The sequence below is a fragment of the Maylandia zebra genome, linkage group LG3, assembly GCF_041146795.1.
Source record: "Maylandia zebra isolate NMK-2024a linkage group LG3, Mzebra_GT3a, whole genome shotgun sequence".
NCBI lineage: Eukaryota > Metazoa > Chordata > Actinopteri > Cichliformes > Cichlidae > Maylandia > Maylandia zebra.
In genome coordinates, this window is record NC_135169.1 from 21,104,571 (window position 1) to 21,207,851 (window position 103,281).

General features: G+C 40.3%; 6 protein-coding genes and 2 long non-coding RNA genes across 10 annotated transcripts; 4 read left to right on the top strand and 4 right to left on the bottom strand.

The window, feature by feature from the left end:
- Positions 1-8,676: 8,676 nt before the first annotated feature.
- On the top strand, positions 8,677-15,137 carry LOC101468683 (uncharacterized). The gene is made up of 4 exons (XM_004575022.4): positions 8,677-8,826; positions 11,154-11,576; positions 11,675-11,926; positions 13,672-15,137. Exons 1-4 carry the CDS (start codon positions 8,769-8,771, stop codon positions 14,775-14,777), a joined length of 1,839 nt encoding a protein of 612 aa, XP_004575079.3. The 5' UTR covers positions 8,677-8,768; the 3' UTR covers positions 14,778-15,137.
- Positions 15,138-15,227: 90 nt separating this feature from the next.
- Positions 15,228-16,182, top strand: LOC111501508 (tripartite motif-containing protein 16-like protein). Its single transcript, XM_076882158.1, is given in 2 exon segments — positions 15,228-15,341; positions 15,448-16,182. Coding segments are annotated over 2 exon segments (849 nt in total).
- Positions 16,183-25,650: 9,468 nt separating this feature from the next.
- On the bottom strand, positions 25,651-27,923 carry LOC106674619 (tripartite motif-containing protein 16-like). Its single transcript, XM_076882396.1, has one exon. The coding sequence runs from the start codon at positions 27,825-27,827 to the stop codon at positions 26,160-26,162; it is 1,668 nt and encodes a 555-aa protein (XP_076738511.1). The 5' UTR covers positions 27,828-27,923; the 3' UTR covers positions 25,651-26,159.
- A 7,194-nt stretch (positions 27,924-35,117) lies between these two features.
- Positions 35,118-40,608, top strand: LOC143416808 (uncharacterized). The gene is made up of 3 exons (XR_013097065.1): positions 35,118-35,137; positions 37,829-38,249; positions 39,890-40,608. It is a non-coding gene; the product is annotated as an uncharacterized LOC143416808 (long non-coding RNA).
- A 4,168-nt stretch (positions 40,609-44,776) lies between these two features.
- Positions 44,777-75,105, bottom strand: LOC112432869 (uncharacterized). 2 transcript variants are annotated; one of them, XM_076882404.1, is made up of 3 exons: positions 74,762-75,105; positions 48,192-48,344; positions 44,777-47,084 (listed from the first exon to the last, which is right to left on the bottom strand). In XM_076882404.1, the coding sequence occupies exons 1-3, from the start codon at positions 74,970-74,972 to the stop codon at positions 46,159-46,161; spliced, it is 1,290 nt and encodes a 429-aa protein (XP_076738519.1). In that variant the 5' UTR covers positions 74,973-75,105; the 3' UTR covers positions 44,777-46,158. The 2 variants fall into 2 exon arrangements, with proteins under 2 accessions (XP_076738519.1, XP_076738520.1); XM_076882405.1 differs by lacking the exon at positions 74,762-75,105 and adding an exon at positions 48,436-48,890 and having other exon boundaries at positions 44,779-47,084.
- Positions 63,919-68,264, top strand: LOC143416803 (uncharacterized). The gene is made up of 5 exons (XR_013097057.1): positions 63,919-65,606; positions 66,035-66,518; positions 66,685-66,801; positions 66,918-67,021; positions 67,126-68,264. It is a non-coding gene; the product is annotated as an uncharacterized LOC143416803 (long non-coding RNA).
- A 4,940-nt stretch (positions 75,106-80,045) lies between the features above and the next one.
- Positions 80,046-89,909, bottom strand: LOC101469651 (uncharacterized). Of its 2 annotated transcripts, none has more exons than XM_024801299.2 (4): positions 89,669-89,909; positions 88,612-89,011; positions 85,721-85,981; positions 80,046-84,323 (listed from the first exon to the last, which is right to left on the bottom strand). In XM_024801299.2, the coding sequence occupies exons 2-4, from the start codon at positions 88,781-88,783 to the stop codon at positions 83,332-83,334; spliced, it is 1,425 nt and encodes a 474-aa protein (XP_024657067.2). In that variant the 5' UTR covers positions 88,784-89,011; positions 89,669-89,909; the 3' UTR covers positions 80,046-83,331. The 2 variants fall into 2 exon arrangements, with proteins under 2 accessions (XP_024657067.2, XP_024657068.2); XM_024801300.2 differs by lacking the exon at positions 80,046-84,323 and adding an exon at positions 84,376-85,628 and having other exon boundaries at positions 89,669-89,891.
- An 8,980-nt stretch (positions 89,910-98,889) lies between these two features.
- Positions 98,890-100,911, bottom strand: LOC112431336 (tripartite motif-containing protein 16-like). Its single transcript, XM_076882395.1, has one exon. The coding sequence runs from the start codon at positions 100,843-100,845 to the stop codon at positions 99,172-99,174; it is 1,674 nt and encodes a 557-aa protein (XP_076738510.1). The 5' UTR covers positions 100,846-100,911; the 3' UTR covers positions 98,890-99,171.
- Positions 100,912-103,281: the final 2,370 nt, after the last annotated feature.

The window sequence follows — 103,281 nt, forward strand, 5'->3', positions numbered from 1 at the left end:
ATGTAACAGTGATTGTCAGTATCCCAGCTAGATAAGAATCAACCACCATACCGCATCCACAGAGTCACGTCGAGAGTCTAATCTCTTGTTTCCCTCATTCCGTTAAATGGTTTTGACACCTGTTCCCTTGTTACTCCAGGAAACATGAAGCAGATACAACAACTGGACTTCATTCAAAGTCTTGAACTTGCATTTGTTCTCTGGCGCTCTCAATATGAGGTCCAATGTGATAAACATTTTTTTTTCTTTCTCTTTGTTTCTATTGCTCTGCCACCCTGAGCAATCTAGGGTTGCAGGTGAATGAATGAGCTTTTATTTCTTGCTTGCAGTTGCCTTCAGTGAAACTGGACCACTTCCATCCATACATACATTACACAAACGTCACATTGGGGAGACAGGTCAGGGTTAGGTTTAATCAATCAATCAATCAATCAATCAATCAATCAACCAATTTATTATAAGGACATTTAAAAACAACACAGGCTGACAAAAGTGCTGTGCATAGTAAAAAAGTAAAAAGTAGAACAAACACACACAATTAAAAGCTAAAGAGTAAAAATTTGTTGTCAGACAGGCTTTTAAAATGTCGAGTGTTGGAGAGATCCTAATTTGAAGAGGCAGACTGTTCCAAAGTTTGGGCGCAGCAATCGCAAATGCCTGGTCTCCTGTTTTTAGCCTGCTTCTAGGCACAACTAGAAGCAACTTATCAGCTGACCTGAGAGCTCTATTAGGAGTATTTATACACTCTTAAAAATTCTGGGTTATATTCCTAACTCAACTGCTGGGTAAAAGCTGTAGGTTCGTAAGTTGGCTTATTGTGACCAAATATTGGTTCAAAAGTCATGACTCAAGAGTTGGGTTGGTAATGTGCCGGGTTCTCCAATTCACTCCACAGCTTGACTAATTCTGTTGGGTCATACTATGACCCAACAGAATTAGCCAATATTTTATCAAAGCTGCCCAACCTATGACCGTCATAGGTTGGGCAGCTTTGATAAAATATTGGGTCAAATTTTACCCAAATGTTTGGGTTGAAAATGAGCCTCAGAAGAAACCACATCATTAATCACAAACTGCCTTTTTCAATTAGACTGTGACCTGATCAGATATCACTGGACTTCTCCACTACTATGAAATAAAACATGGTAAGTAAAAAGTAAATTCTAATAGTTAAAAAAATCATGATGATTGATTATGCAACTTATTGGTTTAATTTAGAACTTTACCTACTCATTAAAGGTATTTTAACAGATAACACCAGCTGGGTTGTGATGATGAAAGTTATTTCTACTTAAAAATGCTTGATATCATCGTTTAAAGCTATAATTTGGAATGAGGCTGATGTTGCTCTGTTTGACAAACTGTTTAGAGATCACTGTATACAGAACAAAGAAAGTATGAGATAGGGTGTTGCATTTGTGGGAAAAAGGTAAAAAATAAAAATTAAAAAAAGGAACACAGTCTATGTAAACTATTTAATTATTTAATAATAAATTATTTTATTATTTAATGTCATTATTTAATTTAACCTAAATTACCTTTATGTTGATAACAACATCTTTTCATTTTAAAATATAAAGGAAATGATAATTTGTCCCATTAAGATTTTTTAAGGCTAGATTTTTTAAGGTTACCTTGACCCCCTTTTTTCCCTCGATCATTAGACCGCGCAAAGGGCACGTGCATCCCTGCACTTAGCTTGCTTGCTACTAATACAAACGTGATGGCAACACTGCCACAACCAATATTTAGCCACCATCTTCGATCCTCACTTGGAGATCTCGGTAGCTTTAAGGTCTGCCATCATAAGTTTACATGTAACCAAAGTATAATCTTTTTTTTTTTTTAAAACAACAACAACAACAAAAAAAATTACTGACTCCTGAATATCATTTAGCCTTATTAAGCCTTTTGGTTCTTAGTCAAAACAAAAGGCTAAGGTGTTAAAGGGTTAACCTGGTGGTGCTGAGAATGTTGGCTGCACTCAGACCCTGCTCAGTATACAGCTGATCTGCTCTGCACTTAGATGGAGGCAGTGCTACTGTTAGAGTTAAATTGTTAAATGTTTGTCATTTTTATGTTTACCATTTGTACAGTGTTTTAACTCTGATGAAAGAAATTCCACTGTCCTTCCCGCCAGATTCTCGAGGTTCTGGTGGGGGCTGTAATGTTTTATTGCAGATACATCCTATCTGGAAGATCTGCTTCGTTTGATGTAAGCTTCCTGCGTTTACGACCCTTTGGTCAGCAGGAGGTCTGACACACACACACACACACACACACACACACACACACACACACACACACACACACACACACACACACACACTCTTACAGAAGTTCACACATATACATTTACATACAGTCCTTGTCTTTGTAACCAAAGGGGGTTGCAAGGGGAGGTGTTTAGTAAACTATTGTTTGAAGTTTGTCAATAAAAGGCAGCGAGAGGAGGCCACCATTGTCGTGCTGGACACAGACGAGGCCTCCCTTGCGCAAGTAATCGATCGATCGACTGTCTTGTTTTCTTCATGATGAATAAGTCTCTAGAATTAGCGGGGTTTGTGGAAACACAGACCCAACAACTACCTACTCTATGACACTGGGTGAAAGCAGCCTGTCATTACTTCACAGACACTGACTTAATAGTCCGAATGATCAGTCCAGGGTACACAAACTGTGCATTCACACTTGCTTATTTTTTATTTTTTTGGAACTTATATATATGTAAGAAGTCCAGACGCTTTTCTTTGAAAGCTCCTTTGATTATATATATGTAACACTGATGTTCGGTAGATATTAATAACCCTGTGTGGCTGTAACTGCAGCCATCACAAGTAGATTCAATTATTCTAAAATTAACACTAAAAATGTTTTAACTTTAATTGTTTAACTTTAGAACATCTGTGAGGTACACGTGAGGGGGAATCTTTGGTTGCCAGTCTTGAGAGCACATATCCACACATGAAAAATGGAGGGTCCAAATACTTATTTTACACTTAACGGAGCACTATGGAGAAAAGTGAGTATTTCTTGTAAATAAACTCAATCTATCAGGCCATAGTGTTGGAGCTCACTGCTGCAGGATTACAAACATCTTGACATTAACCAAACAACTGCAGATAATCTTTTAAATCCTAATTTATTGACCCTTTTCTTTTGTTTAAAAATTACAGGACACATGGTTAGCCCTTGCAGAACACATAGGCCAGCAACTGGATTTCTGAAGTGGTGTCTACGCAATGTCAGGAAAAGGCTTTGTTCTATCGGGAAGAAGAATTCGGCACCAAAGTAACCCATCTTGCCTGGTACCAGAAAACAGATTTGTTTCTGCTTTTTGCAGCAATCTAAGGTCTGTTGATGGCTGCTTGAAATCATTTTTTGTTTTTGATATAAGTTACCCAAAGTGATGCACCCAGGTTTGGAAATTCCTTCACGCTGTCATCTGTCCCAGGAATAGATGAATCCCAGGACATGAATCAAATATGATCAAATTAATGAGGGCTCTTTTAGCTATGATGGAAGTATAGAATGTTGCTCATAAAGGTGCATGACCAGAGCTGGATTCTTAATATATTCACATGAAATCACACTGGATCCAAACACAGCAAACACACATCTGTTATTACCTGAGGGGAACAGAAAAGTAACATTTATGGAACAACAGTCTTATTCTGATCATCCAGACAGATTCACTGAGTGGTTTCAGATCCTGAGTAGAGAGAGTCTGACTGGACATTGTTAATGGGAGGTGGAGTGGAGAGGGAGATTACTTTTAGTAGCAGTCGCATACAAGAATATCAGCAGAGCAGGGAGCTCACGCGAAAGAAAATTTGGATTCAATGACATATCCTGGGCATTACGCTGTGATGCAGACAGTTCCACCTTTTTTTTACAACAAAGTCCAAACTGTCCTCTCAGGTCCTCGGTCCTCCAGAGTAGGAGTGTACCTGGATCACAGAGCAGGTATTCTGTCTTTCTACAGCGTCTCTGAAACCATGACTCTCCTCCACAGAGTCCAGACCACATTCACTCAGCCGCTCTATGCTGGACTTTGGCTTTTGGATTATGGCGACACTGCAAAGTTGATTAGTTTAAATTAAAATTCTCTTCACATTGTAGATATTTTAAATGTCTGATTAATCTGCTCACTGGCTTTTCTTGTCTACTCGCTGTAGTGGATTTTCCTGATGATTAAAATGTGATTTGTGACATTTCTGAACTATGATGCTACAATGATTTTTCTTGTCATATTACAAAAAGTTGATATCTTTGGTGTTTGTATTGTAACTCTTAAAATGTTAATAAGATATTGGAGTCCTTCAACCCCGAGATTATAATAGATGTGTCCTTGTTTCTTGATTGAATGCAGTAATTGATTTTGATTATAGAGTGTTGTTAATTTTTGTTGTTATTATTTTTACAGAAAAATAATAATAACTGCATTATCTAATCCAACATGTTGTGGAAGACAATGTTTGTCGTGAACACCATTTTTCAGGGAAAGCATCTGCAGCTATGAATGACTCATCTGATGTACTATTAAACTGTATAAAATAAAACAAAAGCTAAAACATGTTAAACTAAATTACTAAAATATGTTGAAGTTTAAAATTGGATTAAAATTGGTTTATTTAATTCTAAATGATACATATCTTGCTTTGGCTCTCGAAGGAGGCGGACACATCTTTCAAACTAATGAAGACATATTTGTTTCTTTTTATTTGCTCCCTGTTGAATCCAGACTTTGATTTAAAATCCTTCTCCTGACATACAAAATATTGACCCTATGTCAGGATCTGAGCTGGCAGACCATGTGGAGTGTAGAGTGGACACAAATGCAGACACCAGAGACTGAAACTAAATTAAAATTGATCCTTTATTGATGTCTGAACCATGCAAAGGAAAAAGCGAAAGCAAAACAAAGTCTAACCAAACAAAACCTAAACTGGAAAAACAACTAAAACCTGAATACGTGAAATTTGAAAGTGTGATGACATGAGACCCCAAGGCATGAAACCTGAAACCCAGACATGGACACCAGGAAAAATTAAACATGAAATACCTGAACCTGACACTGGCCAAACAGACAACACAACCACAAACAAAGGAAAACTCACACAACATACACATTGGGGGTAACAAGGGAATACGCAACAAGACTGAGATAGAGCTGCACCTGATCTGACATAGCGAGACAGAGGGGAAGCAAAACTAAATATAGTGAACACAGGACAAGGACTATCAAAATAAAACAAAAAGAATGAGAAATATGTAGACACAGACAAGACACGCAAGCTTAACACTTTGACTGGGGGAATGAAAACAGAGACAAGATTGACGAAACACAGGACAAGATTAGACACTGGAGACTGGAGAATATAATCACCATGAGCTGAAGGAAAACAAACTCACACTCTAAACATGTCAAAAGAACAAGTAAGAACCTAAGAGCTGCAACCTAACAGAAAATAAATGATCAAAAGAACACAGAAGTACAAGAAAACCAAACATACATTACCCAAAGAAGTAACTCAGCCTATTACACCCCAAACAGAACAGTCCAAAACATAAACGCTGGGTGACTGATCCAGGGCCATGACACCCTATCATATTTTAAAGATCTCACAATTCAATTCTATATTATCCTGACAGATGGTGCAAAATGCAGCTGCTCGCATTTTAACAAGAACTGGGAAATGTGAGCACATTATCCCTGTTCTGAGATCTCTGCATTGGCTACGTTGTTAGGTTCGAGCAAATTTTAAGGTCCTGCTGCTCACCTACAAGGCTTTAAACGGATTGGCACCTTCATACCTCTCCGACCTTTTACACCTTTATGTTCCATCTCGTGCTCTACAATCTCAGGACTCTGGCTCTCTAAAGGTTCCTAGAGCCAGAAAAAAGACAGTTGGAGAGCGTGCTTCTTCTTTTCGTGCCCCGTTTCTGTGGAACAACCTCCCTCAAGATATTCGGCAGGCATGCTCTGTGGAGGTTTTTAAAACTAAGCTGAAGACACATTTGTTCACCTTATCCTACATGTCTTATGGCTTTTAGTTTTTACATTTTCATTGTTTTTAACTTGTATTGTGTCTCTTACCTGTATTGCTGTATCGCTTTTATTTTATTTATCCCTTTAGTTGTACAGCACTTTGTTTGAAAGCGCTTTATAAATACAGTTATTATTATTATTATTATTATTATTATTATTATTATTATTATTATTATTAGTTCACTCTCAGACTGTGGGCTTACTTTTGGTTCCTAGAGTATGTAAAAGTAGAATGGGATTACTCTACTCTTTATTTGCATATTATTAATAGAAAGACTTAATTTATGTTCTACAAAATCTATATTGTAATTTAGACAGATGTGATTATTATAAATGAGGATATATTTTATTATTCCAATCAAGAAGCAGTTAAATTAAAAGTTTTAGTTTGGACTACAAAGGAACTGAATCTACTGCCAATACAAATAACGAAAGAAACCAGTACAACTACATTATAGCTGTACACCTGGAATCTCTGAAATGTGGCTTTAACTTACCTACCAATGATACCATGTATACACAAAGATATTATCATAGCTAGTACTGTACTTTACTGTACTTTGTCTAATGGCAGCATACCTGTGAAATTCCATTGTAACAGAGGATATACCACAGGATGTTACAGGCAGCTGCTCTCCTCTGTTTACTGGGACTGTACCAGAGATTACTTACTCAATATAGCTGAAAGCTATTATTAGCCTTGAATTCACTTCTCCTGACTTCCAATATTCTTAATTACTATACAGTCTTCTTCTGTATCTAAAGTTAAATTTAGTAGTTGTTTTTTCTACATGTGCATATGAAAGAAAGATGTAACAGTTTCAAAATAATTCCACAGTAAATGTCAAAAAAATAACAACAGTAATCACAGGCTGTGTGATGCAGTGTTTCTATCATTATTAATTTGCCTCTCATGTGAAGCATTTTTGATCCTTGGGGATCCTAGCAGCTGGAAATACAAACCCCTCCACCACGGTAAGGTAGAAATTCACAGAGGGCTACTTACATTTATGAATAAAGGATTAGAAATAGACTGTGAAGACATTCAAAGGGGAAACATGGTCCTGGTATGAGTCAATATCGTTAAGAAGCCAAGCAAGCCATTTTCAATACACAGTTTATAATTTATCTTTGTTTTGTTTTTTACACAGCAAACTAAAAATGAATGAGTAAAATGCATTTTAGCTTGTTAATGTTACTACTTCTGGGTTGAAAGTTCACCAGGAAACTGATGTTCCAGGTGTTTATTGGTCCTGTAAAGCTTTTTTTGAAGAAGAAAAAAATCAGTTTATGATCATAACATGTTTGAATGGCTGTAAACAGTCATCTATGTCACTAGTTTGTGCCCTCCACTACCTCCATGTAGACCATTTAAGATTTACATGACGACATTTTTAAATGACTCACTAATAGACTTAAACTGACCAGACACAATACAACCAGTCCAAGTTCAAATCTAGAGCCACGTGAGTCTTATTAAAACCTAACAACATGTTTTAACATCAGCACAGTAAAACTCGATGGTAAAAAGGAATTCCTGAATTTTGACCACTCACTCCTCACAGCATGCTCCAAATATTTTGGTTGCCTTTGCACTCACTTTTGTTTCTGTTGTTTCTGTTAGAAATTCATGTTGAGCTCAGTGAGCTTCATTTGACTTCATGTGAAGACAAATTAAGCTCATTGATTAAACGAGCCAAGGGAGACACCTGGTGGACACATACAGTCAGAACGTGCGGAGACAAACAGCTGGAAATACTTGTTAGAAAGGATTGTCGAACTTCAAGAAAGAAAAAAAACAGCACACACTCTAACACTCCTTTATTTGCACTGAAGGAGAAATATGAAGATATCAGTTTGAAAGTAAAATTAGTAAGATTACCCAGCATCAACCAGCTTCTCCATCCAATTGATAACGCAGAAAAAAAAATCATATAAGCCTGTTGTCTGCTGTAATTTGTCCTCTTTTGCTGTTTGAACTCTGCCATTGATAGCCTGTTATCTCTCTCTGCAGAATGTGGTCTTGCACCATACAAATATACAGACAGTAGCTCTTTGGGACTATTCATCATTCAGCCACATTATATCAGTCAGACCTTAACATTTATTGTTATATTTCAACATGAATTATCTTCATTTCAAAATATTCCTCACCATACCGCAAATTCAAGTGACAAATTTATACTCCAGGTTTACCACATTGGAGTATAAAATTGTGTTTATATGTATAATCACGTATAAACACGTGATCGATGTAGATTTATATAGAATAGAATAGAATAGAATAGAATAGAATAGAATAGCCACTTTACTGTCATTCAGACATCAGTAAGTGTACATCATTGGACTGTATAAAATAATCTAGGATACATGTAGGAATGTGAGACAAATTTAGAATAAGTGTACATGTACGGTTATCCCACTGACACCGGGAGGAGAAAAATACTTGGCTTCATTTGTAGAAAGAAGAGGATCCATGAAAAATAAATACATAAACGCAGGTGCAGTCGTGTAACCGGAGATGACACAACTCTTCGACTCAACGAATCTGCGTGCGTTTGCTGAGTCACGTGACCACACGACAGCGAATCACAGCAGAGCAGGGGACTATGGGGAGGAGCGAAGTGTTGGCTCCAGAAACATGGCTGATGTGTGATGAATCAGGACCAACGGACCGACAAATCACGCAGGTACCGATCAGAGCATCAAGAAGAGGATGGTCCAGTATGAGGAGGAGAGCAACCGGAAACCCGACAGAAACTCACACATCATAGGTATGGACATGTTTTTAACTCTGTTCTCTTTAAGCTCCGATTCTTTGATGTTTGGTTGATTGGTGATAAATCTGAAAGTTTATCAGCATCTCCAGGATTTCTCTAAGCTGATGTTAGCTGAGAGCAGGAAGCTGTCACTTTGGTGATGAATTCAGAGGAGCCAACGGTGATAGTTGAGGAAGAGCACACACACTCTTACACACCAACTGTTTATTCCCTTTATTCTCCATGAGAGCCTCAAAGTGAACACACACAGTGACAGACTTTCCAAAGCATCAGAACACAAGCTCTCCACATTACAAATAATGCTGTAATTAATGTCTTTACATCTGCAGCAAAAGCTAGCAGAGAAAACGAGTTTTATTGACTGGTTAAACAGAGTGATCGAGCTGGAAGTGGTGTGCAACAAGATAGGGTGGGTCAGGATAGAGATGGAAATACAAATAAGTAAAGAGTGTGATGAGAATATTAAAAGAATGAGGAGCTGATGAATGCAGAGAATGTCAGAGGAAGAACAGATGGGGCACAGCTAGTGAATCAGGAAGTGCAGGAATAGTAAGGAGTAAGTACTACAGAGGGATAAACTGATGATCAGTACCATAGAACTGGGAAAGAGCTGCTGAAGCTGGGTAAAGGTGAGAGGTGATGACTACATGCTGAGATAGAGAAAGAGCTCTACTGCACTGTTTGCTTTGAGAGCATTAAAGATGGTCAGGAATTACACTGTGCCATATCAGAAAGCATATGATGCAAATGAAACACATGATATTTTGCTGTCTTGGGGGTTGTTGAAGCAGCTACCTTGTTACTAATAGGCCATTTGAAGAAGGCAGGTAACTCTTGCTTGTTTTGTTGTTGTGCACATGTAACATAAGCTGAAATGCAGTAAGCAGTGAATATTCTGTTTCCACTGTGGTTTCACTTGTAGAGCTTGTTGTCTCATAGCTGGAAGGTTTGTGGTTTAATTCCCGGCTCCCCTAGTCTGCATGTGGTATCCTTGGATATGGTGCTGAATCCTGGGCTGTCCCTGATGCATCCATTGTATTGTGAATGTGTGAATTTCAGGAAGTGTTTGGGTTTAGAAATTAATGTGCATGAGTGAATGAGACCTGTTCTAGAAAAGCACTATATAAGTACAATCTGTTTAAGAAAAACAAAAAAATATCTGAGTGCCATTCAAGTGAGCCCCAACACAACTCGTATATTTGTTTAATAATGCAAATGATAGTTTCAATAGAAAGGCTTTCTTAACATAAGCTGACAAAAGCAACAATGGCAGTGAGTCTTTTTAATGACTCACTTTAAGTGAAGAAAATAATTTTCCATTCATTTTCTTCACTGACATTTCAGAAAAATCCTTAGAAAGAGTTTTAAGTCTTGAATGAAGTGGTTCAGCTAAAAGATAAATGACAAAAAAAAAAAAGCAAAATGCAAAAAAATTTAAAACTGCAAAGATACAACGCTGTGTACATAATCACAATAATACTGCTTTCATTACTGTAGTGTTGTCTAATAATAGGTTTGGTTAAATTTTGTAATGTCTTCTGTGTGTCTTTACAAACAAAAGTAAACTTTTCTTCAATACAAAACATGTTTTCATCACAAAATTATTAAAGTCCACAATTGTAATTTTGGAAAAGGTTACAAATAATGAACTGAAAATGAGTTTCTGTATACCCACCTTTACCTGACATATTCTTCCTTAGCAAACAAAAGTAGGTGTAGCACATTTACAGAACAAACAAATGTCAGGTACATGCTGGTGTCATTACCAGTATAAATCCAACATCCAGCCTTTTCTCTTTTCCCCTTGTTTCTATAATTTCACTCCTAACTGTTTTGAGGCTTTGCTTACACTGAGGCTGCTAGCTTATGGTTGGCTCTGAGTTCTGGAAACTTTAGCTTTAGCCACTTTTCTTTTGTTAGCATTTTTTTTTTCCATGTTTAAGTGTCTGATCAGGTTTGTTGTTGCTGCTTGTTTTTGAGAATTGCACATTTAAGATCTGAAACTTTGAACTTGACTTTTTCAAATATGGAAAAAAATTCATGTATTTTCTGCATCATCAATACCTGAAAATTTCTGCATCATTGATACATTTAAATTATACCCCAAACTACTGCAGTATCTCATGGCACCTGAGTGTGCCACCAGGGAGCACCTTATTTGACACGATCAACACCTCACTGCACACCACTCATATTGCAGTCTGTGGTTGCCGTCTCTCCAATACCTAAAACTATTTTCAGGTTTTAACACATGCTTTTGTAAAAATAGTTTTGTGTAATCACAGTAATGATCATTTCCTTCTTTTTATTTGTTCCTCAAGACCTCCCACAACAAAATGACTGTGAGGAGGAGGATGGTCTGGATGAGCAGCAGGAGATGAACTCCAGTGTGGACCAGGAGGACCCAGAGCCTCCACAGATTAAAGAGGAACAGGAGGAGCTCTGCAGCATTCAGGAGGGAGAGCAGCTTGGACTGAAACAGGAGACTGATACTTTCATGGTGACGCCTGCTTATGAGGAAAGTGAAGAAAGCCAACATGTGGACTCAGGATCAACTAGAAATGTAGAGCTGAAGAACAGGAGACGTTACAGAAAGAGAAGTTGCAATAAGAGAGTAGACAACACTGCTGTGTCAATGAGTCTGAGTCAAACTGGCACAAGGGGAAAGTCTTTTCAATGTGACGTCTGTGGAAAAACTTTTCACGAAAAATATAACTTTACTAAACACCAGAGAGTTCACACAGGTGAGAAACTCTATCCTTGTAGGACCCATGGTAAACAGTTTTTGTGTGTTTTTATATTATAAGATTAATAACCCTTTTGTGGTTCTTTGTTCCTCAAGACCTCCAACATGAGGAAGAGGAGGGTCTGGATGGGCAGCAGGTCTTTAACCAAGAGAAGAACTCCAGTCTGGACCAGGAGGACCCAGAGCCTCCACAGATTAAAGAGGAACAGGAGGAGCTCTGCAGCAGTCAGGAGGGAGATCAGCTTGGACTGAAGCAGGAGGCTGAAGGCATTATCGTCTGGACTGGGGAAGAGCGACTCAGACTGCTAAAGACCATCTGGAAACCTGTGATAAAGTTGCAAAGAGTAGGTATGTAAAACTGTGATGGACTTAATAACAATGAATATGAGTAATGTAGGATCCTAACCAGAGCTCAAAGTTACATTTAGTTTTAGAAGCACAGGAATTAAAGGTCAAACTGCAATAAGCAGCATGAATGCATCTTTTTCTACATCCATTCATCTTCTTCCGCTCATCCGGGGCCGGATCAATGAGGCAGCAGTCTAAGCAGAGAAGCCCAGACCTCTCTCTCCCCAGCCACTTCCTCTAGCTTGTCCAGGGGAACACCAAGGTGTTTCTAGGCCAGCCGCGAGATATAATCCCTCCAGTGTGCCCTGGGTCTGTCCCGAGGCCTCCTCCTGTGGGATATGCCCAGAGCACCTCACCCAGGAGGAGCCCAGGAAGCATCCCTGTCAGATGCCTGAACCACCTCAACTGGCTCGTTGGAGCTGCGGCTCTACTCTGAGCTCCTCCCGGATGGCCAAACTCCTCATCTTATCTCTAAGGGAGAAGCAAGCCACCCTTTGGAGGAAGCCACAGTTTGTCCATAATGAACACCATGTTCAAGAATAAGGGTGTCTATAAAGGTACGTGGCACCAGGACACCTTAGGCCACAGGTCGATAATCAATTTTATTATCGTATAACCAGACCTAAGGTCATATGTTCTGGAGACAAGAAGAGAGGGGCTGAGTTGTCAACTGATCACCACCTGGTGGTCAGTTGGATCAGGTGGCGGGGGATGTTGGACAAACTTGGCACACCTAAACGTATAGTGAGGGTGCGCTGGGAATTCCTGATAGAGGCCCTGGTCCGCGAGATCTTCAATGCACACGTCCAGCAGAGCTTCAACAGCATTCTGAGGGAGACTGGGGACATTGAGTCCAAATGGATCATGTGCAGTACATCCATTGCAGAAGCCACTGCACTGAGCTGTGGCCACAAGGCACAAGGTGTGTGTTGTTGTGGTAACCCCCGAACCAAATGGTGGACACCAGAGGTGAAGGGAGCCACCAAGCTAAAGAAGGAGTCCTGTCGGGCATTGTTAGCCTGTGGGACTTCGGAAGCAGTTGATAGGTACCGATAGGCCAAGCAGAAAGTGGCCCGGGCAGTGGCGGAAGCTCTACCTGCAGTCTGTATAGTGTGAGTAAAGCACTGCTGACCTCATGGACCACATGAGCTAACTGTTATTTACTAGCAATTGCTAAGATTATTGACTAATGAAACAGAGGCAAATAATCAAATTTCTAAGTGGCTTTGGTCTCCTGTCAATGAAGACATCAAATTAACATCCAACGTTTTTCAGAGTAAAAAATGGTGGGAGGTGGGAATCACCAGACACCCCAAAATATGATACTATCACAATACGACACTCATGATTTGATATAGTGATATTTAGCATTTTGCAATATACTGAGTATACTGAGTATATTGTGATTTGTCATCTTTTTTCAGCTGCAAATTATGGCCCTTGGAGTTAAATTTTGTCAGCTTGTTTTATTCAATAAGTCAACGCTAACTGAATTTTGTTCTGCAAAATGAGCACACCAACACTGTCACTAAAACCTCCCGTAAATAGTGCCATAAGTCTGAGTCAGTCTGATATCAGTCTGCAGCTGAATGAGGTCAAGTTGGAAATTACATCCAGTCTGTGTCTGATAATACAACAATTAACTGTGATAAATCCTCAAAAATCCTATATCTGTTGCTGTCTACATTGACGGTAATTTATATTTCACATATGTTGTCTTTTCTTTTATTCATTTGTCTCTCCAGACCTCCACCAGCAGCATGTCTTTAAGGACGAGGAGGTTCTCACAACCCAGCAGGTCTTTAATCAGGAGAGGAACTACAGTCTGGGCCAGGAGGACCCAGAGCTTCCACAGATTAAAGAGGAACAGGAGGAAGTGTGCAGCAGGCAGGAGGGAGAGCAGCTTGGACTGAAGCAGGAGGCTGATACTTCATTCATGGTGACTCCGACTTATGAGGAAAGTGACCACAGGGAACCAGAACCAAACAGTGAGCAACTCCTTTTTCACAACTCACCTGAAGAAGAGAGCCGGGATCAGGAAGAAAGCCAGCATGTGGACTCAATATCTACTAAAAATGCAGAGCTAAAGGAGAGGAGACATTACAGAAAGAGAAGTTACAATAAGAGAGCAGACAACACTGCTGTGTCAGGGAGTCAAAGTAAAACTGACATAATAAAAAAGTCTTTAAAGTGTGACACCTGTGGAAAAACTTTTCGCAAAAAAAACCACCTGACGACACATCTGCGAATTCACACAGGGGAGAAACCATATTCTTGCAGTACATGTGGGAAGAGTTTCAGTCTGAACTCAACATTGAAAACCCACACAAGACTTCACACTGGTGAGAGGCCATATGCTTGTATCACCTGTGGGAAAAAATTCATTCACAAATCAGATTTGGAACGTCATGTAAGAACACACACAGGCGAGAAGCCGTATTCATGTGGCACTTGTGGGAGAGAATTCCGTCTGAACTCAACATTGAAAACTCATATAAGAGTTCACACCGGTGAGAAGCCGTATTCCTGTAGTACTTGTGGAAAACAGTTTACTGAGAAATCATCATTGAGAACACATATAAGAATTCACACAGGTGAGAAGCCACGTTGTTGTAGTATCTGTGGAAAAAGATTTTCTGACATCTCGGGAGTGATAAAACACATGAGATTTCACACAGGCGAGAAACCGTATCCTTGTAGCACATGTGGGAAAAGATTCAGTCAGAAATCGGATATGGCCCGTCATGTACGAATTCACACAGGTGACAAACCGCATGGTTGCAACATTTGTGGGAAAATATTCATTCAGAGGACCAGCTTAAAGAAGCACATGAGAATTCACACACGTTAAACTTTCAGACTTTCAAAATGTGGGACAGCTGTGTGTGAGCTCACACTGAGCAGAAATTAATCGCTGCAATGCTTGAATGAAAAGATGATCCATTTTAAAGTCAGTATTTTCTGTGCAGAATAGTGAAGAACTCTCACCATTATTTATTAGGCCTTTCCCCCTCATTCCTATAATTGTATCAGGCAAACTCTGGTCTTACATTTCATGAAGGTTAACATTCTGCATGCTCGTGGCCTGTTGGTTCATTGTTTAGTTATTTTATTTATTATGTGTTCTTAAAGTATTATTGCAGGGTCTACCTTGCAGTTGTGATTGTTGTTGTTATTTTGGCGCTCTATAAATCAAAATCGAATTGAATTATGCTTCAAATAAAGATTTTATTCAAAATCTTTTGAGTGTTTGTTTTTTTTCCTGAGGTGTAATCTCTAATATAATCTCTGTGTAAGCAGCATGACAGAGGGTTCTGCTTTGTCTTTTTGGCATGACACATCTGTGGAGGAATGGAGATGCTTAGGTGAGAAAGCAGTGGACTTTTTGACAGTGTTGGGGAGTAACGGAATACATGTAACACCGTCACGTATTTAAAATACAGAATATGAGTAACTGTATTCTGTTACAGTTACTGTTTAAAAAGATGATATTGAGAATACAGTTACTTTGTTGAAAAAAGTCTACACGTGAGTCTACACACTCATCCAGCATCAATATTCGTCCTCTGAGCTACTTTGAGGATGTGACAGCAGCTGTGTCAGAGACCAGAGATAAACTACAGGACATTCTGAGAGAGGAATGGACAAACATCTCACTGACAGTCACTGAAGAGGATGTTTTACTGTCACCAGCAGAGCCAAAGACCAGAGCTGGATTCTTAAAATATTCACATGAAATCACACTGGATCCAAACACAGCACACAGATGTCTGTTATTATCTGAAGGGAACAGAAAAGTAACATTTATGAAGCAACAACAGTCTTATTCTGATCATCCAGACAGATTCACTGGATGGTTTCAGGTCCCGAGTAGAGAGAGTCTGACTGGACGTTGTTACTGGGAGGTGAAGTGAAGAGGGAGAGCAGTTGAAGTAGCAGTTGCATACAACAATATCTCCAGAGCAGGGAGCCTATATGAAAGTCTATTTGGATATAATAACAAATCTTGGGCATTGCGTTGTGACACAACCAGTTTTAAATTCTGGCAGAACAATGTCCAAACTGTCCTCTCAGGTCCTCGGTCCTCCAGAGTAGGAGTGTACCTGGATCACAGAGCAGGTATTCTGTCTTTCTACAGCGTCTCTGAAACCATGACTCTCCTCCACAGAGTCCAGACCACATTCACTCAGCCGCTCTATGCTGGACTTTGGCTTTTAGATTATGGAGCCACTGCAGAGCTGATTAAAGTCAAATAGACTCGTTCTCTGACATTTATATGCAAATAGTTTGGCTGTTATAGAACACTTTTCTGCTCTACTTGATAACACAAAGCACTACATACAACTTGACTCATTCAGTAGTTTTCCAAATCATGTGTAGTTTCTAAATGAGGCTTTACATTTTAAAAGCTGAGAAGTTCAGTGGTCCATTGATGTGTGAAAATAATATTGCACTGATTCAAACTGTACTTACATGAAGGAAAAACTGGTTCCTGTCTCAGAAATCTGAACAATATTAAATATTGATTTTCTCTATCATAAATTTACAGTCTTTGAAGTTTGAACTTTTAAAACACAATTTTGATTCCTTGACGATTTTGAAAATATAATGAAAATTTTTTTAAACTATTATTTAATATTCATACTAATAACACATTATTATATCTAGAGTAATGTGATTTAATGTCATTTTTTAAATTAAACTTTTGATGACTTGATCATTTATATATCTAAATATAAAAACTAAATGATACAGGTCTCTATACTTCAGCAGCCACTCATTCAGTCAAATGAATGGATGGAGTTGCATTACATGCTGTAAGTGACTTAATTCTGATTTTGTAAAATAAACTGTATTAAAAAGAAATACAGTTATAAAAATATAAGAATTCCTGAAATTATTGATGCTTCATTCAGACTTCGACCATGTTTTAATGAATAAGTGAAGCACTTTTCCTCTTTGGTGCTTTTGCACTTAGTTTTTATTAGCAGGAAGCTCAGGCTGAGCTGATCCACCAAAGACGCCATAGCCTTTGCTCTCCATGCAGCACTGAGTCACCTGGAGAAACAGGGGAGCTATGTCAGTCTATGTCACTCCTGAACCGTGTATTTATATTATTTGTATAGTTATAGTATTGCATGGATTTTTTTTATAATTTGCTAAGTACATACACACTTTTATGGAGCTGTTTTTAATCTCGTTATACTGGGTATAATGACAATAAATTCTTTCAATTTCAATTCAATTAAATTCAATTTAACTTTGAATGTAAGAAAATGATTACATACAACTGAACTTAAAGGAAATATTAAAGTGAGCAGAGGGACGGAAGGAAAGGTGTCACCCAGAGAAAGTGAACCGACGGAGACACCTGGTGGACAAACACAGACATAACAGGAAGAAAGACTAAAGTGCAGAGAGGTGACAAACAGCTGGAAATAGTTGTTGGAAAGGATTGTCATGCTTCAGAAAAACACACAGCACACACTCTAACAGTCCTTTATTTGCACTGAAGTAGAAATAACTTGAGAAGAATAAATCACATTACAAAAAAAATAAATTATATTTAAAAAAAAACAACAACAACTACCTGTTCAGCCCAGTCAGTCGTGCTAGATTTTTTTTTAATAGAGATTGACAGACCACGTGACTTTCGCGCATTGCATTGTGGGTACGAGTGGCAACAAAATCAAAACACTGCATCAAGTGCAAGCATTTCCAGCACCGGTAATCATTAATTCTGTGGTTTTAATCCCTACTTGCATTTTATTTGGCCCCAAAACAGTTATGTACAAAACAACGGAGAACTCGGCAGGTCCGTATGAAGACAGACTTGACGAAAAGGCAAAAAAAAAAGTACGAGGAAAAAATCAAAGAATTGAAAGGGTCAGACCCATATGAGCATACAGAGTGGAGTAAGGACGTTAGTGTGCTGCCCGACTTTCATCACCCACATATTTATTATTTATTATATGGTCCTAAGTTTTAGTGCGTACACTCACAAAATGTTTAGTAACTTCAGACCCCTGCAACAAGCCCAGGTCCAGTTTACTTTGGTGATTTGGACTATTCCATTTCACAGCTGTTGTTAATTTTTTCCTTTATCTCCTGTACAGGCCAACGCAATCTATTTGTCTTTTTTCTTACTTCGGAAACATGGCTTAAACAATTTCTCTTCAACGACGTAATCCGATAAAAAACGATCTCTTTACCCGTCGGCTTTCCGAGGCTGTCATGCGACCGGCTATTGCAGTTAATAATACAAAAGCTTCTTGCCATTCTTTGTGTTTCTTTTTATGGCTGTGTGACTGTTTTCATGTGAAAGCCTCCGTGCGCTAGTATCGCTTGCCACTCGTACCCACAATCCTTTGCGCTTTTACCCGTGAATGACGTCACATTTTCGATCAAACCACAGCAGAGAGAGAAGAGAGGACAGAAAGTGACGTATCAGGAATGAAAGGAAGTAGATGGCGGGAGAGATGAAGATGTTCATGACAGAGCGGAAATAAGGTGGAAAAATAGGCGAAAACAGCAAAAGCGAAAGTAAACCTGTAATGTGGAGGAAACGGACAGTGAGCGCAGTGTAACCGTGACAACGACACACGAGGACGGATTTAAAGTGATCATAAAATCGTCTCCAGACGGTCGTCGTTCGGTGAGTGGAACCAGATTCAGCTACAACAGCGATAAATATGTCTGTAGGGAGATGAAGAGTGCTAAAATACTGAGATACGGATCTCTGATGAGCACTTGTAGGGATGTGGTTCATCAAGGTACACAGGACTGAATTAAATAAGTGTAAGGGAGGTGTAGTGTGGGGAAAGTGTCCAAGCAGCAGGTTGAACCCGAGTCAGAGAGCACAGACAATAACAACAGATGTGGTGGAAACTGGCAAAATGGTGATACAGGAAGATCTTCTGACTGTGAGCAAGAAATAATTCATATTGTTTATGGTCGAAGGGATAAAGAGCTCAGCACAGACAGGAAAATGATTATTGTGAAATCAGCTGAGAAATGTTAAAGGACTACATGGTGAAACAGTGGAAGAAACGTTAAAGGGAGAAACTCCCATTTTTAGTCATGTCTGGTGGATCTTCGTGATATTTGCCTTTTTAACGTGCAAACCAAGAAACCTTGTAGCCAGTGGTAAACAAAAATAAACAAACATCTCAAATTTGTTGGACAAGCTTCGTGAGATATATTTTATAAAATATGGTTGAAACCACAGTGGGATTTCCTTGTATATGGGTGTACAGCCATCAAGAATTATGGGGAGACTGAGAGAGGTGGAGGTTAGGTCTGCAACTAAAGATTATATCAGCAGTTGACTAATCTGCCAATATTCCTTTGATTAGTCAGCGATTATTTCAGTAACTTAGTAATCAGTAATCTTATCCTTTTACATGATGTTTCCAGCTGCAGCTGATAACCATACTAAACATTCTCCCTGTCATGACTTCAGCCATTTGAGAGGTGCATCAGCCCTTTTTTCAGAACAAACTCATCTATACGCCTGTGCCTAATACAGTTAAAACAGAACAAAACAGAATCAGAATAAATAAAAGTATATTTAAAGTATATTTACGGCATGTACAAACTCCGAAGCACGTACAAAACCAAACAGAAGTGCTCCAGAATGCTAGGCACATTGTTATTATCTATTATTATCTAGTGGCTACACAAGCCAGGAAGTACCAATGACTGGATTTGGTGTGTGGTAGTAGCAGGTAAATGAAATTTTTTTTTGAATCATTTGAATATATATGAGTGCTTGTGTATAAATACACAAACAATACACATATGCTTTCAATTGTGTAATTTAAGTGATCTAGGTAGCTGTTTTGGAAGTTCTGTTAACGCTAGAAATGTGTTTTGGAGTTTGTACGTGCTTTTTGAAGTTTGTACGTGCTTTGTCTCTAGGGGCCACCATATGTATTTATATATAAACATATATAAATAAAAACACTTTTTTTTTTTACATTAGTAATTCCTTTTGTGCAAAACAACCTGAAGAGCCGGTTGGGAGCCGAAAGAGCCGGTTCTCTAAAAAGAGCCGGAAATCCCATCACTAGTAAAACCTTCGCATGTCCGCTTGTTTATTTTTCACATAAACCTTTCACAATAAAGCTCAAGATCCTGTTGAGACTTTTCAAAATAAAATGAAACACGTGACAAAGTATGCAGAGTATTTACGGATGAGATGCAAAAAAGACACTGGGACAGTGGCGCGGCTGCCCCTCTGTGGGTCTTCCTTGGTCTCTTGTGTTCTGGGTGCCTCTGGATGTCTGGAGTTTTGATCTCCTCCATACCTGCTTGATACCATAGAGGACAGGGCTGTGGCCCCCCCACACTCCCTAGCAGATCATTACATGGAGAAACCTTTAGAATGCAAGCATGCTGATCCACACAGGTATGCACACATGGGTATTCACAGACGCGGACTAAAGCTTTCTTGGCTGCTGCCTCAAAGCACACTGTGCGTTGTCTATCTTGCGTGCTGCACAATATCGTTTATTATTTAGTAACTATTGATATCTATGACTAGCTAGTTTATTGTGATGGTGCTTTTTTTTTCTTATTATGTTGCTCTTTGTTGTTTGCTTTCTCCTCTGTTTTTTTTTCTCCATACAGGTGACCCAGGAGTTTTTTGTTTTTTTCTCTCTTTCCCCCCTTCTCACCGTCTCTTCTCCCCTTTGGTTTTCTTTCTTTCTCTCCCCCTCTTTCTTTCATTCTTCCCCCCTGTCCTATCCCACAGTTATGTCTGTCCCGTTTGCAACTGAAAATAAAATAAATTCATAATTATAATAAAGGTCAATCAAATGGACCAATATGGCAAGGCCATGATGATCCACTTGGTAAAATAAATCCGCTTGGCATCTTTCTTGGCCTCAAGACAACAATTCTGATGGCTATAGATCCAAACGGGACAAAAAAAAAAAAAAAAAAAAAAAAAGAGTTAATGTTCGTCTATGATCCAAATCATGATCATTGTTCTGTGCACACTTTCAGCTACAAGATGTAAAATTGTCTGTTGACATCAGAGTGAAGTGTGTTGTTGTGTTACTCCAGTAACATGTTTAGATGTTTGCAGGCTGAGTTTATCTGTACCCGTCCTTGTGTTTCTTCGTCTCTGGCAGCTGTCTCTGCGAACCATGAGCTCCTCTCTACGAACCTGGAAGAACATGTGAAGTATTTCCTGTTGATTTTACCCGGTGCATTTCACTCACTGACCTGCAAGATAAAAACTAAATATCAGTGTAACAGATTTTCATTTCATCAGAGCTCACAGATAAGTTGAGCATTAGCCAACAGGGGGCGTTTCTCACCAGAAAATAAATGAGGCAAAATTAAACAGGTCATGTGATCGGTGTTCTTTAAAAGTTCCTTTCAGACTCACTGGTTTATTTGAAAGTTGCAGGTTAGTGCAGGATAAACAGGTTAGTTTGCTGCACTGTGATGGATTTAACAGAACAGTGTGTGACTGCTGCACAGTGGCTGTGGCTTCATGCTCAGTTTGGTTACATCAAGTGTAGCAGAGATGAATTTGAAGCTCATGATGCTTAGATGATGCTGGTCCTCTTTGTCTGTTCACTGCCTGCTGGAAACTTACCTGCTCGCTGCTGCTGCTCTTCCTCTCAGCTTCCTGGAGTAAGTCTGAAAACTCACCCGCCTGCCCTCCTGTCTGCACCTCTGCTCTGAAAAAGGAAAGGAAAGGTTAGACATGTTGTTCTTCTCCTCACTCCACCACACACCTGGAGAAACCCCCTCTCTGCAGCACTTGGCCTTGACAGCACAAGGTCCTGGACCACGTTTACATGTCTTCATAAGTTAACAGATGTGAAGTATTTTCACATACGGCCCTTAAAGCTTTTCTTAAAATGCTCCACAACACTTGGTTCAATCTGGCTTTATGCAGAGAAATGTGTGATGTTAAACTGAACCATCAGCTGATGCAAATGTTTATTATTAAACTCCTCGCCTTCATCTGTTGGAAGTTTAACAGGTACACATCCTTCACTCATCCTCAAAAGCAGATGCAACAGATGCTGCTGCCTTGGTTTGAAGACACCTGCATGCATACTTAGAAAATCCATCTGTACATGTCAGTAAGTGTCTCACATTATCATTATCTGCACAATATTCACCCATATCAGCCAAATCAGCCTCAAACTGTTTGTCGATTCCACCAATCAAAACTCTGTTTCTGGGAAAAAGTCTTCTTGCTGGTTTATGAAGTGTGTAAGTATCCTCCCTCTTTAAACAATGACAATGTTTCACCTCCAGTAGTGACAACATTACACCTGCTTATTCCCCTGCAGCTTTGAGAGGGTTATTCAAACTGCCCAAACCCACCAACTGAGCAGGGTCATGATATAATTTATGTCATGTGTTTTCCACAATTGCTATGAGACACAAGTGGTCAGACTGTGAGTGTTAACACATCTTATTTCATCCCCATCACACAAAAACACTCAGCAGTGCGCGCCTGTTTTATGCTTCCCACATCAACAGTTTCTCCTCTTGTGCAACAGACTTGCTGTGATCCAGGGAATTGTGCACCACATCATCATTTGCGTTACGCATAACAAAGTGCACTTTATTCAGCTTGAGCCTGGAAGCTGATAAAGAGCATTCACTAATGCGTCGTTAATTCAAACTGGAAATGTAAGGCTGGAAACCTGTTTCAGAAATCCTCTGGATCGTACCATGAATCTCATTTGTTTCGCTGTTTAAAGGAGGGAAGGTGTGTTTAGATGATGCTTGCTGGTTGTAACAACCAGTATCCTCTGACACCACACCCTGAACCCACTGCTGCACTCCTCCCCTGCAGCCGAGCACAAACCACACTGACCACACACGGCTACTAAGAATCAACATGAACACGACAGAATTAACCAGCATTGTTAAAAGAACAATTATCGAGGGCACACATTTGCTGGCTGTCTTAACTTGTTATCTGCTCCCAACACACATTATCAGCACATTTCCACACATGAGTGTTGTGAACACTGAGTGTTTATGTCACAAAAGACAAACAAGCTCATTTTTGAAGGTTTAACGATTCACTGGATAAAATTTACATCTGAGATAAAAAACATGTTTTAGTGAAAAACTGCACATCCATGTTGTTTTCTGGAAGTGGGCGATGATTCTCGGGCACCGGGCGTACTGGTGGAGGCTTGGTGGGTGCAGAACCAGACGATGGTGTGGTAACCACAGCCAACGAGACTGGACCAGATGGCAACGTGGCAGCCGCAGGCGATGGAGCAGATGGTTGAGCAGGTGGTGGATGAACGGGCTCACCAGAGCCGCCAGCGGAGACGAGGAGGTGCCGGAGCAGTTCTCCTGAACCCCCAGCAGAGTCGAATGCAGAGCCAGCAGGTGCAGAAAAGTCCGGCTGAGGTGAAGCTAACTGTAGCTGCACAGGACACGTACAGTGCTAACAGTCTGTCTGAGCTTTGTCAGAAAGATGCAGTCCTCAGCTGACTGAATGAGCTCACCAGAGCTTTCAGCAGAGGATGGCAGCAAGTGAACAGAGCTGGGCTGGAGAGGGACCTGGAAACAGAGCTAAAGGCTGAACAAGTAATAGAGCTAGAAACTGCTGCTCCCACCCAGGGAACTGAAACGGGTGCAGGAGTCAGTGTCTCTGTTAGCACTGTAAGGGTGCAAGGGGAAGCTGGGCCCGAGCTGCCCTGGGAACAGGAACTGGAAGTGCAGAGCGGAGCTCAGGAGCAGTAACAGTCACTGGGCAAACTAGGTTAATGGTGCCAAAGACAGTTTCAACTTGACAGCGAGGTGTCACTCTGAATAATGTCTTTAGAGTTCAAACACACAGTAGCGGAGTTTTCTGATTCAGGAGATACAGAGTCCACGGAAGACGAAACAGTGTTACTGTTGACCTATTTTTACTTATTTATTTATTTATTTGATGGATCCGCCTTCCCTCTGTGTCGACCATTCTCACCTGCTGGTAAGCCTCAGTCCTGAACTCCTCGTCCCTGTATGGTTGAATGTGAAGTTGCTTTCCCTGTCTGGATAATAAATCTTGGAAGCACATCTCCTCCCTCTTTTTAGTCTAAAGAACCTGTGCACCTGACTGTGTTGAACATATAAATATGCATTAAAGCCACTAAAGTGTCTTATAGTCCCTGTTAACACATGCCTGCTGACACATGATACACAGTAATGTGTGTTTGAAAACAACCTGAAAACTTAAACTTAAATGCAACATAAGCATCATGTCAGTGGCTGCCTTATCTGTATGTTTAGGATCATTATCCTCCTGCATTGACTGAAACTGAAGGACTGTTTGTTAACTTCAGTGAGAACTCTGACATTTCTAAACTGTCTATTTATTTACAGAGATAATGAGGTGAAGAAAAACTTTACATTCTTCATGAGACACTAAAACCTCTGCAGACTTTTCAGGCAAAGCATGAACAAAACGGCATTTGCCCTCCACTTCTACCCAAACAAATGCTCTGCTCTGCTTCTGTTTGTCCATCTGTCCAACCGATGTTTAAAAAAACATGTTCGTTCTACCAGTTTATAGTTTATGTAAAACAGTGGTATAAATTAAGCTCCTACAGACAGATAAAATTGTAAAATAAGCACCAGGTGCTCGTTTTGTTTCCAGTGTGAGGAGTAGCTGTGTACTGTTGAGTGAAGCCTGACCAGCATGTGGCTGTGGCTTTATGTCAACATGTTTTTTCTCTGTGTTGTTTTTTCTCTGAAATATGCAAAACAAACTCTTTTAGGATGTGTGTTAATGTAAGCTATACGATGTCCTGTTCAAACAGAGCCTCGGCCTCTCATTATAGCAACCAGCTGTCAACTCAAAATGACGTGTGATGAGTGAAAGACTTTAAATTGTGCTTCACTCATGATTCTTCTTCAACATGCAGGACACCGTTGTAAAGGAAAAATGCACTTGTACTGTTTAACCATGTTGATATAAATGACATTTTTATGACTCGCCTGTGTGGAATTTATACAGAAAACCTGCAACAATAACAACATCGTCTCCACCAGATGAAACTCCACAGCATGACCTGACATTCAGACACTGAAAAGTTCAGGCTGGTCGTCATTATAATTTATGGACTTTTGAACCGCGTCCTTGATTTGTCTTTGACTGTATGCTGACTCTGAGTTGCTGAGTCCCTGCTGTGACTATTTCAGCCTGGTATTCATTCTTGTATTTGCTAAGGGTCCAGGATACAGACTGGATAAGGCACATTTAGAGAACACATTTAAAACAAGACAACAAAATCGTTTTTCATGTTAGTAAGATTAATGACTGTATTTTATGCATGAGAGAAGAAGAAAAGCTTTGGGTGAAGCAGTTTGAATAAAATAGATGTCTAATGAACAAACAAACAAACATTTTCTAAAGAAGCTTTGGAGAAACGATTTCATCCAGTTTGTCCATTATTAAAACTGATGTTTATTTGCCAATCATTCAACATCACCACTTGTTTATAACTCTGCTGATTTTATTCCCTTTGTGTCCAGGCTGAGATTCCAGGTGTCTCCCTCAAATCATTTTCTCCAAATCAGAAGCATCAGATTTGTGGAGATGCTCTGCCTGCCAGACACAGCTCAGGGCAAAGCAACATGTCTATCCTCCACAACATACAGGCCTGTATCATTTAGTGTCTGTATTTAAATGTATAAATGATCGAGTGTGATCAAAGTTTTCATATGAAAAAAAATATTAAATGTCAAACATTAAATATTTAATTTTTGTTACATTTTAAAAGTTCAAACCTCAAAGACATTAAGTTTACAGTCATATATGATCAAGAAAATCAACAATCTTCACATTTCAGAAACTGGAACCAGCTTTAAATGTGACTAAAATAATGATAAAACAATCAATTCTCTAATCATTGACTAACTGATGAATCACTGCAGCTCCAATATATTGTTGCATTTGACAACCCACTACAGCAACTACAGAATAAAAGCACTAACCAGACTGATGACAGATTTCAAACATGCTGAATATGAAGAGTAGTATCATTTAAACTCACATGATTATCAGCCATAAGAACAAATTCAGATTTATATTGATGTAAGGTATATAAATGTAAGTACAGTTTGAATCAGTGCAATATTATTTTCACACATCAATGGACCACTGAACTTCTCAGCTTCTAAAATGTAAAGCCTCATTTAGAAACTACACAAGTACATATAATGGTCAGGGATCAACATGAACCTGTCTTCTCTATTTGACTTTAATCAACTCTGCAGTGACTCCAACTCTATAAAGATAAAGTCCCGCATAGAGCGGCTGAGTGAATGTGGTCTGGACTCTGTGGAGGAGAGTCATGGTTTCAGAGACGCTGTAGAAAGACAGAATACCTGCTCTGTGATCCAGGTACACTCCTACTCTGGAGGACCGAGGACCTGAGAGGTGAGTTTGGACATTGTTGTGCAGAAATCTATAACTGTCTGTGTCACAATATAATGCCCAAGACTTGTCATTGTATCCAAAACCACATTCATAGTCCCACCCTGCTCTGCTGATATTCTTGTATGCCACTGCTACACCAACTCCCCCTCTCCACTCCACCTCCCAGTAACAACGTCCAGTCAGACTCTCTCTACTCAGGACCTGACACCATACAGTGAATCTGTCTGGATGATCAGAATAAGACTGTTGTTCCATACATGTTACTTTTCTGTTCCCCTCAGATAATAACAGACGTGTGTGAGTTGTGTTTGGATCCAGTGTGATTTCACATGAATATTTTAAGAATCCAGCTCTGGTCTTTGGCTCTGGTGGTGACAGTAAAACATCCTCTTCAGTGACTGTCAGTGAGATGTTTGTCCATTCCTCTCTCAGAATGTCCTGTAGTTTATCTCTGGTCTCTGACACAGCTGCTGTCACATCCTCAAAGTAGCTCAGAGGACGAATATTGATGCTGGATGAGTGTGTAGACTCACTGAGTGCTGACAGTGAGGGGTAGTTGTGTAGAAACTGGTTGTGATCCTCTGTGTGTGAGAGCTGCTCCAGCTCGCCGTCTTTCCTCTTCAGCTCAGCGATCTCCTGCTCCAGCTTCTCCTGAAGCTCTTTGACTCGACTCACTTCAGTTTCCTGCTGGGATCTGACCTGCTGCTTCACATCAGAGCTTCTTTTCTGGAGGAGACGGATCAGCTCAGTGAACATCTTCTCACTGTCCTCCACTGCTTTATCAGCAGAGCCATTGATGGCCTCCACCTCCTGTTGAAGCAGCTTCACATCTTTCTCTCGCTCCTGGATTCTCTGCTGGATGTTTAGTCGTCTCACCTCGAGCTCCTTCTGCTTCTCAGTCCTTTCTGCTGCAGCTGGGACTGTTTCATGGCCTTTATGTTCATCCATTGTGCAGAGATAACAGATACTCTGCTGATCAGTACGACAGAAAATCTTCATCACCTCATCATGACGAGAGCAGATGTTCTCCTGGAGCTTCTTGGAGGGGGCCACCAGCTTGTGTTTCTGAAACTGAACTACATCATAGTGAGGTTGGAGATGTTTCTCACAGTAAGAAATTAAACAGACTAAACAGGACTTGATGGCTTTCAGCTTCCTCCCAGTGCAGACATCACAGGCCACATCTTCAGGTCCAGCATAGCAGTGATCAGCTGGAGCAGCTTGGAGTCCAGTCTTCTTCAGCTGCTCCACTAAAGCTGCAAACATGACGTTTTTCTCCAGGACAGGCCTCGGTGTGAAAGTCTTCCTGCACTGAGGGCAGCTGTGGATTCCCTTCCTGTCCTCTTCATCAAAGTGGGTTTTAATACAGTTCATGCAGTAGCTGTGTCCACAGGGAATAGTCACCGGATTTATCAGTAGATCCAAACAGATGGAACAAGAGAAGGTTTCTCGGTCCAGCTGAACTCCTTTCTGCGCCATTTCTCCTCTCAGTGTCAGTGACTGTGTGAGTTTCACTTCCTTATAACTGAAACTAGTCTGAGCTCTGATCTCAACAACATGTTTCTGCAGTGAATGGAGCCTGTCTTGTTTATCAGGCTGTGTCTCATTCCAGAAAGAGGAGCGGTTTGAGAGCGAAGTCTGTTTGACCTGTTTTTTTTTTGTGCTCACATCAACTTTTAAGCTTGTTAACACCTTATTCTATATAAATAAACTTCAGTTTAGAAATGTCCGAGTTCTCACTGAAGTTAACAAACAGTCCTTCAGTTTCAGTCAATGCAGGAGGATAATGATCCTAAACATACAGATAAGGCAGCCACTGACATGATGCTTATGTTGCATTTAAGTTTGTGTTCATTTCAGTTGTTTCTGTCCCTCAAACACCATCAGAGGTGAGAGGGTGCAGCAGGTGTAGTAGTTGGTATATGAGGCAGTAAACAAATTAAAGGTTTTTCAAACACATTCATCTCCACAAAAATGTGATAAATGTTTGACAGGAATAAAAAGAAACTCTGATCCTTCTTTAAAAGTAATTTTCTGTTATTACGGTCGAGTTGATCACAACAATAATCTTGAGCATGGACGTGGCTAAATACTGGTATGTGTGAACCAGTCAATATTAACCCTTTACTGACCAAGTATTATACAGACTGCCTTATTTGGTTATTTTGGCTGTAAAAGGGTCAGAAATCATACTATAAGTGAATGTTTTTTGCCCCTTTTCTCAGAATAAACTCCACTTTCAATATCTGTCATTTTACATTATTGTATTGTTATTACAATGGAACAACAGCATAAAGTGGAAATAAACGGACTCTGTTTTTTCAGATATTTAGTTAAGTCAAAAATGATATTCAGCAGGAACAAAATGTAACACGACATCAACGTTAAATATGAATTACAATAAATATGTACAAAAACGTTTTTTAGCCTGGGCCACTCAGGTTTTTAAATCTCCAGGCCTTTTTGGGGGGCATTTCCACTTCTCCACACCTGCGTCTCTGCTCCGTGCGTCATCAATTCTTACTTGTGATTGGACCATCGTTACTCGTGCTTTCTAGTGATGCACCGTAAAGTTTCGTAAAGCACATCTTCTCCTCTTCCAGTAACCGTCTGAAATGTCTCTCTTGCCCAACAGGTCGAGGAGCTACAGTGGTGCAAATCACCCATGGTAACACCTAAGAGGACTTTTCTTTTTTCAGACAGCAGTAGCTTGTGAACAGTTTGTGCTACCATAATACACCAAATATCTCCGTAAAGTGCAGCTTTTCTTCTTTTCAAAACCTTTCATATTATATTAATAACATACACAATGACAAAGTTACAGTCATTTAAAAAGCACATGTAAAATGGGCCCACCAGTGGATAAACAGAGCGCACTGATATGAATGGCAGCATTTTACAGGATTCATTGTAAACATGGCTGAACAGGATGGTGACACTACATTGATGTGATGGACTACAAATCTATTCTCCACTCATGACTCTGTGCTGAGTCTGCATAATAAAGGAGGGTTTGTATGAAGTAGAAACTTTCATATAAAACATCTCTGTTACCAGTGGCTTCGTGTACAGGTTGATGGAGTAGAGGGTGTTTTTCCAGCATCTGTGCTGAATAAAATCCTTTAAGTGCTGCAGGATTTGTTGGACTACCTCTGTGTGATTAACAGAGTGAAATAATGTTTCATCTTATCTGCTTTGTCCCAAATGGTTCTTTAACATCTTTAATGACTGAGCCTCAGGTTTGATACCTGAAGGCTCCAATATTCTTAGACACTACAATGGGTCAACTGACTATTTAAGTTGCTTTGGACGGTAACATTGTCTGGTTATCCAGTTGGAATGAGGTTAAATGTGAAAAGGGTTGATTACATTTACATATTGCATTGATATTAATTACAAGGCTCTACATGTGTGACTGGCAGCTGACTGGCAATCACCCTGCTGTCCATTATTAAAGCTGCCATTTATTTAACAATCATTCAACTTCTTCACTTGACTGATTCCCATAAATGTCCACATGGAGGCGATAAAGTCAAACACAATAAATAAACTGCACAGCAGTCCACTGATATCTGACGTCCTGGCAGCTCATGGACCGATTGTCTCATTTCCACCTTAAATCCATCTCAGCTGGAAGAAAGAACAAAGAGGCTGAAGGTGGAAACACAAATGAAGAAACAACTAAATGTTTGTTTAAAAAGATGCAGAGCAAACAGGAAACATTCGAATTTATTCATAGCTGCACATCATTAAAAACATGAGTTGATGTTGGAGTTTAGTCTGGACTCAATCAGAAACACAAAAGTAGAAATAAACACAAACCAAAAATCTATCAGGTTACTGGAACCAGTCAGAGGTCTTTGGGTCGTTTCATAAAGATCCCGATGGTGCAGAAACACACACAGCTGTAAACCTGCAGCCAGGTGAAGATTTCATTATAGAAAAAGTGCAATAAAACAACACCAGTGTTAACAACTCACTGATTTCATTTCAGGCTGATTTACATTTACAGGATAGCAATTATTATCAGACAGAAAATATCAGCGCACTGCAAGACACAGGATTAAAATCAGTGAATGCAGCAGAGTTTCAGATTAACAATAACAAGATTAATCTATAGTGTGTAAGAATTAAAGCTGTAAATGAATCCTGAAGGTCTGAACTCACAGCTGCAGTCTGACAGTTTTTATGAGATCAGACAATAAAGAAGCAGATCACTGTGGATCAAAGCAGAACACAAACACTGCAGCTTCATCAGAGGAGTCAAAAACTGGCAGACAGCAGAAATATTACTGCAATATAAGTAATAATAAACCAACAGCTTTATAAATGGAAACACGGCAACAGAAACAAATCAGAATGAAAAACTTCTACCACAACTTCACTTATAGTTTCAAGGTGCATGGAGAAGAAGAGGCTCTGAAGACTCTCTATTCTTTCTCTAATTGCTCTTAATTTCTTTCTGCACATCCACACAACTGAGTGGATTTGGGATGGCTATATTTCATTTGCTATTGTGATTGTGTTTTTTATGCCTCTACTCAAACACGTGTTCTATTTAAAGTGATATCGACCATCTGCAGCAGAGCTGCTGTCAGTCCACAGTAGAGGCCGATCCTTCCTCCACTCTCTGTGTTTGATGTCTCAGGTTTTCTCTCCCTGCTGCAGAGACACAAACACATCTTAAACAAGTATTTAAAATCACTAATAACCACTAAAATTATTTTCACACACATTTCCAAGCAGATTATTATTCATCTGAAAAGAAAGTCATGTAGAACTGAAGGAGTTTAAAATTTTACTTAATGACCTGATCCAGTTACCAGTGTCACTAAGATAAATCTGCCAAAGCCATAACATTGATCCACGTCACACAGGTACAGACAAGAGTCATCAGTCCTGATTCTGGACAGACTCTGAGCCTCAGTTCCTTCATGAACAAAATACAGGACTGGGAGTTCAAGTATTATTTTGGCCACCCCCTGTTTATGTTTACAAAATGCTATAAAATTCATATATATTAAAACATTTTTCTACTTTCATTGACTTAATTTTTTTAAATTAGCACCGCTCCTAGTAATGGAAACCAAAATATAATTCAAATTCAGAAATTATACGCTTTGAATACCAGTCAGATTATGTATTATTACTACATTTTGGGGGAGAATAGCAAATAAATTCAGCATATGTATGATGAAACCTAATATATTTTTAATCATCATTGTAGGTTAGTATCATTTTTTGGGGGGAATGAATGGCCAAAAAAAGAAAATCACACATGGTGTTTTAGTGGCCAGAAAGGCCATTTAATGACCAAATAACCACTGAAATGATCAAAATTTATATTCCAGTGTGTGTGAGCTTCTGTGTGCATCCTCATTAGCAGCAGGATGTGCTAACCACATTAGAGTGGTTTTTGTAGGCGCACTTTCTACACCTGGTGCAAGGGGCTGCTGTTCCAATCTTGGTGGTGCGCCTTTTGCACCTTCTTCTCATTTTGTTGGTGGGGTGTGGGTCACACTCTGGTTCAGACTACTGTATCTTGAGATCAATGGCAGAAGTGGCTGAGAATCAGGGACAAGGGTGTCTTGCAGTTGTTGAGGTCACCAGCATGTGCCCCAGCTCTCCCAGCATCACTCTTCATTTGTAGGTTGTAGAGGACTCCCCCACTTCAGTGAAGGTGTTTCCAACGGGACAAAGACATCGTTTCCCAAGACATCCAGGAGATTGGAGAAAAGAGCCATCAGTTAGTTTCCGTTCAACTCGAGGTGCCAACACAATCTCTAAATTATCCAAGCTGTATTTGTGCCTATTGTAGTCCAGGATTGCTTCTTGCTTTCACACATCCTTTATTCCCCATCACTGACTGCTGGTTCACTGTGTGTTGTGCTCAAAAGAAGAACATTCCTCCGTTGCTTTGGCATGTGGGACATCGCCGTGGTAGTTTTGGTGAAGACAGACAGACAGACAACAAAGTCTTTCTCTGTTGCAACTGGAGGAGCTGGGGAGGAAGCTCTGGGTTGTTTCCCCTGCGCCCGTTTTCATCTGAGGAGTTCCTCTACCAAGGTGACCGAAGGAAAGACGTTGTCCTCGGAGCTCCTCCGTCAGTTGGAGTCTGAACCCCTTGAGCTTTTTTGCTTCCTGAGAACTTCCAGTGTTGTCATCCAACGTGCAATGTATTGCTTTATTCTGGTGTAGGCTGACATCTCTACCTTATCTGTAGTCCTTTAATCCTCACACCTTCGCCTCCCGTGCAGGTTTGTAAGGGTGCACAAGAGCTAAAAGATCTCCTTTGTTATAAAAAAGTCAAAAGTAGATCTCAGGCTGCTAATGCAGGAAACTGCATACAGGGTGACCCCTGGTTTGATACCAGTGGGTACTGGATTGTAGAGCAGTCTCTCTTCAGTAGTGGGACCCACATGGTTTTCCTTTCACGAGGGATCCACTCAGTCACCGGCTCCTCGCTCTCAGAAAATGCTCCTTTTCCATCAGCTGCTTGGCCTCCACCTCCATGCCCCCCGACCCCAATCCTGAGGATTCAAGCACTGGCTAGTACTCATCATCTGTGATGTTGCAGTCAGCCTCTTTGGAGATTGTCCCCTCATCTTCTGGAGAGGAAGTTTCTTCATCTTGGGCAGATGTCTTTTCTTCAATGGCAGAGAACTGCTTGCTGTCCTTGCTCTCTGATCAGATCATATAGGCAGTGCTTGAAGCAGTGATGACCTTCTTGCCATATAGCCAGAATAAATGATGTGGAAGCTGTTAGGCTTACTTACAGCAGTAGCTCTGTCTGCACCTGCAGAAACTCCAGGACACGTTTAGTGTTTGTTGTTGTTTGTTTCTTTGTTTGTTTCTTTGAATTCTGCAAAATGTCCTGTGATTGGGTTTTTTTGTTTTTGTTTCTAGACCTAATATTTTGGGTATGATATCTTTTTATGAAAAATACAAGAGTAAAAGTGCTTTTAACATGTGCTGCAAAGCTGAGTTTGACTGGGAACCTCAAAGCTCAATAGCAGCCACAGAAATTCACTGCAGCCTATGTAATATTTGATGCGTCATAATTTATTCCAGTCTATCTTGCAAATATATGTTTGTGCTCCAATGTCATGCACAAACACAAACTATTAGATCCTTAAGATCAAACCTTTGTCAAAATTGTTTCATTATTTTGGTCCTTTGGAGTGTGGTCAGCCATCAAAGGCCTACTAGAAACTCAGAATATTAAATAAAATTGCTTGTTTAACCAAAAATGGGTAATTGGTGCAATTTTGTAAAAAAAAAAAATATTAAAAACTACAATTTTCATGTGTTGAGTTTAAAATGAAAGCATTTTTACCTAAATTGCATGATTTACTACTGTCAATAAAAAGGAATCAAAAAAAGTGGTTATAATGGGTTTCAATTGGTCAAAAATGGCCACGATAGAGTCAAGAGGAACAATTTGGTGTATAGTGAATATTATTGACATTATTAAGGAGCTGATGTTGAAAATTAAAACATCTGAACAAATATAAACCTTTGGGAAATTTCATTCCATTTGTATTAACAGAATGAAAATGGTTGGAAAAAGAAAAGTCCCAGGATAGAGCCCAGAGGGTTAATGCATCAGCGTACCAAGACATTTTGGACAATTTCATGCTCCCAACTTTGTGGAAACAGTTTTCGGATGGACCCTTCCTCTTCCAACATGACTGCGCACCTGTGCACAAAGCAAGCTCCATAAAGATGTGGATGAGGGAGTTTGGTGAGGAAGAACTTGACTGACTAGCAGAGTCTGACCTCAACTCGGTAGAACGCCTTTGAGATGAATTAGAGTGGAGACTGCAAGCCAGGCCTTTCTTGGCTGCTGCCTCAAAGCACATTGTGCGCTGTCTATCTTGCGTGCTGCACAATATCGTTTATTATTTAGTAACTATTGATATCTACTGCTAGCTAGTTTATTGTGATGGTGCTTTTTTTTCTTATTATGTTGCTCTTTGTTGTTTGCTTTCTCTTCTGTTTTTTTTTCTCCATACAGGTGACCCAGGAGTTGTTTTTTTTTTGTTTGTTTGTGTTTTTTTCTCTCTTCCCCCCCTTCTCACCGTCTCTTCTCCCCTTTGGTTTTCTTTCTCTCCCTCTCTTTCTTTCATTCTTTCTCCCTGTCCTATCCCACAGTCATGTCTGTCCCGTTTGTAGCAACTGAAAATAAAATAAATTCATAATTATAATAAAGGTCAATCAAATGGACCAATATGGCAAGGCCATGATGATCCACTTGGTAAAATACATCCGCTTGGCATCTTTCTTGGCCTCAAGACAACAATTCTGATGGCTATAGATCCAAACGGGACAAAAAAAAAAAAAAAAAAAAAGAGAAGCAAAAAAAGAGAATATGACACGAGACTGGAGTAAAAGACATCCATGGATTGGCACTTTATTAAAGAAGGAGCATGATAACAGCACAAACACTAACTACAACTAAACAAAATGGCTTCCCTTTATACTCTACCTTTTCAGGTGAGCATCCGGAATAGCCCAAGTATGGGGTTAACTAATCAAAATGAAACACATAACCCTCCACACAAACAAACATACAATAACATTAAAGCACATCACAAACATATACATATTTCCAACACGTACTATAAACAAACCAATAACATAAGCTTCACCCATTTCTATCTAAATTAAAACCCTCTTTATCCATACTCCCTAACCCGGCACACTGGTCTGCTCCAAGAGCTCTTAAACAGGTGATTGAGCTGCTTTCACTCTTTTGCTCCACATCCTGCAAGAAGCAACCAGGACAGGTGAGTACCTTTAAAAGTTCTCATTTCACATATGTTTAGGTTATTGATAAGTGATTAACTGCAAGCAGCTCTAACTAGTGATGGGCAGATGAAGCTTCATGAAGCACTGAAGCTTTCCATCCAATTGGTTCACCCCAGTGCAAAGCTTCTTGAAGCTTCATTTGCTCTAGTAGGACACCTACTGGACGTAAAAATAATAGCTGGCATGAATTTGAAGAGTGTGGCATTTTGCACACAGCCTGTAAATGTCAACAACAAAAGGAGTGTGTAAAACATCTATATTGTAGTGATGGCAGTATACTGTGTATATTTATACTGCCAGTATGGAAAATGATTATTTGGAAATGCTTGAAATGGAAATGATCATTTACTGTGAGGTGAGGTGTGGTTGGGGTGTGGACAGTGGTTGTGCTTTTGTAACGTTGAGGTATGGACAGCTACACACTGAGGCATCAGTCCTGCCTGTTCACATTTTATTCTGTAAAAACTAAATTTTCACTGCTTTTATGGCCTTTTTAGTGGGGAGAACATAGCTAGGATTTAATGATTTAACAAATCTTTTGAATCCTTTGTCCTCCACAATGCTAAATGGCTGGGAGTCCTCAATCACCATGCTGACCAGGTTTTCATCTATTTGAGATTGTTCTCCTGAGGAAAGACAATAAAGACGAAGCACAAATACAAATATCACACACGTAACTTATAACAGCTGTATAATATTGTTATATCATTTAGTAACATTAAAGCATGCTATATTATCATTGCATTTGATGGCTCACCTGGTCTTGCTCCATCGGTGTTCCCCTTATTCTCATGCAAAGCTCTGTAGTGCCTAAGCATGGATGAGGTGTTGTTGTTATATCCCAGCTCCCTGGCACATAGCAAACACTTCACCTTGTACAAAAGTACAGACAGCTTAACATAAATTGTATTGCACCATCAGTATTATGAAAATACATCTTCTGTGGAAATTTACATACCTTGTTGGGAGGAATAAGATCAAAATGTTCCCACACAGGGGAGGACATCCTCCTCTTCTTAGCTGGCTCCATTCTCTCCTGACTTTCTCTCCTCACTCTCCTAAACCTCCAAACTGTCTCCAAACTCTCACTAACAACTCTCCATCAAACACCCACATTTTGAATGAAGTCTGAGGGGTTTATATCGCTGTCATATCTCGCGGCAAAATTCGAACCACTTCATGAACCAGTCACTTGGTACAGCCGGGCAGCGAGGCTTCGGACGTCATCATTTTCAGCTCCTCCCATAAATGAAGCAAGCCTCTATCCGGTTGTTCAGTCTGACATCACTAGCCGTGTCTGGGTCTAAACTCCGCTGCAGGTCTATATATCAAATGATCACTATGGCATTACTGAGAGTTGAAAAACTGTCTAAAGTCTTTCATCTTTAATAAAATGATCAGCGTTCTGCTCTACCAGGTGTAACAATTGAGTTTAACTTCCAGTCATCCATGAAAACGGAATTTATGACATTTAACGGAGTTAGAAGTTAGCATGGAGTTAGCTCGCTAGCTTCTATCTAAATACAATATAGCATGTCCTGACTGCGGGGTTTTGGAAACAAATTAAAACGTACAGCTCTGCTTTCACTTCCAGCATAAATGAAGACAGAAAACTAAACAGCAGTGACGTTTGTAGGGTTACTGAAGTTGGGCTAGCTGGTATATAATGATGTGCTACGTGACCGCTAGAGACACAGCTATGTTAGCATAATATAAACAAGCTAACTTTTTTCCACTGTAAATGTAATCGCATGGCAGGATGCTGTAAAAGGACCAAACTTCAGCCAGGAGAACAACTGAGATAATCAATCCACAATACGAGGTTAGTCATTCATATACTGCTGCATGGGCTGGGCTGTAGTTACATCCTAAGGTTTTAAAAACTGAGCTTAAATAAATGATTAGCGGTAATAAAAGCCGAGGGAGGTCAACAGTGATCGCTGACTGTTTTAGGAGCTTTTTGAGATCAAATAGAAGAAAATGCACAACATTAAACATGTTAACAACACAAAAGCCATATTAAACGCAGACTACTTTAGACCCGGAAGTAGGATTCGTCGCGTCATCACTGAACAACCGGATACGCGCATCGCGGAAACGCCCCCTCCATTACTCGACACAAGCTTCGATGCCTCGATACAGAACGTCTCATCACTAGCTCTAACTTTGGCTCTTCTCCGACACAGGTAGGATGGCCAGTCCCACTGTCTCTTTTCCGTTACCAGCTGTCAAATTATTAATTGTATGTCAAATAACCTAATAAAAGACTCCATAAGAACTAATGTGTTTTCTTTATTACCCTATTTTAAATTCCTAATCCAACAATTAATCACTAACAATACCAACCAGGTAATGGAACCCCTGGTCTCCATTACACATCGGTTAAACACTAGACTCCAGGTACACGACGCCCAGCTGGAAACACTTCAGCTGCCCAAGATTCACAGAATTTACAGAAAATTTTTACATTTTTGTGATTTATATCGTTATTGGGATGATAGTTGTCTTATATCGGTCCCATCAGTCTGAAAGCATGCAGTTATAGTGGCACTGGCAAAGCCTGTAAAAACCCATCGTATTAACATCAAATTTTGGGATGACCTGGGAGAGAATGATAAAAAATTAAAATTTTTTCCTGCTATTCTCCTGTCCACACTTTACTCCAATAGGTGGCAGTAATACACCTGTAAGCTGGTTTGCCAACTACTATCAAGCTCAGAAAAATGAGAAGCAAGGAGGTGGAGGGCAAGTGTGGCTGTTCAAGTGGAGCAGTGTGAATAGACATGGCTGCTGTTTGATGAAGTGGACTGAAGTCGGAAGAGAGACACAAACTAAAGTATCGATCTGTGGATCTGATCCCAATGTCGGCTTCACGTCATCGATGCTTATATCGATCCGTCCAGCCTCAGCGGAAGCAGCAATGAGTTCAGTTCAGTATCTGAGAGAGTTCATCAAGGAGAGACTAACTGCTGTTTGTGAAGAAATCTTCTCAGAGGTTCAAAAAACCATCGTCCAGTATGAGGAGGAGATACACCGTCAGCACAGACTGCTGGATATCAGCCGGAAACCCGACAGACTCACACATCACAGGTATGGACATGTTTTTAACTGTTCACATTCTAATTTCCTGAACTGAAGTCAGAGCACTAACACATGAACATGGACAGAAACATCCTTTTTATTTCAGCTATTGCTGCAATTACTGATTTTTCAAGAGATCAGACATGTGAACCTCTGGTCTCTGGACTGCTCACAAAAGGAGCCTGCTAAACAACAATAACGGCTGGTTTTGAGCTAACTTTATGCCAGCTAATGTTAGGCTCAAGTGTCCTCAAACACACTTCCCCTCTAATAAACAGTTTGATTACAAAAAACAAAACAAAACACTACATTTTTGGAAACATTTGTGGGTGTTTTCTCATTTTTGTCTTTTTTTTTTTTTTTTTGGTAGTACCATACTTTTCAGTTCATAAGGCACATTAAGCTAAACAAAACAGTCAGATAACTCAAACTTTACTCAACTCATTCTTCTTGCGTCGTCCACTTCCCTACCATTGATTCATTAATGTTGAATTCTCTCACAGCTGCTCTATTCCCTTGTTGTTGCAGTATATTATTGACAAACCTCGTATTGTGGATGGATTATCTCAGTTGTTCTCCTGACTGAAGTTTGATCTGTTTGCAGCATCCTGCCATGCGATTACATTTGTACCATTAACTTTTATCAAGTGGAAAAAAGTTAGCGTTCATACTCCAGCTTCACTGTGTTTATATTATGCTAACATAGCTGTGTCGCTAGCGATCATGTAGCACATCATTATATACCAGCTAGTCTGACCCTAAAAAAGTCACCGCTGTTTCTGTCTTCATTTCTGTTGGAAGTGATAGCAGAGCTGTACATTTTAAGTTTTTTCTGAAATCTCTCAGTCAGAACATGCTATATCATGTTTAGGTGGAAACTAGCGAGCTAACTTCTAACTCTGTTAAATTTAATACATTCTGTTTTCATGGATGCCTGGATGTTAAAATTAATTGTTACACCTGTTAACGCAACAACACTGATCATTTTATTAAAGATGAAAGAGTTTAGACAGTTAACTCTCAGTGATGCCGCAGTGTTCATTTGATTTTGGGACCTGAAGCGGACGGAGCTTTAGACCCAGATTACTCCGCGAGGCTCCTGACTACGGTAGCTGTAATGCTCAGACAATCCATCGAGCGGTGCAGCTTCATAGCTTACCAAAGTCGTACTGAAACATTCTTTGACAGACTTTTGAGCGCCATGTACCACATAAGGACTTTCTTTTGCTGCTCTCTCACTGACAGAAGAGATGGTCACATTCCATAAATGTAACTTTCACATGACCTTCAGACAATGTTTCCTGAAGTTTACATTTGTAGAACCATTAGGGAACGTTTAGCCATTTTTCTTTTGTTAGCTTCTTTAACATGACCGTGTTTAAGAGTGTGGTCAGGTTTGCTGCACAAAAATGGTCACCTTGCAGTTTAGTTTGGTGGACTTTGGGTCTTTGCTCGCAGTGAGGAGCTTCAATGTCAATATATTAGTGTGTGGCTGTGAGTATGCACAACTGTTTGCCTGAGCTGCTGTGCGTGTGTTGTGCATGCATGAAACAGACGGGCTCACGATCAGTCAAATGACAGACTCTCTGGTCTGATCACCATTTATCATCACATAACTGACTTTTTCTTGTATTTATTTGTTCCTCAAGACCTCCCACAACAACATGACTGTGAGGAAGAGGAGGGTCTGGATGAGCAGCAGGTCTGTAACCAGGAGAGGAACTCCAGCCCAGACCAGGAGGAGCCAGAGCCTCCACAGGTTAAAGATGAACAGGAGGAGCTTTGCAGCAGTCAGGAGAGAGAAGCTTGGAATGAAGCAGGAGACTGATATTTTCATGGACACTCCGACTTATGAGGAAAGTTCCCACAGTGAACAAAAACTAAACAGTAAGCAGCTCCTTTCTCACAGCTCTCCTGAAGCAGAGAGCCGAGATCATGAAGAAAGCCATCACGTGGACTCAGGATTTACTAGCAATACAAAGCTAAAGAAGAGGAGACATCACAATGAGGGAGTGGACAACACCCCTGTGTCAGAAAGTAAAACTGACACAAGGAAACAGTCTGTACAGTGTGACACCTGTGGAAAAACGTTTAACTTTAAATCCAACCTTACTACACATCTGAGAGTTCACACAGGTGAAAAACCATATCCTTGTAGCACCTGTGGGAAACAGTTCAATCAGAAATCATCATTGAATACTCATGTAAGAATTCACACAGGTGAGAAGCCGTATCCGTGTAACACCTGTGGGAAAATATTCAATCAGCTGGCACACTTGAAAACTCACACAAGAATTCACACAGGAGAGAAGCCACATTGTTGGGAAAAGATTCAATGAGAAATCAACATTAAAAACTCACGAGTGCACACTGGTGAAAGGCCATATCCTTGCAGCACTTGTGGTAAAAGATTCAGTCAGAGGATGAACTTAAAGAAACACATGAAAATTCACACTGGTTAAATGTTTAATACTTTGAAAATGTGATACAGCCCTGAGTCATAGCAATGTGTTGGTGGTAGAACTCACCCTGACCAGGGCCCTATTTCAGGAAGCCGGTTTAGAAAACTCAGAGTGAAAAACGATACTCAGGGTTGAGTAACCCCGAACTGTCCAACTCGGAATATTCCGTTTCAGAAAGGCTGATAACAAGTAGTTCAATCAACGCGGAGTTGCTTTAACCCCAAGTTAAGCGCGCGCACGAGGATACATAAAGCCCTGATTAGTGGAGCACAGATTAAGCGAGTCACCATGGAGACGGAGGGAAAGAAGGCGCGGTCAATGTATTTTACAGCGCTTGACGCCGAAATTCTGATGGCAGCATATGTTGATAACATGCAAATCTTGCAGAAAAAAAGTAACACAGCCTCAGCTGCAAAAGAAAGGGAGCATGCATGGCAAAACATAGCCGACAGAGTCAATGCGTGAGTGTTAATTTAAACATTGATCGAGGGATTTCCACCCATTTAACACGTTATTTTATCATATGTTATTTTATATTTTATACATTTTATTTTGTGATGATGTGAGCACAAGTGCAACCCAACAGGCCCCAAACGTTCCTGGCAGCAAGTAAAAATGAAATATAAAAATATAGTCCAAACAGGTAAGGTATAATTGTATTATGAGCCATAGTGCTTGGTCTGTTGTCCGATGTAAATCAATTGCAGTTAGAGGCTACATTAATTTTCTTTCTGTAAGCACTTATTGAAATTATCTGAGCACATTACAAGTACATATTTGCTTACTCTGTATGCTCAAATGTGACCCATTATGGCCACTAGAAAAAAAACGGAGGCCCAAAAAACAGGTGGGGGTCCTCCACCACCCCCACCTGTTTTTTGGGCCTCCGTTTTTTTTTGGCCAAGGAAACAGTCTGTACAGTGTGACACTTGGCTTCCACATTTGTGATAATGTTGGCAGCATCACATATGATCTTCACAGTGCAGAGAACACAAATTAGCATCCATTACTATAATGAAATAATTTGTTAGTTTGAAATGCTACAGGGAACTATGTACCTGTACGTTAATGCTGTGGAAAGACTTCCTGTTCACATAGTCTCCTTCATTTACTAAAGGAGCAATGACTGGAATGTGAGTGCCATCTATACAGCCAATCACGCCTGGGAACCCTGAAAATAAATGTAAAATTTAAGTAGTAGTCCAAGTATCACCACATCATGAATTAAGTTTTGTTCATCCTGCTACCTGCAATTTTGTGGAATCCCTCTTTGATGAATCTTGTGGGTCTATGACCGGGGAACACCACAGACGAGTACAGGAGACGTTTCAGTGCAACTGTAACATTCCTGACTGCCCGACAGACGGTAGCCTTGGAAACGCGCTCAGTAGTAAACCTGCTAGGGGGCAGGTTAGCTTCACGGAGTGTGTCGTCATAGTGACTCACTCAAGATGAATCTAAACTCGCTTTGTGAAACTGAAAACCCAGAGTTTTCGTTAACTCAGGGTATACTTACTCAGAGTTTGCACTAAACCGGCTTCCTGAAATAGGGCCCAGAAGTCGAATCACTGCAACACCTGAGTGAAAAGATGATTCATGTTCAAGACAGTATTTCAAGACGTTGTTTATTTGGTTTCATGCTTTATTCTTATAATTGTATCAGCCAAACTCATCCTACATTTTATAAAGGTTAAAGTTCAGTATGCTCCTGTTCAGTAGGGCCGGTGTCCTGCAAGTTTTAGATATCAACCTGGATCAACACACCTGAATCACATGATTAGTTTGTTACCAAATCTCTGGAGAACTTCAAGACATGTTGAGGAGGTAATTTAGCCATTTGAATCAGCTGCAGGACCTGGCCCTCGAGGCCTGGAGTTACCCACCCCTGCTCTAATGTGTGAATGCAGCATGAGAGTGTTCTCTTATTCAGCTGAAGTTTTTCTTTGTTTCTGATTTTTACCCACTACAATGCCAGGAGTAGTGCGCAAAAGTAGGACTGACTAACCAGTCAGTGGTGAGAGAGAGGTCCTTGCAAGCTCAGAATGAAAGGTTTGCTTTGGTTTAAATTTTGTTATGATTAATTTACCTGAATAAATATGCTGGACAAGTGAACCACAAAAAAAAGTGGAAGCTCACTGATGAAGATTTGAAGAGATTGGAGAGAGTTACAAGCTTTCCTTCTTTGGGAATTCACTTTGACTCTACAGTTAACCTTTGGAGCTGGAGTGTAGTGAAGAGGTGATATCAGTGCGGATGGGACGCTATAAAAAGATGTTTCTACATTGAGTCAAGCTTCTGGAGCACAGATGTTTTCAAACACAACTCTGAAGCGTGGTTCAAAACACCCATGTCACGTGATCACGACTAACAGAGGTTTTGGTGCACTTCACCTCAGTTTCAGTAGGTGGTGTACCTGCTGCTTATAGACATAGAGAAACAGACAGGTGTGTGAGCTCCATTTACTCATATCAGCAGAGAGAAAGTAGCACATGGTGCTGTCAACTCATAAAATATCTCAGTAAAAACTCTGCTTTCAAGGTGAAAATTAAAAAAAGTTAAAAGAAAAAGTTTTCAGCTCTGACTTTGCCTGGTCTCCATTTTTTCCTACTTTGAATAGAAAACATCATTTTCATCCTTTGCTAGCTTATGTGGTTGCAATTCTACTAGGTTTTAAAAATAGTTATGCAAAACAAAGTGTGCCTGCTCCGATAAGCCTTAAAGCAAGCCTATTCAAATGGCGGCCCGCGGGCCAAATGCGGCCCAGAAGCAACCTGTGAGTGGCCCTGCCTGTGGTCCTGGCAGAAACACAGAGAAATGGTCTGGATATGAAGCGTGTCTGTTTGTGACGGATGGGGCTCCATCCATGGCAGGAAAAGTGAGTGGTCAGCGAAATATTTATTTTAATTTGAAAGGGAATTATCAATATGTTTTTTTTGTTATTATTATTATTATTATTATTATTATTATTATTATTATTTCAAATGTGCAAAAAATAGTTTAGTTATAGCTCCCTTTTTTTTTTAAATGGACCTTTTGGTTTGCATTTGTGAGAGGTCACCAGATTTACAGGGGAATAGGAATAAAAAAAATACTTGTTTTTCAGTACAGTTGTGTGGGTTTGAAATTGATCATGATCTGCTGCTTACTGGCTTCAAAAAAAATATCTGGCCCAGATAAATTCCTCGGTTTGAAAATCTGGCCCAACTAACTTCATAGTTGAATAGCCATGCCTTAAAGGGTTAACCCTCTGGGGTCCAGGGTGTAGTTGGCTGTTTTTGACTAATTTTAATTTTCCCTCTATATTTCACCTTTAAAAACAGTTTATCTTCCCTTGTTTGGTATCATTATTTTCAGCACGACCTATGTGAATTTACAGTTTTTTTTCATTTTGACATACTGTATTAACACAATTGATCTTAAATCAGACAAAAAACATAAAATCAGAGTAGAAAAAAGTGATACTTTTTACTGTTACAACCACAAACATGTTTAACGAATCATTTTCATAATTTGAAATGCAAATATAAATCGTAAATATTAAAAATCTATGCATAAGTTTTGCAGACAACAAAGTTATATGCAGCTATTTACCCAAAAATGCAGCCAAGGCTTTTTTGAATTAACTATTTTCAGACTATTTATTTGTTCTGCATTAAATAAGATTCCACACAAATTATTTGTGTCTCTCTTAAGAGAGAGAGAGAAAGTGTCCTGTTCTTTGTCGTTAGCTTGGCTCTGTCCCTAGTTCTCCTCTCTTCCAGGTTTAAAGCCACCGTTGACTTCGATGCCTGTTTCAGTGATGTGTCGACAGGACAGGAAATCATGAAAAAGGATTTGTGTTTTCAACCTTTGGAGCTCAGATTGAAAAACAAACCAGTTATTAAAAACAGCCTGGTGTCTACACTATCAGCCAGTTTCACTTCCTTAATGAAGCCAACAAGATATTAGTGTGTGCTGAGTGTTTTTCTGATGCACAGCAATCCTTTCCTGGAGTTATTTCCAGCCGTTTGTCATCCCTCTGCGCTTTAGTGTTTTTTGTTGTCATGTCTGTGTTTGTCCACCAGGTGTCTCCCTCAGCTCTGTGTGACAGTTGTCTTTCAGTCTCACTTTAATGTTTTCTGCAGGTTCAGTTGTGTTTAATCATTTTCTTGCATATGAAATCAAGTCAGACACACAGAGCTCGTGAACTTACTGCCAACAAACTAAAATCAGTGCAAAAGCACCAAGGAGGAAAACTGCTTCATTTATTCTCTCAGATTAGCTTCACATTGTCAGATCCTGGAATGAACACAAGCCTTTTTCCTTTTTAAAAAATAACCTGAGTTTGTTCACATTAAATACAATGAACTCCTCATTAATTATAATAATGAAAAGTAAACTTCCTGCAGTGTTTGCTGAGTCACAAACAGCAGACAAACAGATCAATGCAGATGAAATGACACAGTCTTCACAAATGCACAAAGTGAGAAAAAAATCTTTGTGATCAATAAAGAACTACTGACTTCTCCGTGAAGTAGAAGAGAAACAACATAAAATTATTATTCAAAGAAATGAAGCTCTTGTTTTTTTATTCTACGAGTGCACTGACGTGACACTGTGATATTTTCAGTATACAGTTACATCCACACAAGACATTAGAGCTGCTGTTCTAACCTTCATTTGAATCCAAACGATTAATAGCACCAGCATCTCTCCCTTACCCAGTATCTACATGTCCATAAAGTGTGTTCTCGCCCTCATAGGGAGGCCGCAAAGAGACTAAAGCAGCCAGAAGTTGAACCTGGATTTTTTTAAATCCATAGTCAGATGATTGTCCATTGCGCCACAGGGAAGTGTTCTAGACAGACAGGTTTGAGCTGATTATGCACTCGTTCTGATAACATGTCACCCTACAACAAATAAACACTCCTAGTAGCAGCTACAACAGGCAGAAGACATTTGCTGTTGGATTTCTTGTGCCACAGACTTTGTAATTCACAATAAGTGACTTATTAAAACATTTTCCTCCTGAAAGTGAAACTCTGTCAAAAGAAGTTTGAAGGTAATCTTTATTTAGTTTAGTTTATTCTGCATTTAGCAGACACAGCTGGATTTTTTTATATTAAAAAACAACAACAACAACAGCAAAGTCCAAGTACCGTGCCTGAAAATCATTACACTGTGTGACTGTGAGACAATATATTCAAGTATATATAAAAACTAAAACCAGATGTTTGTCTGAGACTTAAAAACCTGAATGAACACACTCAGCTTTGGTTACTCTTGCTTTGATTAAAAAAGAAAAAGACGAGGCTTCAGTAGAACAATAACAGAACTCGATCCCTGGATAATAAACAAAGAACAAGTCTACACAACAGGAGCAGACTCCTGCAAAAGGCTGCTCCTCTGTGTCGGCTCTACCACCAGCACACTGCTATAACTCGCAGCTGTCCCCATATTCTCTAAGCATGAAACAGTTAATCAGTGTGAATTCTCCTGTGCCGTATTAACTGCATATTCCAGATGAAACTTTCCCCACAGATGCTACAACAATGGTGCTTCTCGCCTGTGTGAACTCTCGCGTGAGATTTTAGAGCTGATTTTTTACTGAATTCTTTTCCACAGGTGCTACAAGGATACGACTTCTCATCTGTGTGAATTCTCACGTGAGCTTTCAATGCTGATAGGTCAATAAACTTTTCCCCACAGCTGTTACACGAGTACGGACACTCGCCAGTGTGAATTCTCATGTGATCCTTTAACTGTATCTTCCGAATGAATCTCTTCTCACAGGTACCACAAAAATATGGCTTCTCACCTGTGTGAATTCTCCTGTGCCGTATTAACTGCATATTCCAGATGAAACTTTCCCCACAGATGCTACAACAATGGTGCTTCTCGCCTGTGTGAACTCTCGCGTGAGATTTTAGAGCTGATTTTTTACTGAATTCTTTTCCACAGGTGCTACAAGGATACGACTTCTCACCTGTGTGAATTCTCATGTGATTTTTCAAGCGTGTCAGCTGACTGAATTTTTTGCCACATTTGCTACAAGGAAACCGTTTCTCTCCTGTGTGGACTGTCAAATGTGCAGCCAGTAAGCATTTATACTGAAACGTTTTCCCACAAGTGTCACACTGTAGAGACTTTTCCCTTGCTTCAGTTTGACTCTCTGAAGCAGCAGTGTTGTCTGCTAAAGCATCAGCCTCCTGCTTCAGTCCAAGCTGCTCTCCCTCCTGACTGCTGCAGAGCTCCTCCTGTTCCTCTTTAATCTGTGGAGGCTCTGGGTCCTCCTGGTCCAGACTGGAGTTCCTCTCCTGGTTACAGACCTGCTGCTCATCCAGACCCTCCTCTTCCTCACCCAGACCCTCCTCTTCCTCACCAACATGCTGCTGTTGGAGGTCTGAAGAGACAAATGCAGAAAAACAAGCTGTTGAGAAAACATTTGATCTGACCCCTCAGTAGTGATCAGATTTGATGAGGATTTAGCTGTTCCAATTCCATTCTCAAATCACTTAACGATTCAAATTTTAATGGTTCTCTTATTGTTATTAGGTTCTCACTGGCTCCACTTTGAGAGTCCCGACTATCTCCAAGCAGCATATCAAAGGCATTACATACATGCAAATTAATTGCATGTGTGTGCATGTCGAAGGCATTTCATAACCGTTCTTTAAAGTAATGCAGTATGCTACTATGGGAGGGGTGTGGTCTCTGCCCCGCTGCAGTGGAAGGGTGGTGCAGTGAACTCTTGAGGCGGTGTCAGGGCAGCAGAGGGGACAGGTGTGTGTGCTGACTAATGACTCTCTCCATATATATAGTAACAGGTGAGACTGACAGGAGTGTGTGCAGTGCAGGAGCTGCGGAGGGAGCTGACTCCTGGCTCGAGAGTGCCTTAAACCAAAAACGCGAACTGCTAAACCAAGCAAAAGAAAAGAAAACAACACGTCAAACACTGTGTGTGTCAGGTCATTGTTACAGTTATTTCCACCTGGAAGGAGTTATTCGTTACACTGTTCATTACATTACTTTTGGATTTATATAAACTTACAGGATACAGCCCCACACACCAACACAAATCCCTATCCTCATGCAGGACACACGTGATCTTTCTCTTAGTATTTAGGTTAATTTCAAGTACAGTCAAGGATCAAAGCCAAATAATATATTTCATATAGATATCTGCAATCTAAACTATGGCATAAAAAATTCTTTTGTCCTCTTGGAAGACTTTCTGATTTTAATCAAAGGACAGTTTTGTGCTGTTGAAAAGAGAACAAGATGTTTTGATGGTGTAGATTTTATTTAATAATAATAATACTTCAGTGTCCAACCTAACAAGCCTCTGTTCACTCTGTTCACTCTGAAAGTGTTTTTTCTCTTTATAATATTTATTATTGTACATTAATGAGACAAAAGTACTTCTTATCCAATTAATCCATTATTTGATAGAATAATCAATAGCTGCAGGCCTAATTCATTTTTATTACTACCATCACAGTTTACATACCTATTCTGTGTGACATTATATCAGGTTCACAGATGGTCTCCAGCAGTCCAAGCTGCTCTCCCTCCTGACTGCTGCAGAGTTCCTCCTGTTCCTCGTAAATCTGTGGAGGCTCTGGGTCCTCCTCTTCCTTACAGTTGTGTTGTTGTAGGGGGTCTTGAGGAACAAAGATTCAGATTTATCACCAATCAACCAAACACTGAAGAATCTGAGCTTGAACAGCACAGAGTTAAAAACATGTCCATACCTATGATGTGTGAGTTTCTGTCGGGTGTCCGGCTGATATCCAGCAGTCTGTGCTGACGGTTGATCTCCTCCTCATACTGGACGATGGTTTTTTGAACCTCTGAGAAGATTTCTTCACAAACAGCAGTTAGTCTCTCCTTGATGAACTCTCTCAGATACTGAGCTGAACTCATCGCTGCTTCAACTCAGGCTGAGCGGATCGATACAAGCATCGATAGAAGCGATACAGACGTTGGTATCAGATCCACACTGATGTGACGGGATCAATACTTTAGTTTGTGTCGCTCTTCCGACTTCAGTCCGCTTCGTTAAAAAGCAGCCATGTCTGCACACACCGCTCCACTCAAACAGCCACACTTGCCCCTCCACTTCCTTCCTTCTCCTTCTTCTGAGCTTGATGGCAGTTGGCAAACCAGCTTACAGGTGTATTGCTGCCACCTACTGGAGTGAAACGTGGACAGGGAAAAAATGACAGACGTCTGTGTCGGGCTCGTTTTGATGACCTTCGTGTTGACGTTCGGCCGTACCACGTGACTGATTCAGTAAACGCTTTGTGCGTTTGGTGTGTGGCTCTCTCTACAAAGGAGATTTAGGGCCACGTTGAGAAAAAAAACCCTCTGGCATTTCTTAAATTTGTGACTTTATTGCACGTTTGTTTTCAGTCTTTTTGAACTTCGTTTTTTGCGATGGAAGCGAGATGGGACAGCCCACCCACTCCGACCCCGAATGAGTTTGCACATACTAATACCTTTGTGCACTCTTTTGTAGGAGGGCTGGATTTCCCTGAGGCACACTCTGAAAATCAGGGTTCAAGATAAACCTATTTGTTTTACTTCAATCCAACTTTATTTATAGAGCACTTTAAAAACAACATGTTTGACCAAAGTACTTTCCAGTGAAAAACAGTGATAAAAGTTAGAAAACCAATTATTACACAGAAAAAGAAAATACAATAACAATAAAATAAATAAATAAAAAATAGTAAAAATGAATAAAATAAAATATACAATAAATAAAATGAACAAACTAAAGAAGATTAAAAGTGACCAAAAACTGAATGGTACTACTAATCAAATGCCTTGGAAAAAAGTTTTTCAAGTGATTTAACAATCTCAAGTGTTGGGGCCAGCCTAACATGGAGGGGCAAGTTATTCCTTAATTTTGGGGCCACAACAGCAAAAGTTCAGTCCACCCAGTGTTTCAGTCTCAACTTGAATGAACTCAGCAGTGACTCCATAACACACAAGACCAAGTCCAGCATAGAGCGGCTGAGTGAATGTGGTCTGGACTCTGTGGAGGAGAGTCATGGTTTCAGAGACGCTGTAGAAAGACAGAATACCTGCTCTGTGATCCAGGTACACTCCTACTCTGGAGGACCGAGGACCTGAGAGGACAGTTTGGACTTTGTTGTAGTAAAATATATAACTGTCTGTGTCACAACGTAATGCCCAAGATTTCTCATTTAGTCCAAATCCACAGTGATATAAACCTCCTGTTCTGCTGAAATTCTTGTATGCGACCGCTACATAAACTGCTCCTCCTCTGCACTCCACCTCCCAGTAACAACGTCCAGTCAGACTCTCTTTGCTCAGCACTTGTTCATATTCAGTGAATCTCTCTGGATGACAAGAGTAAAACTGTCCGCCTTCTTTTAATGTTGCTTTTCGGTTCCCTTCAGATAGTACGAGCTCTTTATGTGCTGTGTTTGGATCCAGTGTAATTTTATGCAAATATCTTAAGAATCCAGCTCTGGTCTCTGGCTCTGCTGCTGAGTGTAAAACATCATTCTTCCTTTCTGCTGCAGCTTTGACTGTTTCATGGCATTTATGTTTATCCATTATGCAGACCTAACAGATACTCTGTTGATCAGTAAAAAAAGAAAATCTTCATCACCTTATCATGACGAGAGCCCGAGTTCTCCTGGAATTCAGAGATCCATAGTGAGATGTTCTTTGTTGTCCTCTTTGCAGCAGTAAATATGCTGGTTTCTCTTTCTCCACAGAAAATCAAAGTGTGTTTCAGCTTCAGATTCTGAGTTTTTCCTCTCTGTTCTTTGAAGTTTTGAGATTACACCAGTCCTTCAGCTGGTAAATATGTCAGAGCAAAGGAACCAGAAAATTTGCTGTCAGTGGTCAGCTGTTGAACAAAAAAAAAATCAAGCCAGATGTTACAAGCATTTTTTTAAGCATGCAAAGAAAAAAAACTCCACAGGAGATGAAACATTAATATGGAGAATAGTTCACTGAAAGAAACTTTCAATACACCAAGAAAACTAAAAAAGACAAAACAGACAAAAAGGAGGAGATCAAGCTGTAGAGACACAGACCAGAGCACAACCGAAAGTGAACTTCCTTACATCAAGGGCTCTCAGTTTTATAGAGTGGTTCACTCACCCACTCTTTATGTCAAATCCCCCTCATGATCTCATCAGAAAAACAGGGACTTTCGTGCCCTCTGATTACCACCATTACTCTGAGCCATAAGACTTGATTATCTCACTCCCTTGCAAAAACATCTCCCATTAACAGAGCACAGTCCATCTTCCATTATGTTCAGAGTGAAAATGTGGGAATAAAAAGCTTTAATGAAGTCCCATAAATAAAACAGACATTATATATTGATCACTCATGCTCAGAACAGTCTATATGTTGTGAGATGCGATCCTTCTCAAAGACGTGACGCATGAAATGAGAACAACAATAAATTGTCATCTAGTGCTGATCTATGTGATTTTCCAGTGTTGGATCAAGTTTACTGAGAGTTCAAACTGAAGGGGACTTTACAGTGCTTTCATTGGTATATCATCAGTAATAAACACAATGGTTTTACGCTCCACACATCATATTTCAAAATGGAAAGGGTTAAAGGTCAGAATGGTTATATTGATGAAATACAGAGAGCTGGAGAGAACGGAGTGACTATCAGTCTGGTTTCCTGTGAAGAAAAACAGGAAAACAGATCACAAAGTTTTTATAGGTTTCATTCAGAATTAATAAGCCAAGACTGTAAAAGAAGAAAAAATCTGTGTAAAAGTGAATAATTTTTCATAGTAGTTATCTTTTCTTCTGTACACATTTCTCAACTACTGCATTGCACTTGCACTGGTGAAAAAGTTCAAGGGTGACCATTACACCGACAGGCTTCATTTGGCTTGGGTTTCATCTGGAGAAGCTTTCTTTACCTTCTGTGGTAAATATTAATACTTTAGCTCAGTATCATTTTATATACAGACGACTATTATTGGAGTATCTTGTGTCTGCTGCATCCAGATAAATCAGGAATATTTAACAGACTCGTTTTGAAATACTAGTGATTTACGTGACTTAAGCTTTACATTTTAGTAAATATAAATTTTATTTCTGGCTATGTTACCACCAGTTTTTGGACTCAGGTGGCCTGACAAGGACCAGTATTTATTAGCCACAGACAGGTGCCGCGAGAGCTGAGGCTCGGGTGTGAAATTTATGGTTTTCAGGGTTTTTATAGTTGTTGTTTTTAACGTGTTTATCATTAACTCTGTTTCCCTGGGTCTTTTCCCGTGTGTTATGAATAAATCTTCAATTTTCTGGTAGCGGTACTGGTTTTATTTTGTTGTATTGATCCGTGAAAATATTGTCGGACATAAACTGGTCTGGGACCGCTGAGTTAAATTAATTCTGCACCCAGTATGTTTACCATTATGTGCATGCTGTAGTACATAGAACGGTTTAGTAAATATTTGCAGACAGTCTTTGTGCAACCGTGTTCATTACATTGCAGCGTAATATGTTTGTATTGAGGATTTAGCAGAACATTGAGCACATAACTGTGTGCCTTTTATTCCATCAATATCCTTAGATCTGAATTATTTATTAGTTATCTGAAATGTGCATTATGAGCTTTCACCAAATGAAGCACTCTAAACACTGCGCTGGAAAAGTCCCTTACTTCACTCACTGAAAAAGGATGAAGATATAAGCAATGATGACTCAGGAAATGAAGGAAGCCCCTGATTTTCTACAAAAATAAGCTAACTCAATCAGAACATTAAAGTTTTTTTTTTCAATAAACAGCTTGTAAAACACAGAATGCCATTAAGTGCTTATATTTAGTCTTGATGTATACTTAGTGGCACTTTAAGCACAGTCATGCAGCTCTACATCGGCACAAAGTCTCACTCTGTTTTATCCTGCTGGCTTTTTAGAAATCTGCTTAAACGAATGCTGTGATGATGATAATAATAATAATCCAGCTCAGACTAATCAATATTAAACTTTGTTTTATTCAATGCATTTCTTCTGTAACTGAAAAATAAAAACAGATAAAACATAATAGCATGTCTTCAGTCTGAAAAAAGTGAGTCAAAGGAAAAGAACGTCCTCAAATTCATCCAGGCTGCTGGAATTTGTAAATTTCCCCCTCAGGGTAACTCTCCTCCTCATATCTGGTTGTCAAGTCTTTGCCTCGGTGTCATGCTATTTCTTTTCATATTGTTCAAGACCTTTGGATTCTGGAGTTAATTTTCTATTGATTTCATACTTTAAAAATAAATAAATAAATAAATAAATAAATAAATAAATAAATAAATATATATAAATATATATATATATATATATATATATATATATAGATATATATATATATATATATATGGAGAATGACCGAGCTAAGATCCTGTGGGACTTCCAGATACAGACGGACAAAATGGTGGTGGCTAACCAACCGGACATAGTGGTGGTAGACAAACAGAAGAAGACGGCCGTAGTGATCGATGTAGCGGTTCCGAATGACAGCAATATCAGGAAGAAGGAACACGAGAAGCTGGAGAAATACCAAGGGCTCAGAGAAGAGCTCGAGAGGATGTGGAGGGTGAAGGTAACGGTGGTCCCCGTGGTAATCGGAGCACTAGGTGCGGTGACTCCCAAGATAGGCGAGTGGCTCCAGCAGATCCCGGGAACAACATCGGAGATCTCTGTCCAGAAGAGCGCAGTCCTGGGAACAGCTAAGATACTGCGCAGGACCCTCAAGCTCCCAGGCCTCTGGTAGAGGACCCGAGCTTGAAGGATAAACCGCCCGCAGGGGCGTGCTGGGTGTTTTTTTTTTTTTATATACATATATACACACACATACATATTGTAGCGAACCCCCCCGAATGAAGGATGACACTTTACTGATGACGTTTTGAAGGTTTAATGGCAGTAAACCATCAATCTCACCATAAGAGCTGGGGATGTATACATAGAAACAGCGTGTAAGCAAAAATAATCCACACTCTTACAATCGTAAACCTTATAACACTTCCCCTGCCAGTGGCGGACTCCCTCAGACATCGGTGCGTTGGTGGTTCTTTGTGTCTGGGGATGGGCGTCCAGGTACACACCGGCTCACCCCTTGGCGGCCGCTTATCGGGGCCTGGAGCCTGGGGCTCGGTCACTCAGGCACGGCTGGCTGCCGGCGGAGCTCACGGGCGCGTCACTGCAACCCCCCCTGGCTTCTGCTCCGCGGCTGCTGAGTGAGCCCTCATCTGGGACTCTCCTCAGCTCTTTCCGGGACAGTGGCGCAGCTGCCCCTCTGTTGGTCTTCCTTGGTCTCTTGTGTTCTGGGGGCCTCTGGATGTCTGGAGTTTTGATCTCCTCCATACCTGCTTCATGCCCTGGAGGGCGGGGCTGTGGCCCCCCCACACCCTCTAGCAGATCATTACATGAAGGAACCTTTTAAAAAAAACAAAAAACAAGCGCGTCCATGCTCACAGGTGTACACACGGGTGATCACACCCACAAACTACACCCTTTTTGGCTCCTACCTCAAAGCACACTGTGTTCTGTTGATCTTATGTGCTGCACAATAATGTTTAATATTTAGTATTTACTGTCATATTCCCATATATCATTGTGATGTTGTTTATTCTATTACTCTTGTTCTCTTCTGCTTGCTTTCTTTTTTCTTTCTCAGCAGGTGATCCAGGTGATTGATATATGCATTTTTTTTTCTCTGCCCGTTCTGTTGGTTTTTGTCTTTTGCCCTTCTCCCCCGTCCCTCTTCTCAGCTGTTTCTCTTTCCCTCTTTCTTTCTCCCCTTCTTTCCCCCAGTCAAGTCTGTCCCGTATTCAGCAAGTGAAAATAAAATAAACAATAAAAGGTGAATCAAATGGACCATTACGGCAAGGCTGGGATGGTCAATTTGGTAAAGTAAATCCGTTGGGCATCTTTCTTTGCCTTTAGACAACAATTCTGATGGCAAAAGAGCCAAACGGGACAGGCAAAAAAAAAAAAAAAAAAAAAAAAAAAATTTCCTAAATTGCAAAATAAAATTATGTTCATCCACACATACATAACCAAAGAGGGGCAAATTACAAATTACTACTACCAGACCTCATAAATAGTCACATAGTCGACTCTTTCTACAGAGGTTACCTTAACATCTTTGCACATCTGTAATTTCAACCATTGGTATCCCAAAAGCACCAAAGGAGTTGAGGACTCTGTTGTAAGGGTTTCAGCAGAGGCAGTAAGCGTCATTACTTAAAAATGACATAAGGATGAAACTCAGTGGCAAGCCGAGATGACAGCGAGAAGCATGTTTATGCAAAGTTTCTAGTCTGTCCCATGGACTGATATATAAGGAGACTCAACATTTTGTTCTATATAACAGAGGGCATAAGAAAATGATACACCCAATAATTTTCTCTTGTTACTATACTGGATGTTTTATGTGTCATTAGGCCAATTATAAATAAAGGATATGCATTGACAGAATATGTTGCAGCTCTAAAACCATGGGTCCACTTTATTTCACCTTTTTCTGAATATCTTCAGCTCATGAAACGGCTTTTATGAGTTTCCATCACTAGTGGATGATCTTCCAGTACTTGATGGATTGGTTTAAAAGTTCAGTTTGAATTTATGATCACTTTGATGATCTACTGACTTTCCCCCCTATAGTCTGAGTAAATTTTCAACAACTACCAGATAGATTGCCATGGATAAGTGACAAGAGTGCCTATCAAAATCTGTGACCAATTAGCCTCAGCATTACTCTTTGCTTGTGATAAATGTGCTGGTGGCACATAGAAAAAATGACAACCGTGGTATTAGTTATAACTACATGACTTAACATCATCATTGATGTTAACGTTTAGCTTGTGTAGCTGGTCTAAAGTTCCTGACAGAGCTACACTTTTTTATTAAAATATTCTTGGCCGAGCACAATTAGGAAATACGGAATGAATGAATGCTCTTCTAAACTCTGAAAAACTCTTGTTTTGTTTTTTTTTTTAAACAAACTGTATTTAAGAGCTGAGTCAATTAAACACTGGAAAATTTCCCATGGGATTTGAGGGTGGGTGCGGGACCTCAGTATGGCCCTGTGGAGCAGACCTTTTGATGTACATCCTTCTCCTTAAAAAGAGAAAATACAAAAAAGAGAAAAAAATAAAAATAAAAAAATAACATGAAGTTCGTTTCAACGTAACATTTAACAAATGTAGCGACAGTCACAAAAACATCTAAACGTGTCCTTATTTATATCATAACCATACCTTGTGCCTCTATCAAGGGGGCTGCTAATGACAAAAGAAATCTCCATAGGCTCCGTTAAGCCATCACATTTCAAAACTCCCGCAACTGCTGCTGAAAACTGCGCCAAAACAGTTTTACAGGAAATCGTCCCATCAAAATAAAAGCTACACCCGAACAGGAAGTTGGTAGTAGAAAACAGCAATGAGTGCCAAAATAAGGTGCAAGGAAAGGCATTCAGGGTTATTTACATATATATATAATTTTGGCACCAGGAATCTGAATTTGAGTATTTTTCTGTACCACATAATGACATAAAATCTAATAAAATACAAATAATGACTGATTTGATGAGCAAAAAGCAATGAGAAAACTCAGAAAAAAATTTGTTACTGCAGCTACAACTCGTGCATCTTGTTAAAGGATGGAAAGGCAAACAGAAACTATAATACACCGGGCCGTATTTATCTGAAATCCAGAGCAGGGAAAGCATTTTCTAGAGATACCACAGAAAAAAAATACTCAAAAGAAGTTTTGATGAAATATTTATTTAAACTTTGAGAAAGGATAATTAACTCCAATAAACAATAAAATAAAAGAACAGGAGCATACTGAACTAGAACCTTCATGAAATGTAAGAATGTCAGGTTTTCCCTGAAACAATTTTAACAGTGCTTCCTGGTGGGCCATGATGGTACTGCATGTGGGCTGCAGTAATAACAACAGAAATTCAGCTTTACATTATTTAGGAGCAGGTCAAGTTGCATATTTATAGAAATACATTTATTCAAATAAAAAGTGAATTACAACCAACATAGAACATGATTAGTTTACTCAGAACGTACTGCTCTTTTACTGACGTTTGTGTCCCAGTGGCAGCTGAGTCACACTTTAGCCTTAATGCTAAGTATGAATGGGCAGCATTATCAATTTATAACCAACGACCTTTGTTGCTTCTGTTTTACGAATAAAAGTCTCAACAAATAAATCACTCTTGTGTTTTGATTGATAAAGAATTACAATGTTTCTGGGTTGTTGTTTTTTTAAGTGAGCTTCTCCCTTCACTTCGAGAATGGCTTTTCACTCAGGTGTCGCAGTAATTTGACTTCTGGTCAGTGTGAGCTCTACCACCAACACGCTGCTATGACTCACAGCTGTCCCACATGAAACCTTAACCAGTGTGAATTTTCATGTGTTTCTTTAATTGTATCATCTGAATGAATCTTTTCCCACAGATGCTACAACAATGCGGTTTCTCACCTGTGTGAATTCTCACATGTCGCTCCATACCCGACTTCTCTCTGAATTTTTTACCACAAATAGCACAAGAATACGGTTTCTCCCCCGTGTGAATTCTTACATGACGTTCCAAATCGGATTTCTGACCAAATCTTTTCCCACAAACGGTACAAGAATACAGCTTCTCACCTGTGTGAACTCTCAGATGTGTAATCAGATGGGATCTATAGGGAAACATTTTTCCACAGGTGTTGCATTGCACAGAATTTTTCCTTGTATGAGTTTTACTCTGACTGTCTGACACAAGAGTGTCGTCTAGACTTTTACCATGATCTGTTCTCTTCTTCAGCTCTGCTTCAGGAGAGCTGAGAGGAAGGTACTGCTCACTGTTTGGTTCTGGTTCACTGTGGTCACTTTGCTCATAAGTTAGAGTCACCATGAAGGTATCAGCCTCCTGCTTCAGTCCAAGCTGCTCTCCCTCCTGACTGCTGCACAGTTCCTCCTGTTCCTCTTTAATCTGTGGAGGCTCTGGGTCCTCCTGTTCCTCTTTAATCTGGAAAAAGATTAAACTGGAGTTCATCTCCTGGTTACAGACCTGCTGCTCATCCACACTCTCATTTTCCACACAGTCGTGTAGTTGTGGGAGGTCTTCAGGAACTAAAACAAACAGAAAAAAAACAAACAAACAAGGTCACTCATGTAATTATACAAAAACTACAAAGCTCAGCATAACTGGTGCCACAGTAAGGTCCCAGTCATGCTCAAGAAATATATGAATGTATAATATTTTCATCACACGAGGCACCCCGGTGGCACCCTCAGATGCTTGGGGGGGGGGGGGGGGGGGGGGGATTTACAGGTACTGATGAGCAGAAAATATATACATATTTTCAATGCTTAAAGTTAAAAGTTTCAGGGCTCAAATGTGTAAATGTCACATCAGAAATAAAGAGCACATAGCTTATATATATTAGTATATAAATATATAAATTTGTGAATATACAAGCTTAATAGGGTTCTGCTGACACTGCTCTTGTCATATTTGCAGCATTTATGTTGGGTTTTGGTGTCAGGAAGCAGAAAGACTGTCTGAACAGGGAAAGTTAATAACCACCGTCACAATAGAGCTCAACAGTGAAGCTCAAAGTGAAAATCGCATTCAGGGATTTTGATTATGAGCATAATGTTGTGACCATATAAGTAGACTTGCTAAAGGCTACGACACTGTGAAACGATGGTATGTGCTACGTGATATCAAGCATGTTTAAACAAAAAAGCCTTTGTGGAAAAGAACAAAGCTACCTACGATCATAAACTGAAACAGTGATGTCTCGATTGGTAAAATTTACAGTTACCACATTTTGTTAATGTCAAAGCTCCTCACTGTGAACAAAAACGTCAAAGTAAACTGCAGGTTGACTGCCATGAAAACGTTTCTAACAACCCTTATCAGAAACTTAAACATGAACCTGTTAAAGAAGGTAACAAGGTTGCTGAAAGTGGCTGAAGCTAAAATAGCCAGAGCCAGTCACAAGCCAGTAGCCTCAGTATAAGCAAAGGATCAAGGAGGAAAGTTACGGAGATGATGAAAAAAATTACCAAAATTTTTTCTTATATTTGCTGAAGTCAGGGTTATACGGTGAGATGCTGATGCAATGACCTGAGCACCCCCCAATTGCTCATCTTAACCTAAAGGAGGTGGAACACTTAACTGTTTCTACCCTAACAAACCTCTTATTAGAATGTTCCTGATTCCTGAAAGTTCTCTAAGGACATATCTGATAAACATTTTAAATGCCTAAATACAGCTTAGACATTTATTCAGCTGTGTGAAAACCAAGGAGGAACCCACCCAAGGGAAGTTTTATTTTAACTAATCTAATCTAATAACTTTAATCTCAGCCAAACCGATTTACTCACGAACAAATAAAACTGAAAAAAGCCAAACAATAACATTTTTAGGTTATCTAAGTGACATATATATCATGATTAACCTGGGTAGTGAAATGATGTGCCGTGAATTTGCTATTCTCGCCGGCTCTATTGACCATCAAGCTCCCGGCTAACTATCGAGCTGGTGGATAACAGACGTCTCTGAAAACGTCGGAGCACTTCTGCAAATATGTGATATCTTGATAAACCAAGCAGATATTTGAAGTTTACACAGCAACAATCACAGCTGAAAATATGTTAAAAGTTTATTTGTGACCCAAAAAGAGCATTAAGAGAAATATTAAAACTTGGCTGGGCTGCGCTATGAATTCTGGGATATGGTGGGCCACGAAGGACACACCCGTACCATCCTTCAAATTCGGGGAAAAGGAGGACGCATTTGTCGGCTGCATTCGGAACAGTCTACAAAGTTGGACAGCCTTTGTCGCGTCACTGTGACGTAAACGGCCTACAATTGCGGCCTCAGAAGGATGCAGCCCATGAATTTGGACACTCCCTATGTATCTCCCATTATTTCTTTCTCCTTCTGTTCTTCACATGCCTCCTCCACCACTGGTCTCTTTTGTCTCTCATCTACACCTCAAACCTCATCGCCTGAACTTTAGTCAAGGGTATAACACACACAAAGGTGCATGAACATGCTTATTTATTTATGATATTGTTGCAATTAGGAATTTTCAACATGCAACTTTCCCTCCAATAAACAGTTTAATTACATTCTCACATCACAGAGAGTTCAATCACCAAGTGTCCAAGTGTTCCCTGACTCATTTACTCCTTTTACAAAGTTTTATAATCTCCTCCAAAGTAAATAGTTGGAAATGTCCACAATCAGCATTATGAGGTAAACAGTGACCTGATAGCCTAAACTCGATAAACTACATAAATGCCAGACACAGTGTTTGAGTTGACTGGGGAGGTAAAAACTATCACCTATGAGTTTTTTAAGTGTTTGCATTATTTAAATATATTAAAATATAGTGTGAACAAAAACATTTGTATACACAATCAATAGCAGAAACATGCTCCCTGGAACCAGACCTGGGTAGGGAGTAGGGCTGGGCCATATTATACCGTTCACAGTAATACCGGTACAATGTTATGCAACAATAAGAAAATAAAATATTGCGATAGAATATGGGTAAAACGCGCATGTGGAGCGCCTTTGACTTCATACGCACATGGCCGGAAAAGCATGGCGGCAAGGGAAGATGAGAAGGGGGAAAGTGGATCGTTGAGTGAAATGGATGAATTGGTTTGTAAAAATGGTGCAACTTCAGTGGTGTGGAACTAGTTTGGTGTTTGTCTATCAGATAGCCACCAAAGCACAATTTTTTGGTAGAACATGCAAAAAGGCCATTGTTATTACCATATTTATGGGACTATAAGGTGCTCGTAAAAGCCTTAAATTTTCTCAAAAATCGACAGTGCACCTTATAATCCAGTGTGCAGTGAGCTTTAATGCACACAAAAAAACAGCTGCTTGTTTAAGTGAAAATAAATTGATGGGGTTTTTTGCGCTAGTAAAGTTGTGAAGTTGTATTCTGTATTTTGTCTCGCATCAATTATATTGTCAGTTATATCGTTATTGCAAATTTTCAAATATATATCGTGATAAAGGGGTGGCAAATTCCAGGCCTCGAGGGCCGGTGTCCTGCAGGTTTTAGATGTGTCCTTCATCCATCACAGCTGATTTAAACGGCTAAACTACCTTTCCAATATTTCTTGAAGTTCTCCAGAAGCCCAGTAATGAACTAATCATTTGATTCAGGTGTGTTGACCCAGGGTGTTATCTAAAACCTGCAGGACATCAGCTCTCGAGGCCTGGAGTTTGCCACCCCTGCCATACCCTAGCTAGTTAGAGCCCGAAGAAGATAGATGGGCTCACTCCTGTAGTCCCATCTCCTAGGGCAGGGGTGTCAAACTCCAGTTCTGGAGGGCCAGCATCCTGCTTGTTTTTGAGATATCCTGGCCCTACCTGCTGCCAATTACCTGGATCAGGTGTGCTTTGCCATTAAGAAGCTTCAAGGGGCGATCGTGGCTCAAGAGTTGGGAGTTCGCCTTGTAATCGGAAGGTTGCTGGTTCGAGCCCCAGCTTGGACAGTCTCGGTCGTTGTGTCCTTGGGCAAGACACTTCACCCGTTGCCTACTGGTGGTCAGAGGGCCCGGTGGTGCCAGTGTCCAGCAGCCTCGCCTCTGTCAGTGCACCCCAGGGTGGCTGTGACTACAATTTAGCTTGCCATCACCAGTGTGTGAATGTGTGTGTGAATGGGTGGATGACTGGTTGTGTAAAGCGCTTTTCTAAGGACTAGAAAAGCGCTATACAAATACAAATACAGGCCATTTACCAGTTAGTAGGAAAACAAGCAGGACAGCAGCCCTCGAGGCCTGGAGTTTGACACCTTTGGCCTATGAGTTAGAGCCAATGTGTGTCAGGCGGTGGTCTGACACACAATCCTCAGCTATCAAGTGGTGAAGGAGCCTGAGCTAGTGAATGAAGCTGAAAGATACCAAAAGCAAAAGGGTCTAGACTGACCAGACCCCTCGTTAGAGATAAGGTAAGAAGCTGATAGTAGAGTCAATACTGCCCCACATTGAAATTGCCAGTTGAGGAAGTTCAGGCACCTGAAAAGCTCTTAGGTGACTCCTGGGCTCCCAGAAAAGGTTTTTCAACCATGTCACCAGAAAAGATACCCAGGTTCAAGACATGCTGAAGAGATTATATCTCTCAGCTACGTTGTTAGCTGGGAAGAGGGAGGTACAGACTTCCTTGCTTAAGCTGCTGTCCTGCAACTCGGTCCTGGATAAGCAGAAGAAAATGGTTGTAGTTCAAGAGGTGGGAATGATTGACACTTAGCAGCAACCACGTTGACCAAAAGTTTATAAACGCACCACAGTGGAAAGATTTTTTCCCAGTAGGCTGGTATGTAAATTATCTTTATTTCAGCATGCAGCATACCTGTCATAGTAAGTTTAGAGCACTTGGTGCTGATAAGTGTCTTTAAATGAAGCTGCAATGCCTTTCAGTGGTTTCACTGAATTTGCCAATACAACAAGTTGCAAACAGCCGTTCATACAAAATATGTCTGTGTTAATATAATCTACATGCAGTGTTACAAAAACAATGTCTTGATCGAAGGTAAATATATGTAATGAACCCTGGTGATCAGACTTGTAATTGTGTAATTCTGTAATGTAGTTCCCATGTAATGGTTTTCTTGATATGCCTCTGACCCGTTTGAATGGATGCCTTCACCTTCTGTAAGTTACACTGTGTTGGTCAGTCAGCTTGACAGGCAGGTACATAAAATTGCATAAAATAAGAAAATGTGCTTCCATCAGTTCACCAGCTGCTCACATGGATCCCAACAATAACACAACTCATTTAACAGAATCAACAGACAGATGCAATTTACAGGATGTTAAAGTGGTGATGTGCATACAATCAGCCTGAGAATGTAAACACAACAAAAAAGATTCTCAGGGAAGCAGAATGGTTTCCATTTTCATCATGAATAACGTGATGATTTAATTGACAGACGGTTTGTCACTCAGGTGTGTCAGCGTGTAAACCAGTGCACTGACTATCTAAAATTGAGTGGGGGTGCAGTGATTGTTAGGGAAATGATTAATCATAGTTAGTCTTTTACTACAAACTAACTGCACATTTGACCTGACAGGCGGGTCAGTCTGTCTCTACGGTAACATCATGGCCTTTGGTCACATGTCTGCCTGCAGTGTTTCCACAAACATCTCTTCATGTTTGTGGAAACACTGAATTGTCCTACATCTGCTCAGCCTTTGAAGTAAACTCAGGTCTGTTTGAATTTAGTCAGTAAGTATAAATAAATAAATAACAGCGAATAGTTTCTTAGTTCTAACTCACTAATCTACAGGCTGAGCTGGTGGCTATACTGGCCAACAACTGAAATCCTGTTATTAGTGTGAATGCTTGAAAAGCATTCACAGTATTGTTGTTGTAATCTTTATTATTAGTGTGAATGCTTGAAAAGCATTCACAGTATTGTTCTTCTAATCTTTATTATTATATTTTCTTATTCCGTACGTTTTTTGAAAGCCTACTCCTTCAAAACCGTTCAACTTAGAAAAACCATTCAAACATCGTTAGATTCCTATTATTTTGGACATGACTGCTTCTATTTTTCTCATTTTTAACATTTATATTTTTAATTTTATTCAACTTTATTCAACAAAAATTTCCCATGTATTTCAATGGGGAGACCCTTCAAATTCTCATTCAACTTACTCATTTTTAAACTCTTACTACTTCCACATACATTGACATAGAGCCACCATTCAAACTTTAAAACGAAGACAAGACATTCAACTATTCAACTTGTATTTATCTTTTCAATATCTATTATACTTTTTCTTCAGTTCCAGTTTAAGTTTCATGATGTTTTTTCACCCGTTTCAGAGTTTATAATGGGTGTGTATGGGACGGAATGTTGGGGCTAGAGTGAGACAGCTCAACTGCTAGAGTGAGAGGAGCAAAAAAATTAATCTTAAAATCTTTTTTAAAACTGCTGCTGTGTCCGCAGCGTTTGCTCTACAGGTATGATTTTACCCTCAAAACGTAGCCATCGCTGTCCTCTTTCATCCAATGTGTTTACTATTGTCCTAGGTGTTATGGTTCTTTCATAAATGTCACCAATGCGCAGCCTCCTCCCTCCAACTCTTCCATAGACTCTAATGTTAAAATGGCTCAGAAGGTTCGTTTGAAAATCAGAAGAGCATGGTGTCTTTCCACTGTCACCACGTCCATATAATAAACTCCACAGGCATGAAAACTGAGAATTCAGTAGACTAGAAGCTGCTGTCGCTCACGGTGAAAGAATTTCGTGAATACGACTTGTACTTTTCATATGGGAACAATTTGTTTCGGCCTGACTTTTCTGTTCATTTTAAGCAGCAAAAGTGAGGTGCATGTCTGTGTCGTGTGTATGGAGCCATTGGGTGCAGTCACTATAGCAACCAGGCTCACACCTGCCTGCTTAACGAGCTCTCTCTCACTCTGCCATGGTTAAAATGTTAGATTGTAGTAAGATTAACTTTTTCAATAGTACAATAAGACAGATTTGACAGGGTTTTGCCACAGATTAATAGTTTTTCAGTAGTTAGTATATGCCAACTAAGTAGAGCATTGTGATTGGCACAAAGGTTTTTCAGATCTGGGCAGTTGGAGTCAGTTGATGACTTCAAAATCATCCTTTCTGACTGGATAATTAAAGCTCTCAGCATCTATCGGTCTGTAGTTAATTTTCCCACCTTTTAACTAACGTTTAACTAATCTAATCTCATTTAATGTCTTTGTTTATAGTCTGTATAGTTTATCTCCCCACGAATACACTCAAAGTAGTCTTAAAATAAAACCCACAAAACAGTTCAAGATTTAATACTTTTTATTTGCTCATTTAATGCCAGTTGCCCTGTTTTTCTGTATGTCACTCATTCGCTTATACTTGGGCAAAAAGGACCAATTTGTACACTAGTATAGTGTATTTTTTCCCTCTATCTCTCTATGTCTGTCACACACAGAGACCAACACACAGACATGTATATGCTCATTATTGCTGTTCAAACTGATGGTCAAATTTCCAAGCACCACCTGAACGCCTCATCTGTTTTTAACCTATCACTGGACCAACTGTCGTCATTCCGCTTTGCTCTCTGCTGTGGTAAGTACAGTACACTCAGTACTGCAGTGTTTTATTTTTATGATGGAAAAAATACATGTTTGACATTTAAACTCACATATCAAGTCCAACAGAGTTAAAAACAATTCAAAGAAGAAAGAAAGAAAAAAGAATAACCTTCGCTATCATTTATATACGTTTATTACGTTTTGCTGTTAGCAGCAGTGCTAACGCTAGCTTCAATGCTAATGCTAGCAACAATGCTAACGCTAGCTATAGTGCTAACACTAGCCTTAGCAGTTGTTAACTGACAAAAATAATATTCCTGTGATATTTATTGCCGGTCAGTGAGACCAAAGTAAGAAATTAGCTTTATTATTGCCATTGTGGCTCAGTTTTAACAGTAAGAGTGCTAGCGCTAGCGCTAGCAGCATTGCTAGCGCTAGCTGCAATGCTAACGCTAGCTGCAATGCTAACGCTAGCTGCAATGCTAACGCTAGCTGCAATGCTAATGCTAGCTGCATTGCTAACACTAACTGAAGTGCTAATGCTAGCCGGAATGCTAGCGCTAGCAGCAATGCTAAGGCTAGTAACAGTCTAACAGTAGCCTTACATAAGTGGCAATACTTCAGTTAACTAGTTTGAATTGTAAAATGACTGCTGTATCAGTTGGTGTGCTATATTACTCTATAATTACCCTGCTGACTAGAAGTTCAGTGTATCATGTCGTGTGGGCTTTGTATTTCTGTTAGTCTGATAACACTGTACAGACAACTAACGTATTATTTCTCGTTTCTTTCAGGAACCTGACTGACACTGTGCTTTGCCTGGTAGGTGTGCACATACTGTAAGAGAAGTAGACCAAAATAAAAAAATAATATGACTAATATAAGCTGTAAAGTGATGGGTTCAAACTTTGTGCTAGACCTTTTAAACACAATTTTATAATAAATACACATAAGTGCAGCTTAACAATTGGGCTAAAATATTTTTTTCGTACATTTTTGTAGTCACACTACATGTGATTAATTAATGATTCACTCAATCATATTTGTATTTAAAAATATTATTGCTGAATTTAATTAAATATTTATTCTTTTAAAAAGTGCCCAATTATGCAACTTTTTGCACATGGCAGCCGACAACAGTTTAGCTTGAATATTTGTTTTGTCCTTTTGCAGTAGTCACATTTAGTTCATACAATTACCATGTGATATAATTTTAATAAAATTATTTTTTTTTCTTGTTTTTTGTTCAGAGTGTGTAGAAGAAGAAGAACAAGGACCAGATCTCCAGTCTTCTCTCTCACATCCCAACCCCCCAACCCCTCTATCCTCTGTCCTGCTCCACCTATTGTCTCTGCCTTCTTTCCATCTGTATTTCACTCTGTGGTTTGTGAGAAATTTTGCCAAACCAACAATCCTTTTGCGGTTTGATTTAAAGCCGTGTCTCTCCTGCTCTGTCTGTTCTCTCTGCTAAATTTTCTCTCTACCTGTTTTTCACTCTTGGCTTGCTGCTGAAAAACGCCAAGCGACACAGTCCTCCTGTGTCTTCTCCAATCTTCACATGTAAGATCCAACAGTGTGAGGCACATAGCAGCCAGAAACTGTAATGCCACAGAACAGAGAGGCTTCATCATCACCATCTTCATCACCGTACGATCAGAGCGTGAGACTTCACATCTGGAGCACAGGAGACATTCTGTGATAAGTCCTCCTTCTAGCTTGTCCCACAAGCAGTCGGTGAGATTTACTCACAACAAAAAGGGTTAATGACATAATTTCCATGAAAACATGTGTTCATTCTTTGTAAACTGTTTAAATTGTGTTTTCACTTGACCTTAGGAGTGTTAGAGTGTATTGTAATGTCTGTACTCAGGTGTTTCCCTCTGTGATCCATCCCCTTCAGAGCTGAGACACTCAGGACTGAACAGACTGCACAGTTTCTGTGACTGAGCCTCCAAAACACCTTCTTTGAAACCACTCATGATAGAAGGGCTTTATATTTGCAGCAGCACTACTACAGGTATTCAGTTTATTACAGGATGTGTTTGTTTCTTAGGACCAGCTCTGAGTGCACACTACCTAACATATACACCTTTCTGTTCACTACAAACCAACTACTCTGGATCATACGGCCAGTTGGCAGGAATGTTGCTGCAGGAAAACATCCCTGGAGATCACCATCATTGTCAGACTGACTGTGCCTCCTCTGTGCAGTGTCAAGATCCTCCCTAAATGAGTGTGTAAGTTAACATTTTCATTATTTTATTCCCTTTGACAAGACAAGTATCACTGATATTTACATTTACAACTACATATGTTGCTGTTTTCTGCTCTTCTTTTAAAGTTCTCAGCTATCCTGCTTCTGTGCTGCTTGCCACACATCAAACTCTGGCCAGATGACAGGGAGGATCCACTCTGAAGTCACTGGACATTATGAGGATCATATGGGACTTCATAGTTTCACAGTAACATTGTGCTCTGTGATTACAGGTTTTAAATGGATACAATGACTGCCTCTCTCTGATCAACAGGCTAAAGGATTGTTTTCATTGTTAGTGCTCTGTACAATGTATGCTTATTTAGTATTTCATCACAGAGCAAACCTTTATTTATTTAACATATTTTTATTTTGTTTTAATGTTGAATTAACTGTAGGGATTTTTTTAAGTGGGCACTCGGGATGTCATATGACCAGAAATGTGGTAACTGGAATTCAACAGTATGGAAGAAAAAATCTGCTAAGAACAAAACACACACAAAACCCCCCAAGAAAATTCAAATTCATTCCATGTAATCCAATCTAAAACATTTTAAACTGCTGAACAGCAACACAAACAGTGTTAAAAAACAGTGTTAACAGAATGATTATGATGAGTTTGTACCAAAGTTTCAGGTCACATGGCACACCTAGTGTGTAGTGTGGGGTATCAGCTGGTAAGTATAGGTTTTTTCATATTTGTGTCCTTAGAGTTCAGATAGATAAAGACTTGTGTATAATAATTAGTCATAAGCACAACTCAAAGTCAGGGACTAACTAAATTTGGGACTTTGTGTCTGAGCCCAGGTTAAAACACTGTGTAAAAAAGCATTTAGCGGCATGGCTGAACAATGCTGTAAACTATTGATACTTATTTATCCATGTTCACAAAAAGGACTAATGTTTTTATTTGATTATGATGTATATAATACCGGTACTATTAAACATGATATACATATGTGTATATGTCTGAAAAACATTATGCTGTATATGAAAGTTTGTATTTTCTCCAGAATGTTTGTTCATCTTTTCAGTTCAATTTAACAAATTTGTTTTTACATTTATTTTTATTATTTTTTTTATGAATTAGAGATTTATAAAACATAATTCCACTCTTTAAGTGATTAGAAGAATATGAACTTTTGTTATTCATTCAGAGGTTTGCTGACTACATTTTCTTTTTGTCATTACTCATCTTTTTCTAATTAAAATTTTAAACATTTTCAGTTATTTTCCAACTTCTTCTGTGTGAACATCAGCTTTCAAAAGTTCAGCACTTTTGTTTTCAGGTTAAAAATTCTTTATTTTCCAGCTAATTCAACATTTTTAGCTTAATATTCAGCAATTAATTCATTTCAGTGCATACATTCAGATTCAAGCATTCACACTGCAGTTTCTTCAGAAAATGCACTTTCTAGTTAGTGTGAATGCTTGAAAAGCATTCACAGTATTGTTCTTCTAATCTTTATTCTATTTTATTATTATTCTGTATTCCGTACGTTTTTTGTAATCTATCTCCTTCAAAACCGTTCAACTTAGAAAAACCATTCAAACACCGTTAGATTCCTATTCTTTTGGACAACATTGCTTCTATTTTTCTCATTTTTAACATTTATATTTTTAATTTTATTCAACTTTTTTCAACAAAAATTTATAATGTATTTCAATGGGGAGACCCTTCAAATTCTCATTCAACTTCCTCCTCTTTAAACTGTATCTACTTCCACATACATTGACATAGAGCCACCATTCAAACTTTAAAACGAAGACAAGACATTCAACTATTCAACTTGTATTTATCTTTTCAATATCTATTATACTTTTTCTTCAGTTCCAGTTTAAGTTTCATGATGTTTTTTCACCCGTTTCAGAGTTTATAATGGGTGTGTATGGGACGGAATGTTGGGGCTAGAGTGAGGCAGCTCAACTGCTAGAGTGAGAGGAGCAAAAAAATTAATCTTAAAATCTTTTTTAAAACTGCTGCTGTGTCCGCAGCGTTTGCTCTACAGGTATGATTTTACCCTCAAAACGTAGCCATCGCTGTCCTCTTTCATCCAATGTGTTTACTATTGTACTAGGTGTTATGGTTCTTTCATAAATGTCACCAATGCACAGCCTCCTCCCTCCAGCTCTTCCATAGACTCTAATGTTAAATTGGCTCAGAAGGTTGGTTTGAAAATCAGAAGAGCATGGTGTCTTTCCACTGTCACCACGTCCATATAATAAACTCCACAGACATGAAAACTGAGAATTTGGTAGACTAGACATTGCTCTCGCTCACAGTGAAAGAATTTTGTCAATACGACTTTTACTTTTCATTTGGGAACGATTTGTTTCGGCCTGACTTTTCTGTTCATTTTAAGCAGCAAAAGTGAGGTGCATGTCTGTGTCCGTGTGTATGGAGCCATTGGGTGCGGTCACTATAGCAACCAGGCTCACACCTGCCTGCTTAACGAGCTCTCTCTGCCACTCTGCCAAAATTAATCTTAAACACTTCTCTTTCAACTGCTGCTGTGTCCACAGTGTCACAGCCATCATTTTACCCTCAAAACGTCGCCATCGTTGTTCTTTTTCCAACATCTTGTCTTTCAAAGCTCAGAGATGTAAACTTTTTAAACTGTGTGGGTCCAAGTGGAGGGATCACATTTTAGTCATTCAGTGATTCAAAGAATATGACCTTTTAATATTCTTTCAGATGTTTTCTGACTCTAAATGTTCTTTTCTCATTTCTTAGGTTTTTCTAATTTAAAATTAAAACATTTTCAGCTTTTTTCCAACTTCTTCTTCTGTGTAACCTTCAGCTTTTAGCAGTTCAGCACTTTTGTTTTCAGGTTAAATTCGGGTTTTTTTTTTATCTTATTCAAGATTTTTAACTTAAATTCAGTAATTAATTCATTTCAGTGCATACATTCAGATTCAAGCATTCACACTGCAGTTTCTTCAGAAAATGCACTTTCTAGTTATATTTTATTATTAGTGTGAATGCTTGAAAAGCATTCACAGTATTGTTATTCGAATCTTTATTATTATTATTATTATATTTTATTTTTCCGTACGTTTTTTGTAAGCCTACTCCTTCAAAACCGTTCAACTTAGAAAAACCATTCAAACACCGTTAGATTCCTATTCTTTTGGACAACACTGCTTCTATTTTTCATATTTTTAACATTTATATTTTTAATTTTATTCAACTTTATTCAACAAAAATTTATAATGTATTTCAATGGGGAGACCCTTCAAATCCTCATTCAACTTACTCATTTTTAAACTCTTACTACTTCCACATACATTGACATAGAGCCACCATTCAAACTTTAAAACGAAGACAAGACATTCAACTATTCAACTTGTATTTATCTTTTCAATATCTTTTATACTTTTTCTTCAGTTCCAGTTTAAGTTTCATGATGTTTTTTCACCCGTTTCAGAGTTTATAATGGGTGTGTATGGGACGGAATGTTGGGGCTAGAGTGAGGCAGCTTAACTGCTAGAGTGAGAGGAGCAAAAAAATTAATCTTAAAATCTTTTTTAAAACTGCTGCTGTGTCCGCAGCGTTTGCTCTACAGGTATGATTTTACCCTCAAAACGTAGCCATGGCTGTCCTCTTTCATCCAATGTGTTTACTATTGTACTAGGTGTTATGGTTCTTTCATAAATGTCACCAATGCACAGCCTCCTCCCTCCAACTCTTCCATAGACTCTAATGTTAAAATGGCTCAGAAGGTTCGTTTGAAAATCAGAAGAGCATGGTGTCTTTCCACTGTCACCACGTCCATATAATAAGCTCCACAGGCATGAAAACTGAGAATTAGGTAGACTAGACATTGCTGTCGCTCACGGTGAAAGAATTTTGTCAATACGACTTTTACTTTTCATTTGGGAGCGATTTGTTTCGGCCTGACTTTTCTGTTCATTTTAAGCAGCAAAAGTGAGGCGCATGTCTGTGTACGTGTGTATGGAGCCATTGGGTGCGGTCACTATAGCAACCAGGCTCACACCTGCCTGCTTAACGAGCTCTGCCTGCCACTGTACCAAGATCCATCTTAAGCACTTCTCTTTCAACTGCTGCTGTGTCCACAGTGTTACAGCCATCATTTTACCCTCAAATTGTCGCCATTATTGTTCTCTTTCCAACACCGTATCTTTCAAAGCTCAGGCATTTAAACTTTTTAAACTGTGTGGATCAAAGTGGAGGGATCACATTTGAGTCATTCAGTGATTCAAAGAATATGACCTTTTAATATTCATTCAGATGTTTTCTGACTCTAAATGTTCTTTTCTCATTTCTTAGGGTTTTCTAATTTACATTTAAAACATTTTCAGTTTTTTTCCAACTCCTTCTTCTGTGTAACCTTCAGCTTTTAGCAGTTCAGCACTTTTGTTTTCAGGTTAAATTCGGGTTTTTTTTTTTTGTTTTTTTTAATCTCATTCAAAATTTTTAACTTAAATTCAGTAATTATTTCATTTCAATGCATACATTCAGATTCAAGCATTCACACTGCAGTTTCTTCAGAAAATGCACTTTCTAGTTATTATTATATTTTATTTTTCCGTACGTTTTTTCAAAGCCTACTCCTTCAAAACCGTTCAACTTAGAAAAACCATTCAAACATCGTTAGATTCCTATTATTTTGGACATGACTGCTTCTAATTTTCTCATTTTTAACATTTATATTTTTAATTTTATTCAACTTTATTCAACAAAAATTTCCCATGTATTTCAATGGGGAGACCCTTCAAATTCTCATTCAACTTACTCATTTTTAAACTCTTACTACTTCCACATACATTGACATAGAGCCACCATTCAAACTTTAAAACGAAGACAAGACATTCAACTATTCAACTTGTATTTATCTTTTCAATATCTATTATACTTTTTCTTCAGTTCCAGTTTAAGTTTCATGATGTTTTTTCACCCGTTTCATAGTTTATAATGGGTGTGTATGGGACGGAATGTTGGGGCTAGAGTGAGGCAGCTCAACTGCTAGAGTGAGAGGAGCAAAAAAATTAATCTTAAAATCTTTTTTAAAACTGCTGCTGTGTCCGCAGCGTTTGCTCTACAGGTATGATTTTACCCTCAAAACGTAGCCATGGCTGTCCTCTTTCATCCAATGTGTTTACTATTGTCCTAGGTGTTACGGTTCTTTCATAAATGTCACCAATGCACAGCCTCCTCCCTCCAACTCTTCCATAGACTCTAATGTTAAAATGGCTCAGAAGGTTCGTTTGAAAATCAGAAGAGCATGGTGTCTTTCCACTGTCACCACGTCCATATAATAAGCTCCACAGGCATGAAAACTGAGAATTAGGTAGACTAGACATGGCTGTCGCTCACGGTGAAAGAATTTTGTCAGTACGACATGTACTTTTCATTTGGGAACGATTTGTTTTGGCCTGACTTTTCTGTTCATTTTAAGCAGCAAAAGTGAGGTGCATGTCTGTGTCGTGTGTATGGAGCCATTGGGTGCGGTCACTATAGCAACCAGGCTCACACCTGCCTGCTTAACGAGCTCTGCCTGCCACTCTGCCAAGATTCATCTTAAACACTTCTCTTTCAACTGCTGCTGTGTCCACAGTGTTAAAGCCATCATTTTACCCTCAAAACGTCGCCATCGTTGTTCTTTTTCCAACATCTTGTCTTTCAAAGCTCAGACATTTAAACTTTTTAAACTGTGTGGATCCAAGTGGAGGGATCACATTTTAGTCATTCAGTGATTCAAAGAATATGACCTTTTAATATTCTTTCAGATGTTTTCTGACTCTAAATGTTCTTTTCTCATTTCTTAGGTTTTTCTAATTTACAATTAAAACATTTTCAGCTTTTTTCCAACTTCTTCTTCTGTGTAACCTTCAGCTTTTAGCAGTTCAGCACTTTTGTTTTCAGGTTAAATTCGGGTTTTTTTTTTAATCTCATTCAAAATTTTTAACTTAAATTCAGTAATTATTTCATTTCAATGCATACATTCAGATTCAAGCATTCACACTGCAGTTTCTTCAGAAAATGCACTTTCTAGTTATTATTATCTATTCCGTACGTTTTTTGAAAGCCTACTCCTTCAAAACCGTTCAACTTAGAAAAACCATTCAAACACCATTAGATTCCTATTCTTTTGGACAACATTGCTTCTATTTTTTCTCATTTTTAACATTTATATTTTTAATTTTATTCAACTTTTTTCAACAAAAATTTATAATGTATTTCAATGGGGAGACCCTTCAAATTCTCATTCAACTTCCTCCTCTTTAAACTGTATCTACTTCCACATACATTGACATAGAGCCACCATTCAAACTTTAAAACGAAGACAAGACATTCAACTATTCAACTTGTATTTATCTTTTCAATATCTATTATACTTTTTCTTCAGTTCCAGTTTAAGTTTCATGATGTTTTTTCACCCGTTTCAGAGTTTATAATGGGTGTGTATGGGACGGAATGTTGGGGCTAGAGTGAGGCAGCTCAACTGCTAGAGTGAGAGGAGCAAAAAAATTAATCTTAAAATCTTTTTTAAAACTGCTGCTGTGTCCACAGCGTTTGCTCTACAGGTATGATTTTACCCTCAAAACGTAGCCATGGCTGTCCTCTTTCATCCAATGTGTTTACTATTGTCCTAGGTGTTACGGTTCTTTCATAAATGTCACCAATGCACAGCCTCCTCCCTCCAACTCTTCCATAGACTCTAATGTTAAAACGGCTCAGAAGGTTGGTTTGAAAATCAGAAGAGCATGGTGTTTTTACACTGTCACCACGTCCATATAATAAACTCCACAGGCATGAAAACTGAGAATTAGGTAGAGTGGACATTGCTGCCGCTCATGGTGAAAGAATTTCGTCAATACGACCTATACTTTTCATTTGGGAGCGATTTGTTTCGGCCTGACTTTTCTGTTCATTTTAAGCAGCAAAAGTGAGGCGCATGTCTGTGTACGTGTGTATGGAGCCATTGGGTGCAGTCACTATAGCAACCAGGCTCACACCTGCCTGCTTAACGAGCTCTGCCTGCCACTGTCCCAAGATTCATCTTAAGCACTTCTCTTTCAACTGCTGCTGTGTCCACAGTGTTACAGCCATCATTTTACCCTCAAATTGTCGCCATTATTGTTCTCTTTCCAACATCTTGTCTTTCAAAGCTCAGGCATTTAAACTTTTTAAACTGTGTGGATCAAAGTGGAGGGATCACATTTGAGTCATTCAGTGATTCAAAGAATATGACCTTTTAATATTCTTTCAGATGTTTTCTGACTCTAAATGTTCTTTTCTCATTTCTTAGGTTTTTCTAATTTACAATTAAAACATTTTCAGCTTTTTTCCAACTTCTTCTTCTGTGTAACCTTCAGCTTTTAGCAGTTCAGCACTTTTGTTTTCAGGTTAAATTCGGGTTTTTTTTTTTATCTCATTCAATATTTTTAACTTAAATTCAGTAATTATTTCATTTCAATGCATACATTCAGATTCAAGCATTCACACTGCAGTTTCTTCAGAAAATGCACTTTCTAGTTTGATTATTAGCATTATATTTTTTAATCTTACTGACTATTTATGTCGTAGTGTTTACGTCTGAACACGGGTCTTTTTAAACTCCAATTTTCGTCCGGAGTTTTGTCGAAATGCTGACAAACAACAGTAAACCTGGAACACCCAGTTTAACTTCTTCTAGTAAAGTCAGTCACACTGAAGAATCTGAGCTTGAACAGCACAGAGATAAAAACATGTCCATACCTGTGATGTGTGAGTTTCTGTCGGGTTTCCGGCTGATATCCAGCAGTCTGTGCTGACGGTTGATCTCCTCCTCATACTGGACGATGGTTTTTTGAACCTCTGAGAAGATTTCTTCACAAACAGCAGTTAGTCTCTCCTTGATGAACTCTCTCAGATACTGAGCTGAACTCATCGCTGCTTCCGCTGAGGCTGGACGGATCGATACAAGCATCGATGAAGCGATACAGACGTTGGGATCAGATCCACACTGACGTGACGGTTTGTGTCTCGCCTTTAATTTCGATCCGCTTCGTCAAACAGCAGCCATGTCTGTGGACCCCGCTCTTGGCTCCTCCCCTGCTCTGCAGTGGTTTGCTCCAGTCACGTGAGGAATGTTTTTTCTCCTGCAAAACTTTATTCATATCACAGAAAACAGGATAAACAGGTTCGTACGAATGTGCAACATGCTGAAAAACAGTTCCTTCAACTTGTTATTGATACAGTATGGATCACAGGTCCTCCTGCTGACTTTGGTAACATTATGAGGACACGTTTAGGTGCAGCATTAAAAACCTCAGTTGATACTTTTAGTTGTATGAATATTTTGTATTTGTCCACAAATTCTTTGTATGATAACAAAAACATTTCTATAAAGCAACTCTATCGTGATTCATTTATCAAAGCATATATGATAACAGTCTTATTTTTTACTTGAACACTATTCATTTACATAATTATGTTTGTTTTAATCCAAGGCTTAGATTGTTCTTTCTATTTTTCTCCTCTCTGTGTCAGTGGGATAACTGTACATGTACTCTTATCTCTGCGTGAGTGCAGCACAGCACACAGCAGCACAGACAGTATACAAGGAAAACAAACTGTGTGGCATTGTACAACAGAACAAGAATTGATAATCCAGTTTTGTTTTGTGACCTCTCTTCAGTGATGTGAAAGTAAAGATTGTGTTACTAAATTAAGCTAAGCTAAGATGCTGAAATTAACATTTCCTTAGTACCGAAATTAAACATGATTGAGCAACTAAGAATCATATTTCATCAGGGAGCTGTTTTGAACAAAAAAGATTTTGTTCAGTATTTTGAGGGTTTGGGCAACAAAGGATGTTCATGAACAGGTCGCAAGGAAAACTTTGTTTTTCTAAGTTGTTGCACTTTAAAGCATCAGACAGTTTCAGTTTCTAATCTGCAACATTAGTGCTGCTTTCTCCGGGAAGAAGAAGCTGGTGAGCTAAACAGCTGTGCCTCAGCGCGCAGGACAGCAGCACTGAGGCTAAAGACTGTGTATCCATGGAAAAATGGAGATATCACACTTGCAGCTTAGGAAGCAATTTTGCTGGCGGGGAAGCAGGTGGAGCTTTACGGCATCTCCAAGGAACCCCCAGAGCTAAATGATGAGCAGGGGAGGTTAAGCAGGAGAAACAGAGGTGAAGACAAGCAGACGACCCGATGAGGAATGAGGAGCGGGGGGGGGGGGGGGTCATCAAATTCAATTTCCTTGTTTTCACGAAATCCAGACTCAATTTCACGGCAAGCACTTGAGAGCTCCAGATACCCCTGACTGGCATATGGCATGGTAGTAAATACATCATAGTGCAGGACCCACACATACAGGACCTTGGAGTAGGGGTATGTCACCAGGGTGCAGAGGAGGCTACCCCCCCCCAGTCCCCTTCTGGCTGCCTCTGCCTCAATTTTATCCCACAACTTAGACATTCACATTACTCACACTCTCATTACACATACATATAGGATCTTGGGGGTGGGCACGATACATGGAATCCAAATTACCATCAGGGTGTACACCTCACCCCTGGCGTCGTTGCCCACCTCTCAATTTTAAATACACGTAGACATTGAGGGCTAGCAGGAGGGACTATGCGCTTACCTGCTGCTCTCTGGTAGGTAGCTCCAAGCCCTCCTGGGTTTTAAATGCACCTTAGAACACACATGCATCAACACTACAATGAGCGGGTGGAGGGAGGTTTGGAGTCTTCTCTCACCCCCATTCTCTGCGACCTGCTGGAGCAGGGGGGCTAGGAGAAGGAGGAGGAGTTGGCCGTCCGACTGCGGTCTGGAGGGTGGGGCCTCCCTTCTGCTGCGGAGTCGGGGCGGTCTGCCTCTCCCCACCGCAGGGAAAAGGGTAACACCACCTGGGTCTGGGTGCAGTTCCCCCCTCCAGGGGCAAGGGTACCTAGACCCGGTTTGTAGAGTACGCTTGGGGAGTGTGATCGTGTGTACAGCATCTCCTTATGTCTGTCTCCACGTTGGTTGAGTGTGGAGTGCATATGAGAGCATGAGGGTGGGAATGGATGTTTGTGTCTGTGTGTGCCTGTATGTCTGTGTCTATATGTCAGGTTGGGTGTCAGGCGCCACCTCTCTGGGGACATCTCAGGCCCTCCAAGGTTTGGAGGCCTATCTCCCCCTACCACCACTTCCCCTGCCAGTGGCGGACTCCCTCAGACATCGGTGCGTTGGTGGTTCTTTGTGTCCGGGGGTGGGCGTCCAGGTACACACCGGCTCACTCCTTGATGGCCGCTTATCGGGGCCTGGAGCCTGGGGCTCGCTCGGGCCACTTCGGAGGTGGGGTGCCCCCGGCCTCTCGGCCTGGGGCTCGGTCACTCAGGCGCGGCTGGCTGCCGGCGGAGCTCACGGGCGCGTCACTGCAACTCCCCCTGGCTTCTGCTCCGCGGCTGCTGAGTGAGCCCTCATCTGGGACTCTCCTCAGCTCTTTCTGGGACAGTGGCGCGGCTGCCCCTCTGTTGGTCTTCCATGGTCTCTTGTGTTCTGGGGGCCTCTGGATGTCTGGAGTTTTGATCTCCTCCATACCTGCTTCATGCCCTGGAGGACGGGGCTGTGGCCCCCCCACGCCCTCTAGCAGATCATTACATGAAGGAACCTTTTAAAAACAAGCGCGTCCATGCTCACAGGTGTACACACGGGTGATCACACCCACAAACTACACCCTTTTTGGCTCCTACCTCAAAGCACACTGTGTTCTGTTGATCTTATGTGCTGCACAATAATGTTTAATATTTAGTATTTACTGTCATATTCCCATATATCATTGTGATGTTGTTTATTCTATTACTCTTGTTCTCTTCTGCTTGCTTTCTTTTTTCTTTCTCAGCAGGTGATCCAGGTGATTGATATATGCATTTTTTTTCTCTGCCCGTTCTGTTGGTTTTTGTCTTTTGCCCTTCTCCCCCGTCCCTCTTCTCAGCTGTTTCTCTTTCCCTCTTTCTTTCTCCCCTTCTTTCCCCCAGTCAAGTCTGTCCCGTATTCAGTGAGTGAAAATAAAATAAACAATAAAAGGTGAATCAAATGGACCATTACGGCAAGGCTGGGATGGTCAGTTTGGTAAAGTAAATCCGTTGGGCATCTTTCTTTGCCTTTAGACAACAATTCTGATGGCAAAAGAGCCAAACGGGACAGGCAAAAAAAAAAAAAAAAAAGGCATGGTAGTAAATACATCATAGTTACCTCGGGTGTTTTTGTGTCTAATTAACAGTAACAGTAGGATTGTAAACCATGTTGGATTAGCAGCAGCTGTTATTAAATGTTGTAGCTTTAGTCTTTTGTAGAAACATGTTTCCTTGGCTCAGCTTTCGATAATGGTACAGCAGCTCTATGTGATCAGCACTTCATAGCTCTTACCAAAATGTTACCTTGGGGATCTCAGACAATCTGTGGATCAGTTTTCAATAGAACTGTTTCCTCATGTTAATGTCTGTGGTACGTTTTTTAGTTAAGGTATTTAGCACATCTTTTTAAACTGTGGGAGAAGGTAAACTCTACAGAGAGGCTCCAGCTGAGCGTGAAGTTTGAACCAGAGCCTTTGTGCAGCAAGACCACATCAATAACCACGTCACAAACACAATCTTCTTGTTTCTCACTAAAGGGCAGCTACACTAAAACTTTATTATAAAACATTGCTACATATTGGGGTAAACTTTAAATTAAATGGAACAAATTTTGTTTAGAAAGAATTTCTTTCAGACTGTTGAAATAAATTCATACTCAAATAAAAACTAGAACACTTCAGTTCTGGACATGTTAGCAAACCTGTTAGTTATCCAAACCTGCATGCCCTGTGTGAAAAAAGTGATTGCCTCCTAAACCTAATAAGTGGTTGGGCCACCCTTAAAGGCATCTACTGCAATCAAGCGTTTGTGATAACTGTCAATGAGTCTTTTACAGCACTGTGGAAGAATCTTGGTCTACTCATCTTTGCAGAATTCATGTGCTTAAGCCACATTGGAAGGTTTATGAGCATGACCCCAATTACTTTGTTCTCATTTGTTCCTGAATTTCCTTGGATCACAGCGAGACATGTGGCTTTTAAGAATCTCACGGTCTACTTGTCTTTGTCAAGCAGGTCCTATTTAAGTGATTTCTTGATTAAGAACAAGTGTGGCAGTATTCAGGCCTGGATGCAGCTAGAGAAATAGAACTAAACTTTCCAAAGATGTGGTACACCAAGGTTAATTTATGTTATAATGGTGGGTGGGGTCAAGCAGCAATAATTAACACATTAATTTAGAAATTGTATTTAGTGTTTACTTGTGTTATCTTTATTATTTAAATGTAGTTGATGATCTGAAACATTTAAGTGTGACAAAATTAAAAGAAAAAAAAAAACAGCAAGGGGGCAAACACCATTTCAGCTCATAGCAGCTCCATATGATATGCCTATATCCATCATGCACCTGAAAGCACAAGCCAGTGTCATGAAACTTATATCTGTCCCTTGCTGCAACCCGGCCCTCGAGGACTGGAGCTTGACACCCCTGTTCTAGAGTCCAAGCGCATTCCCAAAGAAGAAAAGCTTTTAAATCACTCCAAGTTATTTGCATATAATTTCAGATTGGTGCAACTTTCTTATTGCAAAATAACAAAAATTTCTTCAGAAAGTCTAAATCTAGTGTTCTAATTAGCTGCGCTGTAAACATGAGTGAAACCATCATCAGAGAGCCTCCACTATTTTCCGTGGTTCAGCCATCCAGTCGATTTCTTCCAGGTAATTTAATCAGGATACCAGTTACTTGGGAGTTACTTAGAAATAGAGCAAACCTCATTCCAGGCTTTTAATTGACCCTTCCCACCACTGGATTCCTGGTTAGTCAGTGCTGCTTATACCAAGTACAATGCCCCGAGACATGATTATCCAAAGAGTCAAAACATCACTTTCTATATTTATATTAAACATCAGAAACAAACTTATGTTAAATAAGAAAGATGTGCTGCGTTCATATTAGAGGTTTCATCTCAGAAAAAAAAAATACTCAAAAGATGTTTGAATCAAGTTTTTATTTAAACTTTAAGACAACATAAACACTAATAAACAACAGAACTAAACAATGAACCATCAGAGCAAAACAACTTTAACCTTCATCAAATCTAGGATCGGGATTTTCCTGATACAATAATAAAATAAATAATATAAACTGAATAAACAATACTGAGAGGATATAACTGCTTTAAGTCATATCTGCATTCTTAGCAGCAGTGTTCAAGTTGATTGTTTGCTATTATCATTTAAAAACAGCAAAAACTCAAAAGGTTGAAGGTTTACTGAACAGGCACATGATTCGTGTCTCACAGTGACTCCAAAATAATTTCCTGTCTTTGAACAATTAAAAAAAATTAAAAACTGTCAACGTGTTTCTCAATCAATCATAAGACAATTATGTGATAGTTTTTCCATAATTATTGATCAGAAAAAAATACATGTTAATTAATTAACATGCTGGGAAGTAATACGGACTCATCAATTATAATTTGAAGCCCATTTTAGAAAAATGCCCAAAACAAGAGATTGTACAAAGATTGAACTGTTTGACTTGTACAATTATCATCTGCCTGTAAAGGCTGCCCAGTTAAATTTAATGCTATGATTCTTTTTCCACATCTTTCACACTGTGGCAACCGAATCAGCCAGTACAGTAGCATTACCGTAAAATTTAGGAAGGATATAATATAATATGCTTTTTTTAAATACATTTTTCCTTATTAAAACTGTACTTTAGATGTGTAAATGGCCTTGGCCTTAAATCAGTTACATGATTTGGAAATTCAGCAGTAAAGGTGTAAACACAAGGAGAGTTATTAATAATTGTAGGTTACCAAAATGTAGACACATTTGGTCTGCTCTCTGCTAGAGTTAAAGACCCACAGATTTTGAATACTTTGCCACTGAAAAATAAAAATATTAGTCACTAAATTTTAAATGCAAAGGTAAAGTTATGTCTTTAGTTGACAGACACACCAGTGCCTCCAAACAAGCTCGCCGAATTAAAATTATGAAGTAGCAAGATGCAGTCTCACTGAATCTGTCTCAATTTGAGTTGACAGTGAAGACTAAAAACTACCAGTTTTAACATTGTGTTGATAGGGAGGGTTTTCTAAGCTCAGCGCTTGCCCTTGTGATCGGGGGCAAAAAAACAAAGTATTGGTTGAACAATTCACCACATCAGGACCTCCCCAACATTGGACACTTTCAAAGCTCGTCTAAAAACCCATTTTTATTCCTTGGCTTTTAAATCAGAATGAGTTTGTACTCTTACTCAAATCTAATTTTTTGAGAGAACGAGGGCCTCTGTAAAGAGGGCGCAGAAACCCGATAAATTAATTAAAACATAATAATTAATCAACAATAATAATTATTGCAAATTATAAATAATTAATACATTTTTGAATATACAATAATTATTCTAAAAAAATAAAATAAAAAGTATCTTTATGCCGCCAAAACCTGTGATATGGTATTCTCTCTTCTTTTTTTTTTAGATTATAATTCTAATTATTTTTGCTATAAAGACACAATTTCCTACTTTTCCCCTATTGCGGGGGTCCCGGGACGTAACTCCTGTGACAACTGAGAGAATGCTGTAGTCTAAAAGACCCGTTTTTATTGTTTTTCGCCACTGACACACTCAGCACAAGCTGTGCTGACACAAACCAAAATGCTGCAAAAAATAGAAAAAAAAATCAGTTTTTAGCCAAAGAACACAAATGGACTGATGTAGAAACAGAAGATGTCTATCAGCTTTTTGGTCTCTGGATTTACATATCGCTGCCAAGACTAAGACTACACAATCATGGAGACACAATCATGCCTTGTCTGTTCCCCTTCCATCAATGACATATAGACAAGAGACAGGTCCAGAGCCATATTTTGGAACATCCACCTCACTGATCCTGAGTAGGTGGTAAAAAATTATGAAATCCTCTGTGGCAGCCAGCTTATTAACACCCGAGGAGGGAACTGGCAGTTGATGAAAGGATGGTGGCACCTAAAGCAAAGCCTGGCATGACACAATACATGACGGACAAACCAACTAAATGAGGGATGAAAGGTTTTACATTGGCTGAATCAACCTTTAGATTCATCACATACACTGTTAAGACTTTAAAAGCAAGTGATGCTGTCTTATGTCTTATGATGTGGTGATGAACCTTTTTCAGCTGTTGCTTAGCACAGGATGCCATGTTTACATGGACAGTTGTTTTGTACCAGTCCCAAATGTTCCTGGATCTGACCAGCACAAGATGTGGTGCATGTAGTATCTACACAGGGAATGCCTGGGAGGGAGGGAAAATACTCTCAACAAAAAAATGCGAATTAGGATCTGTGAGATGGATCAGAGATGACCCACTTGATATTGTGAAGTGGATGGACACGTGGGAGGTGCCTGTGTGCACCACCATCCACCTGTATGTCCAGGGTGAAGAGAAAGGTGGAGGATGCAGATGGACACTGGGCTGTGAGAGGGGCTGACATACTAGACCAGTTCATTCAGTATTAGTCCACCCACAGCAAGACTGCTGCAGGTACGGGACTGTGCTCTTACACTTCCTGGAGATTGAGACAAGAAAAGCATTCATCTTGCACCGTGAGGCGATCAGTGCCATGCAGGTGCTGCCCATGGCACACAAAGAATTTGTGGCGGAGCTGGTGTGTCAGCATGGAGACAGGCATTCCTCACAGCAGAAGAGCTGAGAAGATTGTGTTCCCATTGTCACAGACAACGATGCCGTCCAAAAAGGCACAAAAGGCAAACGCTTATTTATACACCGTCTCGAGGTGGACAGCAAGAGGAGTGACACACCCCGGAAATATCAGGACTGTGATGTGCCCCTCTGTCTTGTGGTGGACAGGAACTGTTTTTGTAGAGGCATCTTATTGTGACACCTGATTGTTTTATTATGAATATTGTTGTTATTGCTGTTTTTTAAGGGTTTGATTTTATACTTTTTTTATATTAACTGGTGCATTAGTTACTTGCCAAATTGCCCATAGGTGTGAATAATTGACCATCTATGTTTTAGCTCAGGAGCTGACCTGTCCAGGGCATACCCATATCAGCCTACGTCAGCTGTGATAGGCTTTGAAATGCAGAAATCTTAATGTATCATCCTTAAATAAAAAACATTTATTTTTACTGCTCTGCTCTACACAAAAAATACTGACTTCTTCACTCAAGTGTTGCAGTCATTAAACTTCTGGTCAGTGTGAGCTTTATGACCAACAGACTACTACTACTACTCACAGCTATCTTATCTAAGCACGAAACTTCAAGTAGTATGAATTTTCATGTGCCTACTTAAGTGTGGCTTTTGAACAAAGCTTTTGCCACAGATGCTACAAGAATGTGGTTTCTCTCCCGTGTGAAGTTTTACGTGAGTTTGCAGTGTTGATTTATGACTAAATTTTCTCCCACACGTGCTACACGAATACGGCTTCTCACCTGTGTGACTTCTTACATGCGTTTTCATTCCTGATTTCTGAATGAATCTTTTCCCACAAGTACTACAAGAATACCGCTTCTCACCTGTGTGGACTCTCCTGTGAGCTATGATCCCTGACAGGTCAGTAAATCTTTTCCCACAAGTGTTACAACAATGTGGCCTTTCACCTGTGTGAATTCTTAGATGGCGTTGCAACTCTGGTTTCAGACCGAAACTTTTCCCACAGGTGCTACAAGTAAATGGCTTCTCACCTGTGTGTGTTCTCAAATGACGCTTCAAATTTGATTTCTGAATGAATCCTTTGCCACAAGTGGTGCAACAATGTGGTTTCTCACCTGTATGAACTCTTAAATGTGCAGTCAGATTAGATGTATGTAAGGTTTTCCCACAGATTTCACATTGTACATACTTTTTCACTTTGTCAGATTTACTTTGACTCTCTGACACAGTGGTGTTGTCCAAGCTCTGACTGTGTTTCCTCTTCTTCAGCTCTGCATTTTTACTTGATTCTGAGTCCACATGCTTTTCTTCATGATCTTGGCTCTCTGCTTCAGGAGAGCTGTGAAAAAGGAGCTGCTCTTTGTTTGACTCTGGTTCACTGTGGTCACTTTCCTCATAAGATCGAGTCACCATGAAGATATCAGTCTCTTGCTTCAGTTCAACCTGCTCTCCCTCCTGACTGCTGCGGAGTTCCTCCCGTTCTTCTTTAATATGTGAAGGCGCTGGATCCTCCTGGTCCAGACTGGAGTTCTTCTCCTGGTTACAGACCTGCTGGTCTGTGAGAACTTCCTTCTCACAAATGTGTTGGTGTCGGAGGTCTGAAGAGACAAATTGGGAGAAATGATAGAAAAAAAACAACAACAACCCAAACATCTGAGGAACATATTCTGATTTGAGCCCTTGTCTCTTGATAGTAGTCACTTCTGTGTCATTTTAAATCTCAGTAACCTTCTGCTCTTAACTCTTAGGCCTGTGTCTTGGTTAAAGACAAAGGAAGAGGAGTGGGTGAGGCATTGTTAGAGAAGAAAAGGCAGGAACATGAAGGTTAGAGTACAGGCTAACCTTATCTTGACCTCACTGGTACTTTACTTTCAGTGTCATCTCTGCAAACCAACACAGTTTGTCACCATGGAAGATGTCTGCTCCACCTCTGCTGTAGTTGTCACGCCTCAAGAGTCTGTGCATGGACCTCTTCTTTTCACCATCTATGCCCTTTCTTCATTACCACCTACTCAGCTGGACTTGGCACGGTTCACCACACACGCATACTTGGTTATAATGGAAAATCGATCAATTTGAGTTGAGTCGTGGCGTATCGTGCAGAGTCGATTTGAATAGGCATTAATGGAAAAGGGGCTTATATGTACCCCCTGCTCAGATTTCCCACCACCATGGTCTCTGCTTCCATTTCTATGCTGAAGATACACAACTTACCCTCACAATCACGTGCCATCTAACCCCCCCCAATATAAACAGTAATAAAACAGTGCTCCTGTTTGTGGCCCCCAAAGTCTCACTCAAAAATCCTTCACTGCCCCGACCCTCAATACCTGTGCGACCTGCTGAAGCCAAACGCACAGTCTCAGACACTATGGTGCTCTGCCTTGCATCTGCGTTCTGTCCCTCCCGTTAACCTCTAGTGACAGAGCCTTCTGTGTGGCAGCCCCGACCCTCTGAAACGCTCTCCCATCTTAGTTTTGCAAAACCTCATCACTGGACTCTTAAGAAACGTAAAACTGACCTCTTCAACAAAGCCTTTCAAACTCTAGCATTTTTGTATGTTTATAAATTGATTTATTTAAACTCCTTTGTACCGTGCCCCTGGGTTTCTTGAAAGGCGCTATACAAATAAGTTTTGTTATTATCATTGTTAAATATAGGGATGTGACTCCCCCATTCGTTATTTTCCTACTGGCCCCTTTGCTTTTCTGTAGAAACGAGAAATCGACTGGTATTTATTTCAGGAACAAGGGCCGCGTGCAGGGTTGTAGTAACTACAGTTAATAAGCCAGATATGCGAAACGTTAGCAGAAGTTAGGTTAAGGAGAGAGGTGATGATGAGCAAGCAGTAGTATGACTTCATGTTGCTTATTACAGTTGGACCTTCAATTCTTCCTGTGCCTCTAAAAAGACAAAAAAAAATAACTTTAAGCTCTGATTAGGATCCTACGTGAGTCATATTCATTGTCATTAAGCCCATCACAGTTTTACATACCCTTTCTGTGCAAGTTTATCTCAGGTTTCCAGATGGTCCCCAGCAGTCTGAGCTGCTCTTCATCAGTCCAGACGATAATGCCTTCAGTCTGCTTCAGTCCAAGCTGCTCTCCCTCCTGACTGCTGCAGAGCTCCTCCTGTCCCTCTTTAATCTGTGGAGGGTCTGGGTCCTCCTGGTCCAGACTGGAGTTCCTCTGCTGGTTACAAACCTGCTCCTCATCCAGACCCTCCTCTTCCTCACAGTCATGCTGTTGTGGGAGGCCTTGAGAAAACAAAGAAACACAGGAACAATAATCGAGAAGGTGTTGATACAAAAAAAAAAAAAAAAAAAAAAACACACACACAACACTATTTTACAAAAGCATGAATCAAAACCTGAATAAATGGTGATCATTTACACACAAATGTTTTAGAGACAGTGAGCTCAGATTGTGGCGTGACTGGTGTCACAGTGAGATGTTGATCGTGTTAAATAAACTACATAAATATAAAATATTTTCATCAGCTGAGGCGCTCCCTGGTGGCACCCTCACATGCCTTGATGCACTGCAGCTTTTTGCAGGAATGTTTTCCACATTTGAAATGATCTGGTGTAAATTTTTAGAGCACAATATGCTTACAGTTAGGGCTGGGCTATATCATACCGTTCACGGTAATACCGGTGTAATTTTGGGCAACGATAGGAAAATGACATATCGCGATAGAATATGGTAAAACGCGCACGCGCAGTGCCTTTGTTTACATACGCACATGGTGGCGACGCAGAATGAGAAGAAAATGAGAAGAGCGAAAGCGGATCGTTGAATGAAACGGATGAACCAGAACTGGTTTGTAAAAATGCTGCAACTTCATTGGTGTGGAACTGGTTTAGCTTTCGTCCGTCAGACACACAACAAACCACTATTTTTGGTAGAGCGTGCTAGCGGGCCGTCGTTATTACCATGTTGTTTGGAAAATACAGCACACTTAAAATCAATCCTTTGATTTTTCTAAAAATCGACAGTGCCCCTTATAATCCCGTGTGCCTTATGTATGAATTCTGGTTGCGTTTACTGACCTCGAAATGATTTTATGTACACGGCACTCGAAAATCTGTCAAATGTTTTAGTGCGACTTTGCTAAGCTACGAAGCCGCACCACTTGATGGATTGTTGGAGTATTACGGCTATCGTAGGCAGGAGCCTCGTGGAGTGATATGTACTGTGCTGCATTGTGTGTGTGTGTGTGTGTGTGTGTGTGTGTGTGTGTGTGTGTGTGTGTGTGTGTAACCTCTTTTTAAGTTTTGTGGATATTATACATGGTTATGGTCATAATATGTCAGCCCATTTCACTGGAAATGCCTTTTGGTTAAACTGTCAGCAAGGAATTTGCATTTCCACTGTTATGTTTTTATATAACTTTAATGCACATAAAAACAGCTGCTTGTTCAAGTGAAAATACATTGATGGGTTTTTTTGCACTAATAAAGTTGTGGAGTTGTAAAGTATTTTGTCTAGTGTCAATTATATCGTCAGTTTTAACCCTTCAAATCCCAGTGTTATTATATGAGCGCCCTGTGTTATAAGCCCCAAAAACCAAAAAACAAAACTAAATATTTCCACAAAAAACCAGTTGAAGTAATATGTGATTGTCATTATAAGTAGGCCTTTAGATGGACCAAAGATTGGCACCAACATACATTTTGACCTGCCATTATTTTTTTTGCATTTTTTTTGCAATTTAAAAATTAAAACTTCAAGGCCCTGAGTCTTCATTGACATCCAAGAAAAGAAGAAAAAATAAAATCATATAATGATAATTTGGGGTTGAAAAATAGCATTTATAATGGAAGTCAATGGGCAGAAAATGGTCCCCAGGGTGATGGGTGTGGGGATTTCTGCTGCTCAGCCATTTTAGGCTGATTTAAGGAATTCACACTGGAATATTAACATTGACAGGTAAAAACTATCCTGTGGCAAGTTTGGTTATATTCCACTGAACACAGTGGAAATGGCAGCCATTTAACACATAGCAGTGGCACAAAAAGGTCCCAAGAAGGCAGGAAGGTTAAGGACCAAAAAGCTCTTCAGAGAGTGATCCGTACAGCAGAACGCTGCTGCAGGACTGCTCTCCCCTCTCTGCAGGACTAGAGCAGCTCAAATACTGAAGGAGTCGTTCCGCTCCAGCAATAAACTGTTCCAGCTTCTGCAATCAGGCAGAAGGTTCTGCACCATGCGGACAAGAACAGAGAGGCTCAAGAGGAGCTTCTACCCTCAGGCCATCTGTGTGTTAACTCAGCCCCCCCCAATCAACCATAACGAACTGAGAAAGGACTCACATATTCCCATTTCATGCCTGATCCTTCTGACTTCATTGCGGCACAAGCCACTTTAACACCCCACTCACACAATGTACATTCCCAAATTTTGAACTGTAAATTTCCAGATTGTTTTATTCTAACTTAATGTACATAATTCACTCACTTATCACACGTAATGTCCTCTTTGTATATATCTACTTACTTATATATTGTTTTTTGTCTCTCTATTTTGCACAGTTGAGGAGCGTATCAGGTCACATTTCACTGTGTGTTAAACTGGTACAACTATGTACGTGACAAATAAAGTGATCTTGAATCTGATATTAAGCTTGTTTTATTTCATTTCATTTTACTTTTTAAAGCCTTTTATTAATGATTATCATAGAAAAGAACCAGCCTACCCTAAACAGAAACAGTGATGTCTCTTATTGGTGGATGTAGCAGTGACCATGGACCCGCACCAGTCCAACATAGCCCGCCACTGGACACTGACCCACAGCACTGCTAAATACCCACTTTAACTTCTTCTAGTAAAATCAGTCACGCTGAAGAATCTGAGCTTGAACAGCACAGAGTTAAAAACATGTCCATACCTATGATGTGTGAGTTTCTGTCGGGTTTCCGGCTGATATCCAGCAGTCTGTGCTGACGGTTGATCTCCTCCTCATACTGGACGATGGTTTTTTGAACCTCTGAGAAGATTTCTTCACAAACAGCAGTTAGTCTCTGCTTGATGAACTTTCTCAGATACTGAGCTGAACTCATCGCTGCTTCAACTCAGGCTGGGCGGATCGATACAAGCATTGATAGAAGCGATACCGACAGTGGTATTGGTACCAAATCCGCACTAATGTGACGGGATCAGTACTTTAATTTGTGTCTCTCCTTTAAGTTCAGTCCACTTCATCAAACAGCAGCCATGGCCACACACCCACAGCACCTCTCGTTCTTCACAGCTTAATGGCATTTGGCAAACAGATCCATTATCGTCACCTGTGCAGACAGGAGTAAAGCAGGGAAATCAGGTACACACTTCCTGTGTGGCTCTCCCTGACAAATTCTTCCAATTCTAGCAAATTACTGCATCCAAGATAAAAAAATCACAGTGCTTCACTCATGATATGATGTGATATATGTGCAATGTATATGTTCTGTCATCTTTAAATCACGTCCTCACAGTGAAACTTTTGTCATTCTTATTTAATCCAATAAAACAGAAACAAGTAATCTGAGCTGCTTTGATACTTACAGCATCTCAGAACAAAACCATCTCCGTGGTGGGGAGGTCTAACCTCATAGCTAATTTATCCACTGTACATCTTACTTTGCTCATAAAACTTAATAACAGCAGCCAAGCCGTTGCCGTTACATTTCTCCCTGTAATATGCGTTTTAAACCAGCACTATTTTCCCTGTTTTCTTTTCTTTTTTCTATTTCAGGTACTCCCCATACCCCCACAGACGCTCTTTTGTTGTCAGGCAGCAGACTGTGGAGTTCATTAACGCTTATTTGACTGAGTCGTGTGTCTTTATCTTGCTGAACCACATCCCTACAAACACTCATCAGAGAGCCGTTTCTCAGTATTTTAGCACTCTTCATCTCCCTACAGGCGTATTTATCGCTGTTGTAGCTGAATCCGGTTCCACTTACCGATCGACGACCGTCTGGAGACGATTTTATGATCACTTTAAATCCGTCCTCGTGTCTCGTTGTCACGGTTACACTGCGCTCACTGTCCGTTTCCTCCACCTTACAGGTTTACTTTCACTCTGCTTGTCGTTTTTCGCCTGTTTTAACGTATTTCCGCTCTCCCGCCATCTACTTCTGTTCGCATTTCACTTCCTGATACGTCACTTCTCTCCTGCCCATTCACAACCAGCTGGCCAAACCCTGGTCGGCCCCGCCCCCTCCACTTCAGCTCTACTGTGGTCACTTGGAAGAGCTAAGTTTCTTTGTCTACTCTAAAACTATTTCTGTATTTTATTTCTCTAAACTATTTTATATCGCACAGAGACAGCGTTAACATCTAAATGTGCATCAGATGTGCAACATGTTGAAAGACACGGAACAACTGACGGAAAAAGTGTGGACTTTATACCAGTTTTTAAATTGTGTTGATAGGCCACGTAAAACCAGAGTTATGATAAAAAATATATGCAATGTTTGGTTTTCATCCTGAATACTATTGTTGTTTATATTTACTGTGGCAAGAAACGGGAAAAACAGCGTCTTATAAGGAAAACGCTCGAAAGCCTGTGAGCAAAACCCCAAAAAACCCCACCCTTTCCGAAGGGTGGGGTTTTTTGTATGTACAATGTCGACCAGTCAAAAAAATGATATGGCAACATGACATTTAGTTGTTTAGGAAGGGGGACGTGAGGGGCGGGGTTAGGGGTGACAGTGTTTTGAGATGTGACAGATTTGCGACGTTTAGCGCAAATCTTGTGTAGTCAGTGTGTAGTGTAGCCAATAGTTTTGTTGTGTGTGTCAGAACAATGAGGCGACTGCTGAATGTTACAGGAGTGATACATGTGCTGTTGTCAGGCCTGCAGGTATCAGGCTGTTCTCCTTTATCTTATAGTGGACAGAATCTTTTTTTTTTTTTGCAGTGGCACAAATAATTTTTGTGGCATCAAATTTGATGCATAACAGCTGATTGTTCTGTAAATAGTTTGAAATGTTTATTTAAAAAAAATGCCTTGGCTGCATTTTTATGTAAACAGCAGCAAAAAAAACCCTCAGTTCGACCTCCTTGGCTGTAATTGGTCCAGCCCAGAATCGATCATGACCAACTGCCCAATCCACCACCATTCATTTATACCGTTAAAAAAAAGAAAAGAAATTAAACCCCATCGGCCTATAAAAACGAAAAATGATGGCCAGTCCAACCCTGGTTGTGGCTAAGCAGCTCACAACAGCTTTGGACAAATGAAGCATTCTTGATGTTTGTCGTTTCAGTGTGGCTTTCGTAGATTTCAAAAACTTTGCCTAAATGTCTGCGGGTGGTTTCAAACGCTGCAGCAAGGCCCCTGACCAAATCTTCTAAGTACTTGCATGTGACACCATTGCTAATACAGCTACATTGAATTCAGAGTCCATTTTAAGATTCTAGTTCTGACTTTTAAAGCTGTTAATGCACAAGCATCATTTTATATCATTGACCTTCTATCCCTAGCTGGTCCCTGAGGTCATGTGATCAGGGCCTACTTGTTATACAGCATACTAGGCTGAGAACTAAGGGAGACAGAGCTTTGATTGTGATTGTTTTCTTGCTTTTGCTGCAGATGTAAGGACACGTATTGGGAATTTACTCAAATATATAATGAATAAAGATAAACATTTCCTTACCTTTGTGGCAAATAGCCTCATTTATTGTGTCCATTGTGACTGTTTAGTTGTTGGCTCAACGGAAAATCCAGCAAATGATGCTACAAGAGGGTTCAAGGCCAGGAACGTTTATCATAACAGTCACTGAATCGAAGGACCAAAGATCCTTCAGAAGCCAAAAACTGATTGGCCTACCAATGTAATGGAAAGCTCCTTAGAACCAGATGACCCTGAAGTCAAAGGTGAGTCCACAGTAAATGTTACTAAAGTACAAGCCTTTTCTGATGCTATGTGTTGATTGATAGCGTACTTCTCAGAGTGGAAGAGGCTCGAGGTTGCTGTTGCTTGGTTCCTTAAAATGAAAACAATCCTTTGTGGAATAGGATGTAAAAAAAAAAAAAAAGGAAACGGTCATCCTAAGTCAAATAATCGTACCTGTAAAAGATGTACAAAAGAAAAGGTAACGATAACACAAATGTGTGGTCTATCCACAGAAGATCTTCTGGAAGTTGAGCTCGCCCTTATCCGATAATGCCAGCGACAAAGATTTGGAGAAGAGATTGCTACGTCGTTAAGTGGAAGCAATAAATCCTTAAGCTGACATGATAAGTACGGCTGGAGTTACTGGACTTTCTCAGTACCACAAGTCTCATACATAACAGAGGCATCAGATTTCCCTGCCCTCCTTGGGATGTCTAGAGGTAAGAATCAAGTGCACCCAAAGGAACTTTGCATCAGTGGCCATATGCTTACCATGCAGAGCAGATATTCGGAGCTGCTGCAGAGCATTGCAGTTGTAACTTGTTGTTTTATGTGATTAAGTTGTGCGTTAATGAATCTGTAATTGTTGTTCCTTTGGTAAATTAATTGCCGTGATTGGCCTTACTGAGGTAGATTAACTTTTTTATTTAAAGGTTGCATGTTAGTGCAGAATAAACAGGTTAGTTTGCTGCACTGTGATGGATTTCATGCTCAGAGTTCGGTTACATTAAGTGTAGCAGAGATGAATTTGAGTTAAGCTGATGGTGCTCAGATTCATTCACTAAATTCCACCTGTATAAATCCCACAGCTGTTTTACTTTTGTACATCAGCCTTTTTTTAGACAGTGTTTCACCTCCTGTAGTGGCAGCGTTACATCTGTTGATTCCCCTGCAGCAATGTGAAGCTTATTCACACTGCCCAAACCCACTGAGTGAGTAGTCATGATATCATTTATGTCATGTGTTTTCCACGATCGCTATGAGACGCAAATGATCAGAATGTGAATGTTAACACATCTTCTTATTTTATTTCCATCACACCAAAACAATAAGCAGTGCACGCCCTTTGACGTCCACACCAAGAAAAAAGCAAGGGAAAAATATTTTGTTTGTATTTCTTATTGACTTGGGTGAGTAATAACCACAATCAATATTTTTTTTTCAATAGACCCTGTAGTTTTTAAAATATTGATCTCTACCAAATGCTTGAAAAGTCACTGGTAAAAGTATGAAACGTCATGCAAATACAAGTACATTAGATAATACAGTTGAAAAAATCTAATTATAATTATAATTAAATTAATAACAAACTATCCAGGGCACAATAAACTGTATCCCTGTATCCAGGGATACAGTTTATTTCTAGTAGCATGCCAGTGACCATTGCTGGCTTTCATCCCATCAAAGGAAAGTATTACATCAAACAACAAAATACATGTTTTTTAATCTGCAAATGTGACAAGTGTGCAACAGCACAAAATTATCACATTCAGACCACTTCTGATTGAATGCTACAGTGCAAAATCATTTTTGTTTCAAAAATTAAAAATAAAAACAGTGCAAATCAAGCACATCTGCTTGTGGTTTTGGTCTATGGTGTAGCATTTATTCTGTGGTCCTGGAGAGCTGGATCATGGTTGTCCAACTCTAGATGCTGGCTTGTTAACTTGGTTCACACAGCCAGGTGGAAACCTTTTGAGAGCCATCGGTTTCTGATCCAGTAGGGCACAGTTCCTCTTGTAGACCAGGTATTCAAGTCAAGGATGTATCTGAACAGTGGAATATGCTATCTCCGTAACTTATAACTCGTGTAATATCATATCAGAAAGCTTAATTCCTCTTATATGCTAATTATATACAGGGATGAGTGATGGGCATGGAATGGTAATCTTTGCATTGGACTCTTTGCTCCACCGTTTGACGAATGAACCACAGGCATTGTTTAGGAGGTTGACACATCTCTTTTCAAACCATTTCATTGCAATCAGACCTTTATCAGAGCCTGTAATAACAAGCTCCATGGCCCTTCTTCATCAGGTTTTTGGTTTTAGTGTGGGAAGCATGGTTTTTCTGCTATCGGGGGAGCTCCACCAGTGCAGTTTGGTCATACAGTGCCAATGCACCTGACAGGTGTGCAAGTTCTGCACCAAGCTGAAACTTGTGAAGAGGTTCTTTTATGGGTTTGCATAGTGTTTTTTACAACTTTGGCCCCTTAGAGGTAGCTTCTGTTCCTTTTCACTGGGGGGAGAATTGAAGAATGTAGATCCCCCTTGATACAGCAGCAAGTCATGGATGATGCCAGATGAACTTGCTTGGCAGAACAATTTAAAGCCCAACTCATCAGTGGACCTGTTGTGGCGGTATGCAAATTGTAGAGGGTCCAGTGAGTCAGGTAGTGAAGAGCAAACGAAGTTCCTGACCAGCTTTTCGAAGCATTTACGATGGGGGTCAGGGCTACAGGTCGCCAGTCGTTCAATGCTGTCATGCTTATTAATGCTGTCAAGTGACATACATCTTTTTAGTAAGTCCTCTAACACTACCATGTATCAAAAAATTATATCTTCCTACCTTAGTTTCATCAAAAACACTCAAAATATGTTGGATGTTTTTTTGTTTCTGACTTCTTGGTTAGGAGAGATATAAGAAGAGCCAACAGTTCACATTCACAGTGCCTTCTGGTGGATTTTTTTGGCATTACAGATGTAAACCAATTGGTAGTGTGGGATTATAATATTATTTTATGCCATGTTAGACCCTTAATTAAAGATTGTGAATTATTATGTAGTTTTAGTTTGCATTATTCTCCTGAATTAGAAGAAGGTAATAACTATTACATTTGTTAGACTGATTTGCATTACATTAGACTGCTGATTTATTGTGAATGAATGATATTGTTTTATGATGCATTATACTGCTGAGTTATAAGAAATACTGTTCGCAGAAAGTTATCGCCTTATTTGTCTGATTAAAAGAGAACAGAACATGCTGGAGAGGTTTTCTGCCCCATCTCAGCAGGAGCAGATAAACAGGGAGCCAAGGTCGTAGCTTAGGCGCCATGTGAGAGAAAGAATGTGAATGTTTAGGCTTTTATGATAAGGTGGGGGCCACTAGAGGCTATAAGAGTTTGATCAATGCTCCACCATTTTGAGATCTGATGCTGTCTGCGTACGGTGTCCATCTCCCACGCGTGTGATCATTAAAATCATCGTTTGACTCAACCCGGCCGGACCAGTGTTGTTATTGTGGTTTTTCCTCTTGTATCCATCCCCAATATTTGAATCCGTAACAGTAGAAAAGACTCAATAAGGTAGATCAATTTCAGTGAAAGCCCCAGTTAGATATAGGGCCTGAAAATGTACCTTACCAATTGGTTGAGCAGAATGCTAAAGGGTTACATTTTATGCTTCCCACACTAAAAGTTTCTGACCATGTGTAGGGAATTATCATCAGTTGTGTTACACTTTATTCTGCTTCAGCTGGAAGCTGGTGAAGGCCATTCAGAGAATGTGTTGTTAATTCAAACTGGAAACGTAAGGCTGGAAGCCCGTTTCAGAAATCGTGGATCATACCATGAATCTAATTTTTGATTCACTTATTGAAACTTCAAACATAAGGGAAGTACTCTTAAACTGTGTAAAGGACCCGGCATGACTCAGATGTGGGATGCTTTATATTTTGCCCAGCACTCTGCTGGCACTACCACAGTTGTGTTTTCAAATCAAATCAAATCACTTTTATTGTCACATCACATGTGCAGGCACACTGGCACAGCACATGCGAGTGAAATTCTTGTGTGCGAGCCCCACAAGCAACAGAGATGTGCAAACACAACAACACAAACGAGCAAAATACAAGAATGGCCAACCTGAAACTAATAAATATATGTACAATATATAATAGTGTATGCATTTCTGGATGTGTATACTAAATATTTTCCTACGTGTGTGTGTGTGTGTGTGTGTGTGTGTGTGTGTGTGTGTGTACACATTTTTACAAATTAAATAGTAAAAAAAAAAAAAAAAAATTAATAATAATAATAATAATAATAATAATAATAATAAAATATATAAAATATACAGAGTTGAATATGTGCAAAACAAGTGGCATTTATATACAGTGTGGAGTGCATAATGTTGAAGTTCCAGTAGTGAAGCTGAGGTGTCTATGACGTGTTCAGCAGTCTGATGGCCTGATGGAAAAAGCTGTCTCTCAGTCTGCTGGTTCGGGACCGGATGCTGCAGAACCTCCTTCCTGATGGAAGCAGTCTGAACAGTTTATGGCTGGGGTGACTGGAGTCCTTGATGATCCTCCCCGCTTTCCTCAGGCAGCGCTTCCTGTAGATGTCTTGGAGGGAGGGAAGCTCACCTCCAATTATCCGTTCAGAGCACCGCACTACTCGCTGGAGAGCTTTGCAGTTGTAGGCGGTGCTGTTGCCATACCAGGTGGTGATGCATCCAGTGAGGATGCTCTCAATGGCACAGTGATAGAAGGTCCTGAGGATGCGGGGGCTCATGCCGAATCTTTTCAGTCTCCTGAGAAAGAAGAGGCGCTGCTGCGCCTTCTTCACTGTTTTGTTTGTGTGTACTGACCACGTAAGATCCTCAGCCAGATGTACACCAAGGAACCGGAAGCTGCTCACTCTCTCCACAGCAGCGCCGTTGATGGTGATGGGGGTGTGTACTTCTCTGCACCTCCGGAAGTCCACTATCAACTCCTTTGTCTTTGCGACGTTGAGGGTGAGATGGTTGTCTTGACACCAGTGGGTCAGGGCGCTGACCTCCTCCCTGTAAGCCGTCTCATCACCATTGGTGATAAGACCCACCACTGTAGTGTCGTCCGCAAACTTCACAATGATGTTGGAGCTGTTAGTGGCTGTGCAGTCGTAGGTGTAGAGTGAGTACAGGAGAGGGCTCAGTACACACCCCTGTGGAGCACCAGTGTTCAGTGTGATGGGGGATGAGGTGATGCTGCCCAGTCTGACCACCTGGCGTCTGTCAGACAGGAAGCTAAGGATCCAGCTGCAGAGGGAGCTGCTCAGTCCTAGATCCTGCAGTTTCCTGTCCAGCTTCGAGGGAACGATGGTATTGAATGCTGAGCTGTAATCTACAAACAGCATCCTCACATACGTGTCTCTCTTCTCCAGGTGTGACAGGGCAGTGTGTAGTGTCAGGGCTATGGCATCATCAGTGGACCTGTTGTGGCGGTATGCAAACTGTAGAGGGTCCAGTGAGTCGGGTAGTGCAGAGCAGATGAAGTCCCTGACCAGCTTCTCGAAGCATTTGCTTACGATGGGGGTCAGGGCTACAGGTCGCCAGTCGTTCAATGAGGAGATGGTGGAGGATTTGGGTACAGGGACGATGGTGGCCATTTTGAAGCAGGCTGGGACTACAGACAGAGAGAGGGAAAGGTTGAAGATGTGCGTGAACACTCCAGCCAGCTGAGCCGCGCATGACCTGAGGACGCGGCCGGGAATCCCGTCCGGACCAGTAGCTTTGCGTGCGTTCACCTTCCTGAAGCACTTCCGCACATCCTCCTCAGACACAGTGTGCGCACTGACGTCATCCGCGGTGCGCACACTGTCCGGTCTCATGGTGTTCGCTGTGTCGAATCTAGCGTAGAATACGTTTAGATCCTCACATAGAGAGGCCGTGGTCTTTTTACACTCCCCCTGACACTCACTCTTGTGCTGCTTGTCCAGCTGCTTCACCCTCAGCTCATTTGTCTCCTCCAGCCACAGCAGCTACTTAAACAGGGAAGGTATGCTTAGATGATGCTTGCTGGCTGTGACAACCAGCCTCCCTTGACACCACACCCTGAACCCATTGCTCCACCCCCTCCACTGAAGCTGAGCTACAAAGCACACTCTGCCACAGTCTGCTAATAAGAATCAACATCCCACAAAACATTGGATAGACCCCCGACTACATTAGGACCGTGTTAGTGGAAAATGATTCTATGTTTCTTTACCTTCTTTTAAATGTACAAAGATGCCTTTTCTCTGCCCTTTGTCTATGGTTAGATTAGTTTAGAATTATCCTTTTAGACTTTCCCAGCAAAGACATATTGTTTTGGGACATATTGTTTTAGATTGTTTTATCTCTCACAGCTTTCTCCCAGCTCTCTGCTGACGAGACTAGCGCCACATATGGAGTTGTTTATTTTATCTGTTTATTATTTTCTTATCCTGTTCTCACTGTCTTTCCTATAAAAAGTGCCAAGCCTCTGTTCACGGTGTGAGTTGTTTTTAACAGCTTACCCGTGTGCACGTTAAAGCATCAAAAGTAATTCTGTCTCATTGTGTCTTTATTTCTCCTGGGTTTTTTACAGAGTTTTCCCCCAACAGACCGACAGACCCAAAATAGACATGAGCTTCACGTCTATATTGGGTCTGTTGGTCCATGACCAGTTCACATCATGTGGACATCTAAACATGTCACTCCAACCTTTGCGCAGTTGGGAGCATTGTCCAACTTATTTTGAGACGCTTGTCTCGTGAATCCTGTATTCTGATTTTTTTGGTTTTATGGATATTTTTGAATTTGTCCAGAAATTCTTTGTATGATAACCAAAAACATTACAATGGATGTCCTTTTTGTTCCATTAAGTATGTATGTGGGAAGAAAACAATTCAAATGAGGTGCTTGAATATGATACATTTACATATTGGTTGTTGTTTTTATCTGTAGTATTTTCTCCTCTCTGTGTCTGTGTTTTTCTGAAGAATGACAATGTGTATTTCCTGCTGTTTGTCTCCACTCTGCACTTTAGTCTTTCTTCCTGTCATGTCTTTGTTTGTCCACCAGGTGTCTCCCTCAGCTCATTTTCTCCAAATCAGAAGCATCAGATTTGTGGAGATGCTCTGCCTGCCAGACACAGCTCAGGGCAAAGAAACATGTCAATCCTCCACAATATACAGGCCTGTGTGTTATTTAGCTTTTATATTTCAATGTATAAATGATCGAGTGTCATCAAGCATTTCATCTGAAGAATGAGATTAAACGTCATCACTCTAGCTATAGTAATAATAATAATAATAATAATATCAAAAACCTCAAAGATTCAATTTTTTGTTATATTTTTAAAAGTTCAAACCTCAAAGACATTAAGTTTACAGTCATATATGATCGAAAAGAAAAATCAACAATCTTCACATTTCAGAAACTGGAACCAGCTTTAAATGTGACTAAAATAATGATAAAACAATAAATTCTCTAATCATTGACTAACTGATGAATCACTGCAGCTCTAATATATTTTTGCATTTGACACTACAGCAACACTACAGCAACTACAGAATAAAACCACTAACCAGACTGATGACAGATTTCAAACATGCTGAATATGAAGAGTAGTATCATTTAAACTCACATGATTATCAGCCATAAGAACAAATTCAGATTTATATTGATGTAAGGTATATAAATGTAAGTACAGTTTGAATCAGTGCAATATTATTTTCACACATCAATGGACCACTGAACTTCTCAGCTTCTAAAATGTAAAGCCTCATTTAGAAACTACACAAGTACATATAATGGTCAGGGATCAACATGAACCTGTCTTCTCTATTTGACTTTAATCAACTTTGCAGTGTCTCCATCTCCATAAAGCCAAAGTCCAGCATAGAGCGGCTGAGTGAATGTGGTCTGGACTCTGTGGATGAGAGTCATGGTTTCAGAGACGCTGTAGAAAGACAGAATACCTGCTCTGTGATCCAGGTACACTCCTACTCTGGAGGACCGAGGACCTAAGAGGTCAGTTTGGACTTTGTTGTGCCAAAATTTATAACTGTTTGTGCCACAATCTAATTCCCAAGATTTGCCATTGTATCCAAATCCACATTCATTGAGGCTCCCTGCTCTGCTGATATTCTTGTATGTGACTGCGAGACCAACTCCTCTACCTCTCCACTCCACCTCCCAGTAACAACGTCCAGTCAGACTCTCTCTACTCAGGACCTGTACACATCCAGTGAATCTGTCTGGATGATCAGAATAAGACTGTTGTTGTTTCATAAATGTTACTTTTCTGTTCCCCTTGGATAACAGTAGATATGCGTTTGCTGTGTTTGGATCCAGTGTGATTTCATGTGAATATTTTAAGAGTCCAGCTCTGGTCTTTGGCTCTGCTGGTGACAGTAAAACATCCACTTCAGTGACTGTCAGTGAGATGTTTGTCCATTCCTTTCTCAGAATGTCCTGTAGTTTATCTCTGGTCTCTGACACAGCTGCTGTCACATCCTCAAAGTAGCTCAGAGGACGAATATTGATGCTGGATGAGTGTGTAGACTCACTGAGTGCTGACAGTGAGGGGTAGTTGTGTAGAAACTGGTTGTGATCCTCTGTGTGTGAGAGCTGCTCCAGCTCGCCGTCCTTCCTCTTCAGCTCAGCGATCTCCTGCTCCAGCTTCTCCTGAAGCTCTTTGACTCGACTCACTTCAGTTTCCTGCTGGGACCTGACCTTCTTCTTCATATTGGATCTTCTTTTCTGGATGAGCCGGATCAGCTCAGTGAACATCTTCTCACTGTCCTCCACTGCTTTATCAGCAGAGCCATTGATGGCCTCCACCTCCTGTTGAAGCAGCTTCACATCTTTCTCTCGCTCCTGGATTCTCTGCTGGATGTTTAGTCGTCTCACCTCGAGCTCTTTCTGCTTCTCAGTCCTTTCTGCTGCAGCTGGGACTGTTTCATGGCCTTTATGTTCATCAATTGTGCAGAGATAACAGATACTCTGCTGATCAGTACGACAGAAAATCTTCATCACCTCATCATGGCGAGAGCAGATGTTCTCCTGGAGCTTCTTGGAGGGGGCCACCAGCTTGTGTTTCTTTAATGGAGCTGCATCATAGTGAGGTTCAAGGTGTTTCTCACAGTAAGAGGCTGGACAAGATAAACAGGACCTCATGGCTTTCCGCTTCCTCCCAGTGCAGACATCACAGGCCACATCTTCAGGTCCAGCATAGCAGTGATCAGCTGGAGCAGCTTGGAGTCCACTCTTCTTCAGCTGCTCCACTAAAGCTGCTAACATGGTGTTTTTCTCCAGGACAGGCCTCAGTGTGAACGTCTTCCTGCACTGAGGGCAGCTGTGAATTCCCTTCCTGTCCTCTTCATCAAAGTGGGTTTTAATACAGTTCCTGCAGTAGCTGTGTCCACAGGTTGTAGTCACTGGATCCTTCAGTAGATCCAAACAGATGGAACAAGAGAAGGTTTCTCGGTCCAACTGAACTCCTTTCTGCGCCATTTCTCCTCTCAGTGTCAGTGACTGTGTGAGTTTCACTTCCTTATAACTGAAACTAGTCTGAGCTCTGATCTCAACAACATGTTTCTGCAGTGAATGGAGCCTGTCAGCTCTTACATGTCACCACATGTTGGTTACACCCATCTTCAAACTGTAGATCTGAAGGTGAAGGAATGAGAAAACATGTGGACAGAGAGGAGGTGCTGTGTTAAAGATCAGGAAGAAGAGGGAGGGTTATCAGGCTGTGCTTCACTCCAGGAAGAGGAGCAGTTAAGAGAGCGAAACTGTGTTTTTAACCCTTTTTTAATTACTGCTCACATCAACTTTTACGCTTGTTAACCTTTCTTTTATATAAATGAATTAAAAAATCCATCGTTAATGAACATTGGACATACATGTCTCATGTTTATATTCACATGACCAGATTCTAAACCTGTAACTGTCAGAACAGTAGAGGCTGTTGCATTAATTAAAGCATATAGCTCTCTGTAACAAGATGAGAGCTAGATAAATGCCAACAACAAATATGTAAACTGCATTGCTTTGAACAGTCTAAAGTCTGAACATATAATTACAGATATTACTGCAGAAAGTTAATAACTCCAAAGAATCTTGCATTTTGTTTTGTTTTTGCATTTATAATCACTGCGGCAACAGAAATAACCCAACCATCTTCATTCGCTTTATCCAGGGCCGGGTTGTGGGGGCAGCAGCCTAAGCAGAAAAGCCCAGACCTCCCTCTCCCCAGCCACCTCCCTCCAGCTTATCCGGGGGAACACCAAGGCGTTCCCAGGCCAGCCAAGAGATATAATCTCTCCAGCGTGTCCTGGGTCTGCCCCGGGGCCTCCTCCCGGTGAGACATGCCCGTAACACCAACCCCAGGAGGCATCCTTGTCAGATGCCCGAACCACCTCAGCTGGTTCCTTTCGATGTGGAGGAGCAGCGGCTCTACTCTGGGCCCCTCCCGGATGGCCGAACTTCTCACCCTATCTCTAAGGGAGAGGCCAGCCACCCTTCGGAGGAAGCTCATTTCCGCCGCTTGTATCCGCGATCTAGTTCTTTCGGTCACTACCCACCGCTCGTGGCCATAGGTGAGGGTAGGGACGTAGATCGACCGGTAAATTGAGAGCTTTGCTTTTACACTCAGCTCCCTCTTCACCACGATGGACCGGTGCAGCGTCCGCATCACTGTCACCGCACCAATCTGTCTGTTGATCTCCAGCTCCCTTCTCCCACCACTCGCGAACAAGACGCCGAGATACTTGAACTCCTCCACTTGGGTCAGAACCCGGAATGGGCACTCCACCCTTTTCCGGCTGAGAACCATGACCTCGGATTTGGAGGTGCTAATCCTCATTCCCACTGCTTCACACTCGGCTGCGAACCGTTCCAGTGTGAACTGGAGGCCTTCACCCGATGAAGCCAACAGAACCACATCATCCGCAAAAATCAGAGATGAGATTCTGAGGCCACCAAAGTGAAAGCCCTCCGCCACTTGGCTGCACCTAGAAATCCTGTCCATAAAAATTATGAACAGAACCGGAGACAAAGGGCAGCCCTGGCAGAGCCCATCACCCACCGGGAACGAGTCCGACTTATTGCCGGCAATGCGAACCAAGCTCTTGCAACGGCTGTATAGGGATCAAATGGCCCGTAGCAACGGGCCAGACACCCCATACTCCCGCAGCACCTCCCACAGGACACCCCGAGGGACACGGTGGAATGCCTTCTCCAAGTCCACAAAACACATGTAGACTGGTTGGGCAAACTCCCATGCACCCTCAAGTATCCTTGAGAGGATAAAGAGCTGGTCCAGTGTTCCGCGACCAGGACAAAAACCGCATTGTTCCTCCTGTATCCGAGGTTCGACTAGCGGACGAACTCTCCTTTCCAGCACACTGGCATAGACTTTCCCAGGGAGGCTGAGGAGTGTGATCCCCCTGTAGTTGGAACACACCCTCCGGTCCCCTTTCTTAAAGATGGGGACCACCACCCCGGTCAGAAGTCCAATAACAAAATACCACTTGGGTTCAGATCAGGGAGGCCGTTCCTCCCAATCACGCCCCTCCAGGTCTCGCTGTCATTACCCACGTGAGCATTGAAGTCTCCCAGCAGGACAACAGAGTCTCCAGGTGGAGCACCTTCCAGCACCCCACCCAGGGACTCTAAGAAGGCTGGGTACTCTGAACTGCCACTCGGCGCATAAGCGCAGATGACAGTCAGGACCCGCTCCCCGACCCTAATGCACAGGGAACAAACCCTCTCATCCACCGGGAAAAACCCCAACGTACCGGCAGCAAGCCGAGGGGATATTAGAATACCCACCCCAGCCTGCCGCCTCTCACCAGGGGCAACTCCAGACTGAGACAGAGTCCAGCCCCTCTCCAGGAGACTGGTTCCAGAGCCCAAGCCATGCATAGAGGTGAGCCCGACTATATC

Bases quoted from the DNA above. Each gene is read 5' to 3' on its own strand.
- LOC112431336 (XM_076882395.1), bottom strand. From the start codon at position 100,845: ATGGCGCAGAAAGGAGTTCAGTTGGACCGAGAAACCTTCTCTTGTTCC.
- LOC112432869 (XM_076882404.1), bottom strand. From the start codon at position 74,972: ATGCTTGTATCGATCCGTCCAGCCTCAGCGGAAGCAGCGATGAGTTCA. The intron at 48,345-74,761 runs GTATGGACATGT...TTGTTCCTCAAG, and splicing joins CAGAAACTCACACATCACAG to ACCCCCTACAACAACACAAC. The intron at 47,085-48,191 runs GTATGTAAACTG...TTGTCTCTTCAG, and splicing joins TATAATGTCACACAGAATAG to ACCTCCAACAGCAGCATGTT.
- LOC101469651 (XM_024801299.2), bottom strand. From the start codon at position 88,783: ATGAGTTCAGCTCAGTATCTGAGAAAGTTCATCAAGCAGAGACTAACT. The intron at 85,982-88,611 runs GTATGGACATGT...TGTTTTCTCAAG, and splicing joins CAGAAACTCACACATCATAG to GCCTCCCACAACAGCATGAC. The intron at 84,324-85,720 runs GTATGTAAAACT...TTGTCTCTTCAG, and splicing joins GATAAACTTGCACAGAAAGG to ACCTCCGACACCAACACATT.
- LOC101468683 (XM_004575022.4), top strand. From the start codon at position 8,769: ATGGTCCAGTATGAGGAGGAGAGCAACCGGAAACCCGACAGAAACTCA. The intron at 11,577-11,674 runs GTGAGAAACTCT...TTGTTCCTCAAG, and splicing joins ACACCAGAGAGTTCACACAG to ACCTCCAACATGAGGAAGAG. The intron at 11,927-13,671 runs GTATGTAAAACT...TTGTCTCTCCAG, and splicing joins GATAAAGTTGCAAAGAGTAG to ACCTCCACCAGCAGCATGTC.
- LOC106674619 (XM_076882396.1), bottom strand. From the start codon at position 27,827: ATGGCGCAGAAAGGAGTTCAGCTGGACCGAGAAACCTTCTCTTGTTCC.